At 42.1% G+C, this 144,179-nt stretch overlaps 3 protein-coding genes and 1 pseudogene across 4 annotated transcripts; 2 read left to right on the top strand and 2 right to left on the bottom strand.

Moving 5' to 3' along the window:
• Window positions 1-48: 48 nt before the first annotated feature.
• Window positions 49-1,825, top strand: fam78aa (family with sequence similarity 78 member Aa). Of its 2 annotated transcripts, none has more exons than XM_060907801.1 (2): window positions 49-455; window positions 1,172-1,825. In XM_060907801.1, exons 1-2 carry the CDS (start codon window positions 175-177, stop codon window positions 1,698-1,700), a joined length of 810 nt encoding a protein of 269 aa, XP_060763784.1. In that variant the 5' UTR covers window positions 49-174; the 3' UTR covers window positions 1,701-1,825. The 2 variants fall into 2 exon arrangements, with proteins under 2 accessions (XP_060763784.1, XP_060763786.1); XM_060907803.1 differs by lacking the exon at window positions 49-455 and adding an exon at window positions 795-818.
• A 22,091-nt stretch (window positions 1,826-23,916) lies between these two features.
• LOC132872353 (xenotropic and polytropic retrovirus receptor 1 homolog) lies at window positions 23,917-51,916 on the top strand (annotated as a pseudogene).
• Window positions 51,917-52,619: 703 nt separating this feature from the next.
• On the bottom strand, window positions 52,620-55,529 carry LOC132872745 (nucleus accumbens-associated protein 2). Its single transcript, XM_060907794.1, has 5 exons — window positions 54,710-55,529; window positions 54,440-54,616; window positions 54,214-54,319; window positions 53,913-54,010; window positions 52,620-53,326 (listed from the first exon to the last, which is right to left on the bottom strand). Exons 1-5 carry the CDS (start codon window positions 55,512-55,514, stop codon window positions 52,794-52,796), a joined length of 1,719 nt encoding a protein of 572 aa, XP_060763777.1. The 5' UTR covers window positions 55,515-55,529; the 3' UTR covers window positions 52,620-52,793.
• A 9,773-nt stretch (window positions 55,530-65,302) lies between these two features.
• Window positions 65,303-141,068, bottom strand: qsox2 (quiescin Q6 sulfhydryl oxidase 2). Its single transcript, XM_060906905.1, has 12 exons — window positions 140,748-141,068; window positions 137,571-137,671; window positions 137,329-137,377; window positions 137,115-137,220; window positions 132,884-132,974; window positions 101,736-101,881; window positions 100,305-100,448; window positions 86,721-86,850; window positions 86,510-86,632; window positions 69,044-69,194; window positions 68,617-68,805; window positions 65,303-68,511 (listed from the first exon to the last, which is right to left on the bottom strand). The coding sequence occupies exons 1-12, from the start codon at window positions 140,998-141,000 to the stop codon at window positions 68,030-68,032; spliced, it is 1,965 nt and encodes a 654-aa protein (XP_060762888.1). The 5' UTR covers window positions 141,001-141,068; the 3' UTR covers window positions 65,303-68,029.
• Between the last annotated feature and the right edge of the window lie 3,111 nt (window positions 141,069-144,179).

Raw genomic sequence — 144,179 nt, 5'->3', positions numbered from 1 at the left:
CTAGTGATGAGTGATTTCAACTCAGCAGTCAATATGCGATACCTGTTGCTCTAACATATTTGCTTTTATATGGTACACTTGCATATAACATTACTGGTAGTGCAAAGAGTATTATGTCTATAACTAAAATATAGATTCCTAATAATGTGAAGGCTGCTTCTTTAAGACTGATGGATGCTAATAGACTTGACCATCACCACCATGGGGTGCATGCAGAGTGCACGCACACATTTTTACGAAAACATCAGAGTCCTCGAACTGAACACTTCTGTTGATTCTAATCCTACTGTCATTGATGAGTCATCCAATGTAGTACTGAGGTACCGTACACCCTACTTTAGAGCTGCTGCCCAGGTGCAGGTGCCACCAGTGGTCCGTAAAGAAATTTGGACTGTGGGCTGGATCCAGGCGTGCAACCAAATGGATTTCTTCAATTACTATGGAGAAGAAGGAATGTACGTATGAAAAAGCACCAACAAAACAATAATCAATTTATGAATACATGAACACAGTCATACACTTATTAATTATAAATATCTAAAGATTAATTATTTGGAATTAATTTAATGGGAACAGATCAAAATGATAAAACAATATTAATATGAAATGATATTTCTTTAAAAATGGGCTAAATAATCAATGCATTTTTACATAATTCTGTGTTTGTATTTGACAAAGACATGGGTTTTAGGTCATATTAAATTTTAATGGACATTCACAAGAGTGGTTAGCCAGGATGTTAGTAATGTTTATGCTCCAATTTCCTGGGATTGTTTCCTTAATGGCAGAAAATTGAACACACCCCAAGCAGGACAAAAGTAAGTTTTTTTTAGCATGCTTTTTGTGTCTGAAATGCAGTCATTTTACTTTTTTCATAACAATGAGATGGATTTCCACAATAAATGACCTTACTCCAAGTTTTCCAGTAATTCATTGATGCAAAAGGATTCATCAGTTTAGGAGTCTAATATTATATGTTTACCTCATACTGTATGGGCCAATATATTTTATCTTTTACAATAAGTTTGAATTTAAGATGTCTCAACTATGGTGGTTACAAACTATATAAAGAAAGCTAATCAAGAAAACAAAGATAGCAGTGACTATTGTTGAAACATTTTCAGTTTCAATTTAGAACTTCTGTTTATTTGCGTAACCCTCACCTCTGTAGATCAAGCTGGGAGATCCCTGAGCTGAGAGATAGACACATCCAGGCCATCAGTGATTCAGATGGCGTGAACTATCCATGGTATGGCTGTACCACCGAGATTTACACTATCGTAGGGCCCACCAAGAGGAGCACCACCCTCACTGTGAGCATGAATGACAACTTCTGCCCCAGTGTGACATGGAGTGTCCCCACGAGCACCACCAGTGTTTCCCCACTTTTGAGCTCTATCCAGAGGGACCAGCATTTCACCACCTGGCTGGTGGCCATGAACGAGGCCTCAGCTGAGATAGTACTGCTCAGGACCATCCGCTGGAGGATGCAGCTTGCTATTGAGGTGGATCCCAAGAAGCCCCTGGGACAGAGAGCTCGCCTCATGGATCATCTTGCTCAGGAACAGCCAGAGATCTTGACTACAAATGAACCCATTCCACCCAATGCCTTGGTCAAACCCAATGCCAATGATGCTCAGGTGCTAATTTGGAGACCTAAAAGAGGGAAGCCGGTTGTGGTCATTCCCCCTAAGTACTGACTGGAGTGAAAAAATGAATACTTAAGTGTTTTACCTCCTCTTTCTCACTGAACCTCAAGAAATGCATTTTTTATTTATTGATTTGATTGTTTATTGGATGTTCAGAAATGAAAGTGTGGCCTCAGATAAACAGCACTCTGCATTAATGTTTTGCTATATGTTGAATTATTTCAATAATGTTGAGAATTTTGTATGCATGTAGTTGTGTGAACAGGAATGAATAGTCATGTCGACTTGATTTTAAGTTTACAGAGTTGAGTAGGGAAAGATATTTAAAATATTTTATCAGTGAGATGTGGCCTAAGATTTTAAAGCAGATGCATTAGAGAGGATGCTGCCTTTGGACTTGAATTCATGTAATATGGAACAATGTTGAATTTACGAGCTGATATGAAAAGCGTCTGCGCAATGGTGGGCAACTTACACATCATTCTCAGGTTAGTGATGAATGGCATATCAGATTTTCAACAATGTTCATGGGGTTTTTTTTGTTTTGTTTTTTACACAGCTAGGATTTTGTTGTTTCACACACTGTCATACATGTATAACAGTGAGCTTGCGAAAATGTGTATGTGATTCTATGGTGAAAAAAATTCTCAGAGACTTGATTGTCTGCATCACCTTCTATGTAAGATTTTTCTATTCACATGATTCACTCTATACATGGTTGTCGACATCAACATGTCTAGAACAAAAGTTCTTGATAAGATAATGGCATCATCTTGTAAACTGTTACCTCCGTTTTCTTCCAACTTTCAAGGGCTTTCCAAAATTTAATTCTCAAAAACTTTTGATTGTCTGCATCATGTCCTGTGTAAGATTAATGTTCACAAGAATCACTCTGCAGTTCTAGCTGTGGCATCAGAGACTCATCTCAGTGGGGACTGTATGCCTCGATTCCAAACTACTCACAGCTGCCCCAATTTTTACTCATGAACCATCTGTGTTGATGTTAGAAAGCTGATAATCCTTGTTTTCTTTTTCTTTTTCATTTGCTTTATGAGATACATTATGAGTGTGCTCAATACAGCAGGGAGGGAAATCAATATTAAGAATATAGAAATCTTTTGACAGTGAAAACTGATTAATGGCATACTTTTTAAACAAAAAAATTTATATATACAGTTAGGTCCATAAATATTTGGACAGAGACAACATTTTTCTAATTTTGGTTCTGTACATTACCACAATGAATTTTGAACAAAATAATTCAGATGCAGTTGAAGTTCAGGCTTTCAGCTTTAATTCAGTGGGTTGAACAAAATGATTGCATAAAAATGTGAGGAACTAAAGCATTTTTTAAACACAATCCCTTCATTTCAGGGGCTCAAAAGTAATTGGACAAATTAAATAATTGTAAATAAAATGTTCATTTCTAATACTTGGTTGAAAACCCTTTGCTGGCAATGACTGCCTGAAGTCTTGAACTCATGGACATCACCAGACACTGTGTTTCCTCCTTTTTAATGCTCTGCCAGGCCTTTACTGCAGCGGTTTTCAGTTGCTGTTTGTTTGTTTGTTTGTGGGCCTTTCTGTCTGAAATTTAGTCTTTAACAAGTGAAATGCATGCTCAATTGGGTTGAGATCAGGTGACTGACTTGGCCATTCAAGAATATTCCACTTCTTTGCTTTAATAAACTCCTGGGTTGCTTTGGCTTTATGTTTTGGGTCATTGTCCATCTGTATTATGAAACGCCGACCAATCAGTTTGGCTGGATTTGAGCACACAGTATGTCTCTGAATACCTCAGAATTCATCCAGCTGCTTCTGTCCTGTGTCACATCATCAATAAACACTAGTGACCCAGTGCCGCTGGCAGCCATGCATGCCCAAGCCATCACACTGTCTCTGCCGTGTTTTACAGATGATGTGGTATGCTTTGGATCATGAGCTGTACCACACCTTTGCCATACTTTTTTCTTTCCATCATTCTGGTCGAGGTTGATCTTGGTTTCATCTATCCAAAGAATGTTCTTCCAGAACTGTACTGGCTTTTTTAGATGTTTTTTAGCAAAGTCCAATCTAGCCTTTTTATTCTTGAGGCTTATGAGTGGCTTGCACCGTGCAGTAAACCCTCTGTATTTACTTTCATGCAGTCTTCTCTTTATGGTAGATTTGGATATTGATACGCCTACCTCCTGGAGAGTGTTGTTCACTTGGTTGGCTGTTGTGAAGGGGTTTCTCTTCACCAAGAAAATTATTCTGTGATCATCCACCACTGTTCTCTAATGTGGGCGTCCAGGTCTTTTTGCATTGATGAGTTCACCAGTGCTTTCTTTCTTTCTCAGGATGTACCAAACTGTAGATTTTGGCACTCTTAATATTGTAGTCATTTCGCGGATGTTTTTTTTTTCTGTTTTCGCAGCTTAAGGATGGCTTGTTTCACCTGCATGGAGAGCTCCTTTGACCGCATGTTTTCTTCACAGCAAAATCTTCCAAATGCAAGCACCACACCTCAAATCAACTCCAGGCCTTTTATCTGCTTAATTGAGAATGACATAACGAAGGAATTGCCCACACTTGCCCATTCAGGTGTCCAATTACTTTTGGTTCCTTTAAAAACAGGGTGGCACATGTTAAAGAGCTGAAACTCCTAAACCCTTCATCCAATTTTAATGTGGATACCCTCAAATGAAAGCCTGGACTTTATGTCCATGTCCATTATATAACTATAACTTGAATATGTTTCAGTAAACGGGTAAAAAAAATAAAATTTTCGTCAGTGTCCAAATATATATGGACCTAACTGTGTGTGTGTGTGTGTATATATATATATATATATATATATATATATATATATATATATATATATATATATATATATATATATATATATATATATATATGTATGTATATGTGTGTGTGTGTGTGTGTGTGTGTGGCACGGTGGTGTAGTGGTTAGCGCTGTCGCCTCACAACAAGAAGGTCCAGGTTCGAGCCCCGTGGCCGACGAGGGCCTTTCTGTGCGGAGTTTGCATGTTCTCCCCAATGTCCGCGTGGGTTTCCTCCGGGTGCTCCGGTTTCCCCCACAGTCCAAAGACATGCAGGTTAGGTTAACTGGTGACTCTAAATTGACTGTAGGTGTGAATGTGAGTGTGAATAGTTGTCTGTGTCTATGTGTCAGCCCTGTGATGACCTGGCGACTTGTCCAGGGTGTACCCCGCCTTTCGCCCGTAGTCAGCTGGGATAGGCTCCAGCTTGCCTGCGACCCCATAGAAGGATAAAGTGGCTAGAGATAATGATATATATATATATATATATATATATAAAAGAGAGATTGCTAAATTGTGTATTGCAAATTCATAGTGTTTTATCAGATGTGTTTTATCAGTGTTGTGGTGCCTGACCTAGACACAGATTTAACTGGTAGGAGGTAGATAGGTAAGAGATGGCCTCAGGGGACAGGAACTCAGGAGCAGTGCTTCAGTTCTAGAGTTTATTTGAAAATGGATGCCATATGATAATACAATTTTAAAAAAAAAATCCTGTAATTTTATAGGCAATATAAATATAGTAAATTGCTGTTTTATTTCTCTACAGTATTTTACCGGTAAACACTATGCATTGAGAGTGTCTACAGTAAATTACTAGAAAATGCAAATAACATTAGATCGATTGTTGATTTAATATGGACATTTGGATTAAATATAGAAAATGTATTCATATTACCCAACTCTGAAACTGTCTCATTATTACCTCATTTAATTTAAAATGTTTCTTAGTCATTAGTCATAAAATATGCACTTTGTCATGCTATCGGATCAAATGTACATGCACATCAGCTACTATACATAGTTTAATCAATAATCTCGTAGAGTTATCAACCATGATTGGTATCAACATCTGACCCCACACAACCCGATCAGACAACTGAATGCTTAGAATCAATATTCGGATATATTCTAGATAAAGTAGCTCTAGTTAAAAGAAAAGTAACTAGAGAGAAAAAAGTATTACATCACATGTGCAACTTAAAACAGACCTCTTAAAAATTATAATGTACAGCACCAGTCAAAAGTTTAGACACATTTACTCATTACTATGAATGAGTGAGTGTTTACAAAATTTGACTGATACGGTCAATGTACATACAGTAAATCCAAAAACTTGCAGAAGAGTAATTATCCATTCATACACTATAAAAAATGTTTTGTTGTTTTAACTTAAAACGGGCTGCCTTAAAATTTTGAGTTCATTGAAATTAATATAGTAAGTTAACACAATGAGGTGAACAATTTAACTTATGATATGAATTTCAGTGAACTCAAAATTTTAAGGCAGCTCGGTACTAACTTTTTTAAGGTAAAACAACAAATAATTTTTTACAGTGTATAATTCATATAATATATTTCAGAATATTATATGTCAGATGAGAGACACCAGCTTGATGAAGTTGAGGAATGTGTGAAGGACATTCGACACTGGATGCTGAGTAACTTCATCCTATTTAATGATGACAAGACAGAATTTCTTCTATTAGGATCACAGGCAGCTAAAAGTAAGCTTTCTGATTACATAGTCACTCTAGATGGCCTTTCAGTTGCATGATGGGCAGCAGTAAGAGATCTCTTCATCTCAGAAATACTGCTAAGCTAAGAAATATAATGATGTAGAAAAACTAGTTCATGCTTTTGTTACCTCTAGGTTGGACGATTGTAGTGCCTTGCTGTATGGATGTTCTATTAGGTACATAAACAAACAGAAGATATGACCACATCACCCCTAGCTTATCCACGCTGGCTCCCAGTAAAATTTTGCACTGATTATAAAATCCTACTGTTGATTTAAAAAGCACTGAATGGTATTGTACCACAATATTTGAGTGAACTATGGGTTCTTATGATCCTCTATGCCTGCTTTGATCAAAAGGTACAGACTTTTTGTTGGTACCTTTAATAATAAACACTACAGCAATGGGCAGAGCCTTCCCTTACAAAGACCCCCAGTGGAACAGCCTTCAAATCAGTGTTCGGGATTAATGCTGGGTTGAAAATCTATTTGTTTAGTCAAACCTTTTGTTAATAGCTTTTCTCTTAGGTCAAGGCACAAATCTGGAGGTTTCATGGGCATAAAGTGTTCTGGTAAATTGGGATGTTTGGATGCTCTCACCTTCCGCTTTCACCTTACACTCATTGAACCATCTTTATGCCCCACTTCTGCTTATTCACCTGAATATCACTGCTGCTCCAGAGGAAGGCTCACATGGCTAGCCCAGGGGCGTTTCTAGCTATTGAAAAGACCAGGGGCTAAGTCAAGTTTTCCTGGGGCTTGTATTTTTTAAGGGAGATTGGCATAGATAGGTTGGGGAGGTTATATCTAACTTTACAATAAATATCACACACATTCAAAGATTATGTCATCTTTATTACTGATTTTTGCACTGCCCCTTTTAAATTTATGTAGTTCACTTCAGTTTCTGTCTCATTATTATTATTATCAACACCCATAATGTCTCAGGAAACTGAGGCATGTGCTAATTGACTATTAAATGTCACTAATAAAATTTATCATCAGTTTAATAAAAATATATAATTTCTCACTCACATATCTCTCCTTTAGAACAACAAAGACACAAATTCTAAGCTACATTATTATATTACAACATTCAAAATCCCAGATGACATCCCATCTCACAAGACCATGATCATATAAATATGTCTTCCAAGTTTCTCTCACGTACGCGCACACACCCATTTTCTTCAATGCATTTAGGCTCAGTTGACTGCAGAAGCTCATTTGTGGTATCTGGAAGACACAAATTTATGTTGACATTAATATTGCATGGCAAAACAAAAAACTATTTGTGGCAGTGGGGGCGTGGTCAAGCATCGGTCTGTGAACGGAGGGCAGAGTTAGGGAAGGTAAGTGGCAGAATCACTGCACCTGAGGTCTATTAACATGTGTTTGTGTGTCTTCCCCAGTGACCGCGCCCTATTTAAAGAGAGAGCGAGAGCAGAGGGAGAGCTCTCTCCCCAACCAGAAGACTTGTGTGTGCACGCGCATGGCTGGGAGAGTGTTCAAGCTGAAAATAAAAAGAGTTTTTGAACTTAATTCTGGCCTGCCATCTTTCTGTGCTCCTCCCACTCATACAAACTGACACAGTGGTGCTGAAACCCGGGAATGGAGCACAGGAAAAGAACAGCCCCATGGAGTCCTCCCCCTTCACAGACCTGGTCCACGCCCTCGCCACAGCCCAGCAGAGCCAGCACCAGATGCTAGTCGCCCTCCGGAAGGAGCAAGAGCACCGGTTCGAGGCCCTGGTGTTGGCGCAGCAGGAAGATCGACAGGCATTCCGGCACCTCCTCACGTCAGTGGGGTCCACCACCTCCACCACAGTGGGCCCTTCTCCCCTCACCCTAACTAAGATGGGCCCGCATGATGACCCTGAGGCCTTCCTCACGCTCTTCGAGCAGGCAGCAGAGGCCTCGGGCTGGCCGGTGGAACAGCGTGCGGCGCGTCTCCTCCTCCTGCTAACAGGCGAGGCGCAGCTGGCCGCGCTACAGCTCCCCGCCAACCGCTGGCTGGTCTACGCTGACCTTTGCTGGGCCGTCCTCCAGCGGGTGGGGCGCACCCCCGAACAGCAGTGACAGCACTTCCGCGCTCTGCGCCTGGAGGAAGTCAGCTGGCCATTCGCATTTGGCCAGCAGCTCCGGGACGCCTGCTGGCGGTGGTTGAGGGCCGACAACCGTGACGCTGAGGGAATCATCGATCAGGTGGTACTGGAGCAGTTCATCGCTTGCCTACCAGAGGGGACCGCAGAGTGGGTCCAGTGCCACCGCCCGGCGTTGCTGGATCAGGCCATTGAGCTGGCAGAGGACCATTTGGTGGCTGTTCCAAGGGCAGGACAGTGGACATTCTCTTCTTCCCTCTCCTCTCTCTCTCTCTCTCTCTCTCTCTCTCCCCCATCCTCCTGTGTCTCGTCCTCACCCCGTTCTCCCACTGTGGAGACGGGGGCCGGCCCCACCCCAGCCAGCCCGTTGCACCTGTGGTGCCCTCCCCTTTTTCCCTTTTGTGTCTGTCTCTTCCCCCCCCTCAGGTGAGTGAGCCCCAGAGCGCTGGTGCAGAGAGGAAGCCCGGGCTGGTTTGCTGGTGCTGCAGGGAGCCGGGCCACCTCCAACAGCAGTGCTCGGCAATGGAAGTGAGCACGGTGGTTCGGATCCCCGATGCGCCAGGAGCCGCTCTCGATTGGGCCGGAGCGTATCGCATACCGGTGAGTATCCAAGGGGATACATATCAGGCATTGGTGGACTCTGGCTGTAATCAGACCTCAATTCACCAAAGCCTGGTGCAAGACGAGGCACTGGGGGGAGCACAGGGGGTGAAGGTGTTGTGTGTGCACGGGGATGTTCACAGCTACCCTTTAGTGTAGGTCCACATTCTTTTCCGAGGGGAAAAATTTAGACTAAAGGCGGCGGTTAATCCTCGCCTCACCCACTCGATAACTTTGGGGACTGATTGGCTGGGATTCGGGTAGTTAATGAGCCATTTAGTGAAGAGTGGGTCCTGCCATAGTTCAGCAGGGGGAGGTCCCGGTGTCGCATTGGTGGGAGCAGCTGTCACAGAGCCGTCTACGTCATCTCCGCGTCAGCGTGAGGAGCAGCAGGCTCCTCCTCCCTCTCTCAGGGAATCCCTCGTGGATTTCCCGTTAGAGAAGTCACGAGACAAGACTCTGCGGCATGCGTTTGACCAAGTGAGAGTAATCGATGGTCAAACGCTCCAGCCAAACGCCACCCCGTCCTTCCCCTATTTTTCTATTATGAAGGATAGATTATACTGAGTGACGCAGGACACTCAGACTAAGGAGCCGATCACACAGCTTTTGATTCCAAAGAGCCGCCGGGAATTTATATTCCAGGTGGCTCACTTTAATCCCATGGCTGGACACTTAGTGCTGGATAAGACAGTAGCCCGAATAATGGCCCAGTTCTATTGGCCAGGGATTCGCGGCGATGTCCGTAGGTGGTGTACGGCATGCCGCGAATGCCAGTTAGTAAATCCAGCGGCCATTCCAAAAGCGCCTTTGCGCCCTCTCCCATTAATCAAGACCCCGTTCGAAAGGATTGAGATGGATCTCGTCGGGCCATTAGATCGGTCGACACGAGGGTACCGCTTTATTTTAGTTCTGGTGGACTATGCAATGCGATACCCGGAAGCAGTGCCTCTTCGCAATATTTCAGCATGCAGTATTGCGGAAGCGCTCTTCCGCGTCATCTCCTGAGTTGGAATCCCGAAAGAGATTCTGACTGACCAAGGCACCTCATTTATGTCACATACACTGAACGAACTGTATGGGTTATTAAGAATTAAGCCGATCCGCACCAGCATTTATCACCCACAAACGGACGGTTTAGTTGAACGGTTCAATCACACCCTCAAAAATATAATTAAAAAATTTGTAAGCGAGGATGCATGTAATTGGGATAAATGGCTCGAACCCTTGTTATTTGCAGTGCGAGAGGTCCCCCAAGCCTCCACGGGGTTCTCCCTGTTCTAATTGTTATATGGCTGTAAGCCGCGTGGCATTCTAGATGTGCTGCGAGAAAATTGGGAGGAGGGACCTTCACCAAGTAAAAATGAAATTCAATACGTTATTGACCTGCACGCAAAACTCCACACACTCACACACCTAACCCAGAAGAATTTGCGGCAGGCCCAAGAATGGCAAACCCGCCTGTACGACAGGGGTACGCGCCTTAGGGAGTTCGCACCGGGAGATAAAGTACTCGTACTGTTGCCCACATCGAGCTCCAAATTGGTCGCCAAGTGGCAAGGACCCTTTGAGGTCACATGGCGAGTCAGGGACGTCGACTACAAGGTGAGGCGAACAGAGGGTGGTGGGACGCTACAGATTTACCACCTCAATCTGCTCAAACTCTGGAACGAGGAGGTCCCCGTGGTGTTGGTGTCGGTGGTTCCGGAGAAGGCGGAGCTGGGGCCGGAGGTTCAAATGGGAGCATTGGCATCGCGTACCTCTCCGGTCCCCTGTGGAGACCACCTCTCCCCGAACCAACTCGCGGAGGTTGCCCAGTTGCAGACTGAGTTTTCTGACGTGTTCTCACCCCTGCCCGGCTACACCAACCTCATAGAGCACCACATTGAGACGCCCCCGGGGGTGGTAGTGTGCAGCCGCCCTTTCAGGCTACCCGAACACAAGAAAAAAGTGGTTCGGGAAGAACTCGAGGCCATGCTCGACATGGGCATCGTTGAGGAGTCCCACAGTGACTGGAGCAGCCCGGTGGTCTTGGTACTCAAGGCCGATGGGTCGGTCCAGTCACGGGCGCAGATAGAGGGGGGGACGGGGGGGACTCATCCCACCCAGATTTAAATTCACCTCGTTCGGTCCCCCCCACTTATAGGGAGGAAAAAACGTCTATGCTGTCTTTCTTTGCATAAGGCAAACCTCACAGAAAAATCAAAAGACTAATTACCATTCGGTTTATTGAGGTGCACAGCAGCAGTACAGACATAGCTGCAACTGCGCAGACTGCACGGGTTGCGAGCTCGAGCTTGGTTGCTATGGTTACCCACAACAAGTTTGACAGGCATATCGGGGACAGCGCCTCCTAGTTCAGGACCCCAACACGGCATGATGAAGGGTGCCAAAAGGCAGAAAACGATTGCATCGTTTTAAAAAAAAAAAAAAAAAATGGTTGTAAGTAAACTGTGCCTTACTTTATCATATCACCTTGCAATTTTTTGATAGTCTGTTCAAAGTAATGTCTTAGTGAAAGTAAAATCGTAGAGATGCCTTTCTGGTAGCCTCCTTCTTTCGGTGGTAGCCTGTAGATACAGTGCTCAGAAGGCAGTTTTAATGTTTAATCTGGCGTTCCCTGCCATAATTTCAGCGAGCATATTGTTTCATAAGGAAACTTTGCGAAGAGTTGTTGACTGACTGCCGCTCACGCAACACACAGGCATAGTTAGAAAGTCAGGATGCACTGGTTTACACTTTACACACACACACGTAGCCCAGCCTCTCGCTATGTTTAACAGTTGGAACTTAGCGGTTTTAAAACTAGTTTTACAGTTTTGCAATTTCTGTGCGTGATGATAATGTGTAAACTTTGGATTTCCATAGGCTATGTTAAAATGTTATCATTGTCCTGGGCTGCAGGTAGTTCCTGGTGTTGGCAGTGAGGGAGGTGAAATAACATGTATACACACTACCGTTCAAAAGTTTGGGGTCACCCAGACAATTTTGTGTTTTCCATGAAAAGTCACACTTTTATTTACCACCATAAGTTGTAAAATGAATAGAAAATATAGTCAAGACATTTTTCTGGTCATTTTGAGCATTTAATCGACCCCACAAATGTGATGCTCCAGAAACTCAATCTGCTCAAAGGAAGGTCAGTTTTATAGTTTCTCTAAAGAGCTAAACTGTTTTCAGCTGTGCTAACATGATTGTACAAGGGTTTTCTAATCATCCATTAGCCTTCTGAGGCAATGAGCAAACACATTGTACCATTAGAACACTGGAGTGATAGTTGCTGGAAATGGGCCTCTATACACCTATGGAGATATTGCACCAAAAACCAGACATTTGCAGCTAGAATAGTCATTTACCACATTAGCAATGTACACTGAGTGCAGAATTATTAGGCAAGTGAGTATTTTGACCACAACATCCTTTTAATGCATGTTGTCCCACTCCAAGCTGTTTAGGCTTGAAAGCCTACTACCAATTAAGTATATCAGGTGCTGTGCATCTGTGTAATGAGAGGGGGTGTGGTCTAATGACATCAACACCCTATATCAGGTGTGCATAATTATTAGGCAACCTCTTTTCCTCTGGCAAAATGGGTCAGAAGAGAGATCTGACAGACTTTGAAAAGTCTAAAATTGTGAGATGTCTTGCAGACGGATGCAGCACTCTTGAAATTGCGAAGATGTTGAAACGTGATCACCGAACAATCAAGCGTTTCATTGCAAATAGTCAACAGGGTCAAAAGAAGTGTGTGGAAAAAAAAGGCGCAAAATAACTGCACATGATCTGCGGAAAATCAAGCGTGAAGCTAACAAGCAGCCATTAGCATCCAGTTCTGCCATATTCCAGAGTTGCAACATTCCTGGAGTGTCAAAGAGTACAAGGTGTGCAATACTGAGGGACATGGCCAAGGTAAGGAAGGCTGAAAAACGACCACCACTGACTAAGGCACACAAGATAAAACGTCAAGACTGGGCCAAGAAATATCTTAAGACTGATTTTTCTAAGGTGCTGTGGTCTGATGAGATGAGAGTGACTCTTGATGGGCCAGATGGATGGGCCTGTGGCTGGATCAGTAATGGGCACAGAGCTCCACTCTGACTCAGACGCCAGCAAGGTGGAGGTGGAGTACTGCTATGGGCTGGTATCATCAAAGATGAGCTTGTTGGACCTTTTCAAGTTGAGGATGGACTCAAACTCAACTCCCAGACCTACTGCCAGTTCCTGGAAGAAACCTTCTTCAAGCAGTGGTATAGGAAAAAGTCAGCATCTTTCAAGAAGAACATGATTTTCATGCAGGATAATGCTCCATCTCATGCGTCCAAATACTCCACTGCGTGGCTAGCCAGTAAAGGCCTGAAAGGTGAAAAAATAATGACATGGCCCCCTTGTTCACCTGACCTAAACCCCATAGAGAACCTGTGGTCCATTATAAAACGTGAGGTCTACAAAGAGGGAAAACAGTACACCTCTCTGAACAGCATCTGGGAGGCCGTGGTTGCTGCTGCACACAATTTTGGTCGTGAACAGATAAAGAAATTGACAGAATCTATGGATGGAAGGCTTTTGAGTGTCCTCATGAAGAAGGGTGGCTATATTGGTCACTGATTTGTTTTTGTTTTATGTTTGAATGTCAGATATGTTTATTTGCAAATCTGGAGTTGTCATATCAGTGTACCTGGTGAAAATAAATAAGTGAAATGGCTACATATTTGGTTTTTATTAAGTTGCCTAATAATTCTGCACAGTGAAAGTTACCTGAACACATACATATTCTCCTAAAATGGCCAAAACTAAAAACGCCCCACTCTAACTTCCATACATATTCAGCTTTGATATTTATGAGACTTTTTGGTTGATTGAGAACATAGTTGTTGTTCAATAATAAAACTAATCCTCAAAAATACAACTTGCCTAATAATTCTGCACTCAGTGTATAGAGTGGATTTCTGATTAGTTTAAAGTGATCTTCATTGAAAAGAACAGGGCTTTTCTTCCAAAAATAAGGACATTTCAAAGTGACCCCAAACTTTTGAACGGTAGTGTGTATATATGTATATATATATATACACACTATATATATATATATATATATATATATATATATATATATATATATATATATATATACACAAAATGGAATCATTTGCTGACAGCTCAGTCCCCCCCAGTTCAAAAATCCTATCTGCGCCCCTGGGTCCGGTTCTGTGTAGACTATAGAAAAGTCAACGCGGTGTCTAAATTCGACGCATACCCAATGCCTTGTATTGATGAGTTGCTCGATCGACTACGCATGGCTCGCTTTTACTCGACACTGGATTGGGAGGAGGGACAAAGGGTTATTGGCAGATCTCCTTGACTCCATTATCCTGAGAAAAAACGGCCTTTTCCACACCGTTTGGCTTACACCAGTTTGTCACACTTCCTTTTGGGCTGTTTGGGGCACCTGCTACATTCCAGCGGCTGATGGATAGGGTCCTCCGCCCCCATGCCACCTATGTGGCCACATACCTCGATGATATCATTATCTATAGTAATGACTGGCCGCAGCACCTGCAACACCTGAGGGCCATCCTTAGGTTGCTGAGGCGAGCAGGTCTCACAGCCGACCAGAAGAAGTGTGCGATTGGGCAGGTGGAAGGACGGTATCTGGGCTTCCACTTGGGCAACAGGCAGGTGCGTCCCCAAATTAACAAGACAGCAGCAATTGCGGCCTGCCCGAGGCCCAAGACCAAAAATGGGGTGAGACAGTTCCTGGGGCTGGCTGGCTACTATCGTAGGTTTATACCTAATTATTCGGACGTCACCAGCCCGCTGACCGATCTCACTAAAAAGGGGGCACCAGATCCTGTCCAGTGGACGGAGCAATGCCAGCGGGCTTTCTCTGAGGTGAAGGCTGCACTGTGTGGGGGGCCACTGTTACACTCCCCTGACTTTTCTCTCCCCTTTATGTTACAGACGGATGCATTGGACAGGGGGCTGGGGCCTGTTTTGTCCCAGGAGGTGGAGGGGGAGGACTGTCCAGTGCTGTACATCAGCAGGAAGCTGTCAGTACGTGAGGGGCGCTACAGCACCATCGAAAAAGAGTGCCTCGCGATCAAGTGGGCGGTCCTCGCCCTCTGCTACTACCTGCTGGGACGCCCTTTCACCATCTGTTCGGACCACGCGCCCTTCCAGTGGCTCCACCGCATGAAGGATGACAACACGCAGATCACCCGTTGGTATCTGGCACTCCAACCGTTTAACTTCAAGGTGATCCACAGGCCGGAGGCGCAGATGGTCGTGGCGGACTTCCTCTCCCGTCAAGGGGGGGGGGGGGGGGAGTTGGCTGCAGGCTGGCCAGCCGCCCGGCCTGAGTCGGGCGGTGGGGGTATGTGGCAGCGAGGGCGTAGTCAAGCGTCGGTCTGTGACTGGAGGGCGGAGTCAGGGAAGGTAAGTGGCAGAATCACTGCACCTGAGGTCTATTAACGTGTGTTTGTGTGTCTTCCCCAGTGACCGCGCCCTATTTAAAGAGAGAGCGAGAGCAGAGGGAGAGCTCTCTCCCCAACCAGAAGACTTGTGTGTGTGCGTGCGTGTGTGGCTGGGAGAATGTTCAAGCTGAAAAGCTGAAAAGAAAAAGAGTTTTTTAACTTAATTCTGGCCTGCCGTCTTTCTGTGCTCCTCCCACTCATACGAACTGCCACACTATTTTATCCCTATATGTGACTAATATGCCAAAGGCTGGCTATGGTATGGTATGCTGGCTGGTTCTGCGTAGGCTACATGTAGCATTAAAACATATGATTAAATTATGTCAGGGCAACTATTGGTGTCTACATGAACACAAATTATTGTTGACCTGTTAAATAAACTTAGTCAGGGCAAATAGACCCCTATTGTAGATATTCATTAAACCACTCGAACTTTTGAGCTAGCCTGGCACACTAAACATACAGACCCTACACTAAACATAACAAGGCTACACGTAGCGGTTTATATGCATCAACATAATTCAATAGGTTACATTGTTGATACATTCTATATACATACCCACAGTCGATGACTTCTGTTTTCATCTTGAAAAATCCAACAATAGTGGATTGTGTTTTTTTTTTAAAGTCATCCAGTTCTGAATGTTCTTCTGTTGGTGGTTACCAACATTTTGTGCGTGTACTGTGTGTGTGCTCAATTATCCCTTCCCCCATGTTCCCCCTCCCCCCTCCATCTTCAGATGCTGCAAGTCAAGTGATTATCTGCTTCAGTCAGTTGTTTTCTATTAATCTCTTACTTTTTTGAGGGCAAAAATACTCGGGGCTAGGCTCAAAATACCTAGGGCTATAGCCCCGAGTGACAGGGCCTAACGATGACACTGGGCTAGCCTAAAGATTACCATGGGATTATTATGGCTCGTACCACACAGACACCCTAAAGATAGCTGTGGAAGTTCTTCTTTGGATAGTTTAAAGATAGAAAGTTGGATATCAATTGCTAAAAACAGTTTACACTCAAGTGTCCATCACTGTTGATAACTTCAGTTTGATAAAAGAGACTTAAAGTTAAAACTCTAATGATACTCATAATCAATTTGTTAGGACTAGGACTGTTTTGGCCTCTAGAGGCCGCTGTTATTTCCTTTTCATGTCGTGTTTATTTTGGCCTCTAGAGGCCGCCACTGTTCCTGTGTTTTGTGTTTGTGTTAATTGCCTAATTATCTTCACCTGTGTCCTTAATTAGTTTGTCTATTTATACCCCTGAGTTCAGTCCTCTTGTCACGGAGTCTTTGTGCTGTTATGTTTATCTCCAGTTTCCTTTGTACTGTGTTTTTTGATCTTCTTAGCTTTTGAATTTTTGCACTTTGCTTTTCTTTTGGATTATACTCTTTGGTTTTTTTGTCTTTTGTTTTGCCCTGTATATAGTGTATATAGTTTAAATAAACCATTTGATTCTTTTTCTACTTCCGCCTCACGCCTCTGCATTTGAGTCATCCCCCTGGTGGCCTAGTGGGGGTTTGCTGGATTATCACACCAACGAACCAGGTTCGAATCCCAGCAAAACCCTAACAGAAAGACTCCGTCATGACCGACTCAGCAGAGGCTGCTTCAACTGTCTACCCGGCCAACCTTCAGGGAATTATGGCAGCTTTGACACGCTTCGGAGCGACCATGGACGCTCATGGACGTACGCTCACCAGCCAACGTGAGGCCCTCGCTCGCCACGAGGAACTGCTTCAGCAAATTGGGAAAACCCTGGCACAGCTGACATCTCTGCCTGCATCTCCTGCTCCTGATCCAGTTCCTGCTCCTGATCCAGCTCCCACTCCTGCTCCAGTGCCCCCTGCAATGCTGCCTTCTTCACCTCGCGAACCCAGCCTTCCTGCACCACAGAGGTATGACGGCAAGCACAGTGAGTGCCGAGAGTTCCTTACCCAGTGTCAACTCACCTTTGAGCTTCAGCCTACCACCTACACTACGGATCGCCGCAAGATTGCCTTTGTGATCACCTTATTAGCTGGTAAGGCGCGAGCCTGGGCTACTGCTATCTGGCAAAGACAGGGACCTGAGTGCTTTGATTTCCAGCTGTTTTCTGAAGAGATGCTTCGGGTCTTCGATCAGGCAGACATCAGTACCAACGCAGCCCGAAAGCTCATGTCCATCCGGCAAGGAGGAAGCGTCGCAGATTACGCCATCTCGTTCCGAACACTCGCAGCAGTAAGTGGATGGAACGAGACTGCCCTGGTGTCAGCCTTCCACCATGGTCTGTCTGACCCCATCAAGGACGGTCTGGCCTCTATTGGATGCCCAAGTGACCTCGAAACCCTCATCTCACATGCTATTCGTCTGGACAACAGGATGAGAGAACGCCACCAAGCCTTGAGCCCCCCCAGCCTCCCTACCTCTACCTGGAGACCGTCTACCTCCTTCAGTGACTGTCCAGAACCCATGCAAGTGGGTCGTACTCGCCTCTCCGCATCTGAGAGGGAGCGCAGAAGGAGGGACAAGTGCTGCATCTACTGTGGCAAGCCTGGTCACTTCCGAGCATCATGTCCCGAACTCTTGGGAAAAGGACCGCCCCGTCCAGCCGAGGGAGGGTTGTGACGGGGCCTACCCTCTCTCCCGGACTCCCTGGCCAAGGAATCTACATCCCGGTCTCCATCTCCTGGGGTGAGTCTGTCCACTCTTGTCAAGCTTTGATAGACTCAGGGGCGGCTGGGAACTTTATGGATATTCACTTCGCCCAAAGCATCAATATTCCGACTGCACCTCTTGAAGTCCCACTGTCTGTGTCTGCCCTCGATGGCCAAGCGTTAGGTGATGGAAGAGTCACCCAAGTTACTTCTCCAGTTTTCCTCCAGTCTCAAGGTCACAAGGAAGAAATATCCCTGCACCTGATTCCTTCACCTGAGTTCCCAGTTATTCTAGGCCTTCCTTGGCTTACTCGCCACAACCCTCGCATAGACTGGGTAACAAGCCAGGTTGTGGAATGGGGCCCTGCATGCCATGCCTCTTGTCTGCTCTCTAGCTCTCCTGTGTCTCCTGCCGAGCCCCCTGATCTCACCGAGTTATCTCAAGTTCCCACAGAGTACTGGGATCTCAAGGAGGTATTCAGCAAGAGCAGGGCCGCCGTTCTTCCTCCGCACCGGGCCTACGACTGTGCCATCGACTTGCTCCCTGGGACTACCCCTCCTCGTGGCAGACTGTTTTCACTCTCTCAGCCAGAACGCAAGGCCATGGAGGAATACCTCAAAGATGCCCTGGTCTCTGGGTTTATTCGACCCTCCACTTCACCTGCTGGAGCCGGCTTCTTCTTTGTCGGCAAGAAGGATGGGGGGCTCCGACCATGTATTGATTACAGGGGCCTGAATAAGATCACTGTGCGCAACCGATATCCCCTTCCGCTGATGTCCACAGCTTTCGACCTGCTCCAAGGCGCCACTGTCTTCACCAAGTTGGACCTACGGAACGCTTACCACCTCATCCGTATCCGACAGGGAGACGAGTGGAAGACTGCCTTTAACACCCCGTCTGGGCACTACGAATACCAGGTGATGCCCTTCAGACTCACCAACGCACCAGCTGTTTTTCAGGCCCTAATCAATGACGTCTTAAGGGACATGATTAACCTATACGTTTTTGTCTACCTCGACGACATCCTTATCTTCTCCAAGACCGTGCAGGAGCACCGCCACCATGTCCGCCAGGTTCTCCAGAGGCTGCTACAGAACAATCTGTTCGCCAAGGCCCAGAAATGCGAATTTCATGTTCCCGAGGTCTCCTTTCTGGGATTTATTGTACGGACAGGCCAACTCCAAATGGACCCTGCCAAGACCCTGGCCGTCCGGGATTGGCCTACTCCCAAGTCCGTTAAGGAGGTTCAGCGGTTCTTAGGATTCGCTAACTTCTACCGCAAGTTCATCAGGAACTTCAGTTCTGTGGCAGCACCCATGTCAGACCTCACCAAAGGGACAGGTGGATCTTATGGCTGGTCTCCTCAGGCAGAAAAGGCGTTCAAAGACCTCAAGGACCGCTTCTGCACGGCACCCATTCTGGTTCTCCCGGACACCTCCCAACCATTCATCGTGGAGGTGGACGCCTCGGACAGTGGTGTCGGCGCGGTGCTCTCTCAACGTTCGGAAGGAAAGCTGCACCCCTGCGCTTACTTCTCCCACCGCCTGAGTCCTGCTGAGTCCCGGTATGATGTGGGGGATCGAGAACTGCTAGCGGTCAAACTGGCCCTTGAGGAGTGGAGGCACTGGCTGGAGGGAGCACAACATCCATTCCTGGTTTGGACTGACCACAAGAACCTGGAGTACCTCCAGCAAGCCAAGAGACTGAACCCTCGACAGGCTAGGTGGGCCCTGTTTTTCAGTCGGTTTGACTTCACCCTCTCATACCGCCCCGGCTCCAAGAACACCAAACCTGACGCACTGTCCAGACTGTTCTCTGCCACTAACAGGGAGAATGAAGTCGGGCCTATTATCCCTGTGTCCCGGATTGTGGCCCCTGTCCGCTGGGGTATTGAGGAGGCTGTCCGACGAGCCCAACGCCAGGACCCCGGTCCTGGGACGGGGCCACCAGGCCTCTTGTACGTCCCACATCAAGCCTGGGCCAAGGTTCTCCAGTGGGGTCACTCTTCCCCTCTCACCGCCCACCCGGGAGCTCGGAGGACCCTGGACTTCCTGAAAAGACGCTTCTGGTGGCCTAACATGGAGAAGGAAGTAAGGTCATTTGTCCTGTCCTGTGAGGTTTGCACCAGAACCAAGAACCCACGACAGCGTCCCCAGGGTCTCCTGCATCCTCTGACCATTCCCCGGCGTCCCTGGTCCCACGTGGCAGTCGACTTTATCACGGGTCTCCCTGAGTCACAAGGTAACACGGTCATTTTGGTCTTAGTTGACAGATTCTCCAAGGCCTGCCGCTTCATACCACTGTGCAAACTCCCCTCTGCTCTTGAAACTGCGAAACTTTTGTTTAATCATGTCTTCCGAGTCTTTGGTCTTCCACAGGACATCGTCTCAGACCGAGGGCCCCAGTTCTCCTCCCGAGTGTGGCACGGGTTCTGCAAGGTCATCGGAGCCACTGCCAGCCTCTCCTCTGGGTTTCACCCACAGTCCAATGGTCAGACGGAGAGGCTCAACCAGGACCTGGAAACCACCCTGCGAGGCCTGGCTATGGATAACCCGACATCGTGGAGCACCTGGCTGCCATGGGCGGAGTACGCCCACAACACCCTGCAGTCATCGGCCACCAAGCTGTCGCCATTCCAGTGCCAATTCGGGTTCCAGCCACCTCTGTTCCCGGACCAGGAGGAGGACGCGGGGGTGCCCTCGGTCAACCAATATGTGAGACGGTGTCACAAGACCTGGAGCAAGGTCAGGAAGACCCTCATACAGACCTCCAGAACCAACCAGACTCAGGCCAACCGCCATAGAAGACCTGCACACGCTTTCCGCCCTGGGCAGCGTGTTTGGCTGTCCACTAAGGACCTTCCACTGCGGGTGGAGAACCGCAAGCTTGCTCCTCGCTACATTGGCCCCTTCAAGGTGGTGCGCAGGGTGAACCCTGTCTCCTACCGGCTCCAGTTGCCCCGGACTCTGAGGATCAACCCCACTTTCCATGTTTCCCTGTTACGGCCCGTACTGACGTCTACGTATGCCCCTGCCCCTAGGAACCCCCCACCCCCCCGCATCTTCCAGGGGCAGACTGTGTTCACTGTGAATCGCCTGCTTGACTCCCGCCGGGTCCGCGGTGGGTTGCAATATCTGGTGGACTGGGAGGGCTATGGTCCTGAGGAGCGCTGCTGGGTTCCTGCTCGGGATGTCCTTGATAAAGAACTATGTCGGGACTTCCATTCGGCCCATCCGGATCGCCCTGGGAACGTCAGGAGACGCTCCTAGAGGGGGGGGTCCTGTTAGGACTAGGACTGTTTTGGCCTCTAGAGGCCGCTGTTATTTCCTTTTCATGTCGTGTTTATTTTGGCCTCTAGAGGCCGCCACTGTTCCTGTGTTTTGTGTTTGTGTTAATTGCCTAATTATCTTCACCTGTGTCCTTAATTAGTTTGTCTATTTATACCCCTGAGTTCAGTCCTCTTGTCACGGAGTCTTTGTGCTGTTATGTTTATCTCCAGTTTCCTTTGTACTGTGTTTTTTGATCTTCTTAGCTTTTGAATTTTTGCACTTTGCTTTTCTTTTGGATTATACTCTTTGGTTTTTTTGTCTTTTGTTTTGCCCTGTATATAGTGTATATAGTTTAAATAAACCATTTGATTCTTTTTCTACTTCCGCCTCACGCCTCTGCATTTGAGTCATCCCCCTGGTGGCCTAGTGGGGGTTTGCTGGATTATCACACCAACGAACCAGGTTCGAATCCCAGCAAAACCCTAACACAATTTCTTTTCAACACAGTACTGCTTGATTCTATTATTTCACAATTATTCGCCAAAGGCGAAGTGAATATCCGTGAATAATAACTGAGATAAAGTCAAGGTTATTATTCACTGATATTCACTGAGCCTGAGGCGGACAATTGTTTTAGTATAAATACACAGGTGATTATTTAAAAATAATCATAGTAAAAATAATTTATTTCAAACTTCAAAAGCAGCATGCAAATGTAATGCACACAGACTTGTGTCACTTGTCTATGCCAAGTCACATAAAATTCTTTGTTTTGAAATAGATAAAATAAATCACATTTCCACCTTAGCTTTGAATAATTTTAGACCAACCTTCATAGCATCTTTAGTACTTTTAGGAATGGCATTTTCTTTCAAAATTTGTAATTCTTCCTCACTTACAGTGATGACGTGATTGGCTGCCATTTTGCAGAGTCGCTCGAGGTGATTATTGAGAAATAGTCTGAATTTCTCAACCAATCAGTGCATGCAATTTCCTATAATCATCTGTATATTTATACCAAATACACTTATAGAAAATTAGTGATTATGTTTGCACTATCCGGCGTCACCCAAAAGAGGATGGGTTCCTTTTTGAGTTTCTCAAGGTTTCGTCTTCTTATCATCTTGGAGTGGGGTGGTGGGGGTGTTTCCTTGCCACCATCACCTCTGACTAATTCCAATAAAGGGAAGTCTTAATGCTCCAGCTTACAAAGACATTCTTGAGATAATTGTGTGCTTCCACATTTGAGGCAACAGCTTGGGAAAGGCCCACATGTGATTCTTGAAAGTCAGGTGTCTCCATACTTTTGGACACACCATGTATCTAATATTTTTCATTGTACCACAGAACTATGAAACTTTCAATTCTGATTGGTCAGAAGGTGTTGATTAATTTTCTAGCCACCCTGACAGTAGAAGGTTGCAAGGCAAATTACAGGTATTTATTAATATGCTTATTTGAATGCATGATCATTTTATAGTAACAACTCATTTACAGGGACTTAAACAGATTAAAATGTGTAATCATTGATATGGTGATGTTTTCCATGAGGACATTTTTTTCTCTACAGTGTCAGTGCTTTCAGGCAGTCAGAAATAAGCCTGTTCCTTTCTGTTTCAATCACATGATGGCTTTATGGTTTCTCTGTAACATGAGAAGCTGCATTCTTATCAACTTCAAGACAGAGGCTGTTGCAGTAATGCCTGTTTAGAGTTGCTATAATGTAAGTGATCATATGAACTAACTTGTTTTATAATATGCCATTAAACCCAATTGTAAACGAAAATGTATTAATTTCAAATTGCTGTGGTGTAAGAGGAATAAAACACTTTAGATTGTGCTGTTGTAGGAAATGTCAACTTTAGGGTGATAAAAGTAACTCTTCTTTATATCAGGCTGAATCATACCCCAATATTGGTTATATTCCTAAAACAGCATGTCCTGTATGATTTGGTCTTTCCATATGATAATTATGATAAAACAACATTTATAAACCTATTTCTAGACTTTTTATGATGTAAAGCTTGAAATAGTTTTGTTCTATTGGGAGAAACATTTGCTATAAGTTTAGAAAAATGCTTAAAACTTTCTGCCAATAAAGTACAATAACTTCAGGCATGAAAAAATGTCTATTAAGGTTACTAATTGTTATTTTATTTTATATAATACAATTTATTTATTTATTTATTTATTTATTTATTTATTTATTTATATTGATTTTATATTTCTCTTAATAAGAAATTTTAAATAAAGTCTCTTTAAGATATTTTTGGAAGTGCTGAAAGAAAGCTTTATGCATAATGAGCTTCTTGACAGGTTACAGAAAAGATTCACAAAGAACACATTATTAGAATTACAAACCTTTAACAAAAACCTGACTCAAGAGAATTATAAAATAGGGTGCACTATTTGGTTGACCATGGGTGTTTAAATGCTGAGATGGCCTGGTGAATTATAGATGAGAATAGTGATTCTTTGCGCTCTTGAACTGTAACAGCTTTTAGGCCCACCTCCTTCGCCTTTCTGCCTCACTGTTGCTCTCTCTCTCTCTCTCTCTCTCTCTCACTGTTCTTCAAACCTGTACAGCACAAAACCGACTCAGACTAAATATACAGTAATATTGTGTGATAGCTAAAATGCCAGTAACTCATATAAGCTTTTCACAACATCTGACTGCACACATGATCCCAGAGTGGAGGAAGCAGTATATTTGTTATGAGGTAAGCAGTAATACAATCAAATATAATTTCATTTATTTTTGTTGTAATTTTTATTTATTTATTTATTACTTTTGAGTTTTTGATCACTTAAATGTTGTGCTACAGTAACTAACCAAACTGTTTTATAATAGGAACTGAATTCCATTCTTACCAAGGAACACAGACAACACATCTTATTTGATAGTAAGGAAAATTAAAAAGTGCATCCCCAAAACTGTGAAAATGTATTTCTTCCATTATGCAATACATTGTTACAAGACTTACTCTGATAATAAGTCTTATTGCACTGTAGACTTGAGTTGCTACACCATGTCCTCTCAAAAGATAACAAAGCTTTCAAAGCACAGTTTATGCTCCTTCAGTAAGACAATGCTATAATCTCATAAATTATTCTTTATGTAACAGAAAACCTCATATCATTTATTATTGTACAAAACCTATTCTCACAATGGCAAAGACAATACAGCGGAAATGAATGATTAATGAACTTTCATAATTAAGTGCTTTGAGGAGAGAGCAGAATAGAAGGTAGGTTTATTTTATGGGTAATCATTTTTACAATATTATTATTTTTTCTGATATTAACCTCAGTGATATATTTATTTACAGAACACAGTCACCATTTTCCAGTATATGAGGAGTTCTTCAAAAAATGTGACACAGAGCTGAATAAAGTGAACCTCTTCTATTCAGGTAGTTTACTGAGAAAGCTGTTTTTTGGTTTAATGTTTTTGTGTCACTGAGTTGTAATATTTTCTCAGAAAAGTTATCTGAAGCGAAATGGAGGCTGTCCACATTTGGGATTGTTGCTCTGGATGATTTGGGAGCAGGTGTGGGAGGAAGTGGACATGTCTCAATCTCCTCAGAGGCCTACAGACATCTGCAGAAGAAAAAGACTGAAGTACATAAACTTAAAATGGTTGTTGGGGATTTTTATCTGAGTCTGGCCTTTCTTCAGAGTTACCAGGTAAATGCACAATCATTTCTGTGGAAATCTTGAAGTTGTTTGCTCAAAAGCTGGTCACTGAAGCAGCTTCTGACAATCACAATATTTTTCTGACCACAGGAGCTGAACTACCAAGGTTTTTATAAGATTACAAAAAAGTATGATGCAAAAATTCCATCTGAATATGGCCTACAGTGGAGAACTGAAAGACTAGACACTTCTTTACTACACACTGAGAGAAATACCTGTGAGGAAATGATGTTTAGACTGGAGGTGAGCATATATTGACTGATATAAATTGTTCTTTCAATTAAAGGAATCCCTTCTGTATACTGTATTTATCTGCATGGTTTCTGTGAATTGAATCGCACAGACTTTTATGCATCAACTTGAGGGTGGCAATGAAGAAAACGCTCTGAGAAGACTTGAACTCCCACCAAGGGGAATGGAACAAGTAAGAACTATGAAATCTTTCAAGTTGATGATACAAGTGATGTCCAGAATCATAAATAAATTGAGATTAGCTGTTTGTAAATTGCTCTTGCTTAATTACAGTGTAATTAATTACAGTTAATTAAAGTGCTGTTAGAGACAGAGTAATAGTTACTCATAAACATTTACAAGATTGTTAAATTGACTCTCTTATACTACTTTTTTCATGCAAAGTCAACTGGACAGTGGATAACATTTCGGATTGGTGTCACTTGTGGCCTCATTATTGCCCTGATAATTTTTATTGCTTTAAAAGGTTAGTGGTAGGACCATGTTAATATTACTTTGGCCCTAAATGACTCTCACTTTCTCATTCATATGTTTTATATTTTTATTTTGCTACTGTACAAGAATCAAATGAATCACATCTCAAGCATCTGAAGCCACTACTGCAACTCTACAGAGGGAGTTTTCTGCTGATTGAGTTCCTGTCATTGATGGGATTAACCATGTATTGCTGGAGAAGATCTGGAATCAATAACATTCTCATTTTTGAGCTGGATCCTAGACATCACTTATCACATCATGATGTTTTAGAGGTTACGTGCTCAGTATTATTGGGTCTGTATCAATTCTGTCATCATGATCATCACCAGCACAGTCACTGACTACTAAAACGCAATCTAGGTGGTGTATAATACTTTTCTTATGTTTCTTATGTATTCATTGCAGGTTGCAGGATATTTGGCTGTATGTTGTTGTATTAGCGTGTTGGCCTGGCTACATCCTTCACTCATGTCAATCCCACAGCAGCTGTACCCCCATTTATTCCACAGTTTTCTGCTGCTCTTGCTGTTAAACCCCACATCTACTTGTCACTCTTGGTCTCGTTGCTGGTTCTTAGCTGTGATGGTGAGATATGAGATTCCAGATTTCATACCAATAGTATAAAATTTACTTTACTTTTATATGCTTTTGCCGATGATGGTTTACAGTTTACAATCTGGTTCATCTTGATACTGCCATTATCTTCTGTAGTTAATCAGTAACATGTAGTTCCCCATACCACCCTGTGCATTTATAGTATTATACTAGTAATTATACTGAAATAATACTGTTGTACTATTGCTTTATTGTGCATGTCCTGCAGTTTACAAATAATATAGTCTTGTACACAGAGCCCCCATTTTGTTGTCTGTATTCCACCTTTTCCTGTAGGTGCAGTATTTTGTTCTGGTATATATTAGATGGAATGACAAAAACAAAGCCACTCTATGTCACTTCTCATAGGTCATCACCACAATCCAGCTAAAGTATATACACTAAAATACCCAAAGTATTTGGACTCCTGACTGTCACAACTAGATGACGTGCTTGATGAACATCCCATTCCAGAACCATGGGCTTTAAAATTGGAGTTGGTTTTCTGTTGTAACAGCTTTCACTGTCCTGGGAAGGCTTTGCACTAGATTTTGGGGTATGGTTGTGGGAATTTGTCTATTCAACCACAAGAGCATTAATGAGGTCAGGTACTGATGTCAGGTGAAGAGGCCTGGTGCTCAGTCAGCATTCCAATTCATCCCTAAGGTGTTCAGTGAGGTTGAGGTCAGGGCTCTGGGCAGGATACTCAAGTTCTTCCACACCAACCTTGGCAAACCATGCATTCATGGATCTCACTTTGTGCTCGGGGGCATTGTCATGCTGGAACAGGTTTGGGGCCACTTAGTTCCAGTGAAGGGAAATCTTAATGTTACAACATACAAAGGCATTCTATACAATTGTGTGCTTCCACATTTGTGGCAGCAGTTTGGGGAAGAACCACATATGGGTGTGAAGGTCAGGTGTCCACGTACTTTTGGCCACATAGTATAGGTCTGGACTAAATGGGGATGTGGATGTGGATCAAATATTTCTTGATGAGATAACTGAAGTCTTCTTTCTGAAAGTTGTTTTGCTTTAAAAAGCAGTGTTGTAATGAAGGATAAACAATTAGTTATATATAACTCTCTCTCTCATATATATATATATATATATCTATATATATATATATCAGCTGGATAGTACAGTGGTAACGCTCACTGACTACGATGCAGGAGATCGTGGTTTGAATCCCGGTCAGGGCAAAACATCATCCAGTAAGGGTCCTTAATGAAATACAACAACGATGCTACGGCAAGGGGGAGCCAGGAAGACAGGTCAGCGGGGAGATATCATCATCCCCACAGCTAACAGCCTCAACACAAGAGCTGCTGAGAAGGAAGATCGTGACCCAACTGGAAACCTGGAGCCCCTGACGAATACCGAAGCTGAGTTGCCAAGTACCTTCAGAAGATCTACTAGTAGATGTGAATGCTGCTCTGAAGACAATCTCCACAAGACCACCATCACTGAGACCACCAGTACAGCAACAGCAACCACCTTGGACACAAGGACATAAACAGTATCCACCATGGCCAAGATAAAGGCAGCACGGAGAGAAGTTAGCCAGCTAGCTGAACTACAGAAAGGGAACATGGGCCAGGAAGGCAGAGGCACTCGAAACTGCCAAACAGCGACTAACAGCTCTGGTTGATACTGGCATATACCAAGGAGATGCGCTATCTGCATTGGCCTGAACCCCCTCAGTCAGATCATCACGAAGAGCGGCTATGGGTACCGATTCCATAGTGGGGCAACAATCAGCCACCTGCTCTACATGGATGACATCTGACATCTGATGACATCATTCGGATTGGACAAGTGTGGCCGGATGGTCTGAAAGAGATTGAAATCTGAGGGGATTGACCTACCAGAGGGCAACATAGGTGATATCCAAGACAGCTACAAGTACCTTGGCATCCCACAGGCTAATGGAAACCATGAAGAGGCCACAAGGAAGTCAACCACAGCCAAATACCTCCAGAGAGTAAGGCAGGTCCTGAAAAGTCAGCTGAATGGTAAGAACAAGGTCCGAGCCATCAACATGTACGCACTACCAGTCATCAGATATCCCGCTGGTATCATAAACTGGCCAAAGGAGGAGATAAAAGCTCCTCACCATGCATGGAGGGTTCCACCCCAAGTCCAGCACCCTAAGACTATACACTAAGCGGAAAGAGGGAGGCCGAGGTCCAGGATGAAACATGGTCAAGACCATGGTCAAGACCATGGTCCAGGATGAAACATCGAAAATCCGAGAATACATCAGAAAGATGGCCCCAAAGGATGAACTGCTAAGTGAATGTCTCAGGCAGCAGAACCCTGATGAGAGGGCAGAGGAGGAGGAACAGACAACCTGGAGAGACAAACCCCTACATGGCATGTACCACCGTCAGATAGAGGAAGTGGCTGATATCAAGAAATCCTACCAGTGGCTGGATAATGCAGGACTGACAGACAGCACAAAGGCACTAATCATGGCAGCACAAGAACAGGCCATAGAGGCCAGGATCTACCAGAGTAGATCAGACCCAAGATGCAGACTGTGCAAAGAAGCCCCTGAAACAGTCCAGCACATAGTAGCAAGCTGTAAGATGCTAGCTGGATCAGTGTACATGGAGAGGCACAACCAAGTGGCTGGGATAGTATACAGGAACATCTGCAACCAGTATGGAATAGAAGTACCCGAGTCCCAATGGGCCATACCACAGAAGGTGGCTGAGAACAACAGAGCCAAGGTTCTGTGGGACTTCAGCTTCCAGACTGACAAACAGATCCTGGCTAACCAACCGGACATAGTGGTGGTGGACAAAGAGCAGAAGAGGGTGGTGGTGATAGATGTGGTGATCCCAGCTGACGCCAACATCAGGAAGAAGAAACATGAGAAACTTGAGAAGTATCAAGGGTTGAAAGAGCAGCTGGAACGGATGTGGAAGGTCAAGGGTTGCGTGGTCCCCATGGTAGTGGGGGCACTTGGGGCAGTAACCCCCAAACTGGGAGAGTGGCTCCAGCAAATCCCAGGAACAACATCTGAAGCCTCAGTCCAGAAGAGCGCAGTCCTAGGAACATTGAAGATACTGCGCAGAACCCTCAAACTCCCAGGCCTCTGGTAGAGGACCCGAGCTTGAGGATGACATGGATACCACCCCCCCGCCGGGGGTGAGAAGGAGATTTTATATATATTTGTATGTGTGCGTGTGGGCGGCACGGTGGTGTAGTGGTTAGTGCTGTCACCTCACAGCAAGAAGGTCCTGGGTTCGAGCCCCGGGGCCGGCGAGGGCCTTTCTGTGCGGAGTTTGCATGTTCTCCCCGTGTCCGCGTGGGTTTCCTCCGGGTGCTCCGGTTTCCCCCACAGTCCAAAGACATGCAGGTTAGGTTAACTGGTGACTCTAAATTGACCGTAGGTGTGAATGTGAGTGTGAATGGTTGTCTGTGTCTATGTGTCAGCCCTGTGATGACCTGGCGACTTGTCCAGGGTGTACCCCGCCTTTCGCCCGTAGCCAGCTGGGATAGGCTCCAGCTTGCCTGCGACCCTGTAGAAGGATAAAGCGGCTAGAGATAATGAGATGAGATGAGATGAGATGTGTGCGTGTGTAAGGACTTTAGGATTAATGGGGAACTTAACAGGAAAGAATCAATAGCCGTTAATTTTATATATATATATGTGTGTGTGTGTGTATAAATTTTTAAATACAATATAAGGGCCCGTTGGGCCTCAGCCTGAGGATCGCTCACATATTCTATTGTCTTTAAATGTTTTAAAATACTTATTCTCAATTTAAAACAGGTTTATTTAGCATGCCATATTATTATTTTTTATTTGTTTGTAATAATTTCCATAGAATTAATGAATGGCTATTGATTCTTTCATTAACGTGCTTTATCATGAATATTAGTTTATTTTTTTCTTTGTGAAGCACTTCAAGATTTTCTAACTTATTTAAGATTTGCTGGGTTATTATATGATTAATATTGTTTATATAATGGGAAACACTATGCTGGATAAATGCACTTTATCTTATTGAGTGCAGAAAATCATTGCACAAAAATTTATTGAGTTCTGACATATGGTACTAAGCTGCTAGGCAAATTCTGATTGATTGTACATTTCCAGTATCAGTTTAAAAAAGCCATAATCGTACTGCAGTGGCAACAGTCGCAACCATAGCCTGCATTCCTGTAGAGTCATGTTTTAAACTTTTTACTTTATATACATGAAAGTGATGAGTGCAAACATATGACCCCTTTTCCATTCTTGAATGGTTTCTCCCTTTCATTAATGATGCACACAACCACTACAGTGCAGTTCTCCCTGGTGGAGAATATTCCACCTGCGAATGAGTGTGTGAGTGAGATGCCATGATGTATCTTGCTGTAGCTGCACTGTTCCTCTTGTGTATCCACAGTGGAAGGTCCTGACAGCACCTCTCTGGCCTGTTGGGTTTGCAGATTGCTGGCTAGCTGACCAGCTCAACAGTCTGAGTCCTCTTATCTTGAGCCTGTGGGACCTACTGTGCTTTTACACCTTTCAGATCAACTGGGCAGGTCTGCAGGATGGCAGCTCTCTGGTTAGAGGTGCAGAAAATTCCACATCACTGCAGTCCAACATTGTGCATTGTTTTCAAGACAGCTGATTGAAATACAACAACATCAAAGACTTTTGCCGGAGATTATAAATTCTTAACACCTTGCAGAATAATTATTGTTACTTCAATAAAAGAACCTGTTAATAAATTGAGGAACATTCACATTTGTTTCACTGTGAGTGTGTAAATTTAGAGCTGAGAACAGAAGCTGTGCAATTTCACACTGTGTGTTATCTCTGTTTATGTCTCTGTATGTGTTTCAGAGAGTGTGGGCTGGAAAAGACAGAGCAAAGTAGTCATATGTCTGATTCAGTGCTTCCCTCCATGGCTGAGGTTCGCTCAGTGTCTTCGGAGCTTCTGGGACAGTGGGAACACAGTGCATCTCCTTAATGCTGGCAAATACTCCACTGTCTTTCTCATGGTCACTTTTGCAGGTCTCTACAACACAGCAAGAGGTAGTGAAATTTCTGTAAAATTTATATTTAACATTTAATAATTAAAGATATCTGATATGTCAGTGTCTCATGTAATTTTCTTTATGTTAATGGTATTGTTATAATTTATACAGATAGAAAACTCGATCTGAATTGTTATAACAATATAGTGAAAGTAAAAACAAAAATAAATGAGATATACCAGGCATCTTTAATTATCAATGGTTAAATGCTTATATTTTAGAACAGGATGGAGGTTATTAACAGCAAAAGGGGACTAAATCTGGAATTGGATGTTCAAAAAGACATATGACTGTTATGTTCTGGTGTCCACAAACCTTTTGGCTATATAGTGTACCTTCATGACATAAATGACCGAAACATACATAATGCGTTATTCCAACTATGTTAACTAACTTAACTATTAACCCTGGCTATGTCAATTTTGACAATGCTGATGTACCACCAGAGTTGAGTAACAGAGATTATGTACGTGTGCATGTATGTATGTATGTATGTATTTTACGTAAGGTTAAGGCACTTTCCAGGGTGACTTATGTAAGAACATTGTGACAGCTAGGTTTATAGTTGTATCAGTGTATTTCTGGCATGTCACGATCACACACTGGTGATTAGATTAGATTAGATTAGATTAGATTAGATTAGATTAGATTAGATTAGATTAGATTAGATTAGATTAGATTAGATTAGATTAGATTAGATTAGATTAGATTAGATTAGATTAGATTAGATTAGATTAGATTAAACTTTATTGATCCCTTTGGGAGGGTTCCCTCAGGGAAATTAAGATTCCAGCAGCATCATTACAGATAAACAGAGAAAAGAAATAGAGAAAAACTTCTAGATAAATTAAAACAAATTAAGTATTTACATATACAAATATAAAAAGAATAAGATATGGGGAAGAGAGGAAGGGGGAGAGAGAGGAGGGGTAAAAGGGGGGGCAGCAGGAGAGATACTGCACTTTATATTGCACATTATATTGCACATTGTCCGGTATTGCTTATTGTTAGGCTAGGCTACTGCTCCTTCCCGTCCTCTCTCCTCCTGTTACCCCCCTCCCCCCCAGAGGGGAGTTGTAACCTTCTATATGTGATGTAACATATAGAAGGTTAGGTTTAGAAAATTTAAGCTGAGCACTGTAGCGTTGAAATAAATTGACTTTCATATTTCTGCTTATAAGATTTTTATGAGTAAAAAGTACCAGTCAAAAGTTTGTACACTCCTACTCATTCATAGGTTTTTCTGTATTTTGACTATTTTCCCACATTGTAGAACAAGACTGAAGACATCAAAACTATGAAATAACATCTCACCTCAGTATCTCTAGCCACTTTATCCTGTTCCACAGGGTTGCAGGCAAGCTGGAGCTGGGATAAAATAACATATGGAACATATATGTAATTGTGGTTAACAAAAAAGTGTTAAAAAACCAAAATGTGTTTCACATTTTAGATTCTGTACAGCAGCCACCGTTTGATGACACTTTGCACACTATTAGCGTTATCTTAACTAGCTTCATGAGGTAGTCACCTGGAATGCTTTTCAATTAACAGGTGTGTGTTGTCAAAAGTTAGTTAGTGGCATTTTTTTAACCTTCTTAATGCATTTGAGATCAAACGGCAAATAAATAATAAAAGTAAATAATAAAATACAGTAAATAGCCCTATTCCATTAGTATACTGTAGTGATCCATATTATGTCAAGACATGAATTGTCTTTTAAGTAATAAAAATAAAGAAAAAAACCACTGAATTAGGTTGAATAGTTTGAATTTGAAGACACTTACTCATTTATTACTGTGTTGCTGAACCAACCGAGGACTAAATAAAAACTCTACTTGAAAACAAAATCCCCCCAAAATACCAAAAAAGTAACAAAAGATGGAATAAAAGTATTTGATGGTAAGATCATCTCATCTCATCTCATTATCTCTAGCCGCTTTATCCTTCTACAGGGTTGCAGGCAAGCTGGAGCCTATCCCAGCTGACTATGGGCGAAAGGCGGGGTACACCCTGGACAAGTCGCCAGGTCATCACAGGGCTGACACATAGACACAGATAACCATTCACACTCACATTCACACCTACGGTCAATTTAGAGTCACCAGTTAACCTAACCTGCATGTCTTTGGACTGTGGGGGAAACCGGAGCACCCGGAGGAAACCCACGCGGACACAGGGAGAACATGCAAACTCCGCACAGAAAGGCCCTCGCCGGCCACGTGGCTCGAACCCAGGACCTTCTTGCTGTGAGGCGACAGCGCTACCCACTACACCACCGTGCCGCCCGGTAAGAGCATATCTTTTTTTATTTTTGAAGAAGACCTGGCGACTTGTCCAGGGTGTACCCCGCCTTTCGCCCGTAGTCAGCTGGGATAGACTCCAGCTTGCCAGTGACCCTGTAGAGCAGGATTAGGCGGCTAGTGATAATGAGATGAGATTTATTATGAGATTTTTCATAAATTGCTACTGTCATTTTGCCAGTTTTTTCATTCTAAGCAGAAATGATTTGATCAGACGTTTTGTATAAAGTTTTTATCGCTTTTTGCAAAAAATAAAAATGCTCTGTTTCTCAAAATCCAGTGAATGTAAATATAAAAAAAAACAGTTATTCCACTCAATCTCATTGTACATGGCTGATAGCTAACTTGGCGTGATGTCTGTATAACGCCTTGTTGGTTATCAGCTCATGTACGACTCGATTTCGTGGAATAACTGTTAAATATATATAGGATATTACATGGTTGCACAAAGATATGAAGTTTATCTTAGAGTGGTAAACATATCACAAGTGAGCGAAGCGAACAAGTGAAAATATTTTGAATATGAGGAGATAAACTTCATGTCTTCGCACCACTGTGTATCCATCCATCCACTGTCTGTAGCCGCTTATCCTGTACAGGGTCGCAGGCAACCTGGAGCCTATCCCAGCTGACTATGGGCGAGAGGCGGGGTACACCGTGGACAAGTCGCCAGGTTATCGCAGGGCTAACACATACAGTGCGTTGCAAAATTATTCATCCCCCTTGGTGTTTGTCCTGTTTTGTTGCATTATAAGCTGGAATTAAAATGGATTTTTGGAGAGTTAGCAACATTTGATTTACATAACATGCCTACCACTTTAAAGGTGCACATTGTTTTTTTTATTGTGACACAAACAATAATTAAGATGAAAAAAACAGAAATCTGTAGTGTGCATAAGTATTCACCCCCTTTCATATGAAACCCCTAAATAAGAGCTGGTCCAACCAATTCACTTCATAAATCACATAATTATTTGATTAAGATCCACCTGTGTGAAATCAAAGTGTCACATGATCTGTCACATGATGTCTGTATAAATCAACCTGTTCTGGAAAGATCCTGACTCTGCTACATAACTAAGCAAGCAACATGCAAACCAAAGAGTACTCCAAACAGGTCAGAGACAAAGTTGTGGAGACGTATAGATCAGGGTTGGGTCATAAAAAATATCCCAAATTTGAATATCCCAGGGAGCACCATTAAATCCATTATAGCAAAATGGAAAGAATATGGCACCACGACAAACCTGACAAGAGAAGGCCGCCCACCAAAACTCACAGACCAGGCAAGGAGGGCATTAATCAGAGATGCAACAAAGACACCAACGATAACACTGAGGGAGCTGCAAAGATCCACAGTGGAGATGGGAGTATCTGTCCATAGGACCACCTTAAGCCATACACTCCACAGAGTGGGGCTTTATGGAAGAGTGGCCAGAAAAAAGTCATTGCTTAAAAAAACATGTTTGGAGTTTGCCCAACAGCATGTGGCAGACTCCCCAAACACATGGAAGAAGATTCTCTAGTCAAATGAGACAAAAATTGAACTTTTTGGCTATCATGGGAAATGCCATGTGTGGTGCAAACCCAACACCCTGAGAACACCATCCCTACAATGAAGTATGGTGGTGGCAGCATCATGCTGTGGGATGTTTTTCAACTGCAGGGACAGGAAAGCTGGTCAGGACTGAAGGAAAGATGGATGGCACTAAATACAGGGCAATTCTGGAGGAAAACCTGTTTGAGTCAGCCAGAGGTTTGAGACTGGGACGAAGGTTCACTGTCTAGCAGGACAATGACCCTAAACATACTGCTAAAGCTACACTGGAGTGGTTTATAGGGAAACATTTAAATGTCTTGGAATGGCCTAATCAAAGCCCAGACCTCAATCCAATTGAGAATCTGTAGCATAACTTGAAGATTGCTGTACACCAATGCAACCCATCTAACTTGAAGGAGTTGGAGTAGTTTTGCCTCGAGGAATGGCAAAAATCCTAGTGGCTAGATGTGCTAAGCTAATAGAGACATACCCCAAGAGACTTGCAGCTGTAATTGTAGCAAAAGGTGGCTCTATAAATTATTGACTTTTTTTTTGGGGGGGGGGAGATACTTATGCACACTCCAGACTTGTTTTTTCATCTTAATTATTGTTTGTATCACAATAAAAAAACAATGTGCACCTTTAAAATGGTAGGCAAGTTGTGTAAATCAAATGGTGCTAATCCCCCCAAAAATCCATTTTAATCCCAGCTTGTAATGCAACAAAACAGGACAAACACCAAGGGGGATGAATAATTTTGCAAGGCACTGTAGAGACAAACAACCATTCACACTCACATTCACACCTATGGTCAATTTGGAGCCACCAATTAGCCTAACCTGCATGTCTTTGGACTGTGGGGAGGAAACCAGAGCACCTGGAGGAAACCCATGCAGACACGGGGAGAACATGCAAACTCCACACAGAAAAGCCCTCGTTGGCTGCTGAGCTCGAACCCAGGAGCTTCTTGCTGTGGTGTAGGCCACTACACCACCGTGCTGCCCCCACCACTGTGTAATGTTCTTTATATTATATGGACACATAAAGAAAAAGGCAAGTTAGTCAAAAGAAATTTAACTTTGAACCTGTTCACCATGTTAACAACATGTATCTTCTTCTTTAGTATTCTGCCTGATGGCAGGTCTGCTCTGACGGCTTCAGACATCAAAGTTTCTAGGGAGGAATTACAGTAGTGGTTTCCCGTAACCTTCTACTAGATTATTCTGGAAGTTTACAATATGCATCCAGTCAGCAAAACTACTGGGAGTGACATCATCAGAGTGAAATATTGGAAAATATTTCACTCAGATCCACAGTGCATTTCATACGAAAAATGCAAGTTTTCCAATACAAGAAGATAAACTTCATATCTCCAAGCTAACATGTGATGTTCTTTTTATGATATATAAACACAGTCACAAACAAAAAGTACCAAATTTATCAAAACAATTTATCGATTTCCTCATGAGTGAACATATAGAGAGTTATGTCAGGGTTTTGAATGTCCATGTCTGGATATAGCTTGTATGAAAAATATAAGTAGTATATTTCCCAATAAAAAACTTGTTTTATATACCGTATTTTCTGGACTATAGAGCGCACCTGTATATAAGCCGCATCCGCTCTATTTAAAAAAAAAAAATTAAAAAAAGATATACAAGCCGCACCGGGCTATAAGCCGCAGATATCTATGTTGAAAAATTAGATATTTACTGCATGTACAGAACGATTTCGTACTGTAAATGTACATGTATGTACCTGAACAGATTCTTTCCGAACAGTGCCTTTTAACACGGCAGCAACTTTGCTGATTAAAACGGAACAGAACCAAGAGAAAATAACCGGTATTTATTTACCTTCATTTCTCCTGTGTTTGAAACCACAAGTCACTTTAATCATCTTCGCTGGATTTGAAAATAATTACCAGTTAGTAATTTGTCGTGCGTGTTCTTTCTGCTAAAGATCTGCTAATTCTTCTTTGCATTGATTTTTCGTCTATCTTATTTTTGATTCTACTTCCGGTTAGAGCGCCCCTAGCGGTGGAAGAAAAATCCACAGAATAGCCGCACCTTTGTATAAGCCGCATGGTTCAAAACCTAGGAAAAAAGTAGCGGCTTATAGTCCAGAAAATACGGGGTGTGTGTGTGTGTGTGTGTGTATATATATATATATATATATATATATATATATATATATATATATATATATATATAATGTAGAATAGAAACATTTCACTCTGACACCCAACTTTTGAACATTAAAAATTTATTCTTGACAAACGTTTCGGCTTTTGGCCTTCTTCAGTGTCATAAAAAACTACATAGTGTTGTGGGCTTGGTCTTATGTATACAAAATTGTGAATTCTATACACTTCAAAATAAAAAAGACAAAAATAAACTATTAATTACAAAATTTAATAATTAAATATTATTAAAAAGAATGCGTGTGGCAGCGGGGGCGTGGTCAAGCGCCGGTCTGTGACAGGAGGGCGGAGCCAGGGAAGGTGAGTGGCAGAATCGCTACACCTGACGGTGATTAACCTGTGTTTTGTGTGTTTTCCCAGTAACCGCTCCCTATTTAAGGAGGCAGAGGGAGAGCAGAGGGAGCGCAACCCGGGACCAGAATGCAGTGTGTGTGTGCGCGCGCGTGCTTACGCCGCATAATAGCAACTGGCGATTGAAACTGAAAAGTTGTTTAATAAAAAGCCTTTTCTGCGTCTAAAGCGTTGTCCTGCCGTCCTCTGTGCTCCACCCACACGTTGTAAGTGCTACAATGCGATTTTTAGATTTATATTCTTTTTGCTTGTTTAACCCATAAGGGGCTAAAGTAAACAATTGCGACATCCAGTACGCTTCCCTATTTAGAAGCACGTTGTCTAAACTATCTTGAGCAGCGTTTAATTATTGTTTCTATACAAATGAATTCAAAATCATTCAAATTATGGGGAGACTGATTAAAATATTTGGCTACTTCGCATGTTTTTTTTGTTTTGTTTTTCATACTAGATTTATGGTTACGAAAACGTACTTTAAACTCTGTAGTACAAGAGCCAACATATTGGCGATTACATTTATGGCAAGTTGCTAAATATATTGTATTGCGGAAAGTACAAGAAAGATGTTGACGAATTTTGTATTTCCTTACGGTTACGAAACTGACAAAAAAATTTGACTCAGTGAAAGTTATTACATAAATCGCGTTTTTTGTTACACCTAAAGCAACCTTGTTCATGCCCTTGATTATTGACTTCCGTGTCACCACACTTGAGTTTAGAAGGCGCCAGAATATCCTTAAGATTTTTAGGCCTTCTAAAAGCCGAAATAATACTACCCTCCGGAAATACTTCTTGCATGAAAGTAGAGGAATGCAAAAAGCTGAGATTGTTTTGCAAAATCTTACCGATATCCAGAAGGTTAGGATTAAAGTCAATAACCAAGGGCGTAACCTTACACTCAGGCTTAATTGCCCTAGGCTTAAGTAACTCACTCCTAGGGAGAGAAACTACTTGACCAAATTTACCAGAAACCAGGTTAGGGTCATAACCTTGATCTACTAAATACTTCTTGTATTCTGAATTTCTGCGGTTAAGAAAACCCTCATTAGAACAGTTGCGTTTGAGACGCAATGCAACGCTATAGGGGATGGTGCGCTTGCAATGCTCAGTGTGACAACTAGTGGGGGGAAGATAGAGGTGACTGTCGGTAAGTTTCGAATAGACATCGGTCTGAACGAAACCATCAACTAGGTGCAGGGTCAGGTCTAATACATTGAGCTTTTGCTCAGAAAAAAACAATTCGAATTTGATGGTAGGGTACAACCTGTTAATGTATTCCGTAAATTCATGTAATTTATCCTGACCGTGTGCCCAGATGTCGACTATGTCATCTCTATAACGCAGCCAAAGCAAGGATTTGATCGCATAAGATGCTGGGACAATTACAGAATCCCCTTCATTATAAGGAGCTTAATTTCGATCCTACGGATCTACATTTAAGGAGGGTTAAAGAATGGGAGGAGAAATGGCTTGGTGAAGGCCAGATTAGTCTTGATATAGCCCAGTGGGTTATAGACATCAAGGCCAAACCAGGTGTGGCCTTCGGTAATGTTAAAACCCATAAACTGGATAACCCACTACGTCTTATTACTTCGTGCTGTGGCACGGCTATAGAGACACTATCTGCCTTTACCGAGTTCCATTTGAAGCCTCTTACCCAAGGGCTACCATCATTTGTTAAGGATACTACTGATTTGCTTAACAAAATTGAAAATATCAATAAGGCGGGTCCTTTTCCCTCAGACACCCTACTAGTATCATGGGATGTAATTTCTATGTTCCCCAATATAGACAATACATTAGGTTTAACTGCGGTTAAGAAAGCCCTTGATTCTAGAACAGTCCTGCAGCCCTCTACGGAATGCCTCTTGGAAGCAGTAGAAATTTTGCCTTTTACACAATAACTCACAATTTGGCCAGTTTAATTTTTTGCAATGCATGGGTACTGCTATGGGCTCTAAGAATGTCTGCAGCTATGCGGATATAGCTATGGGTGAGATCGATAACCTAGCTAAAAATGGTTACGCAATCAAACCCTTGCTTTGGCTGCATTATAGAGATGACATAGTCGACATCTGGGTGCACGGTCAGAATAAATTACATGAATTTACGGAATACATTAACAGGTTGTACCCTACCATCAAATTCGAATTGTTTTTTTCTGAGCAAAATCTCAATGTACTGTTAGACCTGACCCTGCACCTAGTTGATGGTTTCGTTCAGACAGATGTCTATTCGAAACCTACCGACAGTCACTTCTATCTTCCCCCCCACTAGTTGTCACCCTGAGCATTGCAAGCGCACCATCCCCTATAGCGTTGCGTTGCATCTCAAACGCAACTGTTCTAATGAGGGCTTTCTTAACTGCAGAAATTCGGAATACAAGAAGTATTTAGTAGATCAAGGTTATGACCCTCACCTGGTTTCTGGTAAATTTGGTCAAGTAGCTTCTCTCCCTAGGAGTGAGTTACTTAAGCCTAGGGCAATTAAGCCTGAGCGTAAGGTTACGCCCTTGGTTATTGACTTTAATCCTAACCTTCCGGATATCGTAAGATTTTGCAAAGCAATCTCAGCTTTTTGCATTCCTCTACTTTCATGCAAGAAGTATTTCCGGAGGGTAGTATTATTTTGGCTTTTAGAAGGCCTAAAAATCTTAAGGATATTCTGGCGCCTTCTAAACTCAAGCCTGGTGACACGGAAGTCAGTAATCAAGGGCGTGAACAAGGTTGCTTTAGGTGTAACAAAAAAATGCAATTTATGTAAACTTTTTCGCCGAGTCAATTTTTTTGTCAGCTCCGTAACCGGAAGGAAATACAAAATTAATCAACATCTTTCTTGTACTTCCCGCAATACAATATATTTAGCAACTTGCCATAAATGTAATCTCCAATATGTTGGCTCTTGTACTAGAGTTTAAAGTCTGTTTTCGTAACCATAAATCTAGTATGAAAAACAAAAAAAAACATGCGAAGTAGCCAAACATTTTAATCAGTCTCCCCATAATTTGAATGATTTTGAATTCATTTGTATAGAAACAATAGTTAACGCTGCTCAAGATAGTTTAGACAACGTGCTTCTAAATAGGGAAGCGTACTGGATGTCGTAATTGTTTACTTTAGCCCCTTATGAGTTAAACAAGCAAAAAGAATATAAATCTAAAAATCACATTATTTTAAATATTATTTAATTATTAAATTTTGTAATTAATAGTTTATTTTTCTTTTTTATTTTGAAGTGTAGAATTCACAATTTTGTATATATAAGACCAAGCCCACAGCACTATGTAGTTTTTCATGACACTGAAGAAGGCTGAAGCGTTTGTCGAGAATAAATTTTTAATAACGTTCAAAAGTTGGGTGTCAGAGTGAAATGTTTCTATTCTACATTATCTATATCTACACTGCTGGGACCTGTGGTATCCTTTGGATCCTTTTGGACAGACCGGTTGTTGGGTGACAGACTTTTTACTCTACTATATATATTTTTTATATATATATATATATATATATATATATATATATATATATATATATATATATATATATATGGAAAACTTAAGAGACTGCTTCAATTATTTCTTAAATCGACATCTCTATTTATGGCAGCCATTTCATTCCACTGTCTGTGCTGGAATGAAGCTCAAGCTCATCTCATTTTATTTAATGAGGTACTGATTATTTCATCACCTGAACCAAATCTTATTTAATAAGGAAATGTATAAAAAAACATTGCTGTGGTCCTCACTGTCCTCTTGCAATGGGACCAGTTTGGCTGGCAAAAACAGTGCTAGTAGTACCTTAAATTTAATTGAAATACAAAAATATCTATTTATCATGGCAAAAGAGTTAAAAAGTTTTGAGTGAGAAAAAGGGTTAAATTCTGGCTTTACTGGCAGAAGGATACAGTGAGTGTCAGGTTGCTTCCATTCTCAAAATTTCAATGATGGTAGTTCATAAGGACAAGGTTAAGCAGCAGACACTGGGGACAACAAAGTTACAGACTGGCAGAGGGCAAAAACGACCCACCACTGACCAGAATAATTGTCATCTCCTTTGAATGTCACTCAATAAATTTAGGATAATGTCAGGTGACCTACAAAAAGAATGGCAAATGGCAGCTGGGGCAAGGATGGTTCAAAACAGGCTCCTCTGGGTGGGGATGAAGCCATGCAAAGCTAGAAAAAGCCCTTCATTAATAAGAAGCAAAGAAGAGCCAGGCTGAAGTTTGCTAAAGACCGTAGAGGACTGGAGTAAGGTAATCTCTGAGGAGTTCAATTTTCAGCTTTTCCCATCACCTGGTCATCTAATGGTTAGATGAAGACCTGGAGAGGTCTACAAGCCACAGTGTCTTGCAGCCATTGTGAAATTTGGTGGAGGCTCGGGGATGATCAGGTGGTGCTACAGCAAGGCTGGAATGGGGCAGATTTTTGTTTGTGAAGGACACATGAATCAAACCATGTACAAGGTTATCCTGGAAGAAAACTTGCTTCCTTCTGCTCTGTCAATGTTCCCTAACTCTGAGGATTGGGTTTTCCAGCAGGACAATGCTTCTACTGTAACACAAACTGCTGAAAAAGTTAATGCTGAAACCTTTCTGTTTTAGCCAGCACTAACTTTTTCAGTAGTCTGTGCTGCAGTAGCTGTTCTGTGGGATTGGCACATATGGACTAGTCTTCATGCCCGATGTGAATCAGTGAGCCTTCAACACCCTGTTGCTGGTTGACTTTCTTGGGACCAGGGCCGTAACTACCATTGAGGACACCGAGGTCATGTCCTCGGCATTTTTTTCCCACGGTATTTTTTTTTTCACTCAGAAATGTGAAATTAATATATGATGAAAATCGTTCTGACTTTGATCGGTGGAAAATTCTAAATTCAGCTTGCATCCCCCTGTTCTCATGTGTTTGTCTAAAAATAAAGTCCACATAATCATTTTTAAACGAAGCTGAAATATCCGACATTGGAAACATTTCATATCAGGCAGCCTCGCGATAGTCAGCTAAGCACCACGGGATATACAAGAGCTGAGAAGTGTTCTCATCAAGGTCCGACTCCGCAGCCAGTCAGTTCGTCAATTAGTCGTGGAATCTGAAAATTGACATAAGATGAAGAAGTCTACTAGACTAAAACAAACCAAACTCAGCTTTGGAAAGTCAGCAAGTGAGAGAAAAAGAAAGAGGGAAGAAGGTGAGTTAATTTTGCCAGTCACTGACAGTTTGTGCCGGAATACTTATGATCATTAACAGTGCAATTTTAATTAGCATTTCAAGCAACAACAGTCGAAGCCACTTAGCTAGATAGGATTTTCGTTTTCCAGGCAGCACAAACTCTTTTTTTTTTTTTATTCTCTCTCTCGATTTGATTTGGTGCGTTTCAGATCAGAAAAGGCTGGACAGTCGTGACCTGTTGTTTATGAAGTTATTGGGTGCTGACGAGACTTGAGCTATTTTGCTAACTTACCAGACTATAGGCTAACGTGAACACAAGACACTATTGTTTTGATCATTGGTTGTATTTTCGAACGGAAATGAAAACGGGTAGCAAACTTATGTTCACATTTTATTTACAACATGATGTAGCACCTCTGACTGCTTTCTGTCAATCATGAGCAGCCCAGCCGTGTTCACAGCTCCTCCTCCAATCACCAGCTGGAGATGAGCCTCCTCTCGGGAAGTCTTGTCCCGCCCCTCTTATTGACTCCCATCTCCAGTGAGGCTCAGTCTCCGAATGGAGCGGTTTAGTCGGTTTTGTCCAATAACCGTCTAGTATTTTGCTATTGAAAAGGGCAGATATTTTTTAAAAAGCAATTGAAGTCTATTCAGGCTCAGCTAGATTGCGTTGTCACTCTCACTCATTCTCACTCACGCACGCACACACACAAAAGACTTTTGTGATCGTGCAGTTTTGAAATTGTTAAAATAAACATGTTCACCTACATGTTCATCTTGTTGGGCTTGTGATTTTGACTCATTTCCAAAATGTATGAAAAGTCACCATATTAGGACTTTTTTTTGGCAAATAAGATGTATCGCAATGTTTGACCTCGGTATTTGAAAAATCCTGGTTACGGCCCTGCTTGGGACCACTTTTGCTAGGTACTAACTACTGCATACTGGGAACACCCCACAAGATGTGCCATTTTGGAGATGCTCAGACCCAGTCATCTAGCCATCATGATTTGGCCCTTGTCAAAGTTGCTCAGATCCTTACGCCTGCCCATTTTTCCTGCTTCCAACACATCAACCTCAAGAGCTGACTGTTCTCTTGCTGCCTAATATATCCCACCCTTTGACAGGTGCCATTGTAATGAGATAATCAATGTTATTCACTTCCCCTATCAGTGTTTTTAATGTTATGGCTGATGTCTTGCAATTTTTCATACGAACTACATCCAGGACATGGAGATCCAAAACCATGACATAATTCTCTGTATATCATTTTTGAGGAAATTGAGGAATTGTTTTGATAAATTTGGGTACTTTTTGTTTGTGAATGTGTCTATTTAATAAAAAGGAAATCACATGTTGGCTTGAAGATATGAAGTTTATCTTATGTTGAAAAACTTGCATTTTTCATACAAAATACATTGCAGATTTGAGTGACATAATTTCCAATATTTCACTCTGATGACATCACTCCCAGTGTTTTCCCACTGACTAGACACGTGTTGTCAAAATGGTGAACCGTTTCAAAATTAAAATTTATTTTGATTAATTTTTGTGGAAGTGTCCATATAATATAAACAACATTACATGGTGGTGCAAAGATATGACATTTATCTTCTCGTGTTGAAAAAAAAAATACAAATTATATATATATATATATATATATATATATATATTACACACACAGTGGGGCAAAAAAGTATTTAGTCAGCCACCAATTGTGCAAGTTCTCCCACTTAAAAAGATGAGAGAGGCCTGTAATTTTCATCATAGGTACACTTCAACTATGAGAGACAGAATGGGGGGAAAGAATCCAGGAAATCACATTGTAGGATTTTTAATGAATTAATTGGTAAATTCCTCGGTAAAATAAGTATTTGGTCACCGACAAACAAGCAAGATTTCTGGCTCTCACAGACCTGTAACAACTTCTTTAAGAGGCTCCTCTGTCCTCTACTCGTTACCTGTATTAATGGCACCTGTTTGAACTCGTTATCAGTACAAAAGACACCTGTCCACAACCTCAAATAGTCGCACTCCAAACTCCACTATGGCCAAGACCAAAGAGCTGTCAAAGGACACCAGAAACAAAATTGTAGACTTGCACCAGGCTGGGAAGACTGAATCTGCAGTAGGTAAGCAGCTTGGTGTGAAGAAATCAACTGTGGGAGCAATTATTAGAAAATGGAAGACATACAAGACCATTGATAATCTCCCTCGATCTGGGGCTCCATGCAAGATCTCAGCCCATGGGGTCAAAATGATCACAAGAATGGTGAGCAAAAATTCCAGAACCACACAGGGGGACCTAGTGAATGACCTGCAGAGAGCTGGGACCAAAGTAACAAAGGCTACCATCAGTAACACACTACGCCGCCAGGGACTCAAATCCTGCAGTGCCAGACGTGTCCCCCTGCTTAACCCAGTACATGTCCAGGCCCATCTGAAGTTTGCTAGACAGCATTTGGATGATCCAGAAGAGGATTGGGAGAATGTCATATGGTCAGATGAAACCAAAATATAACTTTTTGGTAAAAACTCAACTTGTGTTTGGAGGAGAAAGAATGCTGAGTTGCATCCAAAGAACACCTACTGTGAAGCATGGGGGTGGAAACATCATGCTTTGGGGCTGTTTTTCTGCAAAGGGACCAGGACGACTGATCCATGTAAAGAAAAGAATGAATGGGGCCATGTATCGTGAGATTTTGAGTGAAAACCTCCTTCCATCAGCAAGGGCATTGAAGATGAAACGTGGCTGGGTCTTTCAGCATGACAATGATCCCAAACACACCACCCAGGCAATGAAGGAGTGGCTTCGTAAGAAGCATTTCAAGGTCCTGGAGTGGCCTAGCCAGTCTCCAGATCTCAACCCCATAGAAAATATTTGGAGGGAGTTGAAAGTCCGTGTTGCCCAGCGACAGCCCCAAAACATCACTGCTCTAGAGGAGATCTGCATGGAGGAATGGGCCAAAATACCAGCAACAGTGTGTGAAAACCTTGTGAAGACTTACAGAAAACGTTTGACCTCTGTCATTGCCAACAAAGGGTATATAACAAAGTATTGAGATGAACTTTTGTTATTGATGAAATACTTATTTTCCACCATAATTTGCAAATAAATTCTTTAAAAATCAGACAATGTGATTTTCTGGATTTTTTTTTCTCATTTTGTCTCTCATAGTTGAGGTATACCTATGATGAAAATTACAGGCCTCTCTCATCTTTTTAAGTGGGAGAACTTGCACAATTGGTGACTGACTAAATACTTTTTTGCCCCACTGTGTATATATACACTTGTGTTCAAAATAATAGCAGTCCAACACAACTAACCAGATCAATCACTGTTTTTGGTGGAAATTATATTACTACATAGCAAATAATTTACCAGTAGGTGTAGTAGAGTCATAGAAAACCAACAGACCCAACATTCATGATATGCATGCTCCTGAGTCTGTGTAATCAAATAATTAAATGAAAGGGACGTGTTCAAAATAATAGCAGTGTGGAGTTTAATTAGTGAGATCATTCATTCTGTGAAAAAACAGATGTCAGTCAGGTGGCCCTAATTTAAGGATGAAGCCAGCACATGTTGTACATCCATTTCTCTCTGAAAACCTGAGAAACATGGGTTGTTCCAGACATTGTTCAGAAGAACAGCGTGCTTTGATTAAAACGTTGATTGGAGAGGTAAAACGTATACTGTAAAGAAGTGCAGAAAATGATGGGCTGCTCAGCTAAAATGATCTCCAGTGCTTTAAAATGGACAGCAAAGCCAGAGAGACGTGGAAGAAAACAGAAGAATACCATTCGAATGGATCGAAGAATAGCCAGAATGGCAAAGACTCAGCCAATGATCAGCTCCAGGGTGATCAAAGACGGTCTGAAGTTACCTGTGAGTACTGTGACAATTAGAAGATGCCTGTGTGAAGCTAATCTATCGGCAAGAAGCTCCCGCAAAGTTCCACTGTTAAAAAAAAGACGTGCTGAAGAGGATACGATTTGCCAAAGAACACATCGACTGGCCTAAAGAGAAATGGAAAAACATTTTGTGGACTGATGAAAGTAAAATTGTTCTTTTTGGGTCCAAGAGCTGCAGACAGTTTTTCAGACAACCCCCAAACACTGAATTCAAGCCACAGTACACTCTGAAGACAGTGAAGCATGGTGGTGCAAGCATCATGATATGGGAATGTTTCTCTTACTATGATGTTGGGCCCATTTATCGCATACCAGGGATCATGGATCAGTTTGCATATATCAAAATACTTGAGGTCATGTTGCCTTATGCTGAAGAGGAAATGCCCTTGAAATGGGTGTTTCAACAAGACAACGACCCCAAACACACCAGTAAGCGAGCAGCATCAGGGTTCAAGACCAACAAAATGAAAGTTATGGAGTGGCCAGCCCAATCCCCGGACCTTAATCCGATAGAAAACTTGTGGGGTGACATCAAAAATGCTGTTTCTGAGGCAAAACGAAGAAATGCAGAGGAATTGTGGAATGTTGTCAAATCATCCTGGGCTGGAATACCTGTTCACAGGTGCCAGAAGTTCTCAGAAACCGTGGTTATACAACTAAATATTAGTTTAGTGATTCACAGGAATGCTAAATCCTTAAGATTCTTTCAGTTTATACAGTAAATATTTGGAGTTTGTAATGAAAAATGCATGACACTGCTATTTTTTTGAACAGCCCAATGTTAATTTTTCTTCATTTTCTGTAACGTAATTAAAATATTGATACATTTTTCTTCATGTTTTGATGTAGAATATAATGTGCAGTGTTCCCAGTGCATGGAAATAAAAACTATTATAAGGATTTTGAGCTTTACTCACGTTTTTAAACACACTGCTATTATTTTGAACGCAACTGTATATATATATATATATATATATATATATATATATATACACCCATCCATCCTTTATCTGTGGTTGCTTATCCTGTCCTATAGGGTCGCAGGCAAGCTGGAGCCTATCCCAGCTGACTATGGATGAGAGACGGGGTACACCCTGGACAAGTCACCAGGTTATCACAGGGCTAACACAAAGACAAACAACCATTCACACTCACACCTACGGTCAATTTAGAGCTACCAATTAATCTAACCTGCATGTCTTTGGACTGTGGGGGAAACCGGAGTACCCGGAGGAAACCCACGCAGACATGGGGAGAACATGCAGACTTCATATATATATATATATATATATATATATATATATATATATATACATTTTTTTTCACCACTTGAAGATAAACTTTATATCTTTGTGCAACTGTGTAATGTCCTCTATGCACAGTACAGTGATGTGATGGAGTGGTTAGCTCACAGCAGGCTCTGGTTATGGGTGGAGGTATATCACGAATGTGTCACTCATCAGAAGTGGTCACTGTGGTCAGTTGTTGCAATGTTCCAGCATAAGAAAATGTAATAACATCGCCTAATGCCAGCAAATGTATATTTCTTGTAACTCAGGTATTCTGTCAACTTAAAAGTTTTTTTTTTCTTTTACAGCTGTTGGAGTAAGCAAATTGGAGTTAGAAAATTTGTTCTGATTTATGTTAGTTGGCAAGAAGAGCTTATGAAGATTTTATGTTGCTCTATAAACACTGCCCATATTACCTCATTCATTCATTCATTCATTCATTCATACATTGGATAGAATCTTAATGATCTATGTGCTTTAGAGAAGTATGATCTGGCCATGGAGGAGAGTGTGTACGTGTATCTGTACTTGTGGGCCATATCTACCTGCATAAGTGTAATAGTGACTGTAACCTGGGACCTAAGGATGGACTGGGGACTGTTACAAGGAAATGGACTTCTGAAAGAGGAGCTATTTTATTCCAGAGAGGTATAATATACAGATATAGCTTTCCTCATTATCAACAATGCTGTGTCATACATTGATCAGCCATAACATTAATACCACTTGCCTAATATTGTGCCGGTCCTTCTTGTGCCACCAAAACAGTGATCCATTGCAGTATGGACTCTGCAAAACCTCTGAAGGTGTGCTTCTGGCACCAAGACATTAGCAGCAGATCCTTTATGTTCTATAAGTTGCGAGGTAGGGCCTCCATGGATCGGACTTGTTTGTCCAGCACATCCCATAAATGCTCGACCATCTTGAGATCCAGGGGATTTGAAGGTCAAGTCAACACCTCTTTGTCATGTTCTTCAAACCATTCCTGAACAATTTTTGCAGTGTGGCAGGGCGCATTATCCTGCTGAAAGAAGCCACTGTCATTACGCATTACTATTGCCATGAAGGGATGTTCTTGGTCTGCAACAATTTTTAGGTAGGTGGTACATATCAAAGTAACATGTGCATGAATGCCAGGACCCAATATTTCCCAGCAGAACATTGCCCAGAGCATCACACTGTTTAAATTCTTCTCATAGTGCATTCTGGTGCCATTTCCTTCCCAGGTAAGTGATACAAAGGCAGTTGGCCGTACGTATTATGTAAAAGAAAACATGATTCATAAGACCAGGCCACCTTCTTTCATTGCTCCATGGTTCAGTTCTGATGCTCACATGCTCATTGTAGGCACTTTCGGCAATGGACAGGGGTCAACATGGGCACTCTGATTGTTCTGCGACTATGCAGCCCCATATGCAGCAAGCTGTGATGCACTGTGTTCTGACAACTTTCTATCATAGTCAGCATTAACTTTTTCAACAATTTGTACTACAGTAGCTTTTGTGGGATTGGACCAGATAAGATAGCCTTTGCTCCCCAAATGCATCAATGAGCCTTGGGTGCCCATGACCCTGTTGCCGGTTCAACAGTTTCCTCCTTTGGTCAAACTGCATACTGGGAACACCTTAGAAGACCTGCCATTTTGGAGATGCTCAGACCCAATCATTTAGCCATCACAATTTGGCCCTTGTCAAAGTCACTCAGATCCTCAGCGTTTAAGTCTCGGCTGAAAACATATCTGTTTAGTCAAACCTTTTGTTAATGGTGCTTATGAGGTAAAGGAGTAGATCTGGAGGGTCCTCAGACATAGTGTGTTTTGGTAAACTGGGATGTATGGATGCTATCAGTCCCCCACTCGCTTGCTCACTCGAGTTTGTTGACAGTGTAGTAGCTGCTGCTTTATGTCCCAGGGCTCCCTCATGCCTGTGTTACCTTCTGGCTCTCCCCTTTTAGTTATGCTGTCATAGTTAGTTTTGCTGGAGTCCCTGCTTGTACTCAGTGCAATATGTATACTGTTCCTACTTATTCAGGTGACATTGGGCATACCTAACAACCTGTGTCTTCTCTCACCCCCCAAATCCGTCCCTCTGAGTTACATGTTGGTCCTGGGATTGAGATGCTGACCTCTTCTGCTCCTTGGACCTGCCTAATCCATCCTGGTGCCCTGTGTCTGGTTGGAGTCTCATCGCATTGCTCCTGTGGAGAACGGCCCCATGTGGACAGTTGAAAGTCACACTTGGAAGATGCTCTGGACACTTACAGTAATGCTTTTATGGCTGAGGACTACAGTTGACTTGCTAACTTTAGGACTGCAGTTGTCATGAACAGTTTTGCACTCAAGTTTCCATCAATGAAGAGTTATAACATCAACAAAACTGACTTCATGTTAAAACTGTTAATGTTATAGTCATGTTGTCTGTTGTTGCCCAAATGAGGATGGGTTCCCTTTTGAGTCTGGTTCCTCTCAAGGTTTCTTCCTCATGTCGTCTGAGGGAGTTTTCCTTGCCATCATCACCACAGGCTCGCTCATTGGGGATATATTAGGGATAAAATTAGCTCGTGTTTAAAGTCGTTCAAATTCTGTAAAGCTGCTTTGCGACAATGTTTATTGTTAAAAGCGCTATACAAATAAACTTGACTTATGCTTGCCCATTTTTCCTGTTTCCAATACATCAACTTCGAGAAATGACTGTTCACTTGCTACCTAATATATCCCACCCCTTCAGAGGTGTCATTGTAATGAGACAAGTGAAGTGAATAACTTCAATTGTCAGTGGTTTTAATGTTATGGCTGATCAGTGTATTTTTAAACATTCATAGAGATTATTGAGATATACTGTACAGATGCAATGTAATGTGATACATTTGATACTTATATATAGAAGTCTAGCTGGGCTAAAATTAGAATTTAAATGGACATTACATATTGATAGTAATAGTTTAATCATATTAAATCTAATCATAGTTAAACACTTAGTCATGCATCCTTCTGTTTTGTTGTTCATTTTATTTAAAACTTCAATAAATTCAGTTTATTTTTTATGTGGCTTTTAGGTGTATTACTATGCAGCCATGTTAGCAGATGTGCTACTGCGGATCTCTTGGGCTATTAATATCCTCTTGGCTCAGATGAAGGATTCAGCTGCTGTTTTTACTGCTAGTGCCATACTGGCTCCATTGGAGGTCCTCAGGTTAGATTTACTTTACAGTAAGGCACTAAAAATGTATCGATTTTGAAGTTGCTCAGGCGAATCCTGCCGTTGCAGTAATTTGACTCTTGTCTTTTGAGAATTAATGTTTTTAAAAATTTATTTACTTTAAAATATTGTTTCTGCAAATACCAACTGATTTAATTTGATTTAATTTATATTTTTCATTCTGCAGGCGGTCAATCTGGAATTTCTTTTGACTGGAAAACGAGCACCTGAAAAACTGCAGGCAATGTCGAGCCATTCGTGATTTTGATTTGCCTGCTACACCAATAAACCTGCCACAGCAGAAGCTCATTGAGAAGCTAAAGGACCCAAATGAGCTGATTATTGGCCAACAGGAAACCAGGATCTCACACCGTAATCCGACTTGTTTCCTCTTTAAATATCTAAGGTGATTATCTGCACCAGTATTAGTTTGCTTTACATATATTTACATAAGTAGATTATTTGTATGGTTTTGGCATAGATAAATAATTGTGGACATTTTTAGAAGCAAGCTATTTCTCTTTTTGCAGATCAAGGATTAAGGAAACAAACTTACCAAACTTAGGGAGCCCAGAGATGGCAAAAGAGGTCTTAAAATTGGTGCACACTTAAATGTTGATTAGGTGCTTAGTCAGCAAGGTAAAATGTCATGATTACCGTCCCCATGTGTAATATATGAAGAAGCTGTACCAATATTTCCCTCAAAATAATACTTTCCTTTATTTCACTTCAAAATCCACCAATAATTCAATTTTCCAGACCAGCTGATATGCAAAAATCAGGCAAGCATGTACAGTACAGCAGCTTGAGCCCAAGCGAATAAAGAGGAAAAAAGAGCATGGGAGGAGAAAGTGAGAGTCCAGCATTTCTCTCTCCAGAGAACTGATGTTCTCTGTTCTGCTTCCTACTCTGTGTTCAAGTCAGCAGTCCCACAGTCAGCTGTTTTTTTTTAAATAAAGTATCTCTATCCTCTTCTCCTGTTATAGTCCATACCCAGCAGTATAGCTTTGATATCTGAAGCAATGTATGTTGTGTTAATGAACAGGTTCAGCTTTTTTTTCTTGCCATGCAGTGGTCCATGAACATGAACCAGATGTCCATTTGTATTGTAAGGGTCATTCAGAGGATGAGTAGTCAGTAAAATGCTGAGCATCACATACATAATCCACTCAGTCGGATGTTTGCATGTATTTATGTGTGTGTGTGTGGGGGGGGGGGGGGGGGTGTAATATGTGTGTGTGTGTGTGTGTGTGTGTGTGTGTAAGAGAGAGAGTATTACTTATGATAAATTACTGTTTTAGCACGTACAGCTTTTTTTTTTTACAAAATGCTGTATTTAATCATTGAAGTTCATTGATATATTCATTGCATGTCAGTGTCCATCGTGCAGATTTTGACATGTTATTTAAGTGGCATGAAGCCATGTAATTAGTCATAGCACTCCTTGTTTGAAGCATAGATGAGGTTAGAATGGTGTGAAAAGGAGAACTCACTGGTCTTCTACCAGTGCCCGCTCTTTACTGTGTTCCTCTGGCTGGCTTTTGGGGCTGCTACTGTCTCCGTCAACCCTCTTACTGGCTGGGTTTAGGGCAAGGACTGTCCCTTCTCTCTCCGAGGTCTCCAGATGCTTTGGAGGCACATCTTCTGGATTGTCCCCGGAGCGTGATCGCAGCGGTTCAGCCTTGCTTGTCTCTGTGGTGGCTCTCTCCTCTATGATGGCTCCAGGGAAGTGATTTCTCAGTGTTTCTCTGCAGTCACCATAGAGATGCTGCTCCAAAGTGAGGTTCGCCTGGGCCAAGTGTTTGAAGTCAGACTCAAACAGGAAGGAAGGACTGGGCTGGGTGACTCCATCTACCTGGCCTAACACCACAGAGCCTCTGTACACCTCAATAGCCTCAGGCAGCATAGACTTGATCTTGGGCAGCCAGCGCTTACGAACCCGGCGTGCATTGGTACACATATCTGCAGCAATCACATTCATCTCACTCTCCTTAAAGTTTGGGGCAAAGTTCTGACAGTAAACTTCAAAGAGGAGAGAGAAAAAAAAAACAGGAGAATTCTTATGAATTTTAACCAGCTGAATTAGAGAAGCAGTTTGTTATTTTTAAGAGTCCTCTGCTGCCTGAAGTGAAATTGCAAATAAAATATACACAGGCCTTCCTCTTTCCCCAAAATGGCCCTTCCAGCTTTGTTCAAAATATAGTACATATGCCTATGAGTTGCCTATTAAAGGTAGGGCTGAGTAACTCTGTCTGGGTGGGAAGGGGGCAGAACTAATTTTCAGGCCAGAAGACTGTAAACAGAAGCCTGAAATGAATAAACATCCACATGTCCACTTCATAACAAGATTGCAGTTCAGCTCATGAATCAGTTTTCCTCAGGCTATGTACTCTATTGTACTTATAGGTTTAGAAATACTTTAAAGCTTGCAAACTGCACATTTAAAAACGTGAAGCATGCAGCACACATGAACAATTTTGACCACTATTTACACACTGTACACTTTGGAAAAGCTTACTATTCATCAATACTAAACATTGTCCAAACAATTTAAAATAATTTGAACTAAACATTGTCACATACACATGAGGAACTAAGGAGGACTCACGTTTGACTGTATTAAGTATGCGGCTGTCCAGAGGTTTGCGATTGGGATCACAGTTGGAGGAGCGGATGCCTGTTCCACAACTGTCTGCCAGTGTATTCCTGCAGTTGTCATACCACAGTCAGCCACAGAGGGGCACACACTGAACATTTCAGTAACAGCCATGTTTATCACATACATCACTGATTCTTTGAAAATCTCTATTGCAGATATTGCTGATGTTCTGATATGTCCTACCTTAGGTATTTTAAAAGCATTTATTTGATAAAACCAAAGGTATACATAACAATGACATTCTACAGACCTGTCAAAAAAAGCAGCAAGCAGGCGCCGGAGAAGGACTTTGTGCTTGACCCCAGCACACAAGTGGCAATTCATCAGCTGCCCACGTGTCATGAACACACCAGATCCTTTCACAACCCCAACAACAAAGAAACAATGAGATTTCAACTCTCTAAGCATGCTATCCTACTCAGTCAGCTGATAAGCTTTTTCTGAAAGGGGATAGAATTGCACAGCCAAGGCCTTACCTGCAATCAGCTCCAGCCTCTCGCCTGGATCTCCCTCTGTGTAGAGAGCAGGGTGGCAGCGGTAGCCAATCTGACTGATAAGTCCGGCAGGAAGAGCTTCTCTGTCCCCTCCGAGTAGTGTGCAGAAACGGCTCTCCAGGGATGGAGGCAGGGATGACACCTCCATCTTCTCATGCACTAGGAGAAGAGGAGAGACAAACACATAGAATCAGAGGGCTTTCAATCGTAAATGTTCAGCCAAGTGTATTTTAAGATTTCATCCATTCTGACATTTACTGCCATAGAGACTGGCTGAGACACCATAAATCTTCCCACTGGTAAGGTTGTCATATGAGTCATCTTCAAAATCCTCTTCCTCGTTCTGATGGGAAGTGGGGCTGTCCGTGGTGGGTAGGCTGGAGGCTCCGGGGCTTGAGTGATCTCTTGATGAGTGTTCATATGGGTGAACTACACTCAGGGTCCCGTTTCCTGCACCAGTGGTGTAGAAAAGTGCACTCCCCCTCAAGGATCTGCTCCTGAGTCCCTTGGCATCATCCTCAGTTTGCTTGAGCTCACCACTCTGAGTACACACAGGGGTCTCCAGCTTCTCCTCTTTAATTTTACAGACAGCCGTAGGCCGGTCGCCTAGCAACAGTGAGGCGTTGTTGTTGTTTGGGCTGGGAGGATCGTCTGTGGCAGATGTCTGCGAGTCACAGAATGGAGCATTGGCCTTGAACATCAAGTCCATCCCACGCTCCACAATGTTCTGGATTTGCAGGTAACCGGCTGTGTACATGACCATGAGCTGGTCACTGGCTGTCACCGTCATCCTGCCTGTGTAACAGAAAGACAGGATTTGCTGGAAACAGGATGGAGCCACTGAAGAGGGCAGTTCGAACAGAGTCTGGCTGCTGTCACTGAAGAGGTCACGGAAGTAAAGGCTGCTGGCAGCCAGCACGGCACGGTGGGCCTTAAAGGCCTGCCCGTTCACCATAATGGCCACATCACAGTGCTGGCCCAGCAACCGCTGCTCATTCAAGCTGTCCAGCACTGCACTGCCAAAGTTGGGAATCTCCATGTGCAGGAGCTGAGACATCGCGCCAGCTTCAGATCTCCACAGAATTCCCAGTGGGCATCTGAAAGAGGACAGTCCATACAGAATATCAATACACAGAACAAACTGAAAAAAAAAACTTCAGAACAAAAAGCAGGATTTGACCTTAGTCCTAAAAGTAAGAACTTGCTGTGATCCTGGCTCTTTCGTATCCCAGAGGACAACCAAAAGGAAATAGAAACCTGGAGGAAAAATACTGCACAGCAACTCCCCTACTAAACGCCACACTCTCTCTTCTAACACTAGCACATACTATATGTTTAGTAACTCTGAATTAGCTTGTGAGAAGTATTCAGAAGAAGCTGCAAGCTGACCCACCAGCCCTACCCTCCCTCCCTGTCCCACCATCCCACTACCTGACCTCTAGAGCAGAATCCTCCGAGAAGGGATAGAGAAGGCAGACTGGCTCCTCACATTAGCTCAGCAGAATGAAGGAGAGCAGGAAAGAGAGAGAGAGAGAGAGAGAAAGAGATGTGTCTCAATCCATCCTCGCCTCTCTACACAGGACTTCCTAGCAAGAGGGAAAGCGAGCGTCTGTGTGCAATCGATGCACCATCTACTGTATGTCACAGAGCGGGAGAGAGAGGCTATAGGCACAGACACAGAGACGGGGGAGAGAGGGGGAGGGAGGGAGACTGAGAGAAAGTCATTTAAGGACACATGGAGAGTGAGGGAGAGAGAGAGCAAAAGAGAACAGGGAGAGAGAGAATGAGGCTGATGCAGATAATTGCCCTGCAGAGTATAACTCGTGCATGTGCTATAGAGACAAAAAGCTGGGCAAAGCCAGAGCAATGGCAAAATTAGAGCAATCAAGAGATGGGGAAGAGGGGAGAAATGGGAGAATTCATCTCATGTCATCCTACGAGACTGAAATAGGCGCAGTCACATAATCCATCAGGAGCCCCCCTCCCCATCCCACCTCCGATTATTTACATTAAAGGCAGACAAATGGAGCGTGCCAGGCGAGCAGCGCTGCAATGCAGTCCCTGTCACAGGCTGGCATGCTCAGTACAGAGTCTGCATACCCAATCAGATGTGCCAACACGGCATCAGACAGATACTCCTCCGATAAGAGCCAGATGAGGGGAAAAAAAGCAAAGCAGGTGCATACTCAGCCTCCAAACTGCTTCTGCTGTCATGTGTCTACCTAAAAATGACAAAGAGCAGGCTTTTTGACAAAGTGTTAAGACTGTGAAATTGTCATTATTCGTGAGATGGAAAGCTGAACCACTGCAGTGTGAGGCAGACTATATGGAGCAGCACTAGGGTGGTAAAGCAGCATCACTCAGCACAGTAGATGTGAAAGTGGAGGGGGGTGAAGGGGGGTACTGAAGCCCTGCCTTTGACTCATTGCCTTTTAAGGCTAAGACGCCAGTGGAGCATGAGTCAGCACTATTTAAGAGAAACATAAAAATGTCAGGAACATGCTGGCTGCGTGTCTAATATTAGAGGGAAAGCTTTATATCAGTGATGTCTGTCAGACATATGCCCTTGTAAGTGCAGCAAGAGCTAAGCTCACCTGACTGTCTGGTCTTCTGAAAAACTGAAACTGTGTCACAACCCCCTCCCACCCCAACACTACCAAATCTTACCATGTTTCAACATAAGCTTGACAATTTCCTTCATATACTATATGTTCACGCCATTCTAAATTACACTTTATTGCATTTTTCACTCATACAAGAGAGCTCAAAGATAGTAATCAAACTTTATTATTATTATTATTATTATTATTATTATTATTATTATTATGGATCAATAATTATCACTTTACGACAAATCTCTGCATCACTGGTTTAGTGATTTAGGCTATCCCAGTATGCTGAACACCAACCATCCACTTGTTCTTGAAGAGAAAGTGCCGAAATCAACAACTATTAAGCTGACAGGCAGGATATTAGCAAATAAGAGACTGCATGCGCACACGTATGATGTCCCTAGTGAAAAGAGACTGCAGTCTGAGCTGTGGAGGGGCAAGCAGTGCCTCCATACTGCCCCCTGGAGGAAAAATGAAGCCATAATTGCTTTTTCTTTGCTTTTTTTTTTGCCAACTCGGCGATTCTGTCATTTGACTGTGAATTTTTAGATTATTTTAGACACTGCATTTTTTAAAAAAAAGGGCATAAAAACAAATCTACTGACTATTGGTGAAGACTTTAGCTATATTACAGTGCTTGATATGCTTGCTTAAAAAAACACCTTCTGGCTATATGAGTTCACCCCAGTCATAGTTGTGCAAAGTTCATTATAAACCTCTCAGATCTGTCTGTATATTACATATAAACTAAATGACATCTCAGATTACAATTCTGATGATGACAGCCATCCATAACTGAAGGTCCAAGAGCGGTGTAGTGGAGATTTTTAAAGTGGGGGTACGCGATTCGTGACGTCATCGATTTGATATCATGTCAGAAGCAGTAGCCTTTGTTTGGTCGCCTATGTTTGGTATGAATGATTTGTATAAATGTTACGTTCTTTTAACAGCACAAGAGGGCACAAGAAGACACTTTTTTTCAGACATTTTTATGTGTGCAATTTTCATTCGTGTTTGTCAGTACAGCCCAACTGTTATGGCGAAAAGCCGCGGTTTATTTTGTCTCTAATAAATATGCCGAAATGGCTAAAGAGGAACAAATTCGCCTTCTCCTTCCGAATGCATCGTCGTAGACAGCACCACTCTGCTGCTGGAACTCAACATAAACCTTGCATAGGTTTAACATGGACTATCAGGCGTGAAGCCAAAATATTGGAAATTATGATACACAAACACCTTTGTTCATGTTCGATTCATGTTCATTTGAGCCGAGCTGCATTCGGAATTCGATATTTTTCTAGCCTACTTACTGCTGTGGCAACAGCTGCAGCATGTGTCCAGAAGTTCAAAAAAAGTCACGTCACTCACTCACATCGCATACAAACCAGCAATGGGCTGAAATTTATTATAAAAGGCACCAATCGAATAAATCAAGCATTTAGTCTGGCGCGATTGAGGCACCTGCGTATACAAAATACATGACATGCAGCCATTGGGTTAAGCCTTACCATGCACTCCTTCTTAAAGACTTGAGTATTTCTTTAAATTTATTGTCATTTCACATTTTTGGATGTACAACTAAACAGGAAGGCCACAAAGATTATGAATTTTAAATCATATATATAATACAGTATGTGGTGAAATTATCCGCGTAAGGATGACCAGGCAGGCGATTATATCAGTTCTGTTGCCCTCTCGGTGCTGCTACCATGAACGCCCGGAAATCACACACACACAGAGAGAGAGACCGACAGACCAAGAGAGCATACTTGTAAGCAGGTCTTACTGACCTGACGGGAATCACCGTCTACTATGTCGATCAGAGCAATGCTAGCATATGATATGCATCCGTTCGCTCATATACACAGAGTAGTATGAGAAGCCATTTTGGCCATAATTTAAAATTGACATCTGGCACGGGTTTGTTTCTATTTTCTTTGGTCCTCCTAAGTAACTGCCTGGTCAAGGTTTCAGTGGTTTTAAATAAGGCTACTAGTTTGTTTATATTTTGGGAAACTGGATCAATTAATTCAATCTCAGGCAGGTGCAAATTAAAGTAATAATTTTGTGACCTGAATTTAAAAAAAAAATTAAGAAAGAAAGAGAAACAGCCCTGTTGAAACCCAGACTCTAGTTGAGACCAATTACTACATAATTCTATGAGTCACACAACAGAGACTTTAATTAATAACGCTGCTCATTTATGCAATTATCCAAACAGCCAATTGTGTGGTAACAGCACAATGCATAACATTTTGCAGATACAGGACAAGAGCTTCCGTTAACGTTGACATCAACCATCAGAATGGGGAAAAAATGTGCTCTCAATAATTTTGACTGTGGCATGGTTGTTAGTGCCATCTCCTGGGATTTTCATACACAACAGTCTAAAAAGTTTACATAGAATGGTGTAAGAAACAAAAAACATGAATGACCAGACTTTTACAAGCTGACAGGAAGGTTACAGTAACTCAAATAACTCAATGTTGAGAAGAAAAGCATCTCAGAACACACATCAAACCTTCAGGCAGATGGGCTACAATGGCAGAAGACTGGTTTCACTCTTGTTGGCAGAGAGCAGGAATACAAGGCTATTGTGCACAGGCTCACCACACTGGACAATTGAAGATTGAAAAAAAAAAAAAAATATATATATATATAGAGAGAGAGAGAGAGACCAGGGCGGCACGGTGGTGTAGTGGTTAGCACTGTTGCCTCACAGCAAGAAGGTCCTGGGTTCGAGCCCCACGGCCGGCGAGGGCCTTTCTGTGTGGAGTTCGCATGGTGTCCGTGTGGGTTTCCTCCAGGTGCTCCGGTTTCCTCCACAGTCCAAAGACATGCAAGTTAGGTTAACTGGTGACTCTAAATTGACTGTAGGTGTGAGTGTGAATGGTTGTGTGTGTCTATGTGTCAGCCCTGTGATGACCTGGCGACTTGTCCAGGGTGTACCCGCCTTTCACCCATAGTCAGCTGGGATAGGCTCCAGCTTGCCTGCAACCCTGTAGAACAGGATAAAGCGGCTAAAGATAATGAGATGAGATGAGATATATATAGACCAGTCTTCAGCTGTCCAGTGTATGTTAGCATATGTCATCCATGTATAACATCAATTGCACAAGAAGGGACACACACCTTATCCATGCTGAACATATGGCAATTGGTGGATCCAGTTCTTATTTTATGTGGGTGAACTGAAAACTCCATAGATCACTGATCAACAGAAGACAAGCTTCTCACTTTTGATACTCCAGGTGACTCCAGTTTAACTCCATGGCTACGATGATTAAGTGAGGTGTAACTGAATGACATCTTGCAATTTTAGTCCATATACAATGATAGACAATACCACTCTTGATTTGAAATTAAGAATCAAATGAAATGAGAGTGAAAATGATTACACATGGACAAACATTGTAAGTGCTTCCACTTAAATTCTTCGTTATTTTTACAGTGAAAATGATTACACATGGACAAGCATTGTAAGTGCTTCCACTTAAAAAGCCTTCCAATAGTATTCTGCTCCTAAGTAAATCAGTTTTCTGCACCCCACCTCCAATTGCCAATTCTCACCCAGCTCTCCCCTGTCACATGAAAGTTAACAACTGGGGATGAAGTCTAGCATATGCTTCCTCTGAGACACATTCTTGAACTGCTCCTCATGCTACACCACATGACAGCATAACATACTCAAAGGAAAGCATTATCTGCCCTCTTCTTCATACACGTGCTCACAGATGCCTATGACTGGCTAGCATCACTGTAACGAACAGTGGAGAGAGAATTCTTCCCACCTATATATGACTATAGCTATATGACTATAGCCAGCTTTGCTCTTTAGGTGGCTGTGGCATCATCGGGAATCAAACTCACAATCTCACAAAAATAACATGAACACTTTGCTGTTGCCCACTCAGAAGCTGCTGCAATCTGTATTTTAAAATAACTTTCTTCACGTTTTCTCTGCTCACCATACACATACACAGTTATATAGTATACAGAGAATTGCTTAAATGTAATTTTTTAAATGTATTAATTGTCAATTCAATTGTATTTATATAGTGATTTTAACAATGGACATTGTCACAAAGCAGACATAAAATTGAAATATTAAATTGATCCCTAATGAGCAAGCCAGAGGTGACGGTGGCAAAAAACACCCTGAGGTACCTTGAGAGGAAACCCATCCTCATCCGGGTGACAGCAGATAGTGTGATTAATTTCTTTGTGATTAATATGATAATTTCTCTTCTATTATAGAGTCAAATAGTACAAACTGTTCTGAAAGGAACCCGAGTATGAACATTATTAGGAGTTGTAAACTTTATATAGTAGAGCGGTGGCTACAATTATCGACATCTTAACGATCTTTTGGCCATTGCAAAAGTAGAAAAGACTTTCAATACATAAATTGTACACGGGCGATTGCTCCAAGACAATGAGGGAGTCTCAGCCTCCTCTAAAAATGACGAACATCGTGTAGGATGAATTGCGCTAGGCTTATGTTATAGCCGACCATATAACATTGCTATTTCAGATCCAGAATCATAGAAATATGCGTTTGTAACAGATTTTAGCTGTTGATTCCACTTGACACAGTGACAAGCAATCAGATTTGCTGTTACATACAATATGTATCATGGACACTCACTGGTTGCCATGGGTCCCCTCAGCATATAAATACTGGCTGTGACGTCACCTCAGTACCAGTACGTGAGGATTGAGCCCACGGTAGGTTACTCAAACCACAGCACTGCACTGAAACTGTGAAAATAACGTAATGCAATAACACAGCTAAAATTATATTATACTTAAGAAGGTGGCGAACACATTGCACTTAACAGAATGAGTCAAATTGGTTGTGTATTGTTACATATTGATACGATAGTTAGCTACCTTAGCTCAAAGGCTAAGCTAATATTTGCTAACTTCTTCCCATGAAGCTGTGCCGAGAAACTGCTATATATGAACGTGACCAACCAGTGGGTTTCCTTGCTGTCTTACAGGTACATATGTTTATGTTTGGGTTTGTTTATTAATTATTTATGAATAATCAGACCAGTACGTGAGGATTGAGCCCACGCTGTGCCGAGAAACTGCTATATATGAACGTGACCAACCAGTGGGTTTCCTTGCTGTCTTACAGGCAATAAAAGTGCATTCAAACAGTGAGAAAGTGTCGGCCTTTGTCACAGAAACGCAACACAACGCAGACAGCGGTTACACGTTCAACCCAACTACAGTGCGAAATCATTCCGTTATAACTTTCCCCAGTTCGCCTAATGTGTGTGTGAGTTTTTCCCCCTCGTGACAACGTGATGCAGCCCAGCCTCAGTGGAATTCAATGGCATTTGGGAGCTATGCGCTTTCAATATCAAAATGCAAGACGATTATTGGACAAATACTGCGAAAACGCCCGCCCACGGACTCCCAGCCTCACAGTGGGAGGCAATGAGAGGGACATGGCAAAGCTTTCCGCGAGGAGACTGGTGATTGATTGGTGAAAGCGGCGGGACATTTTCTTTGATTGACAGCTCGTTTCAAATATAGACAGGCAGCGGTGAATTTCAGTTCAGTCCCATGCGGATTCGCAAGTGGTGTGATGTATTGTAAGAGATCAGCTTACATTTTGATTTCATTCATTACATACGGTTTCTACCAGCTTTTTTAGTTTGTATATATTTTCATTGTAAATAAAGTGTAAATATAGTGTTGTCAAGTTTGCTATCTTAGTTCCAGAAATTTCGTTTATTTGAGTGACTGAACTTGAACTTGAGGGGGCTAGTCAGCTAGCAAGAAAGCTGCGCATGGATGCCAAGCATTGTTGATTTAATTTTGGCGAAGCCATTTGCCAGTCTTCCTTTCGAGGAAAAAATTAAAATTAAAGAGCAGGGTAGACCAACGCCTCAAACTGACTTGGTGAAAAAGGTAGGGAATAATACTCATTCCTTTCAGCTCTCCTGGTATGAGAAAGTGAATTGGCTAACAGCAAGTTTAGTGACGAGGAAAATTTATTGTTGGCCATGGCAACATGTTCCATGACAGGGTGACTGAACATTTTCTAGAAAAAGAAAGGAGGGCAGAATTTTCTTTTAAATAATACTGATATGGTGGTGACCCACATCAACAAAAGTAAATAGGCTACTTTAGTAATATGTCATGGATGGACCAAAAATATAGAATCTATTTAAAATGTTTATGCTGAGTATATTATATTGGAATATACATTTCTCTGGATATGAATTAAACACAGCTACAATTTGGAGAACATTTCACACTACAGACCTGGATTAAAAATGAAGGGTTATCAAAATTGTCAATAAAACGTTTCTCAGTCAAAATAAGTAAAATATAGGGAAAGTGTCATTGAATGAAATGTGTGGCACCCAGCTCCCCAAGGTCAGTGCTTGTGCCTATTCCAGAACACTCTGCTGTTACTGCTGAGGTTCCTGACAAAGAGCTGCTTTCAATAATGATCAATTTTTAAACATGCCACAATTTTAAAATATAAAATGTTAAAATATAACCCCCCCCCAACACCACCATCATGTATATTGGACAGTAGGCTAATGGGCCAAAAGAACCTGTTATTTCACAGTTTGTGACCCTGCCAACAATAAGCCAGATCAGAGGCAAGAGTATGGGCAAAATTGATGTTTTTTCTTTTAAAATCTGGAAATATCGTAACCGACCAGCCTCCCGTTTGAAAGACTACCAGCCGCCACTGAAATTGTACATGAATAATTACTCAAACTTCCACTGGAAAAAAAAATGAGTAGATTCCTGATTACTTAGCGTATCAGATCATGTGACACCGTTCCACTAATATCAACATCCAGATGATTATTTATTTAAAAAAATAATCGGTATGTGGTATTAACAAAACAGTTTTTATTTAAATTTTGTTTTACATAGACTTTTATATTTAGGACAAAATATCTTTTATATAAATATATCCATGTCGGTGCTTACGTAAATGAGGAAGTAATTCTAATGTTTGTAAACAAATGAACTGATAATGTTTAATCCGTGTCAGAAAATCTTTTTGTTCCACTTTCTAAGTATTTTCGTAGATCACATTTTGTTAATCACTCGTTGTTGTTTGTATTAATTTCTAGTTTTGTAGTTTACGAATAAATGTCAACAGGCAATTGACATTAACCACATGAAAATCCAGGTCAAAGGTCGCATGTCATTCCTTGAAACAAAACTTTATATTTTTACATCTAAAAGTATAAAATGTCTACTGATATTGTAATATGTGGTAGATATTTACAACAAACTGCAAACTAAACAACAAAATGAATGGATTAGAAAAATCTGAATATTTCAAGCATGCATTTTTTTTTTAATATGCTAGGAATTTAATTCTGGTCCAATTCCATTTATTGCAATAGGATTCCAAATACTCTATAAGCATTTCATTCTGTTAGGAGTCAGAAAAAAATTATAAAAAATCACAGCACTTTTTTTTAAAAAAAATACTTCATCTACTTCAATGTTAAACAAAGATCGATCCATAACAGTTGTAAACGTCACTTAATTCCACAAGGTGTTGATAATGGTGGACACCGGTGAAAGCGATCACTATTATCAGCACCTCATGTGACTTCTCAAACGCGAGTTTAGATACAAAATGGCGACTGTCAAATGAAAGAGGAAGAAACAAAAGGTTTTGACAAGGACATCATGAAATATTGGTGAATTTGGTAAGTAAAAACATGTCCATGATCTTTCCACCATGCTTACCTGCAATGATAAAGTCCGGGTTTTCCTCAACTTGATCGTGCTTAAAAAACAAAAACAAACAAAACAAAAAAAAACATTCCATCTCCGGTAATGAGCCGTGTCACCAGACGGCAAGATCAAAAGGGGGGTCTTCTGGTTGATTAATTAACAAATAATAACTGTCGTAACTGAAACTCACCTATGTAAAATTGTTTTTTACAAATCTGAAAAAGTGTCAATTATGGACTGTCGATAATTGGAGCCACCACTCTAGTATCAAACTGAATTTATCAACTGTTCAATGATGGAGACTGACTGCTTTTTGCAACTGCAGTCTTTAGGCTAGCCAAGGAAGAACATCTACAGCCATCTTTAGGATGTGTGTAGCATCCACAGTAATCTCATGATGATGAGTTGACAAGAAGGGACATGAAGTTTGAACTCCGCTGTAGCATTTATATGAACAATCCAAAAATCTCAGTAATAACAGTCATAATTGATGCCAGTAAACATTTTATTTTTCAAAACAAGTTACACTTTTGATAATAAAAATGCTTCAATTCCTCTTTGAGGATGAGATCAACTACACAACAATGTATACACGTCAAGTCCAAAAATATTCTTCACATAAAAATACTCCAACCTCAAAACTACTGAAAATAAAACAGTGTAATTTTGTAGCAGCTGAAAAGGCCTCTTTTCTGTGTAGCTATGAACATGGGAGAGGTTTGTTTACCTCCTCTCTTAACACAGAAGCTGTCATTTAGTAAGGCTAATTCATCCAAACAAGCACATTGAATTACATAACTGCTTTAACAGGTTTAAACACACTTCATATTTAATTTTGATGGAATGAAACGGGAAAGCACATCAAATGCTGAAAATGGAAACAGGATTGAACCAAAAATGTTCCTGTATTTACAAATAATTCTTACACAAAATCATCCTGACAAAAAATAGTTTGTAGTGCACACAGATATTAAAGACTTCAGGTTACCTGATAAAATGGCTTTAGATCCTGAAGCTTCTCAACACAAAATTAAAACCTATGATCTGATATTAAAGCTGTGATAATCCTTTTCTGTTATGTACTCAATTCACAATATTCTTCCAACGATTCAAATTATTTAAAAAAAATCCAGCTGAAACTGTCCTGATTCACCAGTCAAGATAAGCAATTCTTATCATCCTAATAGATGCATTAAGACAGTCAATTTCCATATCAATAATTTAAGTGTACTTTCAGCGAGATACCACAAACATCATTTTACAGTAGCTGACAAACTGAGCTAGTAAAATAGGTTCAACATCACACTATTTTGGTTGTAAAGCACTAGACAAATGGAAATTTGGGCACAGAAATCAAAATTGGCTGTACTGGACTGTCACTGTTCAAAAGAAGAAAAAAAGGCTACAATGATGTGAGCAAATAATGCTTAATGCACTAATGTTCAATGCATGACTAATATAAAGTGTGCAAGGGAAAAAACTTGAGTAAAAAGAGTCCAGTGCACTGGCACACAACTAAGAATCCCATCACAGAACACTATGGGAACTAAATTAATGATGAGGTCCTATAAAGGCCATTAACAGAGGTCAAAGGTCTGTAGTACAAACTACCTACTAAAACACATCTAGGAGTTAATTGCAAACAAATTTGTCACTTCTTTCCAGTTTAATTGCAGGTCATTAGAAGGCAGTGATTTAAGGCTACGTTCACACTGCAGGCTGAAGTGACTCAAATCCGATCTTTTCGCCCATATGTGACCTGTATCCGATCTTTTATTGACAATATGAACGACACAGATCCGATTTTTTCAAATCCAACCCAGGCCGTTTGGATATGTGGTGCTAATTCCGATTCCTATCCGCTCTTTTCATATGCGACTTCAGTCTGAACCGCCAGGTCGCATTCATCCGACTTACACGTCATCAACAAGCCACAAACGTCACTATTCTGCGCTGAAGTAGGCGGCGGGTCTCTCAAAGTTACAACAACATGGCGCATAATCACGGGCGCAGATAGAGGGGGGGACGAGTCATATTTAAATTCACCTCGTTCGGTCCCCCCCACTTATAGGGAGGAAAAAACGTCTATGCTGTCTTTCTTTGCATAAGGCAAACCTCACGGAAAAATCAAAAGACTAATTACCATTCGGTTTATTGAGGTGCACAGCAGTGTATACATAGTTGCAACAACTCACATAAAACAAAACAAAGACTGATATTCGGTTGGTTGAGCTGCGCAGACTGCACAGGTTGCGAGCTCGAGCTTGGTTGCTATGGTTACTAACAACAAGTTTGACAGGCATATCGGGGTTGGGGTTGGTTTGCTGGCAGCTTTGTCCCCCCCAGTTCAAAAAACGTATCTGCGCCCCTGCGCATGACATCAATGCGAGGGACGCTTCGGGCTGTGAAGGTTCTGAATCTTCTCAATGGAAGGACGCAGAGGTTAGGGAGCTGATTTCCATTTGGGGGGATGCAGCTATTCAAGCTAGATTGGATGAGTCATACCGCAACCGGGCGGTTTTACTTCCGTAAACACTGGCCATGCTCACTGCGTGTGACGTCGTCGTATCCTGCAGTGCGCATGCGGAACACTTTTAGGTCGCTTTTCGTTCATACTGAGGATCACATACAAGTCGCATATATTTGTTAATGTGAACGACCTCACAAAAAAATCGGATTTCACAAAAAAATCGGAATTGAGCATTAAGCCTTGCAGTGTGAACGTAGCGTAAAGGGTGTCAGCTTTGCTGCTAACCCTCACTGATTGGGTAAACAAGTCTACAATTTGCATTTAGGGGGACACTCTACTTCATTAAAATGTCTAAAAATAACTGTTATACATACAGTTTTCATAAAAATAGACCCTTTGGACCTCAGTAGTCTTTTGATTAAAATATATGTAAAACACTTGTGACCTTTTAAATATCACCTCTGCTTATATCAGAACTTGGGGGGGAGAAGCCCACCAAACCCCAATAACAAAAAAAAAAAAAAAATAAATAAATTCCACTAAGAGTTTGACCTTACAAGTAGGTCAAATACATGATCTTAATTTCTATGAAATTCACAAATCAGCCTCACTATTAGGACATTAGTTTCACCACAGCAAAACTCTCAAAACAGAACAATACAATAACCAAATAAATTAAGAAAATTCCCTTGAACCCCTAACAGGTGTTTCCTATATTATACTGAGGTCTCTCCCAAGAGTTTCTGAATGTGACTACTATACGTATGGTCTGTGGTTTTTGATCTTCCACCTTTTGGAGCGAACACGGAAGAAGAAGAACATGAGCATGAGAAAGACACAAGAGAATGCATACAACAGCACACACAGACTCATGTCCACGCCGGAGAAGCCCAGTCCCAGGAACTGGAGGCTAGGCTCCTTTTGGATGCCTCCTGTTGCACGTTTATCAGTTTGCTTCATGTGTTTTGGAACACTTTCAGGAGATGGCTTCAACCCTCTAATAAGAACACTGGATGGGGTTGATATGGCTTTAATATCTGCAACTGCACCTGCTTCTGGAAGAATATCACTGGTGTATTTGGGGGAGATGTTGTCAGCACTATAATGTTTTTTGAGGAAAGTAAGGACCATGTCTTCATTCCACACATGAAGCCCATCCTGTTCTTCATGGCATGTTGGACAGAGGTCAGGAGTGGGCCATTGTGTTTTAGGAAACATAGGGTCTTCACTCATTGACCCTATATAAAATGAAAATGATTGCCTTGTATTATATAATTACAATATGACATTAATATTGCAAATGCATCTGTTCCACCAATCCATATTCCACTTCTGCAGCTTACCTGCTAATCTTGCATTAACCTGGTTATGTTTCCTCCATAACCAGAGCACTGCTTCATCCACAGACTTCACCTGACTCATGGATTCCTGTGCCATCTCCTCAAAGTGTTTTCCACACTCACGGCAGCCAAAGAATGTTCTAATGTACTGTCGCATTGTTTGTAAAACGGCCAATGGATCATCCTCTAGCGCTGACAGAATGAGCCAAAAGTTACCAAACAGGAAAATCTCAGTATGAACATAATCACAGCAAAAATTCATATAAAACACCTCTAGCAGATCTGTCCATAAAACATTTAAAGGAATTTCAAATCATAAAAAAAGGACATATTTACAATCCATATGCTTCATCTGAGTACTTCATATAAAATACAAGTCACATTTCTGCCACTTCACTGACGAAAGCTGAAAGTGCTTGGCTGTTCATACCAGTGTTGGCGAGAGCGTCCGGCCGGTTGGCAGCCTGCACAGTGAGCACATGGAAGAGGGTCCAAAGGGAGCAGGGGTATCCTCTGAGTGCCACACTGCTGCCCTGGCAGCCTAGCCACTGCACACGCTCGCTCAGGTGCAGTCCAGAGATCTGGCACAATACAGCACAGTGCAACAGATACAAAAACTAATTATATTCATTTACCAAAATTTCTGCTGACTGCATTTCTGATGCAGATGATTTCTGAAACTGAGGCTGTTTTCACACTTTTCCCCCTAAGCTAAATCTGTCTGCACTGACATCTGTTCCTCCTAGTGAATTACTTAATTCTTGTTCCTAGTTTGACAATGCTGGACAATGAATAGGAACACAACCATCCACCTGCTCATTTATGCAGTTATCCAATCATTCACTCATGTGGCAGCAGCACAGTACATAAAATCATGCAGATTCAGGTCAAGGGCTCCAGTTAATGTTCATATCAATCATCAGAATGGGGGAAAAAATGTGATCTGTGTGACTAACTGTGGCATGGTTGTTGGTGGCAGATGTGCTGGTTTGAGCATTTCAGAAACTGCTGATCTCCTGAGATTTTTTACACACAACAGCCTTTAGAGTTTACACATCATAATTAAAAAAAAAAGTCTCGTCAGCAAAGAACCAGAATCTGAGGCTATCATGGGCACAGATTCACCCAAACTGGACAACTGAAGACTGAAAAAAAGACCACATGATTTCCCTTCCCTCAGATAGCCTCAGATTCCTCTTGGTTGACACGAGGGGAATCCATTGTGGTCTTCTGGTACTGTAGCCAAACCACCTCACAGTTTGATGTTCTCACCTCACATGCTGAGATGCTTTTCTGTTCAACAAGGTTGTAAAGCGTGATTACACTGAACAGTTGATAACTTCAATGAAATAGACTTCATGTCAAAATTCTCACGAATTCCCTGGTTACACAATTGCATTTTTCAACCAGATGACATACTTATACAGTCATGTGAAAAGAATAAATACACTTCATGGAAATTGTAGACTTCTCAACATATTTAAACAAGCAAAACATTTCACTCTCTTTGATACAATGCCTACAGGCAAAGGTAATATACTTCAACAAATGACACAAAGTTGACATTTGTAGTCATTTTCATAATTTAAAGCATATATGCAGAGCCATGGCCTCACTTTCGTTTATACATGCCTTGAGACCTCAAGAATGGCATAGGAATAGTTTTAAGCGTTAACAATAAATCTAATATAGTAATTTTTATGATTAAAAAGTGATTCATATAGGTAGTGATGAGTGAATGACGTTGACATCTGTAACGTCACAGCAGGAAGTCTATCAGTCTCATCGCCATTTCCGCTATATTAAAACACAGAGCTGACTGCAACTCTGATCCTCCATTTTGAGCTAATTTATCGCCATGCCATGTAGATGTGTTTTTGGCGGGTGCAGCAACACAACAGAAGGTGGATTTACGTTGCATTCATGGCCCAAGAATGGTCAAACTGCAATGATTTGGATGCGTTTTGCGAGAAGTTCATGGGTATATTGGGCAGCTACGAAGGCCTTTCTGTGTGGAGTTTGCATGTTCTCCCCGTGTCTGTGTGGGTTTCCTCCAGGTGCTCCGGTTTCCCCCACAGTCCAAAGACATGCAGTTAGGTTAATATGGGACGGCCTTGGGCCGAGGTGCCCTTGAGCGAGGCACCTAACTCCCTACTGCTCCCCGGGTGCTGTTGGCATGGCTGCCCACTGCTCTGGGTATGTGTGCGCACGTGTTCACTGCTTCAGATGGGTTAAATGCAGAGAGGAAATTTCACAAGTGTGTGATGAATAAAGTTGTGCTTTCTTTCTGCTCTGCACATTTTACTGTAGACTCATACAAGACCTCTGATCTGTTGAGGAGCATTGGCTATAAGCCCGTATTGAAGAGCGTGCAGTATCAACAATTAAATAAAACTACAAGAAAAGGAAATTATTGATATATTTATTTTTTAAAGGAAAGTGAGTTTAGTTGCACCAGTTCTACCAAAGTGAGCAGAGGGTTGTTGGTAAAACCCGGGACGGAACGGGACAGGACATATCGCTTGGGCAGTGACCTCCCTGTGGTTGTTGCTAAAACCAGCGACATCCCGTTCCATCCCAGGTTTTAGTAATTGTCTGAGCCGAGCAGTAATGGCGGAGTACTCCGTATGGAGAGAATGAGTGGACCAGCCGCCTGATTTCTAAACTGGATATTGCTGCCATCTCGCCCTTACGTGGAAGAAGCGAATGAACGGAGAACTGAACGAACAACTGAAAGTCAGATTGTTTCAAAAACAATCGGCCACAAGATCGGCCTTCAAGAAGCGAGAACACAGATGGGTAAGCTCCAACTCTCATTTGGATTAAAAAAAAAAAAAAAAAATGTTTACCTGGTGTGGCAGCGGGGGCGTGGCCAAGCAGCAGTCTGTGAATGGAGGGCAGGGTCAGGGAAGGTAAGTGGCTAGGTCATTACACCTGATGTCAATTTGTGTGTGTGTGTTGTTGCAGGGATGGAGTATAAAGGGAGGGGGAGAGGAGAGAAGAGGCTCTCCCCGACCACAACACTTGTGTATGTATGAGTGAGAAAGAAAAAGCCGAATAAAGTGCGTGTGTAAACACAAACTTTCGCCTGCCGTGCTTCTGTGCTCCACCTACACCGGGGTTTACTACACCTGGATTTAGATTAATACATGTAACTTGTATTGTAATTTACCGGTATAAGATTATTTAATTTGCTTTAAAATGTGATTGTCTCAGTTCATCCGATTATTTAATTAGCCTTTTACATTTTATCAGTGAAAATGCATGCATGTACAAGTTATATACATGCATGTTATAACACCTATCCTGTTTTAATGAGAGTCAACCCATGATCAATGAAGTCAAATCAGACTTAGTTGAGCAAGTCGGTAACGGTATTCCTTACTTTCACCATAAATTTTTTTATTTATATGACTTTGGTCTATAGCTGTAAAAGGCCTCAGCCTTAAAACCGGTTACCGCTGTGACGTCACACACTCAGGGATGGCTAGCTTAGCGGGGCAGTTCAAATCCCAACTTTGTGGTCGATTTTAACTCTCAAAAATATATATTTTTAAATTCCCATTTATGCAGCATATAAGAATCAAGGATAGAGATACTATCCACTCAGAAATGTATTTAAAAATAAAGGTTCTGCGTATCTCCTTTAAATAAAAATTAAAAAAAAAAATTATGAGACACTCTGGAAAAATTAAGTACACCCTTACACTGATCACACTTTCAAGTCCATAAAATTAGAATCAAGTGTTCCGGATTAGGTGCCATTAATTAGAACCTCCTGCGATTTAAACCTGATAACTAGGGTCTGCTGTTCTCTTTGCTACTGAAGTGTGTGGTGTCATCATGCCAAGATCAGAAGAGTTCTCCAAGGACCTCAGAACAAAATGTTGTGGATGTCTATGAATGAAGAAGAAACCTTTATTATTCGTCACATGCACACTTCAAGCACAGTGAAATTCATCCTCTGCGTTTAACCCATCTGAAGCAGTGAACACACGCACACACTCAGAGCAGTGGGCAGCCACACCAAAGCGCCCGGGGAGCAGTCAGAGGTCAGGTACCTTGCTCAAGGGCACCTCAGCCCAAGGCCGCCCCACATCAACCTAACCTGCATGTCTTTGGATTGTGGGGGAAACCGGAGCACCCGGAGGAAACCCACGCAGACACGGGGAGAACATACAAACTCCACACAAAGGCCCTCGCCGGCCGCTGGGTTTGAACTCGGAACCTTCTTGCTGTGAGGCGACCGTGCTAACCACTACACCACTGTGCCGCCCATGTGGGAAGCAATTTAAAAAGATCTCCAAAATTATTAGCAATAAATCATTCCATTATAAGGAAAATTATCTACAAGTGGCATAGATTTCAAAACAACTGCCAATTTGTCCAGGGCTGGCTGCTCCAACAAATTCAGCCCAAGAGCAGACTGTTTGATGCAAAAAGAAGTCTCCAAGAATCCCAAAATTTCACCATTGGATCTGCAGGTAACTCTTGCAACTTTTGGTGTGAAAGTGCATACATCTACAATCAGAAAGAGAATGGACAAATTTGACCTGCATGGAAGGCATGCCAGGAAAAAGCCTTTGCTTTCCAAAATGTACAGTGCCAAATGAACAAATGGGCAAAAGCCAGGCCTTCTGGAACAACGTGCTCTGGACAGATAACTCAAAAGGTAGAGTTGTTTGGCCACAGTAAGAGTATACGTGTGGCGCAGACTAAAGACAGCTTTGCAGGAGAAGAACCTCATACTAGAGCCCTGGACTCCCGCGGGACCCGACGCAAAGCAGTGTGGCGCGGGACAAATTTTGAAAACTCATTGCGGGCGCGGGCAGGAGGGGGAGTGCACAACGCGGGAGCGGGCGGGAGAGGTGATAAGCTGCAGTCCCGCTAACTAAAAACGTGTTTAAAATAAAATTTATAAATTATTAATTTATGTCTATCATATATAATTTGTGCTGGATATTTTATTTGGCATTAATAAAAACATTTTAAGGTGCCTAAGTTTGCGGATGTGGTCTAATCTCGCGTACGTTTCTGATTCCTTTCCGCTCTTCCGTGTTTGAGATCTCCAATCATGGCAGAAGAGCAGAGCTCCTCTAGTGAAGCTCACAATGGATATCTCTGTAAAGCCTCAGCTGTGCATGCCGCCTGGCAACGCGCACCCTCGCTACGTGCGCTAGGTGAAGGATCAGTCAGTGGAGAGCTCAGCATGTTTAATTCCCCAAGCCAATGACAAGAACTTTCGTGAGAAATAACGCGAACGTCTGCATCATGTGGGATTTGCGGGTGGGAGTGGGACAAAATATGGCAGGCGCGGGCGGGACTGAAAATCATAATTCTTTGCGGGAGCGGGACTGAAAATTCTGTCCCGCGCAGACCTCTACCTCATACCATCTGTGAAGCATGGTGGTGGAAAAGTTATGGTTTGGGGCTGCTTCACTGCCTCAGGCATTGGTAAACTTGCATTCAGTGATTAAACTATGAATTCTAAATCATTATCTTAAAAGCACTCCTTTGATATATGAGGCCATCTGTTCAAAAGTTGAAGTTGTACCGGAGGTGGACCTTTCAACAAGGTAATGATCCGAAGCACATTCGCAAATCCACCAAGGCTTCATGATCCATGGCTTCAAAAAGAAGAAATGGAGGGTTATGGAATGGCCTAGTCAAAGCTCATATTTGAACCCCCCTGAAATGTCAGGAGATTTAAAATATGCAAGAAAACCCTCAAACATATTGCCACTTAAGGAATTTTACATGGAAGAGTGGTCAAAAATTTCAGCAAACCAATGTCGGAGACTTGTGGACAATTATACAAAACGCCTACAAGAAGTTATTTCTGTTAAAGTGGGCAATACTAGCTTCTGAAGCCAAGGGTGTACTTACTTTCACCACAGAAGAATATTCGATCTATTTATCTTTTTGTTGAATAAATGATTGAAAGAGCTAATTTTGCTTGTTTTGTTTAAGTACATTTATCTGTAGGCACTGTATCAAAAGCGTGAAATGTTTGCTTGTTTCAACATGTTGAGAAAAGTCTACACTTTCCACAGGATATACTTCTTTTTTCATGACTATAAATAAAAATAACTCGCTTCTACAATCACGGTATCTTATCACCCAAATGAGGAGGTGTTCCCTTTTGAGTAGTGTTCCTCCCAATGTTTCTTCCTCATGTAATCTCAGGGAGTTTTTCTTTGCCACGGTCACCTTCGGCTTGCTCATTAGGAATACGTTTATAAGGTTATCAAGTTATATGTTTAAAACCTATATTGTTTTAGAATACTCAAACCAGCCTGTCTGGCACCAACAACCATGCCACAGTTACTGTCACACAGATCATTCCCCATCCTGATATAGACTGCATGAATATTCCGGCATAAAGGTGTTTCCTATGCACAGTACCAGTCAAAGGTTTGGACGACAGTGTTGTAGTCGAGTCACTAAACCTCGATTCCGAGTCCAGTCTCAAGTCCCTAGTATTCAAGTCCGAGTCAAGTTCAAGTCACTAAAGAAAATTTCGAGTCGAGTCCAAGAACTCCAACCACACCATTTGACGGTGGCTGTTGCTGCCTTTATGTGAAACCATCTCTGCTATTTTGTTGGACTAACGTTACTGCTTGACTGCTGCATTTTAGTTAAATAGGCTACAGCTAAAAAGCTTGTTCATTGCTCAGCAAGCCCTGCTATCAACAGGGCAAATAACACGAGAGAGGGTTAACACTAGCTAGTTCATCGGTCAGCAAGCAAGCCCTGCTATCAAGAGAGCAATGAACATAGCATGTCACTTCCTTCTCTGGGTGTAGTCTTGCCAAATGACGATTGAAGTTTGAGGTTGTCCCCATCGTCTCCTTGATAGTTCTTCTACAAATGGAACACACAGTAGTGCATTTTTCCCACTGCATGAGAAGTCTGTATAAGCAAAGCGGACAATCCTAGCAATCCTAGGGGCGTTCTCTCCATGCATTTTAGTGCAATTAACATTAGTTTGTTCTTGAGCATGATGTACGAACAGGTGAATGTGCATCCTCTTGCACGAAATTAGTATACAAATTAACGTAGATATAAATATCTTATGCCAAATTATTATGGCATGTTACAAAACAAACATCTGAGTCCTCATCTCCAATTTATGAGTCCGAATGCAGTAAAATGCACAAGTCCAAGTCAAGTCATGAGTCCTTAAAATTAGGGCACAAGTCGAAGTCCTGGACTTGAGTACTACAAGCCTGTTGGACACACGTACTCATTCATAGATTTTTCTTTATTTTGACCATTTTATACATTGTAGAACAATACTGAAGTCATCAAAATTATGAATGTTAACATATGGAACATGTATGGAATTATGTAGTAAACAAAGTGTTAAAGTTTCATATTTTAGATTCTTCAAAGTAGGCACCGTTTACCTTGACACTTTGCACACAATTGGCCTTATCTTAAACAGCTACATGATGTCACCTGGAATGCTTTTCAATTAACCGGTGTGCCTTGTCAAAAGTTAATTAGTACAATTTCCTGCCTTCTTAATACATGTTCGAGATCAAACAGTAAATATTACACAACAATAATAAACAGTACACAGCCCTATTCCACAACTGTAGTAATCCATATTATGCCAAGAACTGCTCAACTAAGTAAAGAGAAAATTATGGTCCATCATCATTACTTTAAGACATAAAGCCAATCCAGAAAATTGCAAGAACTTTGAGTGCACCTTCAAGTGCAGTTGCAAAAACCATCAAACACTTTGATTAAGCTGACTCTCAGGAGGACCGTCCAAGGAAAAGACGACCAAGACTTGCCTCTGCTGCAGAGGACAAGTTCATGAGAGTTACCAGCCTCATAGATTGCCAATTAACAGCACCTCAGATCAGAGCCTCCATAAATGTTTCAGAGTTCAAGTAGCAGACACATCTCAGCATCAACTGTGTAAATCCGTCTTTCATGGTGAAATTGCTGCAAATTAACCAGTACTGAGGGAGGCCAACAAGAAGAGAATTGCCTGGGCCAAAAAAACACAAGAAATACAAGTTAGACCAGTGGAAATCTGTACTTTAGTCGGAGGAATTCAAATGTGAGATTTTTGGTTCGAAATGTCGTGTCTTTGTGAGCTGCAAAAAGGGGAACTGATGGTATTTGCATGTGTAGTTCCCACTGTGAAGCATGGAGGAGGTGTAATGGTACTTTGCTGGTGACACTGTTGGTGATTTATTCAAAATTGAAGGCACACTTAACAGCATCACTACTAGAGCACTCTGCAGTGACATGCCATCCCATCTGTTTTACACTCAGTGGGACCATCATTTGTTTTTAAACAGGACCGTGACCCAAAACACACCTCCAGGCTATGTAAGAGCTATTTAACCAAGAAGGAGAGTGAAGGAATGCTGCATCATATGTCCTGGCCTCCACAATCACCCGACCTAAACCCAACTGAGATGGAATGAATTGGACCACAGAGTGAAAGAAAAGCAGCCAACAAGTGTTCAAAATGGGAACTCCTTCAAAAATATTGGAAAACCATTCCAGGTGAATACCTTGTGAAGCAGGTTAAGAGAATGCCAAGAGCATGCAAAGCTGACATCAAAGCAAAAAGGTGGCCATTTTGAGGAATCTAAAATATAAAACATTTTGCTTTGCTTGCTTACTGCATAATTCCATATGATTTATTTCAGTCTTGATGCCTTCAGCACACAGAAAATAATAAAAGAAAACCAACTGAACTAGGTGTAAAATTTTACACCTAATTCAAAACACACACGCGTTCAAATTAGGTGTAAAATCGTACATACACACACAATGCCATGTACCCTAACAAGGTTTCCAGGGCCTTTGGAGGAAAAGACAGACAGACCATAGAACACGGTTCCAGTCAAAGTTGTAGCGGCATTTAGCAAATTTCAGGCGCTTATGTTTTGTGGTTAAGTGACAGAAAAGGCTTTTTTTCCTGACATATCTTCCAAATAATCTGATGGCATGGAGGTGGTGTCTGATGGTGGTTTTAGAGACTTGGAAACCCCACGATTTTACTTTTTCTTGTAATTCAACAACAGTGATCCTTGGAGATATTTTGCCTCTCTTACCATTCTCCTCACAAAAGAAACAAAGATTGGTCCTCTTCCAGACAAGTTTGCAACAGTTGCAGTCCACTTTTTTATTATTGCCCTAACAGTAGAAATAGACATTTTCAGGCAAGTAGCCATTTTTAAAAATCACTATTCCCTGACATATGAAGGTCAACACACTTTTCGCTCACTTGGTTTGTGCGTTCTCTTATCTTTCTCATGCTGATGGATGTCTAAGAGAATTTGTCCTCTGCATCACCTCATATTTGTACCCCAGATAATCAGGAAGTCAGGGATTACAGCTTGAAAGTTCCTACACGCTCCAACTTAAAAAAAAAAAAAAAAAAAAATCTACTACTGAAATGGAAAACATGCTTCAGTTACACTGGGTTCATGATGACTTCTGGGGGTGCCAATAATAGTGGCACATGTGTTTGTTGAAAATAATTATTTCTTGATGAGGGATTTGTTTCTCTCTAAGTTTATTTCTATTAAAAAGGTTGGATTTCTCTCTTCCCCCCCCCCCAAAAAGGTGGATTTTTTTCTAACCATTTTGAATGGTCTTTACAAGGGGTAGCAATAATAATGGAGGACACTGTATGCAAGTTTAAAAAATACATTTACACACACACACACACACACACACACACACACACACACACACACGTGCTTGAAAGTTTGTAAACCCTTTAGAATTTTCTATATTCCTGCATAAATATGACCTAAAACATCATCAGATTTTCACACAAGTCCTAAAAGTAGATGCAGAGAACCCAGTTAAACAAATGAGACAAAAATATTATACTTGGTCATTTATTTATTGAGGAAAATGATCCAAATATTACACATCTGTGAGCAAAAGTATGTGAACCTTTGCTTTCAGTATCTGGTGTGACCCCCTTGTGCAACAATAACTGCAATGAAATGTTTCTGGTAACTGTTGATCAGTCCTGCACACCGGCTTGGAGGAATTTTAGCCCATTCCTCCGTACACAACAGCTTCAACTCTGGGATGTTGGTGGGTTTCCTCACATGAACTGCTCGCTTCAGGTCCTTCCACAACATTTCCATTGGATTAAAAGGTCAGGACTTTGACTTGGCCATTCCAAAACATTAATTTTATTCTTCTTTAACCATTCTTTGGTAGAACGACTTGTGTGCTTAGGGTCATTGTCTTGTTGCATGACCCACCTTCTCTTGAGATTCAGTTCATGGAAAGATGTCCTGACATTTTCCTTTAGAATTAGTTTGTATAATTCAGAATTAATTGTTCCATCAATGATGGCAAGCCGTCCTGGCCCAGATGCAGCAAATCAGGCCCAAACCATGATAATACCACCACCTTGTTTCACAGATGGGACAAGTTTCTTATGTTGGAATGCAGTGTTTTCCTTTCTCCAAACATAATGCTTCTGAAAATAAAATTTTTTATTGAAAATAAACATTTCTATTTTGGTCTCATCCGTCCACAAAACATTTTTCCAGTAGCCTTCTGGCTTGTCCACGTGATTTTTAGCAAACTGCAGACGAGCAGCAATGTTCTTTTTGGAGAGCAGTGGCTTTCTCCTTGCAACCCTGCCATGCACACCATTGTTGTTCAGTGTTCTCCTGATGGTGGACTCATGAACATTAACATTAGCCAATGTGAGAGAGGCCTTCAGTTGCTTAGAAATTACCCTGGGGTCCTTTGTGACCTCGCCGACTATTACACGCCTTGCTCTTGGAGTGATCTTTGTTGGTCAGCCACTCCTGGGGAGGGTAACAATGGTCTTGAAATTTCCTCCATTTGTACACAATCTGTCTGACTGTGGATTGGTGGAGTCCAAACTCTTTAGAGATGGTTTTGTAACCTTTTCCAGCCTCATGAGCATCAACAACGCTTTCTCTGAGGTCCTCAGAAATCTCCTTTGTTCGTGCCATGATACACTTCCACAAACATGTTGTGAAGATCAGACTTTGATAGATCCCTGTTCTTTAAACAAAACAGGGTAATTCAAGATCTTGAATTCAGGATAATTCATGATGATGGCGGCGCCCTGTATGGCAGCGGCTACTCCAGCTCCCGATAGCGATGTGCGTTTTACGTTAAATGTGTTGTCTGTACCGTCACAGTCTTGTACAAGAATAGTCTACAACAGAAGCTTACTACTCGGACTACAAAACTCCAACTTTTCAAATGATTTTTCCGGAGTTATGATGGCTTTGGAACCCAAAACACTCGGCGAGCTAGGCATTCTACACCAGCAAGACCCAGGGGCCTGCATGGCAGCGGACTCTCCTCCTGTCACCGGCCGACACTGGGGGCGACGCAAGTGGTGGGAGAGACCTAGCATGCGTCGCAAGCAGTGTGCTAGACCCAGTAAGCGGGGCAGTCGAGTGGGCATCAGCGCCAGGCTAAAAGCTAAACCATACAGACCTGCACTTCCTTCAATTCTGCTATCCAATGTTTGTTGGAAAACAAAAATGGACTACCTCAGACTGGATTTAATTACATAAAGAAAGGTGAGAGACTGCAGCGCCATCATCCTCACTGAGACATGGCTTAATCACACTGTTCCAGACAACGCCATTCAGGTGGACGGACTAACAACGTTTCAGGTGGACAGGAGCCACGCTCTCAGCGGTAAATCTCGGGGAGGTGGTGTGTGCATTTTCATCAATAACAACTGGTGTACTAACGTCAAAGTTCTCAAGTCACTGTTCAGAAGACATAGAATTTCTAACAGTTAAATGTCATCCAGTCTACTTGCCAAGAGAATTCTCAGCCATCAACATTACAGCTGTGTACATTCCTCCCAGTGCGAACACAAAGGACGCACTGTCTACACTGTATCAGTCTGTGAGCTCAATGCAGGACTAACCCGGACTCTGTCGATATAATCGCTGGCGATTTCAATCAGGCCAAATTGAAGACAGTACTCCCACATTAATCACAAACATGTGGACTTTGCAACTAGGGGAGAGAACACTCTTGACCAGGTCTACACAAACATTAAAACAGGCATTCAGAGCTGTTCCCCACCCCCACCTGGGAAACTCAGACCATCTCTCCGTTATGCTAATTCCAGCTTACAGACCACTGCTAACCAGGAACAAGCCATCTGTGAAACAGATCAGAACATGGCCAGAGGGGGCTACCTCTGCTCTTCAGGACTGTTTTGACTGCACAAACTGGAATGTTTTTAGGGAGGCTGCCACTACCAACCAGCATGTCAACATAACAGAATACAGAGAGTCTGTGATGGGATACATATCCAAATACATGGAAGATGTGACCGTCATCAAACACATCACCACAAGGGCCAATGAAAAACCCTGGTTCACCAGGGAGGTACGTGAGCTCCTGAGAGCACGGAATACTGCTTTCAAGTCTGGGGACAAAGAAGCTCTTAGAACTGCTAGGGCCAACTTGAACCGGGGCGTGAGAGCAGTCAAGCGTGCCTATGGACAGGAAATCCAAATCACACTTCACTGACATAAAAGACCCCAGACGCCTATGGCAAGGCATCCAGTCAGTAACCGATTACAGGCCAACACCCCCACCGTGTGAGGACAGCACAGACTTCCTAAACTCACTTAACACCTTCTTCAGCCGGTTTGAAGAAAACACCACTACACCAACAAAAGCCCCTCACTGCTCGGACAATGTACTTCACCTGGACCCTGCTGACATGCGGAGGACCCTTCAAAAGGTGAACCCCAGGAAAGCTGCTGGTCCTGACAATATACCTGGGTGTGTGCTTAGAGACTGTGCTGACTCACTTACAGATGTTCTCACAGATATCTTCAACACCTCTCTGAGCCAAGCCATCATACCAGCATGCTTCAAAGCAACCACCATCATACCGCTACCCAAGAAATCCCCAGCCACAACACTGAACGACTACCAGCCCATAGCACTCACTCCCATCATGATGAAGTGCTTTGAAAGACTGGTCAAGGCTCATACAACATCCAGCCTACCCACCACATTTGACCCATTCCAATTTGCATACCCTCCCAAGGACGCCATAACAACAGCACTTCACATCAGCCTGGCTCATCTGGAAAACAGTTACGTGCGGATGCTGTTCATTGACTTCAGCTCCGCCTTCAACACAGTCATCCCACAACACCTGGTGAACAAACTCAGTGCTATAGGCATCAGCACCCCGCTATGCAACTGGCTACTGGACTTTCTCACCAACAGACCACAGACAGTAAGACTTAGCAAAAACTCCTCAGAGACCACCATCATGAACACTGGGGTCCCCCCAGGGATGTGTGCCGAGTCCTCTGCTGTTCACACTGATTACCCATGACTGTTGTGCCAGACACAACTCAAACCACATCAAGTTTGCAGATGACACAACAGTGGTGGGCCTCATCAGCAACGACGACAACTCAGCCTACAGAGAGGAGGTACACCAACAATCTACACCTCAATGTCAATAAAACAAAGGAAATAACTGTGGACTTCAGGAAAAATCACATAATCTCACACACCCCTCACCATCAGTGGCAGTGCTGTGGAATCAGTAAAAAGCACCAAGTTCCTGGGGGGTGCACATCACAGATGACCTGACATAGACAACTAACACCACCTCCCTTGTCAAGAAAGCACAGCAATGCCTCCACTTCCTACGCAGGATGAGGAGAGCCACCCTCCCCCCTTCTGCACTCACCACCTTCTACAGGGTTGTCATTGAGAGCATCCTCACCAGCAGTCTCTCAGTCTGGTATGGCAGCTGCCCTGTTGCTGACCAGAAGGCCCTACAGAGGGTGGTGAGGACAGCAGAGATGATCACCAGATCAGCCCAACCATCCATCCAGGACCTATACCCATCCCGCTGCCACAAAAGAGCCATCAACATCAAAGACCCCACCCACCCTGCACACGAACTGTTTACCCTCCTACCATCTGGCAAGCGCTACAGCAGCATGCGTTGCAGGACTACCAGACTCAGCAACAGCTTTTTCCCCACAGGCCATCAGACTGCTCAACTCACTCATGAAAACTCCAAGAACATAACCCCCCCCACACACAAAAGACCAGCAAACTGTCAAAACAGTAAACTCAATGTCTACACAATGCTCTTTATATGCACATATGACAATATTCTTTTTTGCACAAGAACATACAAGTGTACAATACTTATTTATCTTCATGCTGCTATTCTGCACTTTACCATACTGCACCTTGTATTATTGTACCCTTGTACTATTGCACTCCAGTAACATACCTCAAACTTGACTACATTTCTGGAACACTGAATATTCTGGGAACTGTATGCCCACTGTCTGTCTATATGTTGTGCTAATTTGCTTATCTGTTGATGTCTGTGTGCACTTTTATGTTTAGTTGTGTGTCAAATTTTTAATACTGCACATTTGGAGTTTGGGGAAACGCAATTTTAATCCTCTGTGTAATTAACTGTTACATGGTCTGATTGACAATAAAGTTCACTTTGACTGTGGGTGCCCACTCACACCTGATTATCATCCCATTGATTGAAAACACCTGACTAATTTCACCTTCAAATTAGCTGCTAATCCTAGAGTTTCACATACTTTTGCCACTCATAAATATGTAATATTGGATTATTTTCCTCAATAAATAAATGACCAAGTATAATATTTTTGTCTCATTTGTTTAACTGGGTTCTCTTTATCTACTTGGACTTGTGTGAAAATCTGATGATGTTTTAGGTCATATTTATGCAGAAATATAGGAAATTCTAAAGGGTTCACAAACTTTCAAAACACGTCGATCCTGAGATTGAGATGCTGACCTCCTCTGCTCCTCGGTCCTGCCTGATCCATCCTGATGCCCTACATCTGGTTAGAGTCTTATCACATTGCTCCTGTGGAGGACGGCCCCATATGGACAGTTGAAAGTCACATATGGAAGATGGCTCTGGACATTTACTCATGCTTTTATGGCTGAGGACTACAGCTAACTTGCTAACTCTAGGACTGCAGTTGTCATGAACAGTTTTGCACTCAAGTTTCCATCAATGAACAGTTAATAACTTCAACAAAACAGACTTCATGTTAAAACTATAATGAATTTCCTGGTTTCACAGTCATACTTTGTGACTCTACAGGACACCGTTATAGAAGCAAGTTATTTATAAAAATCACATTGTCCATTATCACCCAAACGAGGATGGGTTCCCTTTTGAGTCTGGTTCCTCTCGAGGTTTCTTCATGTCATCTGAGGGTGTTTGTCCTTGCCACCGTCATCACAGGCTTGCTCATTGGGGATAAATTAGGGATAAAATTAGTTCATGTTTAAAGTCTTTAAATTTCTGTAAAGCTGCTTTGCGACAATGTCTATTGTTAAAAGCGCTATAAAATAAATGACTTTCAAATGGGGCTATTTTCTGTATTTTATTATTTACCATTTCATCTCAAATGCATTAAGAAGGTAAAAATTACACTCATTAACTTTTGATGATGCACATCTGTTCATTGAAACGCATTCCAGGTGACTACCTCATGAAGCTGGTTAAGATAATGCCACTAGTGTGCAAAGCGTCAAGGTAAATGGTGTTTATTTTGAATAGAAATTATGAAACCGATTTTGTTAACACTTTTTGTTTCATGCATAATTCCATACGTTATTTCATAGTGTTGATGTCTTCAGTATTGTTCTACAATGTAGAAAATAGTCAAAATACAAAAAAAAAAAAAAGCCCCCTATGAATGAGTTGGGGTGTCCAAACTTTTGACTGGTACTGTATACGAAATAAGGTAAGGATTTCCTTTTGGTGGTGTTTGTCTGCGTCAGTGAGAACACAATAATCATACTTCGGTATTGACCAAAACAACCAGTCTGAGAACATCTAAGATAGGTGGTCTTGGCCTGTCTCCAAGTCAACTTTTTGCATGGTCTGATTGTAGTGAGAATAGACCCCTTCGCATGTTTGTAAACAAACCGACCGTTGACAGGATGCGCGCGCAGCCTGGACCCAGAAACAATGGCGCTGCCCATAGACCGGCATTATGAGCTGTCAGATTATGCCAAACAATTGTCGTTACAAGATCGAGAATGCTACATAAATAAGTTAACTCTAACAAGTGGACATCACCTACCGGATCCGTATTTAATTAAAGAGTGGACGGACGATGTTAGTAAGTTCCTTGGTATACAATGGCCAGATATATACTCGTACCTTATTGACCAGACTTCAGTGTACACCCACGAAAAACTTCGTAGCTACAAGTCTTTAGACGCATATGATTATGTTATGTGCGGGCATGTACAACTTGATTAACAATGGGACATTCATATTCATTTTGTTTTAATCAAATTATGCCAGTGATGTGATGGCAATGTGGCTTTAGCTACAACAGCAAATACCAACACTAAGCAGCAATTTGCAGGAGGTAATGGCATGAAAGGAATGATAGTGTAAAGAGTGCAGCTAAGAGAAATCAGAGCTGCGTCAAAAGCGAGAGGCAGAGAGCAGAAATGAAACTGAATGGGGTGGGAGCTAGGTTAGAGCAGTCAACGTAAGTTGGCATTTAGAGTGAGGAGACACAATTTTGCCTTTCCATCCTTGCTTTAAAATTGTGATTTTCGGCATACACAAATAATGATGGCACAAAATCTGGACTGCTTGAGTCAAGCGAGACCTCTCCTACAAACAAAATTGCATGCTAAGCTAACATGCTAACAATATTCATTACATTGTGTAACTATGACCCAGCTAATCAGACAAACGTTACCAAAGTATTTTGCTACATCAATAAACGAAGACTAGAAAGAATAAAAAAAGAAAGATTTAATAAATAGCCTGATCTTACCTGTGATGAAGTGGGCGCTGCAAACCCGCACATTTTTGATAGTGCTTTCATCCCAGTCTACACGTTTGATGGCTTGTAGTCATAGACGTCGGCGATTTTTTTGGAATGGGTGAGATCCTGCTGGAATTCTGAACATTTTAACCCCATCACTGCTACGATTCTGACACCCGACAACACAACAACTAGGCACTTCTGAGTCTTTTTTGGGTCCAGGCTGCGCGCGCAATTTCCGCTTTCGTATGAATGACGTTTACTGCGAAGGGGTCTATACAATTTGGCCTTGAATCTACCCAACTGCAGGAAGTGTATTTAGGGGTACAGAAAGCATTTTTTTTTTTGTAGTTGTTAAACTGAGTCGTGAGGCACAACCTGAACTGTAGCACTGCAGTAATGCCAAGTATTTGAAATATCTGGACTGGCAAACTTAAATAAAAACTGGATGTGATGCACAAAATTCTAAATTAGTTATTTAAATAATTGTCCAAATTTATTTCAAGGGAGGTTTGTGTTCAGCCGTTTTTTGTCAGTTCTATGTGCGCTTAGCAACAGTTTAAGTTCTTTTTCTTTCCCCTTTTGGCTTTTTAGGTCCTTTAATTATAATTAAAAGGACCTAAAAAGCCAAAAGGGGAAAGTTTAAAAAAAAAAAAAATCACCACATGGCAAAAACAAAGTCTCAACTTTGCTCTGATTCGGACCATGGACCAACAGCTGTGACAGTTCCATAAAAGGCTTCATGCAAAGTACAAAAACAACCCAAAGAACAATAATTTGTTTCTTTACTATGTAATATTACATAGTAAAGAAACAAATACTGGCCAAGAATGGATCCTGGATACAGCTTCAAATATAACAAGAAAACGACCTACACCATTCTAGGTTATCCTTTTAATAATCAGTAATAAGTTGTGCAGGCAGGTAAAGGTTCAGCAATTGTTGTTGGGCAGAGACTAAACTCACTAGACTAAAATGACCTTCTATGCCATCTATATTTTTAGTTCATTTTGGTGGGGTCAAAGTTTGCCCATGTCGAATCTCACCCTCATCTTGTTGTTGGCCAGGTCCAAAATGGCTTCATAAGGAATCTTCTCCAGTGGTAAACTGATCAGCCATTCCAGTAGTGTCTCTACAAGCTTAACCACAGATTGGCGTCCAGGAAACAGCTGAGATCAGAGGTACAAGATGTTTAGAGTCATGTCAGTAGAGCTCACCATGGACAAAATTACAAACCTGTATATTAATGGGTCCTACCTTAGCCACTACTGTGACAAAGTTTTTGAAGGTTTTCAGATCCACTCCTTCCAAGGTCTTGTGAGTTGCCAGCTCCACTCTCAATAAGTAATGCAAAGCAGACTCGAGGTCTACCATGTACACTTTAGACCTAAATAAGTGAATAAATAAATAAAACACCCAAACAACTCTCTTATTGATAGAGTTATGGTGATGATACACGGGGCAACTTTTTGGGCAATGTTGCCGAGCAATGTTGCTGGCAACGGGCAACTAGGTGAGACACAGGGCAACTTTTCAGGGCAACTAACAATGGGCAACAACAGTTAGCAACGGCAGTTTACAGTTAGCTTAAAAAAAAAAACAAAAACGATGTCTTAATTTTTGCTGTGACCATTTAATCAAGCTGTCTGTTGTTTTAGAGCTTTGGTGAGGTAAATTTCTCCATATAGAATATTAAAATAACTTACTGGCGTAAAAACAGATGAGGAGTCTCTCCATCTCTTCACTCCACTGACACTGAGCGGCCGCCATATTTGTTTGAAATTTCTGATCCGAACCTCACCGGAGGTCACATAACTCGATACTCGCGTTCTGATTGGCTTATCTCAAAAAGTTGCCAGAGATTATCAAAACCATTCAGAAAGAAACAATGTTGCCCAATCTCAATAGAAAAGAGTCAAAACGCAATTGCCCAGCAACATTGCTCAGCAACATTGCCCAAAAAGTTGCCCCGTGTATCATCACCATTAGGATCCAGCTCACAGTTCAGAGCATCGCTCATCTGTTTAACTGGTTATCTTTAAACAACGAATCTTAAATGCCAATTAGTTCAAAATGTAAATCAGATTATTACACTTATTTTATTTAATCTAGGACAGGAGATTTTGTTAAATGCTCTAATCACCAGTCACAGGAGTGATAACTCACAAGCAAGAGTTCTAGTAAAGTTACTCAAATGTCTGGTAGTTTATCATACAACATGCCTATTTTAAAGAATGCCAACATGGTGTTTGTGGCAGTGGGGGCGTGGTCAAGCGGCGGTCTGTGACCAGAGGGCGGAGTCAGGGAAGGTAAGTGGCAGAATCACTACACCTGAGGTGAATTAACCTGTTTGTGTCTCTTCCCCAGTGACCGCGCCCTATTTAAGGAAGAGAGGGAGAGCAGAGCAGGCTCTCTCCCCCCAACCAGACGACAGGAGTGTGTATATATGTGCGTAGTTAAGGCTGAAAAGCTAAAAATAAGCGGGTTTTGTGAACTCAGTTCTAGCCTGCCGTCCTTCTGTGCTCCACCCACCCATCCGAACTGCTACAGTGGTGCTGAAACCCGGGATTTGGAGCGCTGAAGCAGAACAGCCCCATGGAGTCCTCCCCTTTCGCCGAGCTGGTCCACGCCCTTGCCACAGCCCAGCAAAGCCAGCACCAAGCACTAGTCGCCCTCCGGAAGGAACAGGAACAGCGGTTCGAGGCCCTGGTGCTGGCTCAGCAGGAAGAGTGACAGGCGTTCCGGCACCTCCTTGCGTCGGCGGGGTCGTCCCCCTTCACCCTGACGAAAATGGGCCTGTAGGACGACGCCGAGGCCTTCCTCACGTTCTTTGAGCAGGTAGCAGAGACCTCGGGGTGGCCGATGGAACAGCGTGCGGCGCGCCTCCTCCCCCTGCTAACGGGAGAGGCGCAGCTGGCCGTGCTACAGCTCCCCACCGACTGGCCTACGCGGACCTTGCTGGAGGACGCGGCCGTCCTCCAGCATGTGGGGCGCACCCCCGAGCAACAATGGCAGCGCTTCCGCGCTTTGCGCTTGGAGGAAGTCAGCCGGTCGTTCGCGTTTGGCCAGCAACTCCGGGATGCCTGCGGGCGGTGGTTGAGAGCCGACAACCGCGATGCCGAGGGGATCATCGACCAGGTGGTGCTGGAGCAGTTCATCGCGTGTCTACCAGCCGGAGCTGCAGAGTGGGTCCAGTGCCACCGCCCGGCGTCGCTGGATCAGGCAATCGAGCTGGCGGAGGACCATTTGGCGGCTGTCTCGACGGCAGGACAGCAGACAACCTCTTCTCCCCTCTCTCTCTCCCCGTGTCTCATCCTCACCCTGTTCCCCCACCGCGGGGGCCTGCCCCACCCCAGCCGGCCCGCCGCACCTGCGGTGCCCTCCCGTTTCTCCCTTCTGTGTCTGTCTCTCCCCCCCCCCCCATCAGGTGAGTGAGCCCCAGAGCAGAGAGGAAGCCCGGGCCGGTTTGCTGGCGCTGCGGGGAGCCGGGCCACCTTCAACAGCAGTGCTCGGTAATGGAGGTGGGCGCGGTGGTTCGGATCCCCGACACGCCAGGAGCCGCCCTCGATCGGGCCGGAGCGTATCGCATACCGGTGAGTATCCAAGGGGATACACCTCAGAAATGGATTCTGGTTGTAATCAGACCTCAATCCACCAAAACCTGGTGCAAGACGAGGCATTGGGGGGGGAGCACAATTGGTGAAGGTGTTGTGTGTGCACAGGGATGTTCACAGCTACCCTTTAGTGTTGGTCCACATTTTTTTTCCAGGGGAAAAATGTATATAGTGAAGGCGGCGGTTAATCCTCGCCTTACCCACTCAATTTTGGGGACGGATTGGCCGGGATTTGGGGAATTAATGAGTCATGAAGAGTGGGTCCTGCCGTAGTTTAATAGGGGGAGGTTCCGGTGTCGCATTGGCGGGAGCAGCTGTCACAGAGCTGCCTATGTCAGCTCCGCATCAGAGTGAGGAGCCGCTGGCTCCTCTTCTCTCTCTCGGGGAATCCCTCGCAGATTTTCCATTAGAGCAGTCGCGAGACTAGACTCTGCAGCATGCATTTGACCAAGTGAGAGTAATCGATGGTCAAATGCTCCAGCCAAACGCCACCCCATCCTTCCCATACTTCACAATTATGAAGGATAGATTATACCGAGTGATGCAGGACACTCAAACTAAAAAAAAGAGCGAGTCACACAGCTTTTGATTCCGAAGAGCCGCCGGGAATTGGTATTCCAGGCGGCTCACTTTAATCCCATGGCTGGACACTTAGGGCAGAATAAAACAGTAGCCCGAATAATGGCCCGGTTCTATTGGCCAGGGATTCGTGGCGATGTCCACAGGTGGTGTACGGCATGGCGCGAAAGCCAGTTAGTAAATCCAGCGGCCATTCCAAAAGCGCCTTTGCGCGCTCTACCATTAATCGAGACCCCGTTCGAAAGAATTGGGATGGATCTCGTCGGGCCATTAGATTGGTCAGCACGAGGGTACCGCTTTATATTAGTTCTGGTGGACTATGCAACACGATACCCGGAAGCGGTGCCTCTTCGCAATATCTCAGCACGCAGTATTGCAGAGGCACTCTTCCACGTCATCTCCCGAGTTGGAATCCCGAAAGAGATTCTGACTGACTAAGGCACCGCGTTTATGTCACGAACACTGAACAAACTTTATGGGTTATTAGGTATTAAGCCGATCCGCACCAGCGTGCATCACCAACAATCGGACGGTTTAGTCGAATGATTCAATCGCACCCTCAAAAATATAATTAGGAAATTCGTAAGCGAGGACGCACGTAATTGGGATAAATGGCTCGAGCCCCTTGTTGTTTTCAGTGCGAGAGGTCCCACAAGCCTCCACGGGGTTCTCCCCGTTCGAACTGTTATATGGGCGTAAGCTGCGCAGCATTTTAGATGTGCTTTAAGAAAATTGGGAGGAGGGACCTTCACCAAGTAAAAATGAAATTCAATATGTTATGGACCTGTGCGCAAAACTACACACACACACACACACCCCCCCCCCAACCCAGGAGAATTTGCGGCAGGCCCAAGAACGGCCAACCCGTCTGTACGACAAGGGTATGCGCCTTAGGGAGTTCACACCGGGAGATAAAGTACTCGTACTGTTGCCCACATCGAGCTCCAAATTGGTCGCCAAATGGCAAGGACCCTTTGAGGTCACACGGCGAGTCGGGGACGTCGACTACAAGGTGAGGCGAACGGACAGGGGTGGGGGTGCTACAGATTTACCACCTCAATCTGCTCAAACTCTGGAACGAGGAGGTCCCCGTGGCATTGGTGTCGGTGGTTCCAGAGAAGGTGGAGCTGGGGCCGGAGGTTCAAAAGGGAGCATTGGCATCGTGTACCTCTCCGGTCCCCTGCGGAGACCACCTCTCCCCGACCCAACTCACGGAGGTTGCCCAGTTGCAGACCGAATTTTCAGACGTGTTCTCGCCCCTGCCCGGCCGCACCGACCTCATAGAGCATCACATTGAGACGCCCCCGGGGGTGGTAGTGTGTAGCCACCCTTACAGGCTACCCGAACACAAGAAAAAAAAGTGGTTCGGGAAGAACTTGAGGCCATGTTTGAAATGGGGATCGTCGAGGAGTCCCACAGCGACTGGAGCAGCCCAGTGGTCTTGGTACCCAAGGCCGACGGGTCGGTCCGGTTCTGTGTGGACTATAGAGAATTCAACGTGGTGTCTAAATTTGACGCGTACCCAATGCCTCGTGTTGATGAGTTGCTCGATCGACTAGGCACGGCTCGCTTTTACTCGACACTGGATTTGACGAAGGGTTATTGGCAGATCCCCTTGACTCCATTATCCTGAGAAAAAACGGCCTTTTCCACACCGTTCGGCTTACACCAGTTTGTCACACTTCCTTTTGGGCTGTTTGGGGCGCCCGCTATGTTTCAGCGGCTGATGGATAGGGTCCTCCGCCCCCATGCCACCTATGTGGCCGCATACCTTGACGACATCATTATTTATAGTAATGACTGGCTGCGGCACCTACAACACCTGAGGGCCGTCCTTAGGTCGCTGAAGCGGGCGGGTCTCACAGCCAACCCGAAGAAGTGTGCGATTAGGTGGGTGGAAGTACGGTATCTGGGCTTCCACTTGGGCAACGGGCAGGTGTGTCCCCAAATTAATAAAACGGCAGCGATTGCGGCCTGCCCGAGGCCCAAGACCAAAAAGGGGGCGAGACAGTTCCTGGGGCTGGCTGGCTGGCTATTATCGTAGGTTTATACCTAATTATTCAGACGTCACCAGCCCGCTGACTGATCTCACTAAAAAGGGGGCACCAGATCCGGTCCAGTGGACGGAGCAATGCCAGCGGGCTTTTTCTGAGGTAAAGGCTGCACTGTGTGGGGGGCCACTGTTACACTTCCCTGACTTTTCTCTCCCTTTTATATTGCAGACGGACGTGTCGGACAGAGGACTGGGGGCTGTTTTGTCCCAGGAGGTGGAGGATCACCCAGTGCTGTACATAAGCCGTAAGCTGTCAGTGCGTGAGGGGCACTACAGCACCATAGAGAAGGAGTGTCTGGCCATCAAGTGGGCGGTCCTCGCCCTCCGTTACTACCTGCTGGGACGCCCTTTCACCCTCTGTTCGGACCACGTGCCCCTCCAGTGGCTCCACCGCATGAAGGATGCCAACGCGCGGATCACCCGTTGGTATCTGGCACTCCAACCTTTTAACTTCAAGGTGGTCCACAGGCTGGGGGCGCAGATGGTCGTGGCAGACTTCCTCTCCCGTCAAGGGGGGGGGGGGAAGGTCGGCTGAAGGCCGGACGGCTGCCCGGCCTGAGTCAGGCGGTGGGGGTATGTGGCAATGGGGGCATGTGGCAGTGGGGGCGTGGTCAAGCATCAGTCTGTGACTGGAAGGCGGAGTCAGGGAAGGTAAGTGGCAGAATCACTACACCGGAGGTGAATTAACCTGTTTGTGTGTCTTCCCCAGTGATCGCGCCCTATTTAAGAAAGAGTGGAAGAGCAGAGCGGGCTCTCTCCCCAACCAGACGACGGGTGTGTGTGTGTGTGTATATATATATATATATATATACACACACACACACACACACACACGTAGTTAAGGCTGAAAAGCTAAAAATAAACGGGTTTTGTGAACTCAGTTCTGGCCTGCCATCCTTCTGTGCTCCACCTACCCATCCAAACTGCTACAGTGTTATAATGACCTGTCCAGGGTGTACCACACCTCTCACCCAAAGTCAGATGGGATTGGCTCCAGCTCTCCTGATGGATGTAGATAATGGATGGTGCTACAACTTTGAAATGGTGTTTATTATAGTTTCTATACAATTATAGACTACATTTTCTCACCACTTGGGTGGTACTCTTAAGGGGATTTCATTTGTACCTTCAGCATGTACAGTGGTGCTTGAAAGTTTGTGAACCCTTTACAACCCCAATTCCAGAAAAGTTGGGACAAAGTACAAATTGTAAATAAAAATGGAATGCAATAATTTACAAATCTCAAAAACTGATATTGTATTCACAATAGAACATAGACAACATATCAAATGTCAAAAGTGAGACATTTTGAAATTTCATGCCAAATATTGGCTCATTTGAAATTTCATGACAGCAACACATCTCAAAAAAGTTGGGACAGGGGCAATAAGAGGCTGGAAAAGTTAAAGGTACAAAAAGGAACAGCTGGAGGACCAAATTGCAACTCATTAGGTCAATTGGCAATAGGTCATTAACATGACTGGGTATAAAAAGAGCATCTTGGAGTGGCAGCGGCTCTCAGAAGTAAAGATGGGATGAGGATCACCAATCCCCCTAATTCTGTGCCGACAAATAGTGGAGCAAGTTCGACAGTGTAAAATTGCAAAGAGTTTGAACATATCATCATCATCTACAGTGCATAATATCATCAAAAGATTCAGTGAATCTGGAAGAATCTCTGTGCGTATGGGTCAAGGCCGGAAAACCATACTGCAAGGGTCTTCAATCCTATCCACAAAGGGCCAGTGTGGCTGCAGGCTTTCATTCCAACCAAGCAGGAGCTACACCTGATTTCACTTGTTTAATCATTTCACCCTCGTCTCCAGTCAACAATCAAGTGAGCCTCCAATTTGGCTGTAATGAAAGCCTGCAGCTACACCGGCCCTTTGCGGATAGGATTGAAGACCCCTGCCATACTGGGTACCCGTGATCTTCGGACCCTTAGACGGCACTGCATCACATACAGGCATGCTTCTATATTGGAAATCACAAAATGGGCTCAGGAATATTTCCAGAGAACATTATCTGTGAACACAATTCATCGTGCCATCCGCCGTTGCCAGCTAAAGCTCTATAGTTCAAAGAAGAAGCCGTATCTAAACATGATCCAGAAGCGCAGACGTCTTCTCTGGGCCAAGGCTCATTTAAAATGGACTGTGGCAAAGTGGAAAACTGTTCTGTGGTCAGACGAATCAAAATTTGAAGTTCTTTATGGAAATCAGGGACGCCATGTCATTCGGACTAAAGACGAGAAGGATGACCCAAGTTGTTCTCAGTGCTCAGTTCAGAAGCCTGCACCTCTGATGGTATGGGGTTGCATTAGTGCGTGTGGCATGGGCAGCTTACACATCTGGAAAGACACCATCAATGCTGAAAGGTATATCCAGGTTCTAGAGCAACATATGCTCCCATCCAGACGATGTCTCTTTCAGGGAAGACCTTGCATTTTCTAACATGACAATGCCAAACCACATACTGCATCAATTACAGCATCATGGCTGCGTAGAAGAAGGGTCTGGGTACTGAACTGGCCAGCCTGCAGTGCAGATCTTTCACCCATAGAAAACATTTGGCACATCATAAAACGGAAGATACGACAAAAAAGACCTAAGACAGTTGAGCAACTAGAATCCTACATTAGACAAGAATGGGTTAACATTCCTATCCCTAAACTTGAGCAACTTGTCTCCTCAGTCCCCAGACATTTACAGACTGTTGTAAAGAGAAAAGGGGATGTCTCACAGTGGTAAACATGGCCTTGTCCCAACTTTTTTGGGATGTGGTGTTGTCATGAAATTTAAAAATCACCTAATTTTTCTCTTTAAATGATACATTTTCTCAGTTTAAACATTTGATATGTCATCTATGTTCTATTCTGAATAAAATATGGAATTTTGAAACTTCCACATCATTGCATTCCGTTTTTATTTACAATTTGTACTTTGTCCCAACTTTTTTGGAATCGGGGTTGTACAATTTTCTATATTTCTACATAAATATGACCTAAAACAACATCAGATTTTCTCAAAAGTAGATAAAGAGAACTCAGTTAAACAAATGAGACAAAAATATTATACTTGGTTGTTTATTTATTGAGGAAAATGATCCAATATTACATATCTGTGAGTGGCAAAAGTATATGAATCTCTAGGATTAGTAGTTAATTTGAAGGTGGAATTAGAGTTAGGTGTTTTCAATCAATGGGATGACAATCAGGTGTGAGTGGGCACCCTGTTTTACGTAAAAGAACAGGGATCTATCAAAGTCTGATCTTCACAACACGTTTGTGGAAGTGCATCATGGCACGAACAAAGGAGGTTTCTGAGGACCTCAGAAAAAGCGTTGTTGATGCTCATGAGGCTGGAAAAGGTTACAAAACCATCTCTAAAAAGAGTCTGGACTCCACCAATCCACAATCAGACAAATTGTGTACAAATGGAAGAAATTCAAGACCATTATTACCCTCCCCAGGAGTGGTCAACCAACAAAGATCACTCCAAGAGCAAGGCATGTAATAGTCGGCGAGGTCACAAAGGACCCCAGGGTAACTTCTAAGCAACTGAAGGCCTCTCTCACATTGGCTAATGTTAATGTTCATGAGTCCACCGAACAACAATGGTGTGCATGGCAGGGTTGCAAGGAGAAAGCCACTGCTCTCCAAAAAGAACATTGCTGCTCGTCTGCAGTTTGCTAAAGATCACATGGACAAGCCAGAAGGCTATTGGAAAAATGTTTTGTGGACGGATGAGATCAAAATAGAACTTTTTGGTTTAAATGAGAAGCATTATGTTTGGAGAAAGGAAAACACTGCATTCCAGCATAAGAACCTTATCCCATCTGTGAAACATGGTGGTGGTAGTATCATGGTTTGGGCCTGATTTGCTGCATCTGGGCCAGGACGGCCTGCCATCATTGATGGAGCAATTAATTCTGAATTATACCAGCAAATTCTAAAGGAAAAATGTTAGGACACCTGTCCATGAACTGAATCTCAAAAGAAGGTAGGTCATGCAGCAAGACAACAACCCTAAGCACACAAGTCATTCTACCAAAGAATGGTTAAAGAAGAATAAAGTTAAATGTTTTGGAATGGCCAAGTCAAAGTCCTGACCTTAATCCAATCAAAACGCTGTGGAAGGACCTGAAGTGAGCAGTTCATGTGAGGAAACCCACCAACATCCCAGAGTTGAAGCTGTTCTGTATGGAGGAATGGGCTAAAATTCTTCCAAGCCGGTGTGCAGGACTGATCAACAGTTACCAGAAACATTTAGTTGCAGTTATTGCTGCACAAGGGGGTCACACCAGATACTGAAAGCAAAGGTTCACATACTTTTGCCACTCACAGATATGTAATATTGGATCATTTTCCTCAATAAATAAATGACCAAGCATAATATTTTTGTCTCATTTTAGGACTTGTGTGAAAATCTGATGATGTTTTAGGTCATATTTATGCAGAAATTTATAAAATTCTAAATGGTTCACAAAGTTTCAAGCACCACTGTATGCACAGCCATCCGGGGAACATTGTATGCGAGTTTGATCAAAATTCAATAGGTCCTGTAGTAGGAGTAGCAATTTTTGTAAATTGAGGACGGATGACAACAGAAAAGATGACATCTGGATGACGCGTGATTGCATAAGCTCATCCGGCCTGTCCTACGGTTGGATGAGCTAAAAATGTGGTATTCCCTTAAAGTGCTGATGACACGAACATGACTCTATGCAATTTCTTAAATAAACTATACAACATGGCAAACGTTAGATTTCTGTTATAATTACGTGAAAAGAAGCTGTTGTTACGCGAATATCCAACTTTTAATTGCACAGCGCAAGAAAACTGGGTCCGTGGCTTGCGGCCATGTTGTGACGTCAGCGGAAGAACATGCTGCGCTTCACTGGCTGTTCTACTCAATGGAAATGGCGCATGAAAACGCTGGTGAACTTTCTAGTGCTAGCTCTTCAACAACCAAATACTGGTACTTTAAGCAGTGATCATGATGACATGATTTTATCTGATTTTAAATAAATGAGATTGATAATAAATGTGAATGTTCACAACTAGTACATACAAACTCCGCAGCTTCTGATTCAGCAGCTGCGTCATACTCCGCAAAAACATCAAGAACCTACAATATAAATGGAAATGCAATACACTAAGCTCAAATTACTTTTGGAAAGTATAATTTCTAAATTTTTTCTACATATTCTTGAAGTCGGTCATCGGGGTACTTGCTACCGTTCCCCAACAACGCATGGCAAAGGGTAAAGTGTAGTGTTGCTACGAGTACTTGCTAAAGCCTCCGGTGGAAGATCCTCGATGTGCTGATAAGACGTACAGTTCTATATAACACACAAGTGTCACGATAATCACAAAACAGATGCAAATTGCTTAAAAATTAGGTATTTTAACAATCATGTGTTGATCTCTTCCGAACAGAATCTATGATAGCCTACCCTCTTTACCCTTTGCCTCTCGTTGCTAGGCGGCAGTTACATGAAAGCCGCAAGCTTTCACAAGCAAATACATGACTGATATCACGCCGACTTTATGATTACATTTATGATTATCATGAATGTGTACTCTATGATGTGTACTCTATGAGCACTCTGGAGCGAGTCACTTCCAAGATGGCCGCGCAGACCGCATGGTTACTATTTTTAGCATCATGTCAGAACACTCTATAGCTCTACGTACCTTTATCTTATGTCGTTTCTCAACACATGTTCTGACAGGAGGACTGTCTTTGGAGGAGTCGGCTTGTCCCAGGCGACTGCTGGATCCGGCATAGCTACTAGTAGACCCCCTCCGGAATACTGTAGGCACTGCTGATGGTAGCAGCACACGTTTGTGCTGAACTGAACACCCAAGAGATTCTTTTAAGCTGGGAAGGGTGTCAAAACAATCCAAATCGAAGTGTTCAGAGCACAGGACGGATGTTGGTGAGGGCTCCCACTTGTCACGAGTGCGCCTGACTTGCCTCACCCACTTCGCATGCAGCTCGGGATCTCTGGGAAACTTGAATAAACTTACCCCATCCTTGTGGGTTTTGGAGCAAAAGCCGGCAACACAACGCGAAGGCATAATTAATTTTTATATATATATATATATATATATATATATATATATATATATATATATATATATATATATATATATATAAATAAATGTATAATAATACTAATAATGATAAACTGAACACCTGCTGCATCAACAACAAACTGGTAAGTTAGGAGGAAGGTTCTTTCGCTGATGTCATATAGCTCCTCCTCCTCTTTCATCTCCTGGGTGCTGCAGCCCCGTCAAATTTGCCCAAATAGCCACGTTTTTTTATCATAACTTGTAAAATAGGCGCCTTCGTGAATTAATATATGGATCATCTGGAATTACTTTTTATGTTATAAAACATCGCCAAAGATGTCAAAAACGTGTCATCAGCACTTTAAAATCCCTTGTTTACAAATGTTCAGCTAAGCCCCTAACATGCATGACTGATGTTCCATTTTAAAGTTTAACCATAAGCATGAACTTTTCAATTTCAAGTGGTCACTTTTGGTTCTTAGCTGCATTTCACATCACTTTTGACTAGCGACATGGTGTGCAAGATGTATCAGTTTGGAACTTGAAGTGAAGAGATTATACCCAGGACAGCTGGCAGAAAGACACACGCTGTAACCTGCGATCGGTCGGGTGGCGACCGATCGCAGGTGGACGCAGTCGTTTTGTGTCAAATCCTTCGTTGTCGTCAGACGTATTGCAAGACGCAGAGTTTTTAAAAAGTGCATATCACAGGTAAATTCAGGAGCAAGATCAATGCAATTCTCCTATTTTATATTAAAAACTTTGGTCAAATATCAGTCATTTTGCGAAATTTTTTTTTTACCTTGCGCAATACCTGAAAAATTCAGTTGAAATCAAGCCATTTAAGGCGAATTGGTCCGCCTCTGAAAAAACTTGCCATTTGGATTTCCCGGGAAACATTGATTTAGGTGACGTCACGTGAGGGATGCCTCCCTCTGAATCCTGTCAGCGTTGGTTTGTTTGAGATAACGACCTGGTGGTTTTCTGCTAATTTCTTCAACGTTATCATAATTATTAAAATGGTTAACAGATGTATCGTAGGAGGATGTAGCAACATTACATTCTTCATCCAAAGGTGAAGTAACATTGCGTTCAGGTGACAATTCCATATTTCAATGCAAAATCGCTAGCTGCTAAACTTGGTCTACACAGGCTGTGCACTGAAACCGTGCAAGCTCTCGCAGCCTGCTGGCACTTCCGCAGGTGACGTCACGAATCTGGCTCCAGACTCCCTTGGGATTTTTACAGACACGTTTTGTTACTTTATTTTTTTCTGCTGTAGACAGATAGCCTTGTGCAAAATTACCCTTCTGGATGAGTGTGTAAAGGGACATTCTTTCATATAAAAAACAAACAAACAAACAAACCCGAATTTGGTCCAGGATATGCACTAAGCTGAATCAACTAGTTGGAAACAGACGCAGGTTGACGCTGCACACAGAAAACTTTTAAAAAATATAAAGGCCATAAGACTGCTTGCAGGTTGTTGTAAACTATTTTCAGGTGCAGTCTGCATGTACCTGCGATGCATCGCAGCCATCTCTAAAGACTTGTCTTCCCCTGCGTCAGTCTGCATCTAGCTGCCACTACCTGCTTCAATCTGCGATTGGTCGCTCAAGCGCTGCACGACCACCTGCCTCTACATGCGTCAACCTGCTGTTTGCACCGATTGGAAGCGAATCGCAGCTGAAATGTGAACAGATCGTGATCCACTTGCATCAACCTGCCTCTGCTAAAGATCCTCTGTAACACACTGCCATTATCTACATCGTTGTGCATCGACGCAAGACCAGTATTGCATCTACCTGCGATTTTGTTATCGCAGGTAGACGCAAGTAGTTGAAAACTAGTCGCGGCCTGCTGTCTGACCTGGGCATTAAACATACAACTATAGAAAAAAAATTAAGAGAGTACTTTTAATGGTGACCACCATTAAAAGTGATCTTTAAATTTTTTCCCTCCAGCTGTACATTTCTCTGTACATTTGTCTTTAAAAATTACGTTTTTGCCAACAAGTAGACGACATTTTTGTACGTGCCATATCAATTCACTAATCAGACATGAGAGAGTAAATAAAATGAAAACACCTATGACAGTCTTTGACAATTCCCTTTCAGACATACTTTCTCCATCCCTGTAACTGTTATTTGGTTTGATGAGTTTCCATCAGCTAAATGATTTACATAAATGCAATGCTACAGAAGCTACATTCATCTCCTCTCATGTTTATAAAAAAAAAAAGGTCTCTGGATTTTGGCCAGTCTTTTCCCCCCCAATACAACGAATGGCTCTTCTACAGCATTTTTTTTTTTTCAGTTTAGTCTGCAGAAACAATTTGCTCGGTTTTTATTCGGACTGTGGCCTATCAGTTTACAACCCCTTTCTTAGAAGATTTGGTGATACTCATGGGCTTGCCAGTTTACACGTGGTTTTAGATTATAAAGAATTTTTTTTTTCAGGCTATTTAACTGGGGTTTAGTATCAAAAGCATTTAAATAGAGAAACAAACTTACTTGTCATATTCTCTGAACAGCTCACTTGGGCCTTGGTCTTTAATAGCTGACTGTTCAGGCTGCTGGACTGAGGGGGGCTGTTTCCGGTGAACTCCAGGTAACAGTTTGAGGAAGGAGGAAAAGAAAAAGCGTATTTTCTTCTGCCTGTGATCAGAAGGAGAAATTTCAGTTGACAGGAGCAAATGTATAATCTTACTCTATTAAAGGAATACTCCGGAGTGAAATGCTTTTTAGGTCTATTTTCGCATTATGGGAGTGCATACGTTGAGTTGCTACCACAATCGCATCAATCGGTTGTATGCACTCCCAATAATGGGAAAATAGACCTAAAAAGCATTTCACTCCGGAGTATTCCTCTAAGGTGGCGTTTACATTAGACCGTATCCGTCTCGTTTTCGTCGTGGATGCACTGTCCGTTCACATTAAAACGCCAGGAAACGACTCCACAGGCGGAACAACTTGAATCCGCCAAGGCCCACGTATTCAACCCAGTTCGTATCTGATCCGGTGCTGTGTAAACATTGAGATACGAGGAAACGCAGTGCTGAGCTCTAGCTGATGTCGTCATTGGACAACGTCACTGTGACCTCCACCTTCCTGATTCGCTGGCGTTGTTCATGCCATGTTGGTCATGTGACGCGACTGCTGAAAAACGGCGCGGACTTCACTTCCTGCTATTGTTTCCGCCTTGTATCACCTTTTTGTTTTTCATTAAAGAGTATAAAAAGTATGAATATGATGCTTTGCCATTCTTAATGTTGTTCATGGTAAGATGCAAATACTGCCCATTGTGTAGTTATGATGGTCTTTAGGCTTGCCATCCTTCCACTTGCAAGTGGTGAGTGACTTGCGCATGCCCGATATGCACTGGGATCACACACACACACACAGCGGCTCAGTCCCGAATCACTGCTCGTGCGCTTCACTCGCGCGCTCTGTGAGCTGCGCAGGGCCGGAGTGCGCACCCTCCAGAGGGCACTCGCTGTTCAGGGCGGAGTGATTTGGAGCGCAGCCGCTGAGGAGGAAGCACTGAGCCGCACTGACACATTTCAACTTACGTGCCGTCTAATTAGTCATGTGATTAGCGTATCCGTGTATTGGCGTTGCTGTGTGCACATGAATCGTGTATTGGCGTTGCTGTGTGCACACGAATCGTTTTAAAAACGTTAATCTGATGATCCGCTGATACGGTCTAATGTAAACACCACCTAAAATCAATGTATTATGATTACTACTTATTATTCAGTTCATCTTAGCAACTGAATATTTACCTAGTATACATACTTTGTACAGCTACATGAATGCTAGGTTACTGCACGTAAAGCATACAGTGCAGCACAAGGTAAACTACTGTTAGTATTACAAGTCCCAGCAGCACAGACCACTACAAAAAAGCTAGATTCTTATTCTGGAGGCAGGTGAATGACTTACACATCCATGCCTCCATGTGTCCCATTGGGGTAGAAGAGATAGGCAGCAGGAGCAGTGGTGATGCCAAGCTTTTCCATGAGGACTTTTTCTGACTTCAGGGCCCTCTTCACTACCACACCTTCATATGGCATTAGGTCCAATATTACCTATACAAAGGGACACAATTTTGCACTATATTTAGAAAGGCGAAGAAGGTATTCATCAACTTGTATGATTAGGCTATATCCAACAGTGGGATTGGTTTTGAAGTTTAGGCCTCTAGTGCAACTGCAACAGTGACACTGCATAGCCTTACTGGGCAACCACTTTATAAATGAGATCAATTCCAATGCTTCTTTGAGAAAGAGGGATGGCAAATAAATAAATATGGGTGGGTGGATGGGAAGGAGCATAAATGATTACAGTTGAGGTCAGAGATTTACATACAGAGACATGATCATGGCAATATTGGGCTTTCAATGATTTCTTTGAACTGTTCTTTTTCTGTGCCAGAATGATGGTACAACATACATCTTTAAAAAAAAAAAAATTGATGCACAAGTTAATTTATTTTTGGTCTTCCTACATCAAAACAGAGTCAAAGTTAAACATATAGGGTCAGAAGTTTACATATGCCCACTTATTAATTCAGTAGTGCTGAAAGTTCCAACATGTCTTAACTTGCCAAGGCCTGAACTTCCTGTTAGTGATCATAACTGACTACAGCTGGTAGCTTCCCTGTACCAACAAAGGGTTTGTCTGTCAGCATGCATCGGACTGACTAATACATACTCTAGTACAATGGGAAAGTCTAAGGAGATCAGTGCAGATCTGAGGAAGAGGATCAAGGATTTACACAACTCCGGGACATCTCTTTGAGCCATTTGTACTTAAGTAGAAATTATTACTGGGTTGTATATGACATCACATCCAGTTTCCTCAGTCACAGAGTCATGCATATGGAGGGTGATTACACAACAAGAGACTCAGGCTACATCCACACGACAACGGCAACGAGATGTTATTTTAAAAAAAATATCGCGTCCAAATGGGCAACGATCAGTAAAATATCAGGTCCATATGGCAACGCAACGCTTGCTGAAAACGATGCAATACACATGCCACACCTCTAGGGGCGCTGTATGACGGTCCCTTCGGAGACACCAGAACAATAGAAGTAAGGACGCATGCGCATAAACTATTATGCGCGAGACTTCATATTAGCCACAAAGTCAGAAAAATCTGTTCGTAAAATTACATTATAATGACCAAATACAATGAAAAGTATTTTTCCAGTCTCACCTGTGAAAGGTAATCCCATGTGATCTCGTTTGGACAGCAAACCTGTTGGTACAGTTAAACGCAGCACATGAATGAGGCATCTTTATTCTCCGCTTTGACCCATCCAATATGGCGGCGAGGATGACGTATGATTCTATGTGGAAGGCGGTGTCTAATGGTCCGGAATAAATTGAATGCTACACGTTGATGGATTAATTTGTTCTTCTACGCCCTTTTTGAGGAATGTATTGTAGGACTTAAACCAACATCTGAAGAGGTGAGATCGCTCCTTTTTTCCCCCTATTTTTGCTGGCGGGATTGACTCTGCCCTAAGGGCTATTTTCTCTCTCTCTCTCTCTCTCTCTGCACCATTACACAAAAAATATTCACAGTGAAAATATTTTGTAAGCGCGTTTCATGAACCAAGTTATAGGATTTGTTGACAACTCGCATCGAGTTCGTTACACTTCTACCCAGCGTGAAGCACTCACAGTCATGTGGTTGCGACGTCATCGTAAACAAATCCGTTCTACTCATCCAGATGACTTCGTAATGGCAACGTTGCCAGATCTTTCCACTCTGGAACCCGTTCTCAAAAGATTGCGTTTTGGGGCACCCAAAACGCCGGTGCCGTGTGGACGCCAGGCCGAAACGATAAACAATTGTATCGGATTCACCTGAATCCGTTGCCGTGTGGACAGGGCCTCAGAGGCTACACTGCAATTTGCAAACAAAATGCCACTTTGCTGCTGTGTATGTGGCTGCTCGAACTGCTCAAACAGAGAAATAGGGAAAAGTTTCTTCAGGGTACCTAAAGAAGTGAGAGTCATAAAGGTGCTAAAGTACTTACGAAATCCTGTCAAGAGAAATGGCTCTTGAACCTTTCTCTTTCTTCAAGCGGAGCTCAATCTGACCAGGCTCACGTTTGCAGGGATTCCTTCGTTAAAGGTTTGTATGAACTTCAAGCCCCTTTTATGGGTTTCTTTAAAAACTTGTGGCTCAGATTTTCCTCATGTGCTTTGATTTTCTTGAACACTTGGCATAAACTTTGACAAGGACTCGACAATGTTTTGTTTAATGTTCGTCATGTTGAGTTTGCTAGGTTGCGATCTCTTCCCTTTATCCACTTAAAATATGAAAATTCACCCAGGACATTAGATACAAGACAGATTTTAATGGTTATGTAGTATATTTTAAGAAACGTCAGTTTTTGGAGCTTTTCTACTAGTTTTAAGCATATTTTCACTGTTGATGCATGTGCTCACTTTCTAACATGAAAAAACAGGATGCCAAACAAACATTGTTTACACGCCACTTCAAAAACAAGCATGATAAGTTGTGCCCAACAAGGCTTTAAAACAGCGCAAATATCAGTTGTAGATTTTCTTCTAACACTTTTACACCCAGATCGTGAACCCAGTCACTGGAGTAAAAGATGTGAGCTTCCATGCTCTTGTGGTTCTTGAACTGCTTGCGTGTGTAGAATGATGTCTGTGCGACCAAGTAGTCTGGTCGACTTCGTATCGACTTCGGTTACAGCCAAGTGTTAGTTAGTTAGTTAGTTAGTTAGTTAGGCCGACCGTCAGGTCGCATCACGTCAGACACACGCTTGCTCCATAAGTCTCTTTGTTGCATTATATTCCTTAGCTCAATTTTAAAGACTTACAGCCAGTAAATCTTTAAAATTGCAGGAAAAATCTTTGTTCAAGTGTATAGGGGTCTACATTTTCACATTTTGGTATTTTTTGCTGATATCTAGCTTGAATATTGGGTTCTAAGGTCTTGTAGTAAATCTGACAATTTGCATATGCGTCTTGCCTCCACGGCCGCTATATCGGAATGTTTGCCTTCCAGCTGACAACCGGAAGTGAGGCCACACAGCAAAAAGTCACGTTATTGCAACCCAGCAATTGTGATGTGTAGTCACTTTGCCAAGACCCTTTGCTGGAAGAAGACCCAAAATGGCACTTTCAGCTGAGAGAAAACTGGTTTGGATGGCTAGGAACAACCAAGGCACAGGTCTCCCATGAACTGGAAGCTGCTGAAACACTGTCGATAGTCAAGCAAGTTTTACATCGCCATGGACTGACAGCCTGTCATTCAAGAAAAATCCCCTGCTTCAAAAACACCACCATCAAGCCTGACTAAAGTTTATAGCTGACCACATGGACAAAGAAAAAGCCTTCTGGAAGAACGTTTTATGATCAGAAAAGACAAACATTGAGTTGTTTGGCCACTATGACCAGAGGTACAGAGGAACACTGTACCAACTGTTAAGCATGGTGGTGGTAGCATCATGCTTTTGAGCTGTTTTGCTGCCAGTGGAACTGGCACAATGCACAAAATTGATGGAATAATGACTAAGGATTACTACCTCAGAATTCTTCAACATAACCTCAAACCATCAGAAACCTGGGCACAAGCTGGTTGGGGAATTGATAAAACAGGCTAAAATTACGCTTAAAACAAGTTCTGACCTCAACCCTATCAAAAATATGTGGACGGTGCTTAAAAAGCAGGAAACAAACAAATTTAATTCAACTCTACCAATTAAACCAAAAATAATGGTTCAAAAATCCTGCCAGAAGCTTGTTGACCAAAAAGAGTCTGGTCAACATAAAACTTGCTAACAGACATTTAACCAAATATTATACGTGCTGTATGTAAATGTTTGACCATATGTTGATTTCAGAAAACTCTAAATAAAATATAGCTGCAAACAGCAATGAAGGGCCCTCACACCTCTGGTATTATCACCAGATTAACACATGATGACAATTAAGAGTTCATTTTTAAGAAGCATATGAAATGCCTCCCAACATCAGTGAACTAAACACAAAATTGTTAACATGTTCTGACCACATAAACCAACATGGTGACCCTGTTCAACTCCATGTGGTGCCCTCGCTTATAAAAGTGGGTGAATTATTAGGTACAATTTCTTAACATGCACATCACTTGCTGAAGTATTGGCAAACACAAATATTATTATTATTAAAATTCATGTTCATGCGTGTCTTTTGACAATATAAACATCAGTGTGATCATTCTAAATAAAACGGGGGGGGGGGGGGGGGGGACAACCTTTTAACATATCATTATGTTCAATGTTGGGCAGCAAGGAGGTTCTGGTTTCAAGCCCAGTGGCTGACGAGGCCTTTCTGTGTGGAGTTTGCATGTTCTCCCCGTGTCCAAGTGGGTCTCCTCCAGGTACTCTGGTTTCCCCCACAGGTCAAAGACATGCAGTTAGTTTAACATGGGCACTTCAGCCCAAGGCTGCCACTTGAGCAAGGCACCTAACCCCCAACTGCTCCCTGGCACTGTAGCATGGCTGCCCACTGTTCTGGGTATGTGTATGCTCATTGCTCACATGTGCGCACGCATGTGTTTTTTCACTGCTTCAGATGGGTTAAATACAGAGAGGAATTTCACTGTGTTTAAGTGTACATGTGATAAAGTTGTTCTTTGAATGCATATACGGACACCTAATCTTTACACTTCACCTGTTCATGTAACCTGCAATAGTTCCATCACTCCTTTTATGGCTTCTTCTTTATGTATTGTGTAAATATGCATCTAACAAATTCTTTACTTGCATGTATAATGGTAAAATGCATGTAATAACTCCTTTTCAGACATTGCTTTCACTTTACATGTGTGTGCAAAAAAGTCGTGTTTTAAACATTGGAAGTATCAGTTTTTGTGCATCAACTACAAGGACACCTTTTGGTGTAAAATCATTGCTCAAATTCTAAACATTTTGTGCAATTTAACCTTCATGAGTGAATGTGGAATGAACTAAAACCCCTTGTGTACCACATAACACTACATTATTAATTGCATCATTTTGCCTATCAAAACTGGACATTCTCAGCCATGCTTACATCATGCAGATTAAATTTTGTATGCATGTGATAAATTATCTAGTTCTACATGCATGGTTACTTTAGATGTGTGTGTTAAAAGTAATGGAGTTTTTAAACATCAGAAGCTGCTGTATCTGGAAGACAGTAATCTTAGGGTCCTAGACAAGTATAGGCTCTCAAAGATAGTTATCCATGCAGGAGCTAATGATATACGCCTTTGTCAGTCTGAGGTTACTAAGAGTAACTTTGTAGAAGTGTTTAAATTAGCGAAGGCGATGTCCGATGCTGTAGTATGCTCTGGCCCAATCCCAATGCGGCGTGGCGATGTAGCTTACAGCAGGTTATGGTTGCTGAACTGCTGATTGTCCAGGTGGTGCTCTGAAAACAGTGTGGGCTTTATAGATAATTGGGCTAATTTTGAGGGCACTGCTGGCCTGTTAGGGCGGGACGGTATCCATCCCACCCGGGAAGGTGCTACTCTCATTTCCTGCAGCATAGGTCATAGTCTCAGAACAGGCCTAGTTAAATTTCTGACAATCCAGAGCCAAGGCCAGGGAGCAGACGAACAGGCTAAACCGACTGTCTGCTAGCTGCACAGAGTCGTCACTCAGGGTCCACTACATCGAGACTGTGTCTGTTCCCTGAGCTAAACAAAAAGATAGAAATATTCAGAGAGTTTGTTCCAGTAACCTAATCAATATAAAATTGGATCATACTGACTGTACAGCTGCTGCCAGCACCTGTGATCTAAAGGTGGTGCTATTAAATATTAGATCTCTTACATTTAAAGCACTAATGGTTAATGAACTCCTTACTGATCAGGAGTTTAATGTACTTTGTTTAACTGAAACATGGATTAAGCCAAATGAATATAGAGCATTAAATGAAGAGAGCCCTCCTGGATAGAGTTATATCAGGGTGTCTACAGGTTTGTCCAAGTTAAATTTAAGACTTAAGACTTTTTCATACCATGTTCCAAAAAAAATTAAGACCAAATCTAAAGTAACGCAAAAACGTACTCTCTTGAAAAAAAATAAACTATATAATTTAATGTAACTTATTGTTCTTGTAAACATTCACCAGAAAACACTATTCTAGTAGAAATACTTCATTTCTTTTCCTTGACAGGCATTCACACACTCAGAACACAATATAAGGATAGGATAAACTTGAAACTATGTGACAATCAGAATGCAGTCACAACATTTGAATCCAATGTAACAATGTGAAAATGTGAATGAAGTCACACACAGAATCCAATGCAACAGTTTTTTTTAAATTATTTTCTCTGCTTGGGGAGTCACATTGTAAGCAGAATTGTTCAATTCCATCTTTGGTCAAACAACAATGCAGAAAACAGTTAAACAATGTGAATGCACATACACCTGAAACTTCGGCTCACTCACTTGAAAGGTATGCTCAGGCCATCCTTAAAAAAAAAATAAAAAAAATAAATTTTCGGGAGGGATTTTTTTTTTTAATGGATGGGTAAGAAATTGCAATGCTGTGTTTGCTTTTTCTTTCAGTACTTTTTTTTATTACAAAAGCAGACACATTTAATAAAATGACAGTTTAAAATCAACTGAAACTTGTACAAAAACTTTAAGTTAGCATTTTAAATGCTGACTGCAACATTTGCAAAACTTTTACAAAAAGGTACTTAAAATGTCCGACACACGGACTTTTTGTAGTTCTAAATCGACCGTTAGGCCTAGTTCGGATGAAATTGCACTATTAAAAGGATCACTGAATGATTTGTTTTTCTGAATCTTTATTTTGTTGTTCGCTAGAATACCATTTTGCGATTTCACACTTAAGCAAATGTTTGAAAACTCCGGATCTCCTTCCTTCATGGTGGCTGCCATTTTTTTGTGCCGCACGGCGCATGCGCAGAGCTGATTCGACAGGGCTTTCCACAAGCGCCGGCTGCCGGCCATACAGCCGACTACACAATTAAAGTCCAGCCGGCTACTTTAATGACTTATTTTTGTAGCCCACAGGCTCTAAATATTAAGTTTTCGATTTTAATAAAATTAAATGTTTATCTAACGGACTGACAATGTCAAACTGAACCGCACTCATTTAAGTTGTGATTTGCGCTGTTTGTACCATAATAATCACAAATTCCCCACCAACTTCGTTGATCAAGGGAGAGTAACTCATCCACGGCCCCGACATGCGGTGTGCGCGCGCGCACTCGGCGGAGGCAGTAGTGTGTCGGGGCTGTCGGAGGCGTCATCGGAGGGAACAGAAGCAGAGATAATGCTTATTTTGTCTCTGGTAAACCAGTCTTCTCTCGTTCAATTACGTGCTGGCATCAAAAGACACCGTTGGTTGTAAATGAAACCAAACTGAGTCGTTGGAGTGTATTTTCATACACAAATGGAGAAATGTTCGCTGAGTGTTTGTGTAGCCACCACTGTAGACCGTTGTCGTTGTTAATTCATTGCATGCTCAGCTGCGTGAATGTATCATGCACCGAAAATAAGAGATTTACAAGCCAGGAACACCTCATGATGCAATACGCAAGAAAAGAAAGATGATTTACTGCCATTTTACTTGGTATTTGAGTAAAGTGAATAAATAAATGGTCTGTGGAAAATACATTTAATCCTGGGAATTGCGTGCACAGGAGTTTATTATTAGTGATGCAGTGCTATGCATTGCAAACTATTGACTCCCATATAGGGAGCAGTGCAAAGCACAGCAAACTCTTGTTCTTCCATTTTTCATCTTCCGTACAAATTTCGATTTCGAATAACCCAATAACCATACATTGCACACAGACAAACAATACATCAAAATGTGCGGCTTGATCGGACTCGCTATGCTATTACTTTGTTCAGCATTCTACGATTTTTTTCGCGACACAGTCATGAAAAAAAAAAAAATCACAAAATTTCCCATTCATTTCTATGGAATTAATTGAAAAAAAAAAAATCGCACATTTTCAATGTTTTTCAAACATCCGCTGCTCTGGCATGCTTTCACCTAGAGACGATTCAAACTTTAAAATGTAGACAAACTTCTCCTGTGTGGATCTGGCATTCAACTTCTTTGCTAGGTTCTATACTTTTTGATCAGTCACAGATCAAACACCATGATCACACCTGGAGAAATTCAGACTTTATAATGGGTGTCTATGGTGTTACACACTAGTGGGGCTCGGGAATTTAGAGTGTAGGCAGCTTGGGAAAAAAAAAAAAACCTCTCATTTAAACTGTGTTTTCAGCCACAATTTTCACTCTACACACAACTTTCTCAAAAGTAGTAGTCACACTTGTCCTGATTCACACAATGTGTCTACCTGAGCGATAGGACTTACAGTTTTTTGAATGAGAAGCCTGAAAGTAAGGAGAGGACAGGCGCGCTGCCTCATTGACTCCCATTATAAACCTGGCAGCGCTTTGACTGCAAAATCAGAAAAGTCACTTGTTTTTAACTCGCTCCATTGTCCACATTTTTTACACTAGGGACAAAAAAAATTACATCAATGTGTTCATGGGAGCCTTGTAGCACTCAATGTGCAAGAATTTTGTGAGTACCTCCTTTCGTTTCCATGTAAATCCCCGTTGTTCGAGGAGAGGGAACTCTGAGAAAAAGCGCTCTTTGCTTGTCCTGAGCACCGTTACCAAGGCTGGCTAGTATGAGCCTAGTGGAAAGCCCTGGGAAAGCGTAAATGTCAAGTTCGATTTTAGATTTACGAACCCGAAAAAAACGTCGGAAAACCGGCGTTAAAAAAAAAAATTTTCACCCGCACAAACGGCACTCACCCGGCCGGTGGACCGGAAACAGAACATTTTTTAATACTGGCCTCACTTGCACTTCTTAAAACACTTGGAATGATACCCACACACAAACAATACTATTCTCTCACATGCATGCAATGGAATATATTCTCTCTCTCTCTCACACACACACACACACACATCTCGCAGATCTATCCTCTTCTCCACGACCGTTAGTGGTGGCAGCGCTGAAGTCGGATATTTGAGGCTGATGCTCGCGGCCTTTAGCAAAAGCAACGTGCTTGGCGCTCTTCATGCGAGAGTCCACCGCTCTTATCCCCATTGTGCCCAACTTAAAAGTCTTACAGCATGCTACACTGTATGTCTCGTTGGCATCTTTGGGTACAGCTTTCAGCCACCACGAGTATTTTGCATCTTGCAGCCAGTTATCATTAAATATACATTTACCCATTGTGGCTCGGACTACCCTCCATCAACAGATCAGGCACTCCCCATCCAAAGTGTACCACATTTTAACGAAATGACTGAGTAAAATCTCCATAAATTTAAGATTGAAAATTTAAGACCACGGGGTTTGAAATTTAAGACAATTTAAGACTTTTTAATGGCCTTATTTTAGGAAAATTAAATTTAAGACTTAAGGACCCGCGGCTACCGTTATATACACCAGCCTCGTCTAACTGGCAGAGGAGGAGGCGTTGTGGTTATTTATAATGATTATCTAGGTGTAACACAAAAACCTGGTTATAAATTTAATACATTTGAAGTTCTTCATACTAATATAATGTATGTAGCCTCAAAAAAAAAAAAAAAGTCTACCGAGTTAGTTCCATTACTTATTATTTACAGGCCCCTGGGGCCATATTCTGAGTTTGTTTCTGAATTTGCAGATTTTCTCAGATCTGGTTATTTCCTTAGACAAAGCTTTAGTTGTCGGAGATTTTAATATTCACTTCGATAACCCAGAAGACCCTTTAAAAGCAGCATTTGTGTCCATTTTAGATTCAGTAGGGATTAATCAAAATGTCATAGGACCGACCCATAATGGTGGTCACACCCTCGATCTAATACTAACATTCGGGTTAAACGTAGACAATATAGTCATACTTCCACAGTCTGAAGTTCTCAGATCATTATCTCATTCAAACCATGTCTGAGTAATAATATATGCACCTCACCACGCTACTGTATTAAACGTACATTCACGTCAACTACTGCACAGAGCTTTATAAATGATCTCCCAGAGTTATCAACTTTGATTGGGTCACTGTCAGCCCCTGCAGAACTTGATCAGGCAACTGAATGCTTAGCGTCAACATTCCACCATACCTTAATGTAGCTCCTCTTAAAAGGAAAATGGTCAGAGATAAAAAATTAGCACCCTGGTATAATGATGACACTCGCACATTAAAACAGACCACTCGAAAATTGGAATGTAAATGGCGTCAAACAAAATCAGTAGTGTTCAAATTAGCATGGAAGGAGAGCTTCCTGAAGTATAGAAAAGCTCTTAGTGCTGCGAGATCAACATACCGGTATCTCTCCTCCCTAATAGAAGATAACAAAAATAATCCTAGATTCCTATTTAATACTGTAGCAAAATTAACCAGAAATAAGTCCACTATAGACACATGCATACCTGTAGTATGTAGTAGCAACGATTTCATGAATTTTTTTAATGATAAAATTGAGAATATCCGACAAAAAATTCAAACTACTAATTTAAGGTCAGACAATGTAAGTGACCCTGTAGTTAACAATATAACTATCAGATCAGCAATTAGAATGTTTTACTCCCCTAAAAGAAACTGAATTACTTTCATTAATCTCTGCATCAAAAGCCTCAACTTGCGTACTCGATCCCTTACCTACTCGTCTATTCAAAACAGATAATACCTGAAGTAATTGAACCGCTTCTAAAAATAATAATATATTCTTCTCTTACGATTGGCTATGTACCCAAATCCTTTAAACTAGCAGTTATCAAACCCCTGATTAAAAAAACCTGCCCTTGATCCCTGTCAGCTGTCCAATTAATCGGCCAATATCAAACCTCCCCTTTATCTCCAAGATCCTTGAAAAAGCTGCGGCACAGCAGTTATGCTCATATTTACATAGGAATAACATCCGTGAAATGTATCAGTCAGGATTTAGACCTAACCATAGCACAGAGACAACTCAGTGCAATATGTATACTGTTCCTACTTATTCAGGTGACATTGGGCATACCTAACAACCTGTGTTTTCTCCCCCCCCCAAATCTGTCCCTCTGAGTTACATGTTGGTCCTGGGATCGAGATGCTGACCTCTTCTGCTCCTCAGACCTGCCTGATCCATCCTGGTGCCCTGTGTCTGGTTGGAGTCTCATCGCATCGCTCCTGTGGAGGAAGGCCCCATGAGGACAGCTGAAAGTCACACTTGGAGGACGCTCTGGACTCTTACAGTAATACTTTTATGGCTGAGGACTACAGTTGACTTGCTAACTTTAGGACTGCAGTTCTCATGAACAGTTTTGCACTCAAGTTTCCATCAATGAAGAGTTTAAAACATCAGTAAAACTGACTTCATGTTAAAACTGTTAATGTTATAGTCATGCTGTCTGTTGTTGCCCAAATGAGGATGGGTTCCCTTTTGAGTCTGGTTCCTCTCGAGGTTTCCTCCTCATGTCGTCTGAGGGAGTTTTTCCTTGCCACCGTCGCCACAGGCTTGCTTATTGGGGATAAATTAGGGATAAAATTAGCTCATGTTTTAAGTCATTCAAATTGTATAAAGCTGTTTTGCGACAATGTTTATTGTTAAAAGCGCTATACAAATAAACTTGACTTGACTACTTGTCTGTCCCTCTGAGTTACATGTCAATCCTGAGATCAAGATGCTGACCTCTTCTGCTCTTCGGACCTGCCTGATCCATCCTGGTGCCCTATGTCTGACTGGAGTCTCATATTGCTTCTGTGGAGGACGGCTCCATATGGACAGTCGAAAGTCGCACTTGGAAGATGGCTCTGGACACTTACAGTAATGCTTTTATGGCTGCAGACTACAGTTGACTTGCTAACTTTAGGACTGCAGTTGTCAAACAGTTTTGCACTCAAGTTTCCATTAGTGAACAATTTATAACATCAACAAAACAGACTATGTTAAAAACTGTTAAAAATGTTACTCAAATGAGGATGGGTTCCCTTTTGAGTCTGGTTCCTCTCGAGGTTTCTTCATGTCGTCTGAGGGAGTTTTTCCTTGCCACCATTGCTACAGGCTTGCTCATTGGGGATAGACTAGCTCATGTTTAAAAGTCATTAAAAATTCTGTAAAAGCTACTTTGCGACAATGTCTATTGTTAAAAGTGCTATAAAATTAAACTTGACTTAATCCATGATGTGATGAGCGTGTTTCCAAGGCCAAGTCTCGTCTCCTAAACATGCCGTAATGCTAAGTCCCTCGTTGTTTGAATAGGTCTAAGTCCAAAAAACTATGCAATAGCCATGAAGGAAAAGGTTTACTCCCATTTAGTACTTATAAAATGTAATAGCTCCAAAATGAGAGAGTATAAAATGGACAAAGAGGCAAGAGGGTGGGACAAACAGTGGTGATCAGTTATTGGTCAGAGGGACCTGGGTTATCACTGATTGGTTGCAAGGCCAAGTCTGGTGTTACATGGAGTCCAACAAATCTGCTTTCTAAACTTGTATAACTGCAGCTGGGATGTGAACTGGATATCTGTAATGACTGTGTTGAACTCAATGCATGCTTTAAAAAAAAAAAAAATCTTGATAAAATCTCTTTGTTGGCAAACTGAAGGAGCTTTTGGCACTGGAAATGGCTACTGACATCAGACTTGAGCCTTGTAAGATATCAAAAATCCCTTCGCAATTTAACATCAGCAACATCCTGACATCATGGACCAAATCTGACATGAACCCGATGAACTGCCTAGGAAGGGCATTTCAAAATGTAATGTGTCAAAACATACAAAATCCAAAATAACTCCCTTTCTGTTGTGCATGGCTAAAGCAATGTATATTACAAAAGGTGTTCATCTTCAGGAGACCCATACGTTTTAAGCAAAGTCAAGCATATATTTTCTTTTAAAAGATTGCATCTTTATTTCTTCTCACCTAGATAACTAATGCACGATTTTGAAATCAGTCTACTTCATCTTGGGTACAGTGTCCGTCTTAGTGTCTGAAAAGTAACTAGTCCTGATAGTAACTAGCTGGTCCCTGTCCTGAGAGATGAATGGTTATTTTCGTGTCTTTTTTTTTTTTAAATGTAAAAACGTGAATTTCTTAATACATGATGCATCTTCTTTTATGTTATTTATTCTAGTCATAATTATGTTTATTATATTTTTGCTATGGTATGAGCAGTGAGATTTTCAAAAAGGGAATCTGCTGTTTCAGTTGATCGCTCGGACTATTTGGGTATCTTTGGGAGCTTTCCTGGCATTGAGAGTCTGCCAGGTATATTTGTGGCCACAGCCATTATGATGGTCTTTGAATGTCGAATGGTGAAGATTTGTACTGCCCAGAACAGATGATCCATTCTGGTATTTCTGCACCTGTTCTAGAAACGAAGGTACCCCTACTGCCTGTGACCCACACACAGATCGACAAGTGTGGCACTAAGACTTCTTGGTGTTTAGGTCATGGATGACCCAGTTAAATCCTTTCTGCTAGCTGTCCTGGAAGGTTCCTAAAATTGCATGTAAATTATAGAATTTGACAATGCATAATTTCAGTTTTTGAAAATATCAATCATGGTGGTATGGTCAGCATAGCAGACTCATTTAACTTAAATATTAATTTAATTTGCTTTGATACATTTGCCATTTAACACCGAACATACCCGTCTGATTTTTTTGTTTTGTTTTAAAGTGTTTATATTACATATTGCATACTAAGAACATGCTGTGTGTAAAAAACAAAAAAACAGTATAACTAGCTTAGCCTTTTTGCAGCGTCATATTCGGTGTTAAATGCAAGACACAGAAAGGTCCTTGTCGACTACTGGGCTTGAACCCAGGACCTTCTTGCTGTGAGGCGACAGTGCTAACCACTACACCACCGTACCGCCCCCATTTCTGTTCAATTTATTTATTTGAAACAATTGGGACACACAAACTGATCGACTGGATTGCTTTCCAGTCCGTGCTTGTTTTATTTGGTTGCGGACTGAGTGTCCAGCACTAAAAATCATTCACTGCTTGGGTACAACTGGTGAAAGATGTGGCTGCATGTCTACTGAAAAAATAATCTTGCCACATTACCCTGTTTTTTGCCTCATTACACTGGCTACAGTTAAGTTTACGATCAAATTTAACATTTTATGGTTTGTTTTTAAAGCTTTGAACAGACTCGTCTCACAATACCTCACTGGTCTCATACAGTCCCACTCCGACAAGGACCTCCGACAAGGCATGTCTTTCCATCCCATGGAGTCATTTGAGACAAAAAGGTGCTTCCTTTGTAGTTGGGCCCAAGATGTGAAACAAACTACCGCCCTACGTCTGAACACTTAAAACCTGGTTAAAAACCCCATTTCTTCTCTTTAGGTTTTTAGGTGTTTTATGTAGTACTTGAGTTTTATCTGCCGGTCATGTTCTATTGCTGTTCATTTATGTCCTCTATATTTTTATCTATTGACTCTAAAGTACTTTGGCCAACAGTAAGTCGTTTTAAAAATGTGCTATATGAATAAAGTGACCTGACTCTACCAAATTTGGTGCATTTGTGAACTATATGCCACACACAAGACTCAATTACAAATAGTGGCGCTATAGTCTCACTGGGCCACACCCGGGGCCAAAGCTCTGTCCATGTAACTGTCACAAGTGTGCGCGCGCACGCATGCCACGTTTCATGAATTTTTGCCTATGGGAACCACCTCAAAAAAAGGTCAAATCTTGAAGAAAAAAATAAAAAAATTATGGATCCAATTGGGTCCTTGCACCTATGGTGCTCAGGTCCTAATTTGACTAACGAAAAAGCCAATTCAGGTGAATGGCAAAGGACATGGGAACATAAGGCAATCTGCATTCAGGATTTTGCTTCATGCTGGGTTTCGCTCTATGAACTTTAGCCCAGGTTTTGTGAAATTTTGTGAACCTTGGAAATCCTTTGTCGATTAGAGTTCAGAGGAAAAATGGCCAAATTCATTGGTGCTTACAGAAAGACTAGAGAGTAATTCAAGTAACCACCCTTCACAATCATCATGGTGACCAGAAAAGCATCCCAGAGAGCACAATACATCAAAATGTTGAGGCAGATGGGCCAAAGCAACAGCAGAAGACTATGTCCATTCTTGTCAGCCAGAAACATGAATCTGAAGATACAGCTTGCACCAAGGAGACAGCTGGCTCTCTGAAACTGCACATTTGAAGATTGGTAAAATGTCTTCTGCTGCCACTTGCATAAGGTAGTGTCAGAATTGTGTGTCAAAAGAATGAATCCATGGACCCAGCCTGCCTTAGATCAACAGATCATGCTGGTAGTAATTCTGTAAGGAAAGTTTTCTTGGCACACTTTGGGCCTCTTAATAGCAATCGAACATTAATTTAAAGCCACAGCTTGTCTCAGTATTGTTGCTGAATATGTGCATGCCTTTATGGCCACAATTTATCCATCTTATAATGGCTAGTTCCATGATGACAATGAACTATATCACAAAAAAAAAAAAAGTTCTCAAACTCATTCCATGAACATGAGTTCAGTGTACTTCAATAGCCTTTCTAGTCACCAAATCTGAATCCAGATCCACCTTTGGCATGTGGGAGAACAGGAGATTTGTAACATGAATGTGCAGATAAAAAAATCTGCAGCAATTATATATGATCTGATCATGTCAACATAGAAAACGATCTTGAAGGAATGCTTTCAACATCTTGTGGAATCTGTTGAGACAATGGTGGGCCAGCTGCCCTTGCACGCAAGCACTCCTCGCCATGCTGTCACAGTGGTGCTGAAGGAACAGTGTCCCATTCTCCCCATCATGGCAGTGCTGAAGAGACAGCGCCGCCACAGCACCACTGTTGGTAAATACCACACACATGGTTGAGGGCCGAGGACTCCTACTGCAGTGTGGCTGGAGCTCACTAGTCAGTACGCTCACTCAAACTCCATGAAGTGCAGGGAGGATACAAAAGGTCACCACTTCACCAATTGGGCGAGTTGGAGAATGGTGAGAGGAAGTAATGAATTTGTAGTGCTATGCGGGACATTCCACCGAATGGGTGCCATTTACTTGTTGTACCACTCCCAAATTAAACTGAATTTGTTATATATCTTTAACACTGATTATAATAACACATTTAACTATTCAAAATGTGTATTGGTCAACCTCAGGCTACATTACAAGGTTTGGAAGTCAAAGATGGCTGCATTTTTTTCAGCCCTGTTACCAAAACTCTGAAAGTAACAGGACTGAGTTTTTAGCCTAGGATTAGCTAATGCATGGAATTAAGCCACATGGCGTCATCGCTAATAGCATGACCACACTTAGCACATTCTAGTGATTTACCAAAAATCTGTATTTTTAAAATAAACAAATATCTAAATTAATTTAAGTAACAGGACAGTATGTTGACATTGACCTTATCAAAGTTAAAAAAAAAAAAAATCAAAAATATACAGAAAAGTAAAATGAGAGAACTAACTTTTGGTCTTCAGAAGACACAACTGATGTAACTTCCTGTTGAGCATGTGATTTATGGAATGTTCCAAATTTGTCAGATGGGGTAATATGTTTGGGTAACAGGACCCAGGGACACGACTAAAATGTGTATTTTAACTAAGATATTGTGGATTTCTTCTGAAAAAAATATATTTAAACCATGGATAGGATGTGGAGTCACAACAGTGCAAAAGAAATACTATTTCTGAAGGATTTTAATCATATTTCATAGTTAAGTATAAAATTAGAATGCGGGGACAGGCTCATTTGTCTGCGGACAGATTCCAGCTCCGACAACAAATCTTCAAAAAGAAGCGACTCTCCTCCCAAACACCTCAACAGTCTCCAAAGGACATTCTCACGCTAGGATGGAAAGATTCACCAGCACCTTGCACCTTCACCTCCCCTCTCTACCACCTTTGAAAATAAAAGAGCACTTGTTCTCCCTAGATTTCTGTCTCCCGAGTCAGTGTCTGAGCCCGAGCGCTAGGGGGCACCACACTGTATTATGAAGAACTGGGGCTGTTCTCAAAGAAAAAGGTGGGTCCTGCCCAGTATTAGCATGGTATTCCTAATAAAGTGGCCAGTGAGTGTATATACAGCTGCACATTCATGCCGTGGATCTCCCACTGTACTACATCCCAAAGGTTTTTGCAAAATACTCCAACCAGCCCACCTGGCACCCTGAACCATGCCACAGTCAAAGTCACCAAGATAACATTCTCTCTCTCTCTCTCTCTCTCTCTCCCCCCCCCCCCAATTCTGACATTTGATGTGAGCAGAACTGAAGCTATTGACCTGTATCTACATATTATGCACTGTGCTGCAACTACATGGTTGCCTGACAACAATAATTTAAAAAAAATAAAAATAATTCAATTTATATAGCGCCTTTCTCACACCCAAGATCGCTTGACAATTTTTTTTTTTCGGGGGGGCAGTCCACCAAAAGAGGGTCAGGGTGTAATTCCAATGGTGTAGCTACCACAGTCCCGCTAAGAGACCTACGAGGATAAATCCCACAGTGCCCGCACAGCCACCACAATGTCGCTGGGCAACATTGCTTTGAACACCGCACCAGGGATCCACAAACTGAGCACAGAAGCACTGCCACAGAGTGCTGGTATGTCCCAAACCACCTGCACAGCCAATGCAACGCCACCGGGCAACATTGCTCAGAACACCGTGCCAAGCACAAAAGCACTGCCACAGAGAACACTGGACAACCTTGATGTTAAAAAGAGCAGTGCTCCTCACTGCAGTCCATAGCGAGGAGCACAGGCATCACCCATGGCAGACCAAGGCCTGGAGGGAAGACACACCCAAAACTGGGTCCAGAGCTACGCCACAACCGGTGGACTAAATAAATAAATAAATAATTATTTTTATTTGAACAAATATCAAAAGTACACAAAACAGAAAAACAAAAAGGATAAAAAATAAAAATAAAAAAGCTCTGGTGAGAAGCAGCAGCCAGAATGCACACGGCATACTCTCAACTGGAAATGGAAAAGGAAAAGCATACTTCAAGACATACTTCATGCAATTATTTAAATCAGCCAATCATACAGCAGCAGTCCAATGGATAAAATAATATACAGTGGTGCTTGAAAGTTTGTGAACCCTTTAGAATGTTCTACATTTCTGCATAAATATGACCCAAAACATCAGATTTTCACACAAGTCCTAAAAGTAGATAAAGAGAACCCAGTTAAACAAACGAGACAAAAAATATTATACTTGGTCATTTATTTATTGAGGAAAATGATCCAATATTACATATCTGTGAGTTGCAAAAGTATGTGAACCTTTGCTTTCAGTATCTGGTGTGACCCCCTTGTGCAGCAATAACTGTAACTAAGGTGGGGTTTACATTAGACCGTATCAGCGGATCAGATTAACGTTTTTAAAACGATTCGCGTGCACACAGCAACGCCAATACACAGATACGCTCGGCTCCGCAGGCATCCTGCGCTCCAAATCACTCCGCCCTGAACAGCGAGTGCCCTCTGGAGGGTGCGCACTCCGGCCCTGCGCAGCTCACAGACCGCACGAGTGAAGCGCACGAGCAGTGATTCGGGACTGAGCCGCTGTGTGTGTGATCCCAGTGCATGTCGGGCATGCGCGTCACTTACCACTTGCAAGTGGAAGGATGGCAAGCCTAAAGACAATCATAACTACACAATGGGCAGTATTTGCATCAGTATTTGCAGTATTTTCATACTTTTATACTCTTTAATGAAAGGTGATACAAGGCGGAAGTCTGCGCCGTTTTTCAGCAGTCGCGTCACATGACCAACGCCAGCAAATCAGGAAGGTGGATGTCACAGTGACGTTGTCCAATGACAACGTCAGCTAGAGCTCAGCACAGTGTATCCGCGTATTCTCAATGTTTACACAGCACCGGACCAGACACGATCTGGATTGAATACATGGACCCTGGCGGATTCCCGTTTCCCAGCGTTTTAATGTAAATGGACAGTGCATCCGCGAAGAAAACGAGACAGATACGGTCTAATGTAAACTTGGCCTAAACGTTTCTGGTAACTGTTGATCAGTCCTGCACACTGGCTTGGAGGAATTTTAGCCCATTCCTCCGGACAGAACAGCTTCAACTCTGGGATGTTGGTGGGTTTCCTTACATAAACTGCTCGCTTCAGGTCCTTCAACAATAGTTTGATTGGATTAAAGGTCAGGACTTTGACTTGGCCATTCCAAAACATTAACTTCATTCTTCTTTCACCATTCTTTGGTAGAACGACTTGTATGCTTAAGGCCCGGTCCCACTGGCCGATGGACACAAAACGTATGCAAAAAGGACACAGCGGACGAGCAAAATGTCGGGGGTGGCCCTATCCGTTTTCATCCGCTCCAGAAATGGACAAAATTGGCGAAAATTTGCGAAAACAGAACGGAAAAGAACGGACGTGTCCGTTCTTTTCCGTTCTGTTTTCGCAAATTTTCGCCAATTTTGTCCATTTCTGGAGCGGATGAAAACGGATAGGGCCACCCCCGACATTTTGCTCGTCCGCTGTGTCCTTTTTGCATACGTTTTGTGTCCATCGGCCAGTGGGACCGATGGACAAAACCGACGTTTTGTGCATATACTTATAGCGGGGATGTTAAACGCATGTTCATAGGAAGCCTAGCGGATGAAAGCGGATGGAAGTGGATGACAGCTCCGAAGGGGTTACCGGTGATAACTGAGAAGCGGACGCATAGCAGAAAGAGCGGATGCATAGCAGATGAAGGGGATGCATCGCGTATGCCTAACGGAAACAAAGGGGATGTTGCGCGGATGTATATCGGATGCAGACCGTTCACTGCGCATGCGGGGGGTATGAATTGCGTCTGCTCCGCGGATATAAAGGGATGCAGCACGCACGCCGTCAGCATAAAGCGGAAAGACGTGCTGGCGGCTACATCGATACATCTCTACTACTAGATGATTTTCTCCCCCTTTTTATACAAAATATCGATTGTCCGCTAGGTGTCCTTCTATATACTCTAGACATACTCCAGACATCCTAAATATACGAGATACATCCCAGATATAAATGCTTTGTCCGTTTTGAATACTTTATATACGAGATGCATACGCTTACATCCTTTCTATTTCCGTGCTACTAACGATGAATAGACGTTTCATGTACCTTATCTTTCCTCCCTCTTTCTGTTTTCAGCTGCAGCGGATGTGAGTTGCGAGGATGCCCAGAGGATGCAGAGAGGATACAGCAGACGTTTAACGGATGATGACGGACATAGAACGTTTGTTGCTCGTATATGTCGCGGATTTACATCGTACACGGCGGAAAGTTTATCCGTTCTAAAAGTTTTGTGCAGCTCAAAACTTTTTGCGCGGATGAAATCACAGTGGACGGATGCTCAATGGATAGAGTGTATGAAGCACATATGCAATGAGTACACAACAGATGCATAGCGTTTTCCAACGGATGGCAAAGATTTTTTTACGTTTTACATCCTCTTTGCATCCGTAAGTGCAGTGGGACCGGGCCTTTAGGGTTGTTGTCTTGCTGCTGACCCACCTTCTTTTGAGATTCAGTTCATGGACAGATGTCCTGACATTTTCCTTTAGAATTCACTGGTATAATTCAGAATTCATTGTTCCATCAATGATGGCAAGCCGTCCTGGCCCAGATGCAGCAAAACAAGCCCAAACCATGATACTACCACCACCACCACCACCACGTTTCACAGATGGGATAAGGTTCTTATGCTGGAATGAAGTGTTTTCCTTTCTCCAAACATAACGCTTCTCATTTAAGCCAAAAAGTTCTATTTTGGTCTCATCCGTCCACAAAACATTTTTCCAGTAGCCTTCTGGCTTGTCCACGTGATCTTTAGCAAACTGCAGACGAGCAGCAATGCTCTTTTTGGAGAGCAGTGGCTTTCTCCTTGCAACCCTTTAAATAAAAACAGGGTGCCCACTCACACCTGATTGTCATCCCATTTATTGAAAACACCTGACTCTAATTTCACATTCAAATCCTAGACATTCACATACTTTTGCCACTCACAGATATGCAATATTGGATCATTTTGCTCAATAAATAAATGACCAAGTATAATACTTTTGTCTCATTTGTGTAACTGGGTTCTCTTTATCTACTTTTAGGACTTGTGTGAAAATCTGATGATGTTTTAGGTCATATTTATGCAGAAATATAGAAAATTCTAAAGGGTTCACAAACACCACTGTATACATAAATCCCTAAATCCCCTACGACTGATAAATATTAAGTAGTGTCCACACCAGCCATGACTTTTTTTTTTTGCACATCTACCCCACCCATAGAACATTTCTGCATCATTTTCCCCTTGGTCTTGATGCACAGCTATGTTTGATGAGGCTTTTTGTCAAACTTTGTAGTCAAGAACATGCTGCCATTTACCATTTTTGAAAAGGAGTATTTTGTTAAATGAATTAGACCCAAGCTACAGCCTCTTAAGAAGAAAGACGGAAAGAAAAGGAAGTCAGACATCAAAAGATATAGTCAAGTAAAAGTACCAGGAGATGTGAAGCCGTGATGAAGGTAAGAGGCTAAATCTGATACATATGTGGAGCTTGTTCACCTTATGAAAACTGAAGCCAGGTTTACCACTACTAGGAGTTTCAAAATCCCTATAGATACAAAGCCATGTATATTATGGAAGCCAGAAATGGGCTAAAAGGTTGAGTATGAAATCACTTGCACTGTTTACTAACAACTTACAAGTTTGTGGCTCATTTATTAATCTTTTAGTAATGTTGTGTAATTATTTGCATAAGAATATTTCTGCTGGATTTAATACATTTTTGAAAACTTTACTTTCTCCATATTTGTGTGCATATACTGATAAATACCAAGTCATCTATAAATAACCAGGCACATGCATGGCAATGCTGATTTGCATTGGGTGATGCCCACAAAACTCTATAAAAAGGCTAAGCTCACTGTGCTGAAATGACAAACAGCAAAAAAGAGAGGAAGAAGAAATTTCTGATACCATCGATGCCAATAAAAATGTGTGTCAACACAACAACCCCATGAAAAGGCCACAATCTGGAGCTGAATTACGGCATTAAATGATGTGAAAAGAAAGTGATGACCTAAAAATGTGTGTGTGTCCTACTGTACCCAATAGACTGGGTATTCTGTAACAGGTCACAGAATTCTGAAATAAATGTCTCATACTTCTGATCCAGCTACAATGAAGGAGAAGCTTGTGAAGCTGCAGATAATCGACAGAACTGCAAGACATTTAAGACATGCAAACAAGGTGATGCTCTAGAGTTTCAATGACCAACGGTCTCCTACCAAGTAGATAATATGGATCTTGTAATAAATGTAATAAATCATATAAATCATATAAATAATATAATAAATAAATCATAAATAATATCTTGTAATAATTGTAATAAATCATATAAATAAATAATATGGATCTTGTAACAGTCTGGGTCATCTTTTTTGTCTTTTAAATATGAAATAGCATTACTGAGTCCCAGTCCCATGTTTTGCAACACAAGCTTTCTGCAAACACCACCCAGAGAACCTGAGAGTCATTCAGTGCGTTTACATGCACATAGAGAGAATCGAACTTCTGCCGTTGCTCGACTGAAATCGAAGTTCAAAATGCCATGTATACACCTTAATTCGGCTGAAATTGAACCGAACTTGATTTCTCGGAATCGAGCTACACGACCTAGATTATGCGATTTCTGCCGAGCTACTTAGTGCATGTATACCCTATTGAGCTACGTATTCGAGCTACTTACTTCAGCACTGCCCCTTCCAGAAGTGACGAGTGACGACACCACAAGCGGGAAACACAACAGCCTCGGTCGGCATGACAACGGCATGAATCTTTTCTTTTTGTGGCATTGTTTGCACTGTTAAAATTTAGCTCACTTACTGTATCACCAAATACATCTGTACAGCTGTTGCATAGCTGTGAATTGTGTACATAAACAAGTCATTGTATTTGTGTGTGTGTGTGTGTGTATATTGAGGTATTTCACCCACGTGACCAAGTCACGTGATGCAGCCATTTTGGACGGCACGCTTAAGTCCTTCAGTGCAAGGCGGTATGAGATGGTGGAGACCTTTGCACATTTTAACAAGAAAGTAAGCTGTGATTCGTGTTAAATTGGATTTGTCTTTTATCACAAACACTGTACCCAGCCTTGGTATGGAGCCAAGGTTGTCGCCAGAAGTCAACAGTTTGATGAAGGATGACCCCAGCAGTTTGAAACGGTACAAGGTAGGCTATGTTCACAACACTGTCTTGTTACTCGGGGGATCCGAGATCCCCTGAAACAGACATGAGACCCTTTAAAAACATGATCTGGGAAATGTTGGGGGGTCTCTAAAATATAGGCAAAATGATGTTTGACATAGCAATCGTGTGTAATGGGAAGCATTTGCATATTCAAAGTGTTGTGTTTACATGACAACGACTGCTGCTGCCAGGTTGGTTGTTGAGTAGCCTGACTTTTTTTTTTTTCTTGCGTGTGGTATCATTGTTGACGCAAGGTTGTTTTTTGAACATGCCAATGCGGACACGATTTCCCCTGATGAGTTATGACTTCAGACGCGATGCGTGTGTGGAGTCCGCGTGATATGTGCGCAAGATAGGCTTCTCATGTGTTTGGAGATCCGCGCTCTTTTTTTTTTTCTTTCTTTTTACTTAATTTCCCTGTTTATTTCTGTGTCCCGTTTCTTTCTAGCCTCTGTTATTGCGTTTTATGTCTGATGTCTGCTACATGCAACCCTAGACAAATTAACACTGCCTTGTTTCACTGCTCAGATGGGTTAACAAACACTGACCCATTTACTTTTTGCTATATATTTTATCAAAATTGCATTAACTGATAAACGAACCTGAAATGAAATGATCACAAAGTCTGGAGTACACTGTTGGCTCCCAACCCTGTCTCTTCACAGCTGTAATCCCTCTTGTCTGGGTCAGTAGTAAACCGGTAGTGATGTGTCGGTCGCGAACGATCCGGTTCAAAGAGCCGGCTCTTTGAAGTGAACGACGGGAGCCGGCTCTTCGGTGGGAGCCGAATTATTTTTTTGTCCTTAGGTGCCTCAGAGAGAGAGAGGCTTTCACAAAAGTTGCTGTCCGATTGCGTCTTTGTGTTGTCCATTACCATTCAAAGGAAAAAAAGTAGCATGGTGTACACCTACTTTTTTTGGTTGATGTCATTCACAGCTGCGAAAATACGAAAATTGGTGTAATGCTTAAAGCTGTGGAGTGCAGGGGAGAGGAGTCTGTGAGGCACCTGAGGAGGGGAAAAATCAGCTGTGTATTTTATATTGGTAATATAACAGTTTTGCATTATGTTTGTGAGAAAATAATTTATTAATTGGTAAGTAAGTTTTATTTCTATAGCTAGAATATTGTTACACTGCTATACTTTACAAAGCTTTACAATGGCTACAAAAACTAAAAAATAAAATGGAAAACATCCTATTGATAAAATATAAATAATGTAATTAATTAACTAGTTAATTGCAGCAATTAAATCAAAAATAAAATCTCAGGAACCGTTTGGGAGCCGAAAGAGCCGGCTCCTTATAGTAAGAAGAGCCAAAAGAGCCGGCTCCCGAAAAAGAGCCGAAATTCCCATCACTAGAAACCGGTAAAAGGAGCGTCCTGCACGCTGTCCCTGTCTGTTGTGGCAGCCCACAGCACAACAAGCAAACACCATGGTTATTTATAGAGTGCTTACTGACAAATTAATCTATTCTAGGTGTCTGTAACACGTTTTTTTTCAAGCCGGTTCTCCCTCTCTGTCTGCAGCGTTAGTATGTAGCTTGATGTTCAAAATGGCGGACACCGGGGCGTCACGTGACCCTGTGATGTCAGGTGAAATACCTCAAAATAAATAAATCTATCTCCAACATCTTAAGAATGTCAATAAAAAAACAATTGAACTTGTGTGTTTATTAAGACACAAGTTAAATTGTAAGCAAAAAAAAAAAATTTTGTAAGCAAAAAAATGGACTTTAGAAAAATATACAATTGTGCAAAATAAGTTGTCTTACAAAACAGTGGTCTGCGCAGGACAGTTTGTAGCCATACAGTCTGTTAGAGCAAGCCTAACAGCTTCAGCACGGACCTTGTGAACACGGAACTGCCAGTGTTGCCAGATTGGGCAGTTTTAAGTGCATTTTGGCAGATTTGAACATGTTTTGGGCTGGAAAACGTCAGCAGTATCTGGCAACACTGCTGATAACTTTGTTTATACTCTTGAATAGCTCTTCTTCATGACGACAACCGGAAGTATACCAACACGATGGGGCGTGTAGCGCCACCTGTGGCTCGGGTGCACAATGTACCTCACACAATAGCTCGATTTCCTTGTGTGCATGTAGGATTGGATTTCTCTGGCACCCCTGCTGGGACCCTTAGCTCGATTACCGACAGTAGCTCGATTTGGATGTGCATGTAAACGCAATGACTCATTCATTTGGGTAGGCTGCAGTAATCCCAAATCCCAACACAAGCCTGAGAGAAGCCAGCAGGCCAGATCAGTTCCCACACTATACACAAGCACGGTGCATTTAATGCATGAAGTCCCTAAACATTTTATCTTCCAACTTGGAAAACATACTTAGAAGGAATTTCTGGCTCTGATGTGCCATCTAGTGAATGCTGCATGCAAAATAGACAGGCAAATGCGTGGATAATGCCACACTCTATGCTGCTGCTTTTGCATGCACATGCAAAGTTATGCATCGAATATAAACTAGGCCACTCTACTTCATGTCAGGTCATATCATACCACTATGGTGTGGACTGTTTTCCTATCGCAACAGCCCCACTGTGTTTCTATAGGAATTCTCTTTCTAACATGTCATTCAAAGAAGAGGAGAGATGCACATGTTTAAACACACCTCCTGACTTTTTGAAAAGGTGAGTCAAGAAAAGCAACCTCACCCTTCTCAGTAGACTGGTACATCAGTGCAAGGAATGTTACTAACATAAAATGTTGAAATTCAGTAGCCCTAAATAACAAAAAAAGTAGGGTGGTCAAGGCTTGGGGTTGTAAAAATTCATAATGTACATTTGGAGTCATTTGTCTATAATTGACTAGCAGTCACTAACCTGGTCACAATTGTGATATTTTGGCTGATGATTTATCAAAAAAAAAAAAAAAGCCAATTTATGATTTGTTTTTCTTTTGATTTTACATTTCTCTTACAACAAAAACATTATGATAGCCTAATAATGCACATATACTTTAAGGCAGATACCCATTTTTCTACACCCAATCATCCATCCATTTTGCCATATCACTACAGTCACATGGCTACTCTGATGGCTTCAGCCACTACACCCAATGTACAAGTTAATTTTCTTAAAAAAAAAAAAAGGGGGGGGGGATAAATAAATAAATAAAATACATACAACCCCGATTCCAAAAAAAGTTGGGACAAAGTACAAATTGTAAATAAAAACGGAATGCAATATTTTACAAATCTCAAAAACTGATATTGTATTCACAATAGAACATAGACAACATATCAGATGTCGAAAGTGAGACATTTTGAAATTTCATGCCAAATATTGGCTCATTTGAAATTTCATGACAGCAACACATCTCAAAAAAGTTGGGACAGGGGCAATAAGAGGCTGGAAAAGTTTAAAGGGCTGATGACACGAACATGACTCTACGCAATTTCTTAAATAAACTATACAACATGGCAAACATGTTAGATTTCTGTTATAATTACGTGAAAAGAAGCTGTTGTTACGCGAATATCCAACTTTTAATTGCACAGCGCAAGAAAGCTGGGTCTGTGGCTCGCGGCCATGCTGTGACGTCAGCGGAAGAACACGCTGCGGTTCACTGGCTGTTCTACTCAATGGCGCATGAAAATGCCGGTGAACTCTCTAGTGCTAGCTCTTCCTCTGAAAAAAAGAACAACCAAATACTGGTACTTTAAGCAGTGATCATGATGGCATGATTTTATCTGATTTTAAATAAATGAGATTGATAATAATGTGAACGTTCACAACTAGTACATACAAACTCTGCAGCTTCTGATTCAGCAGCTGCATCATACTCCGCAAAAACATCAGCAAGAACCTACAATATAAATGGAAATGCAATACACTAAGCTCAAATTACTTTTGGAAAGTATAATTTCTAAATTTTTTCTACATATTCTTGAAGTCGGTCATCGGGGTACTTGCTACCGTTCCCTAAGGCAGCTGGGCCATAGAAGGTTCACGCTGCATGCTGCACGCTACACGCGTGTAAAGAAAAGTGGACAAACGTAGCATGACTTGCTCTGGGCCATAGAACGGCGTTCACGTTGCACGCTGCACACTTCACGCGTGAAGCGAGAAATGAACATGCACACTTTTCTAGGCATGAAGATGGAAATTTCAGTCAATGCATGCGGTCACCGCCGCGCCAGCCAATCAGAACAGGTCTAGGGAGATAACTATGCTTTCAGGGGAAAACTTCAGAAAAAAATATAATTGAATGGTATAATTGAAAAATAGTTCTTCATCAGGATTGTCAAGCAGATTATAGAATGTTCGGTGAAATTCACCACGGGTTTCTCTCAGAAGGAAGTGTTCTCGGCTCCAAATTCTGTTCCTTTTTCTCTTCCTCTGTCTCAGTAAAAGCAGAATGAGGCAATCGTCGTCATCCGAAGAGTCCATATTGTTGGTTACTCGGTCAAAGTAGAACAGACGCAACACGTGAACATCCAAGCATGAAGTTTAATGGCCCAGGGTCCGGTTCTTCACGTGAACGTGTAGCGTGCAGCATGAACCTTCTATGGCCCAGCTGCCTAACAACGCATGGCAAAGGGTAAAGTGTAGTGTTGCTACGAGTACTTGCTAAAGCCTCCGGTGGAAGATCCTCGATGTGCTGATAAGACGTACAGTTCTATATAACACACAAGTGTCACGATAATCACAAAACAGATGCAAATTGTTAAAATACCTAATTTTTAAGCAATCATGTGTTGATCTCTTCCGGATAGAATCTATGATAGCCTACCCTCTTTACCCTTTGCCTCTCGTTGCTAGGTGGCAGTTACATGAAAGCCGCAAGCTTTCACAAGCAAATACATGACTGATATCACGCCGACTTTATGATTATCATGAATGTGTACTCTATGATGTGTACTCTATGAGCGCTCTGGAGCGAGTCACTTCCAAGATGGCCGCGCAGACCGCATGGTTACTATTTTTAGCATCATGTCGGAGCACTCTATAGCTCTACGTACCTTTATCTTATGTCGTTTCTCAACACATGTTCTGACAGGAGGACTGTCTTTGGAGGAGTCGGCTTGTCCCAGGCGACTGCTGGATCCGGCATAGCTACTAGTAGACCCCCTCCGGAATACTGTAGGCACTGCTGATGGTAGCAGCACACGTTTGTGCTGAACTGAACACCCAAGAGATTCTTTTAAGCTGGGAAGGGTGTCAAAACAATCCAAATCGAAGTGTTCAGAGCACAGGACGGATGTTGGTGAGGGCTCCCACTTGTCACGAGTGCGCCTGACTTGCCTCACCCACTTTGCATGCAGCTCGGGATCTCTGGGAAACTTGAATAAACTTACCCCATCCTTGTGGGTATTGGAGCAAAAGCCAGCAACACAACGCGAAGGCATTTTATATATATATATATATATATATATATATATATATATATATATATATATATATACTAATAATGATAAACTGAACACCTGTCGTATCAACAACAAACTGGTAAGTTAGGAGGAAGATTCTTTCGCTGACGTCATATAGCCCCTCCTCATTCGTCTCCTGGGTGCTGCAGCCCCGTCAAATTTGCCCAAATAGCCGCGTTTATCATAACTTGTAAAATAGGCGCCTTCGTGAATTAATATATGGATCATCGAGAATTACACTTTTTGTTATAAAACATCGCCAAAGATGTCAAAAACGTGTCATCAGCCCTCTAAGGTCCAAAAAAGGAACAGCTGGAGGACCAAATTGCAACTCATTAGGTCAATTGGCAATAGGTCATTAACATGACCGAGTATAAAAAGAGCATCTTGGAGTGGCAGCGGCTCTCAGAAGTAAAGATGGGAAGAGGATCACCAATCCCCCTAATTCTGCGCCAACAAATAGTGGAGCAATAATCAGAAAGGAGTTCGACAGTGTAAAATTGCAAAGAGTTTGAACATATCATCTACAGTGCATAATATCAAAAGATTCAGAGAATCTGGAAGAATGTCTGTGTGTAAGGGTCAAGGCCGGAAAACCATACTGGGTGCCCGTGATCTTTGGGCCCTTAGACGGCACTGCATCACATACAGGCACGCTTCTGTATTGGAAATCACAAAACGGGCTCAGGAATATTTCCAGAGAACATTATCTGTGAACACAATTCATCGTGCCATCCGCCGTTGCCAGCTAAAGCTCTATAGTTCAAAGAAGAAGCCGTATCTAAACATGATCCAGAAGCGCAGACGTCTTCTCTGAGCAAAGGCTCATTTAAAATGGACTGTGGCAAAGTGGAAAACTGTTCTGTGGTCAGAAGAATCAAAATGTGAAGTTCTTTATGGAAATCAGGGACGCCGTGTCATTCAGACTAAAGACGAGAAGGATGACCCAAGTTGTCATCAGCGCTCAGTTCAGAAGCCTGCATCTCTGATGGTATGGGGTTGCATTAGTGCGTGTGGCATGGGCAGCTTACACATCTGGAAAGACACCATCAATGCTGAAAGATATATCCAGGTTCTAGAGCAACATATGCTCCCATCCAGATGATGTCTCTTTCAGGGAATACCTTGCATTTTCCAACATGACAATGCCAAACCACATACTGCATCAATTACAGCATCATGGCTGCGTAGAAGAAGGGTCCGGGTATTGAACTGGCCAGCCTGCAGTCCAGATCTTTCACCCATAGAAAACATTTGGTGCATCATAAAACGGAAGATACGACAAAAAAAAAGACCTAAGACAGCTGAACAACTAGAATCCTACATTAGACAAGAATGGGTTAACATTCCTATCCCTAAGCTTGAGCAACTTGTCTCCTCAGTCCCCAGATGTTTACAGACTGTTGTAAAGAGAAAAGGGGTTGTCTCACAGTAGTAAACATGACCTTGTCCCAACTTTGAGATGTGTTGTCATGAAATTTAAAATCACCTAATTTTTCTCTTTAAATGATACATTTTCTCAGTTTAAACATTTGATATGTCACCCATGTTCTATTCTGAATAAAATATGGAATTTTGAAACTTCCACATCATTGCATTCCATTTTTATTTACAATTTGTACTTTGTCCCAACTTTTTTGGAATCGGGGTTGTAAATAAATAAATAAAAAAATCAGTCAGATAGTCATACACCAATCTGATTATATTATGTTTTCAGATACACAATATGACCAAAAATTTGTCAACACCCATGTGTTTAACACCTCATTCCAGATTTAGTCCTGGTTTACTATTCTAATAATACCCACTCTTCTGGGAAGCCTTTCCACTAGCTTTTGGAGCATGGCTGTGGGGATTTACCCATTCAGCCACAAGAGGATTAGTGAGATCAGACACTGATGTCAGGCAGAGGCTTGGGACACAGTCGGTGTTCCAGTCCATACCAAAGGTGTTCAAAAGACATGAGGTCAGACCTTTGTGCAGCCCACTCGAGTTTATCCACACCAACCTTGGCAAACTACGTCTTCATAGAGGTCACTTTGTGCACAGGACCACCTTTGGGGCCCTTTAGTTTCAGTGAAGGGAATTTTTGGTGATGAAGCAATTGCACATCTGAATGATTACACAACATTACAGATGCACAATAATGAAAACTGCTGAGTACCACAACCTTTCATGTTACACCTGGAAAATATTCTAACTAGTTAAATACCCCCACAATAAACAAACAGAGATGACAGATTAAGAAAATTATATTTGCTTTACTTTTTATTTATATTGTGCTTTTTTTTTTAACCACTTTTAGGCCAGCAAAGGAGGGCTTAGAGTTCACTGCTTTTTTTTCTTTCCATTTTTGGCTCAGACTGCTCATATCATCTATAGATGCAATTCTCTTTCATCATCTGATGGTAAGAAACACTGACGGGTGTCATTGCACATACCTCTCTTCCAATGTAAGAGTCTTCATCTTCTATGATAACTGCAGTGTAGTGATCTGATTTCAATCCAATCAAAGACTGAATGTTCTCAGGCCTATAAAAGGGAGCAGAACAAGAGTGGATGACAGTCCCATCATTACTGAATAAATTGTAATGGACTAAGTAACACTGTAGAGACAGAGGAAATGCAGTAATCCCTAACTATCCAAGAGCAAGCCAGAAGTAATCATGTATATAGATGCCAAGGGTAGGTTATTTAGCTCGAAGTTATATATTATTTCCATAATTCTGGATGGAATATTATACATCACAATATAAACCTTTTAATGGAATTGTGATACAAACATGACTCGAGTTTAAATCTAACATTACTGGACTCTTACAAACTTCAGTATCACTTTTTTTGTAGTCATGAAAGCTGCAATGGGGGGGGGGGGGGACCCCACACACACACACTTATGTTAGACTCCATAAACCTGAAATGTCACACTCTTTAAAAGTATCCTTCATTTATTCACTGTGTGTTTAAAATTTAATCCCTTAGTGTGAATTATGTGAAAAGACTGGTTAAACTGTGAAAACTGCCAGTCTTTTAGAAATGTTTTTCAGGGGGAGCTGAAAATGAGAAATCTGTATTAGTATGGCATGGCAGATGAAAAGTGCTTCTGTGCAATAAAATATAAATTATGTTTGAATAAGCAAATGTGGGCCAGACACTGCAAGTAACCAGGAGAAAGAGTTTCTTGAAGTTTGGGGGTGTCATTTCCTATATTCATAGAAATTGAAATTCTTGATGTGGGTAAACATGTAGTTGCTTCTATGCCTTTTTCCTGTTGGCTACTGGCATTTTTAATAGAACTGCAACATATTTAAAATCAAACCAATTCCAGACAACAGGAGAACCTTTTTTCCTAACAAGCTTCATTCAGCTTGTCTTTATTAATTACGCTTTAGTCCTCTTCATTACTGCACCTGCCTCAGGTTTACCATATGGTTGTTGAATGCCAAGCAATTGAACACCAACTCTCCACAATGCCAAGGAATCTGCTACAGTTTTCTCAAAGTTTTAAGTGGCTGTCCAACACCTCAAAACCGAATTCTATAATTTAGCGAACTAAAAGTTAAGGCTTTTGCTAATGCAGAGTTGTGACAGATAGTTAACAAAAACTAAGCATGAAAGAAAAAGAAAAAAAAAAAAAAACAAGGCTGTGATAAGTAACAGATATAGAGTATAGCTATTTCATGTCCAACATCTGAACTCACTCAGCGTTGTTATACAGATACATCTTAGGCCAACAAATTGATCTTAAAGCGGCTAAATGTAAGATTTGGAAATTTCACTCGCTCTTTTGCAAGCAGCTTGTGGAAGAACATTTTTAATGTGGACCCTTCGACACTGGACAGATTACACTCAATGCAGTGCTCCAATAATACATATTCTAGAGAGAATTCAGGGCTACACTCCAAACTACATACTGTACTACGTGCTAAAAATAGTACGCATGGAGGGAAAAAGATAATTACAACCCCCCCCCCCCCCCCCACACACACACACACACACAGTATATGGATATACTAATTGTACAGTAGTATACTGTTTGGGATTTTGCCCAAGTATTCTAAGTTACTCTCATATCTTTAATAATCAGCTGGTAGGTTCTTACTGTGACTGCCTTTATTAATTTAATTATTACCAGCAGCATTCTGCCTGTGCATTACTGCCAATATAGCAAAATTGCATTCATTTACAGTACCATAAGCAGCACATTGTCAGTAACAGCACTGAAAACCTGAGTTCGGAGCAGCCTCCATACAGGTCAATATGGAGTCAAACTCCCGTCGCAGACAAGGATAACTCGAATGCCTGGTCGATTGGGAGGGGTACAGCCCAGAAGAGCACAGCTGGGTTAGATCCAAGGACATCTTAGACCCCCTCCTCACTCAAGAGTTCCACAGGGAGCATCCAGACAAAGCAGCACCAAGGAAGAGAGGTCACCCAAGAAAACAACCTCAACACCTGCTTCTAATTCACTGGCAATCACCTTCCCCATATAAGCTCAACTCTCACACTCTGACTTTGTGAAGTATCATTGTGTTCCTGTGCCTGACTTTACCAAGCCATTTGATGATCTGCCTAACTTCCCGTTATTGAACCCTGTTTACATTTATTTCTGACTTCGTTCTCTTGCCTAATCTCTAATATTCTGTTTGGTGATCAACTGTCCCTTGCCTGTCCCTGACTATGTCTCCAGTTCCCCGATTTGGCTTTGTTTACAGTTTGCGACGCACCTGCTCTCCCGTGTTTGTATCTACAAGTGCCTGCACCCTGACACACATACTGTAACTTAAAACAAACTACTCAGTCATTAGAGCGGTAGCTGAAATATAATTCTTGATTAAAAGGAAACAGGCTGCTCTTCTGTAATCTGACAGCACGTTATGTAAAGCAGACCACAAGGTAAATTTCCCAGAGGCCTCCAAGTCTGACAGACATGAGATTGTGAACAATCTCTAGTTACGGTTGCATTCAGAAATTTATATACAGGGACATGAATGTCATCATGGACATGAATATCATAGCAATATTAGCCTTTCAATTATTTCTTTGAACTGTACTTTTTCCTGGCAGAATAATTTTACACCATACATCTTTAATGGGGAGGGAACGACATTTTGTGCACAAGCGTTAATTTATTTTGGGTTTTCTGAAATAAACACCATGTCACGATTATATATACAGGGTCAAAAATGTACATACTCCCATTTAGATTATTAAATGGAGCTTGTTATAAAATGGAGAAAAGTTATAAAATGTCTTAAAAAGGTGCTGACTGCAAAGTTGAATTCTGGGCAAAATTTTTTAAGTCTGTAGCTGTTGGAGTTTTGAGATGTTCTGCTGCTGCACACCGTGTACCCTGTGTGTCACTGTGATAAAATCCATCCCGCATTTTACAATTCCAAAAATTGCAGAATCAAGTGAGCAGCAATATCACATGACCACCATGGGGCGTATTCGACCTACTTTTAACCAAAACAAGTCGGCATGGGCAAACATCGTGGAATCCGCTCTCCTGCCAGCCAATAGCCAGCGGAAAAGAAAAGGAAAGCCTCAGGCCTCAACGTTAACTTTTGACACCTTTTTTTGCCCCCTTGAATTTCCTTTTGCCCTAAAATTTTGCGGTATTTAGGCAAGTTTTCAAGTACCCGGTTCAAGGCAATACTGATATTTTCTAGGGGTATAATTGAGTTATTTAGAAAAAACATGTTTTTAAAAAAAAAAAAAAAAAACAAAACACATGACTAGCAATATTGCAAAGATGAATTCTAAAACTAAAAACATTATAAAACAGGAGTCTGTACTGCAGTACTGTCTTATTCAGTTTGCCATTGCATTTAGGAGGAAATTAAAACAACCTTTATAGTGCGGTTTACTATTTGAGACACAAAAGCATGTCTTTTCATTCATTGAATGTACTTACCACTAGCTTTTTTACACTCTCTCACACACACACACACACACACACACGTGGATGTCCTGAAGTCAACCCGGGAAAATGCAGAGGGCACCAGTGACCACTCGGAGTGATGAAAAGCACAAATGCGCACGTGCGCCTGAAGTGAGGCAATCAGAATCACAGTTACAAATCGGGAAGAAAAAAAAACAAAATGGCGATCACAGAGGAGGCAAGGATGCTGATTAATGTCTTGCTTTTTTGTAACGTACTTGCTCAAAAATAATTTTCGTGATTAAAGAAGCCAACCACAGGTGTGCCCAAATGGGCCTAACTCGCTAAAATATTTCTGCCCAAGCGTTTTGGTCAGGCAAATCAGGCATTCGGGCAATGCCTGACGTTGAGGCTTGTATAGTCACTGACTGTATACTTGTCAAGATTTTGCAGGTCAACACTGCAACCCGCTGAAGAGGATTTTTTTTTCCTAGCAGATGTAGCTTTAATCAGATACTTGTTTGTGTAACCATTTGTGTATTTGAAAAAAATTGTACATGCATACTGTACATCCACAAAGTTTTGCACAAGTCATACAACATTGGTGCTATACTGTATACACTAATTTTCAGGCATATAGATTTGTAGTTTTGCTCAATGGTATTTGAAAATTTCTACCAGTTGGCAAATTTCAACTGGTGTCTCACTTTATCTGCTTCACACCACCAAAAGAAACGTTTTAAAATCTTGAAGTCTTTTTGTATTGCCCCATGTGTGTGTGAACAGACCTGGCAGGTTCCAGTGGAGGGCAGCCAGCAGGCCAGTCTTGCCTTGTGTGGTTTTGGAGAAAGTTTACCATCAGCTGTCTTACTGTCTGAATCTCTCGATCAGCTCCTAATGGTAAGCAAAACAAAACAGAGCTCAACCAAAAAGAAATAAATAAGCCTAAAATAAATGAACTCAATAAATCTGGAATCATTAGCAAATGTGAATGAGTCTCACCTCGATATGTCTTTCCAATGTCAAATGTAGTACCATGTGCTTTGAAGTACTGTGGAAGAAAATACTGAGTTATTCTCAATACAGTGCAGGCAAGAAGAAATAAGTGATCTAAACTACAGCACAGAGGATGAACATGCACACTGATGCACTGGATCTCTGAAATTGTCCTAGATTCGTAGCTTCATTAAAAATATAATAAAACATCATTTACCATGGTGAATTATGAAATTACAAATGTATACCCGAAACGTAGGGTAGAAGTGGATGCTGAACTCTTTACAAATGTCAAAGTTCTTCTCATGTGCACAGTCCACAACTCCAATACGGATAGCCTGAGACCAGTCTGTAGTGAAAAGAAATTCAGAGTGAAACCAATTCACACAATAGTAGATAAAAGTGTACTAGATAAAGCATCACCTCCACATGCCAAAGCACACACCACAACTCCACCTGTTAAAACAGCCCTCAGATAATCATAATGTATGTGGTGTGCACATATCCAATAATAATAATAAATTATACAATTACCATAGCTGTAGTTTTTCACTCCAGACACACTATGATTTAATTTTTGTTCTGCTGTACTATGAGCTTGGGAACACCTGAAGTCCTAAATGATGACATTTATTGAGTTTCCTGCACTGTCTGGAACCAATGAAAGCAATATTGAGCCTATGTAGAGCATAACAGATGAAAACAATTAATAATTAACACAAAGCAAAAAAAGAACCAAATGGGGTCTGGCCAGAAAAGTTGGATTGGAAAATAATATAAAATAGAGGCTGCAGCAGGAGGATTAGAAGTTGATATCTGAAAAAAAAAAAAAAAAAGGAGAGCATCACGAGTCTCCTGGAACACCCCCATAGAGAAACACCCCTTCCCCAGATCTGCGGAATTGTTCTTCACCTGCTGGAGGGGCTCAGTGTGTGTTAGGTCATGTGGGGGAATGCACACCAGGGTCAACACAGCACAATGGGCTCATCCAACCTCTATTGAAAAGGGAACAGCTGGTAGGCAGCCACTTACAAGCCACCAGACCGACAGCTTGTGCCAACAAAACCATTCTTAACGTATACAACAGAACAAATAACTAGGTTCCATCAGTCGCCTGAAATATCAAAACTATTCCTTCTGACTGCCATTTCAAGTCTCCCTGTTTCTTACATATAATTTCAGGTGGTGGCTTTGTGACTCATAGGGTTGGAGGTTTAATGCCCCATGACAGAAAAGGGCAATTCCATGTAAATGTCAACCTCACCATGCAAAAATAAAGCAACATGTAATACATCAAAACCACTCCCAGAGATATCACCTCGGCCTGTATTTTACAGATGTGAATAAGTTGAACCAATTTGTAACCAACCTAATATGTCACTGTCGGTCTTTCTTTCTTATAATGTAAAACCCAAGCTAAAATCAACTTTGATCATGTACAATTCTATATTATTGCCACAAGCCACAGAAATGTATGCTAAAATCCACAAAACAGCAAAACAATAGCCATCCTAAATATTATTTAAGAACTTTGATAGTTTTAGCTGATATTTAGAGAGTTTTTCAAAGGGTTATGGTGGTTAAATTGCTGATTTTCTAAACATATGCCATGTCTATTTCAGACGCGTCACATCCATAACGGAATTTCGTCACATCCATAACGCTGACTTTTCTTTCCGAAACTCTGCATGAAATACAAAATATTTTAAACAAAGATTTTTTTAATATTCACCTTGGACCCCTCTATCAAATGGATATCTCCATTTCGACATTAGGTTTACGATTTCACAGAGTTTGATAAAAATGTACAGTCACCCAAGAAAAGTGATACTTTTTCTGTCACATCCATAACGCATCTTTTATTGGCATTTTCTGGCATGCCCTAAATGTACTATGGGAATTGTTCTTGTTCTATCACTTCTCCAGTATGGTACAGCCTTAAAATATGCAACACCTGTTTAAATACTGGGAGACAATAAAACATGCACTGGGTCATTTGTTGCCATTTTGAGTTCAAGTGTCACGTCCATAACGCTGGAATTGCCCAAAACTGCTTATGAAAAGAAGCAAGAATTAGGAACACATAAGGGCAATTTAAATTTTATATAGCGCTTTTAACAATAGACAGCAATTTATAAAACAACTTTAAAGAAATACAGATGTAGATTTAAATTCCTACAAGGAAGCCTGAGGTGGCAGTGGCAAGTGAAACATTCCTGAGACAATAAGATGAAGAAACCTTGAGAGGAACCAGACTCAAAAGGGAACCCATCCTCTGATCATTACTCTTCTACAACTGTATACTAAGTGTGTTGAAAGGATGATTGGTAGGAGTATACTGTGAATAGGAATCCCTCAATAAGCACAGGAAAGTCTTTATGATTACAGAAGCAGCTCTTAAGTACAAATCTACAGCATCTTAAAAAAAAAAAGTTTAACTACTGAAACAAAGCTTTAAACTCTTCACTGTCAACACCTTGCCTAATTTTAGTGACTTCTAGACACGATACTAACAGATTAATCCACTTGTGGGCTGTGTTAAACTAAAGACCTTTATAGTCATCCTTGTCGTCACCCTCCACTGCACTGAACATGAGGTGCTTTCTGAGGGTGGCCTTAGTACACAGTACAGTCTGACTCTGCATTTTAGACTTAAATTAGACTTAATTAGCATGGAGTATCAAGCTGTTAATTCAATTACTCATGCAAGGAGAGCACTCAGGATGTTTGATGGCATGCTTTCTCCAAGCTGCTTACTGAATCCGCTCTCATCTAGCCCATCAGCTCTGTAACTGTTAGGTAAACTAGCAAACAAATGGAGGACTGAGGTTTGCATACATTCATGGATCATTGCTGGAAGACAAGTTTCAATTCCATCCAGGTTTCAGCTCCGTTTCTGGAGTAGCAGCCAGCTGTTAACTCAACTTCTAGACTCAGGAATCGCTGTAACTTTTCACAAATCAGATCAGACATCTGAATATGATTTAGTCTAATCCTGAACTTAGAAAATGAATGAATTATAAGACAGACATCAGTGAAAAGAGGAGAAACTCATCAGCTGTGCAAACAGGGGCTTGACACCAGAATAAGTACTGGATGATGATGATGATAATAAATAAATAAATGTGATACTACAATCAATTTTAACATTCTATCAACAGAAGTACATAGTTTAAGACAAGAATAAGAAACCGCCAGCAATTTCTCTCTTTAGTGTCAGATAACAGTCTATGAATTATAAACAGGCATCTCCTGTAAGTTCAGGGTTTGACCATAAGCTAACTATCATTAGCTCGTTAGCTTTAGCTTACTTTTCGTAGGCAAACTAGCGAAAGCTACGTGCAGAAGGAAATATAACGATGGCTAACTAGTTCGAGAGGAGCTCCAACAGCTAGACCATGTAACTTCTCTGACCTCCCTCCTACCTTTCACATCTCCCGCTAGCGCTTTCCATGTGGGTGAGTACTGGATGCAGTGTCCGCACCACGACGAGAAAAACTGAACCAACCAGGCTGTGGAAGAGTTGGACAGGGTTTGCTTCAGAGTGTCACTGGTTAAAATGACCAGTGGGTCTTCTTCAGTATATAACCGACCAGCTTGGCCATGCTGAAGTATAGCCATCAAAATAATCATTTGTAAATAATGTGACACTGCCATTAGAAATGAATAAACAGCCATTTAACCCGAAACAGACAGAGCAATGCCACGACATGAGCAGATGTTGTTCTACGTTTAAGAAAGACGCTCCCTAGTGGAAAGCAGTCAGGGTGCTTTCGAGAGCATCAATATGGCGTTGAATCTGCGCAGAGCTTCTGTTTCCATCCTGCGTTTGACTGGTGCATTTTCGGGAAACGTGTTATAAATAACGCAGCATTTGACTTCGGGGCGGTACGGTGGTGGAGTGGTTAACGCTGTCGCCTCACAGCAAGAAGGTCCGGGTTCGTGGCCGATGAGGGCATTTTTGTGCGGAGTTTGCACGTTCTCCCCGTGGGTTTCCCCCACAGTCCAAAGACATGCAGGTTAGGTTAACTGGTGACTCTTAATTGACCGTAAGTGTGAATGTGAGTGTGAATGGTTGTCTGTGTCTATCTGTCAGCCCTGTGATGACCTGGCGACTTGTCCAGGGTGTACCCCGCCTTTCGCCCGTAGTCAGCTGGGATAGGCTCCAGCTTGCCTGCGACCCTGTAGAAGGCTAAAGCGGCTAGAGATAATGAGATGAGATGTTATAAATAACGCAGCATCTGACTTCAGGGCGGTACGGTGGTGTAGTGGTTAACACTGTCGCCTCACAGCAAGAAGGTCCGGGTTCGTGGCCGATGAGGGCATTTTTGTGCGGAGTTTGCACGTTCTCCCCGTGGGTTTCCCCCACAGTCCAAAGACATGCAGGTTAGGTTAACTGGTGACTCTAAATTGACCGTAGGTGTGAATGGTTGTCTGTGTCTATGTGTCAGCCCTGTGATGACCTGGCGACTTGTCCAGGGTGTACCCCGCCTTTCGCCCGTAGTCAGCTGAGATGAGAGCTGACTTCAGTCTGCATTGCACAACACAGTTGTTGTCTCAGCTCATTATCTCTAGCCGCTTTATCCTGTTCTACAGGGTCGCAGGCAAGCTGGAGCCTATCCCAGCTGACTACAGGCGAAAGGCAGGGTACACCCTGGACAAGTCGCCAGATCATCACAGGGCTGACACATAGACACAGACAACCATTCACACTCACACCTACGGTCAATTTTGCCCATGTTTACATTAGACCTTATCAGCGGATCATCAGATTAACGTTTTTAAAACGATTAGTGTGCACACAGCAACACCAATACACGATTTGCGTGCACATAGCAACGCCAATGCACGGATATGCTCGGCTCCGCAGGCATCCTGCTCTCCAAATCACTCCGCCCTGAGCAGCGAGTGCCCTCTGGAGGGTGCGCACTCCGGCCCTGCGCAGTTCACACAGCGCGCGAGTGAAGTGCACAAGCCACGATTCGGGACTGAGCCGCTGTGTGTGTGATCCCAGCGCATATCACTTACTACTTGCAAGTGGAAGGATGGCAAGCCTAAAGACAATCATAACTACACAATGGGCAGTATTTGCATCAGTATTTGCAGTATTTTCATACTTTTATACTCTTTAATGAAAGGTGATACAAGGCGGAAGTCCGCGCCGTTTTTCAGCAGTCGCGTCACATGACCAACGCCAGCGAATCAGGAAGGTGGATGTCACAGTGACGTTGTCCAATGAGACGCCAGCTAGAGCTCAGCACAGCGTATCCGTGTATTCTGAATGTTTACACAGCACCAGAGCTGACACGATCTAGATTGAATACGTGGACGCTGGCGGATTCCCGTTTCCAGGCGGTTTAATGTAAACGGACAGTGCATCCGCGAAGAAAACGAGACAGATACGGTCTAATGTAAACGTAGCCTTAGAGTCACCAGTTAACTTAATTTGCATGTGTCTTTGGACTGTGGGGGAAACCAGAGCACCCGGAGGAAACCCACGCGAACACGGGGAGAACATGCAAACTCCGCACAGAAAGGCCCTCGCCGGCCACGGGGCTCGAACTTGGACCTTCTTGCTGTGAGGCAACAGTGCTAACCACTACACCACCATGCCGCCCACAGTTATTGTATACTTTAAAATAACTAAAATCCACGCTATCATGTTTTGCATAAACATTATGCTCTTGGTCTTTACTTGGCCAGGATTTTTCTAAATCTGAAAACTATCCCAGAGTCACTGGTACCCCTTTTTCCACCAACAAGGAATGGGTTCCCTTCTGGTTCGCAGACCAAATTGTGAACCGTTTGGAGCATTTCAACTAGGGGTCGACCGATAATCGGCCTGGCCGATATATCGGGCCGATATTCTGCATTTTTAGGGTTATCGGTATCGGCTATAATTTCCACCGATATGCCGATAACATGCCTTTTTGCAGCCATTTCGTTCCTAACGCGACTGTCACTGCACATCCTTTCCTGCACTCGCCTCTCTGAGTTCAAGAACACGGTCCCGCCCACCACAACATCTGATTTGTTTGGCACAAGAGATATAGCCAATCGACAGGCGCAGCTAAACACTCTGAACTGTTTCAAGGCGCCCGTATCAAGGTAAGGACACGCTGCTTTTGCCGCAATAAGTCACAAACACACAAGTTGCAAAAGCACAACATCATTATATGTTTACATTCTTCATCTACTACTCGTTAAAATTGTCCATTTGCATCTGTGTAGCCAGGCAAACTTAGCTTACGGAAGGAAGCACTTGAATTAGCCTACAACCAACTAGTCTCGCTGAAACAGCATAACGTAGGCTGCAGTCATTTTTAAATCCCCGCCTGGAAACGTTGTGAATGTGTCAGTAGTTCTACTCGAACAGTAGAATGACAGCCATACAGAGAGGTGGTTAAGGCAACTTTATAAAGCGCTGTTTGAACATTTAAACAAGCCAGGTGTGACTAGTATTTATAATTCTTGCGCAAGTGATTCTCCTTGCTAGCACTTGTGATTCGGAAAGCGATATACTCTTAAAGGAGCAGCCGCTCCTAATAGGGAGTGATAGCCTACTTTACTGTATGTTTGATTTTACTTTTTTAAAAAATGCTGCAGGCAGCTCCCTACACTTGGTTTGTTATTTAAAAACTTGAAGTTGGTAAGTCTTACTTAGTTCTTAGTGTAAAAGAATCCAGAGTGTATTTTCATTTATTTTCCACTGAAAATGGTGAGCTGTAATATAGTAGGGAGTGATTTTATTTTTTTATTGGTGAATATTTATTTTATTTCTCATTTTATTCTAACTAATGTTTGACTTTATTGTACAAATGCTGCTGGCATCTCCCTGCACAAAATTTCATGTTCAA

This window comes from Neoarius graeffei, chromosome 24, assembly GCF_027579695.1.
Source record: "Neoarius graeffei isolate fNeoGra1 chromosome 24, fNeoGra1.pri, whole genome shotgun sequence".
NCBI lineage: Eukaryota > Metazoa > Chordata > Actinopteri > Siluriformes > Ariidae > Neoarius > Neoarius graeffei.
Note: the sequence above shows the minus strand (reverse complement) of the source record. Positions and strands in the feature narration are given on the sequence as shown.

Coding starts and splice junctions, on each gene's coding strand:
- LOC132872745 (XM_060907794.1), bottom strand. CDS start 55,514: ATGTCTCAGCTCCTGCACATGGAGATTCCCAACTTTGGCAGTGCAGTG. Junction 54,617..54,709: donor CAGTCTCTATGGCAGTAAAT/GTCAGAATGGAT, acceptor CTCTTCTCCTAG/TGCATGAGAAGATGGAGGTG. Junction 54,320..54,439: donor GAGGCTGGAGCTGATTGCAG/GTAAGGCCTTGG, acceptor GGGTTGTGAAAG/GATCTGGTGTGTTCATGACA.
- fam78aa (XM_060907801.1), top strand. CDS start 175: ATGCTAATAGACTTGACCATCACCACCATGGGGTGCATGCAGAGTGCA. Junction 456..1,171: donor TACTATGGAGAAGAAGGAAT/GTACGTATGAAA, acceptor TCACCTCTGTAG/ATCAAGCTGGGAGATCCCTG.
- qsox2 (XM_060906905.1), bottom strand. CDS start 141,000: ATGGCTGTTTATTCATTTCTAATGGCAGTGTCACATTATTTACAAATG. Junction 137,221..137,328: donor CATTGGAAAGACATATCGAG/GTGAGACTCATT, acceptor GCTTACCATTAG/GAGCTGATCGAGAGATTCAG. Junction 68,806..69,043: donor GGACGCTCTCGCCAACACTG/GTATGAACAGCC, acceptor TCATTCTGTCAG/CGCTAGAGGATGATCCATTG.